Below are 144,179 nucleotides of genomic sequence, written 5' to 3' on the forward strand. Positions count from 1 at the left end.
CAATATGAATGCATGTGATAAGATATTGCCTATTTAGTGAAGCCCCCGTGACAAAAGGTTCATCCCTTAAGTCATTTTTAGAAAAAAAAAGAAAAAAAAGGAAGCAACAAGAGACTTTGCACTTTCATGGGAACTTTGCTTTCAATTGATATAGATTATTAAAACTACTGCAAGTTTGAGTTGTTTTATTGAGAAAAAGAAAATTATGTTCTAAATAGAGAATTGGATAAAACTTGTTTTGAAAAAAGAGAACTAAGTTATTGTCTGATCTTGGATTAGTGTAAAGTTAGTAGGTAGATTTATAATAGATAGAGATTGCAGTAGAAAGGGGGAGCCTTCCCTTATAAATAGAAGAGATCATATCCTACCTTCTAAGATGTATTATCTCATGTATTGTCATGAAACTCACATTTTGTAAGCCTCCACGAGTTTACAAAATTTTCACCCAACAAATAGGTTGATCAAATTTCTTATGCTCATTTTTTTTCAAATTTTTTTCATAATATAGAAATTATTTTATCTATATTTTATTGGATAATAATACTCTAATAGTATTGTACAATCATATTAGGATGAAGTCAACGTTTTAAATGTCAAAGCATAAACCAATGAGAAGCAAGAATTAAAATAGGTTGACCACATTTCCTAATGTTTGTATTTTTTATTGCATTTCCATACAATAGTGTTCTACAATCATTTCACTATCACATAATAGTGACTAGTTTTGTCCTCTTTCTTTTGACAATGCAATGGGTGATAAAGCCACTTGATTTTTTTATAATAGTAATTAAAGAAACATAAAATTAGAAATATCAAACATATAAAATGGTTAAATGTATAGCTTTAATTAGCTCATTTATATAATAATAGGATAATAATTTATTATATAATATTATATAATAAATAAAATTATTAGATGATAATATAATAAAAATATGTAATAATGTAATTTAATTTATATATATTAATGAAACAATACATTAATTATATATAAATTAAATATAATTGAATAATTAATAATTATTATTATATAGTCATTACTAACAAATAATATAATACTTACTATGAATAATAATAGATGTTATTAATAATTAATATAGTAATAATAATAATTTATTATCATAAAATAGATTAATTATTACATGTATAATTATACACGATACTAGTTATCTTAATTATATATATATATATATATATATATATATATATATATATATATATATATATATATATATATATATATATATATATATATATATATATATATATATATATATATATATATATATATATATATATATATATATATATATATAATTTAACATATTTTGTTACTTGAAAACCTTTACTCTACATATCTAGCTTTTGTTACATGCAAAAGTCATTATTGTTACAATATTGTTTAACTAGGCAATATGTTATAGAATTTACTGATTGACATGAACTAGATGCAATAAATCTTTTATTTCTTTACTAAGGAAAATAAATTTTATGTTTTAACATTTAAATTTAGATGCTTCAAGGTTAAACTTTCCTCAACACTATTTGGCAAAAGATTTACTATATTTTTAAAAAAAAATAAATTATTATTTAATGATGTCAAAATTTTAATATTATTGTTACATTTTTTTCAATAAAAGTGACCAGAGTCACTAAACTTAATTAATAATAAAGTCTTACAAGAGCAAAATAACCATACTTTGAAAATATACCAAAAAAATTATGTCCAAAAACACTAACCGAAACCACAATGACAACTCTAACCAAAGAAACCATCAAAATGGGTCATATGAAGAACCCAAACTATCATGTGTACAATCGTATTTACAATAAAAGAGCCTAGCCCAGTTACATTTGCATATATAACCTAAATAAAAAGATTCTACACATAATAATTAGTCAAATTACTTGGGCCAACCTCGAGAGACACAATTCTAGCAACTAAAGAAATGTTAGTGCCACCTTGATGAAAAGAGATATCGTTCTCCTCCATAGGAGACACTTGTTGAATAAACTCGATATTCAAAGGCTTGTCATCATCATGTTCTAGATGACCAAACAAAGCATGCGATTCACAGTCACTACAAAAATGTCAGTATTGACATGTTAAGTCTTTCAATCTCTTGCAATATCTAGTCATACTTGTTGTAGATTATGCATGATATATATATTTTTTAAAAGGGGTCAAGATTTACTCAAATAAACACAGAGATATAAAGCACATGCCTCAGGCCCAACAAGACAAAAACAACAAAAAAGTTCCCAAAAGAACCTTTAGCACCAACATTACATACTCGTATCCTCCAACAATAAACTCTCCAAAGTCTCTAGATATTTTGGAGGTAAACCATCCCTCCCATCAATTTCCCAACCATCAACATTCCTTAAAACCCACTTGGCCAAGCAATCAACCACTCTATTCCACTCTCTAGGGATATGGCAAAAGGAAAGAAACTCGAAGAGGTTGCTCAAACTCAAAATCTGACGAACCACAGAGGCTAGTTGCCAACTAACATCATCCAAATTCTTTTTGTTCAACATATCCACAACAATCCGAGAGTCAGACTCACAGATAATCCTCTTTTATCCTAGAGAGATGCCCTTCTCAACAACAATATTAATAGCAAGAGCCTCCATCAAGTTATTAGAGTATTGCCCTTTGTAAATAGAGAAGAAAAAAATAATAGCTCCATCATTCCCCCTACCAATACCACCAACACCGACATGCCCTAGATTCCCACGAGAGGAACCATTTGTATTAATCTTCAAGACACCACCTGGAGGAGGCTTCCACCTTCCCTCTCTACAAACCCTCCTCTTAGCATGACAAGATCATTTTCCAATAAATCATACCCAACTACTGTCCCCCAAACTCAAATTCCTCGCAATAGTATAATCACTAGGATCCACATTTTCAGACATATCACACTTTGCATGGAGAGTTTCCTGAAGCCTACAAACAATCTTCTGCCACAACTGAGAACTCCCCAAAATGGTATCACAGAACACCCTACAGTTCCTTTCCAACCAAATATTCTAGATAATAAGAGCAAGCCCAACCACCCAAGCCACTTGCAAAAAGGATGTCTTTGTTGGAGGTCTACCCAAACCCTCCCAAAACTCAACTAAAGAGGTAGCATGAATATAGGAATGTTTCCATGCCCCTCACCACCTGTGCCATATCTCTCTAGAGAAAGGGCATTGAAAGGTCAAATGGGAGCTGCATTCCTCACTACTCGCACAAAGAACACAGATAGAGGGACCCTGAAATCCACGCTTTCGAAGGTTCTCCCAAATAAGACATTTCCTTTGGACAACAAGCCATAAGAAAAAAATACACTTAGGCCAAGAAGAGTTGTTCCAAACCTTTTTCCACCAATGCACATCAGCCAGACCATGCCTTTGCTTGTCCAACAAAGCATACCCTACAACAACTATATATTTTCCTTTTGGGTTAGGACACCAAGCCAAAACATCTCTATCTTTAAGGGCACTGCATAATCTTTTTTCCAAGATCTTAGCCAACTCAGTACAATCCTCATCTGAACCACCCAAGGGCCACCCGTGAGGCTCTTTCCAACAAGTAATCTCAGACTGACCTTGACGCTTAGTGGTTTTAAGATTATCCACCCTGACCCAACCAACATCAGTAAAAATATCACAAAGAGAACGAAGCTGAAGAAAACTAGCAAGAATCAGAGGATGACCATCCCAAGAGTCCTGCCAAAAAAGAGCCTCATATCCCTTATTACAGATCCAGAATAAGCCTTCCTTAATAAGTTGTGCACCTCTTTTAAGATTTTCTCATATACAAGAACCTTTCCCAGTCAATGCAAGTCGAGGCACATCCCATCTATTAGCACCAGGAAAATACTTGTGGGCAAGAATCTTGGGCCAATCCTGATCCTAACAGGTACACCACCTCCAATACAATTTGGTTGCCAAGGCTTTGCCAACTAGACCAACTGACCTAAGACCAAGGCCCCCAGCATCCTTCGATCTACAAATAGATTCCCATTTGACTAAACTCCACTTAGAAGAAAGAAGATTACTAGACCATAAAAATGGTCGGGAAAGACCATCAAACTCCTTAACAAAGCTAGAGGGAGGAACCTGCACAAAACATCTATAGATAGGGAGTTCCTACACCACAGACTTTAGGAGAATCACTCTCTTGGCAAAAGAAAGCCATCTATGAGTCCAGTGACCCACCTTACTACAAAATTTATCCAAAATCCCCTGCCAAAATTCTCTACATTGAGATCCCAAAGCCAAAGGAATCCCAAGGTACATCAGAGGGAGAGCACCAATATTAAATCTGAGGATCCTATCAATCCCACTCTGAATAAGATGAGGAGTATTAAAGGAATAAATACAAGATTTAGCTTCATTAATTCTCTGACCTGAGGCCTTCAAGTAGATATCCAGAGCTCTCCTGAAATTCGTAGCCTAATTAATTCTGGCCAAACCCATCAAAGTTGTGTCATCAACAAACTACAGATGGGAATAAGGAAGCAAACCATTGTTCTAGGTCCAACCCTGAATAAGACCTTTTCGCACTCGAGAATTAATAAATTTGCCAAGTCCCTCTGCCATAATAATGAATAAATAGGGGGATAAAGGATCTCCTTGTCGAAGCCCCCGAGAGGGACTGAACAACTCAGAAGGTTCCCCATTTATAAGAACAACAAAGGAAGTAGAAGTCACACAACTGAAAACCCAATTAACCCACTCCTCTCCAAAACCAAAGGCCAAGAGAATTTTCTATAGAATTCCCCTCGCCCAATAATAAGCCTTAGCCATATCAAGCTTAATAAACATAGCCTTTTCCTTAGAAGTTGCCATAGAATGAATAACCTCCATTGCTATCACAACACCATCCAAAATCTGTCTCCCTCCAACAAAACCACCTTGCTCCTCTGAAATCAAGGTACTAAGAAGAGGCTTAAGTCTTTCAGCAATCAATTTAGTAATAATCTTGTAGATCACATTACACAAAGCAATAGGTTTGAACTGGTCCAAACTATTAGCCCCATCCTTCTTAGGAATAAGAGCCAAAAAAGTAGAATTCATAGACTTAAGAATTTGTTTGTTCTTATGGGATTGTTGAACCACTTCTATAAGATCAAATTTCACAATCTCCTCACTTCCTGAAAAAAAATCAATCAGAAACCCATTAGGGCCAGGAGCCTTACCTTTTTTCACGCAAAAAACAACTTCCTCCAAATTTGACAGCAAAATGGGTCGCAAGAGGGCAACATTCATCTCCTTTGAGACTAGTTGGGGAATACTATTTAAAATGGCCCCCACATCCTCCCCAACAATGGGATCATCTTTGGTGAACAACTTAGAGAAATAAATAACAACTTCCCTAGAAATATCCTCCCTTGAAGAAAGTTGAACCACTTCTGAGGAAATGAGAGAGGAAATATAGTTACCAAACCCTTGTGCCTTAATAGAGTTATGCAAAAAAGTTGTATTTCTATCTCCTTCCTGAAGCCAATCAACTCGAGACTTCTGCTTCCAAAAAAATCTCTTCCCACAACTCCCACTCTTCTAACTCCTTAAGGGCCAGGAACTCTGCCCTACTAAGATCAGGGGTCATCCCTTGATCTTGAATCTGATGAGTAACATAATCCAACTTATATTGGGCAGCCATCCTCTGAGATTGCAAGTTACCAAAATGATTTTTATTCCACCACTTGATTTTGTACTTGACATGTTGGAGTCTTTTCCCAAAAGTATACATTGCCCTACCGTGAGTAGGCCTCCCTTCATACCACTAGCCACTCATAAGATTCTTAAGAGACTGATCCCGCAACCACATCAATTGAAATTTAAAAGAGGGATCTTTGGACATCTTATATGAGATAGCTGAAAACTTGAGAGGCCAATGATAAGATCCCCTCCAATCAAGAATTTCTGAGTTGGTAGACCACCTGTCAATCATCTAATAGAAGGAAACCATAAATCTATCAAGTCTCTCTGAAATAGCCTCAACATCACTTCTCCTATTATTCCAAGTGAAGACACCATTAGTTGGTTTCACATCAATTAGGTTCAAGAGGTAAATATTATCTCTAAGCATATTTGATGAAGGGTCAAGTCTGGCTAATCCACCATGTTTTTCCTCCAAGCTAGGAACAACATTAAAATCCTTAGCAACAATCCAAGGGAGGAAAGGAACCAAAGAGCGAACAAACTTAATGTAATCCTAGAGATGTGACTTACTAGAAATATATGTGGGAGCATAAATATTATAGAGCAAGCACGATTCTCCTATCTCAAAGCTAGAAACAACCATAGAAATGGAAGAGAGGCTATAAATCCACAATATTGGGGCAACCTTCTTTGGGTTCCAACAACAGGCAACCCCTCCTGAACTACCATGAGCACCCACTCCTTGCCAGTGATTGAGAGGCCATACATGAGGAGCCCTATTGAATAAACTGTAGACACCTGAAAATGTCTCATTGATCATGTACTAATTAATCCTCTAATTGATTAAATAATTCCTTAATTATTTAATTAAGTTAATTAATCTTATTCTTCTAATTCTTCTATTTTCTTCCTCATCATTTCACTAATTAATATATTTTCCTATTCTATCATCATTTGATCATTCTCTAATGTTAATTAAATATTTATTATTTAATTAATTATGATTAATTCCCCAATTTAAATAATCTTTATTATTTAAATAAATAAACTAATTATTCAATTTCTATCTCCAATCATCTAATCATTCAACCCTCTTCTAAATATTAATTAAATATTTATTATTTAATTAATTATGATTTAATCCTTTAAATTAAATAATCTTTATTATTTAATTAAATTTCATTTCTAAATAATTAAATAGTTTCTTTAAATTATTTAATTAGCTAATTAATTCTTCCATTTCCAAATCCCCAAATTCTAATTTCATTTTATTTCATATTCTTCTAATTTCTTCCAAATTCAATTACATGTGCATGATTTCAAAAACCAAATTGAAAATCAAAGTCAAGTTCTAAATATATTCAAATGCTAAATTGAATTAAAATAAATTCAATTATTTGAATAAATCTCATGCAAGATTAAATTGAAAATCTAAATCTAAATGCAAGCACATGCTAAATTAATTAATTAAATCATTTATTTCTCCAGTCTCTATTTCTATCTTTCAGTTAGCTTTTTTCTAAATTAAGCTTTCTTTGTCATCTTCTGAATTTCCTCCAATCATTCTTTTTCTTCCTTCAGTCAGCTTTTTCTCAATCATTTGACTCAATTAATCTATTCGATCTATTGAGTTCCACTCCTACAATCATCAATTCAACTATCAATTTTCATTTGAGCTCACCTGAGTTCCATCTCTTGATCAATCTGTTCCACCTTTCAATCAATCTTCTCCAATTTTCTATAAATTGAGCATTCAATCTTGGACAATTCCTCTGAATCACGAACTTCAAATCTTTGTGTCAGTTGTAGGTTACCAGCATAATATCTGAGAGCCATCATACCACAGAGAAAAGAAGAGCAATGGAAGCGATATGCAATCTTGGAATAGAGAGTTTCATTGAATTATTATAATTCTTATTTCTTGATATTGCATTATTTCATTGTCTTGTTTGTTAGATTCTTTGATTAGATAGGGATTCATGATTTCCCTTGATTTCTAATTGATTATTGTTATTAAGATGAATTTTACATGCATATACATTTTGGTGAACCCGACGTGAACTAACAGCAATTTAACCTTTTCTATGTTCTGTGTGATTTTTGTAGATCGTACGGATTTTTTTTAATCTTTTTTGTAGGTTGCACGAATTTCAAGAGCAAATTCTCCTTCACGTAATCGAGCTTACATCGTCACGCAATCACATAGATAGAATTACACATTCGACCCTTTGGGGTCACGCATTCGTTTTGACAGGGTCACGCAATCGCCCTGTCCAGATCGCGCAAACGCCCTTTCTGCATCACACATCCGCAGGGTTAATTGTTGTTTAAATTTTTCTTCCGTCTATTATTTCGTCTGTCTAATTTTGTCTCAAAATGGGTTAATCGAGGATCAAATTGATTTTATTTCATGATTTGATTATAACAGTTTATGGCAAGAGAAGTACAGTTCAAGATTTCAGGTGCAAGAAGGACGAAACAACAAAGAACAGAAGCCAAACGCTATCAAAAGGTTCTCTAGGCAGAAAAATTGATACAGGATTTAGAAGAGCAATTGGCCTTAGATAGATATAATAGCATAGTTCTTTCTTATATAGTTAAATATGATCTAATCAATATTGAATGGATGATGAGAGATTTGGCTAGGGCTTCACAATTGGTTTTGCAGGTTCTTGATCAGGTTTAGTTTCCTTTTATTTTTTTTAGTTTTTAACTTTTGTTGTTGTCTGCCTTCTGTCATGCAATCGTCCTGTTGGTGTTACGTAATCGATCAGTCTTCATCACGCATTCGTTCTGTCAAAATTACGCATTCGTTCTGTCAGGTTCACGCATTCAATCTGTAAGTATCACACAATTGCGCAGGTAGGATTACGCATTAGTTTCTATCAAAATTTGAGTTTATGTTTTCTGTTGTTTGGACTTTACTACTAATCTTCTGTTTATAGCATGTGGCGGATTTGCATAGAGGATTAGATTAGTATTTTTGCATGCACACTTTACACTTCATTTTTGGTGCTTAAAATCAACAACAGTTAAAATGGGCATGCATGGATAATCTCACACTTCATTGTTGGTGCTTAAAATGAACATGGGCTAAAATTGGCATGCATGTATCTCACACTTCGTTGTTGGTTCTTAAAATGAACATGGGCTAAAATTGACATGCATGTATCTCACAATTGGTTTTTGGTGCTTAAAATCAACAAATGGTTAAAAATTGACATGTATGCCTTCATATTTCGATTTGGTGTTTAAAATAGACATGCCCATGCGTATCTAACACCTAAATTTGGGCTATAAAATGAATGTGAATCAGGCTACATTAGATTAAATCATTTGTATTTTTCTTAAGGTAAAGAATTTTTATTGTGTCTGGGGTGGACTTACTGTTGCACTAACTGACTTTCCACCCACCTTTGGGGTCTTGGGAGAAAGGAGGAAGGTGACAAGGACATCCAAATTTTATTTTATTCTACGTAGTGAGGGGTATCTTTGACTGGGGATTTCATCACCCCACAGAGGTACTTCGAATTGAGATGTGTTGGGGATATCATCTCTCCCAGCGTACTCTCGAGTGGGTTTTTCGAGCCACTATATAAATATACTGGTCAGACGGCTAGAGTGTTGAGTGAATTCGACAAATGTGGGGGCATTCCCTGCACCGATAAGCTCAACTAAAGCCTTAAGTGGCTTGCTCTGAGAATCCATCGTTGGATCGGGACCCCTCGAAACCTAATGCTAAGAACCAATTTAGTTGCCAAAAATCCTACATTCAGTGATTTTGGGAGTGCGGATCGTACCCCATAGATACCCTTCATGTACCTTACACTATGATATAGAAATCCCTTGGCTATAAGATCTTCGGATCTTTGAGGTAAGAGAGACTGGCATGCCTAAGAAGTGTGTGTCGTGGAGTGGAGCCAGTGCTGCCAGACTCTCTATCTGTTCATTTTGTTTTGGTATTTTATTGTAAGGGCCTCATTTGAATGGTTTCCCCTATCCAACCTAAGATTGTATTCCATGTTTTTTTATGTATCGTTGTGCTAGACCAGTATTGAGTCAGTCCCTTGGGCTATTTCAAGCCATATCCCACGTATCTCCGAATTTTTTGAGATTGTATGAAAATTGAGTTAGTCAGCTATACATACCTACCAGCAATTGTTCTCATATTTGGAAAACTACAAAACATTGTCACACACACAAAGTTATAGAAAACAAAGTCCATTTTGAAACCAAAACTCAAAAGTCCTTACATACTTGTGACCCTGGGCAGTCTTTTACATAGTCCTTGCATAGTCCCACTTATGTCCTCATTATCGTCCTATGTCTTTTGCATAGTCCCACTCACATCCTCATTTTCATCCTACGTCTTTTGCATAGTCCCACTCACGTCCTCATTATCATCCTACATCTTTTGCATAGTCCCACTCACGTCCTCATTATCGTCCTACATCTTTTGCATAGTCCCACTTACGTCCTCATTATCATCCTAAGTATTTTGCATTATCATCCATATTAGTTACATAGTCCTACATTATCATATACGTCGCCATCTAGACCTCATATATGTCTACGTTCATTGTTAGCTATAGATTCATAGCATGTGCCTTCATGGGTCTTCCAGGTGATGGTTTGCTCCCCTTCGAGCAACCTAATTTAGTTCCAAACGACGGTCAACGAGACATCATTGATGGTCTAGCTAACTTAGCTTGGGACTTAAGAAGAAGCGCACCTCAATATATAGGAGTCATATACGAGATAAACATTGAGTCTAAGATTTCCTGTAGAATTGATAGAGAGATTGAGGATGAACAACTTAGTCAACAAATGGAAAGACTTGCATTAGAGAAATCTAGAAATGCTCAAAAGGTCTCACGTCAAAATCCTCAATAGAGAGTATATTATAGCCTTGCATTTACATCTACGGTCTAGTCTTAAGTCATAATATTACATAGAACCACCCTCATATAAGCAGTTTTAGATGTCCGTCACAAGGTCGCAAAAAGCGAAAGGAATAATGGACCCGAACAACACACAGTCTGTAAACCCTACTTGGAATATGGACATGTCAACAGGTCAACACTCGGGTACACAGACAATGTCCACCCTAAATGAATTACAACAACATTTGACAAAGGAAGAAATTGAGTCCGCTTAGCAAGACCCACATGTCCTCATGATCCTAGATGCACTTATACATAGCGATAGGGACAAGTATCTTTCGTTGTTAATACAAAATGGGGCAAAACTACCTGAGGATTTTGATGTCACAAAGATTTTACCACCAGGAAAAACTTTAGGTCAAGATAACAGTCAAACACCACCCTTGACACAAATACAAGCAACGACCTCTAGTTTTCCTCAAAACGTACCTATCCAAACAAATGTCAACACAAATGCAAACTTTCAAACAAGTGTGTCATCCTTAGCGATCAATGCTAGTATACCATCACAGAGCATACTGATAGTATCAAGTGTCTCAACACCTATTCTAACAACAAGTACAACTCCACCAAACATGGGTTCACATATCACCTATTTCACAGTACCTAGTGAAACGCACAACACACAAGGTTATAATCTTGGTACCTTCCAACAACCTCCTAGTTATGCAACCACGAACCCTTTTGTGGGACATACACAAACACAAGGTATACCTTTGACACATACAGATATTCTGACACAACAAATACAGAATTTACAACAACAAATGATGACCATGCAAATTGGTAACAATAAAAAGAGCTACACAATGTAGGACTTACGTCCTTATCCATTCGATCACACATTATACATGCCGCCTTTCCCACAACATTTTGAAACGCCCAAATTTGATAGATATCGAGGGAAGGGTGATCCTAGAGATCATATTAGAGAATTTTTTACGACATGTATAGAGGTTGCCTCAGAAGATACTTATCTAATGAGATTATTTCCTAAAAGTTTGGGAGGTCCAGCTTAGAGTGGTTTTCACATTTACCACCAACTATCACATCATGGGGGGAATTAGCTGACAATTTATTGCAAACTTCTCGCACAACATTAACACCCCGGTTACTTTGATGGACTTGTGTGTCGCTAAACAAAATGAGAATGAAACATTTGCATCCTTCATACAATGGTGGAGGGCTCTCTATAGGAGGTGCAAGACAGTTATCCCAGAAACAGAGCAAGTGGACATGTTCACAGAAAATCTAATTCCTAAGATTAAATATCCAATACAAATGCAATGTTTAACCATATTCAAACAAATCATGGAAAAGGCTCTCAAATGTGAGAAGGGACTAGTAGAACAAGGTCTTATTAAGTATGGCAATACCAACAACAATGACAAATCTAAGTTTTGGTAAAAAAACAAAAACGTGACCAATGATGGTATTGTAGACGCCAAAACAATAAACAGAACTCAACCCATTTTATCTTTGGGAATGAGTCAGTCATCTAATCCTCATATAGGGAATAACACAACCTCTGCAAATGTAAATGCTACACAAAACATGAACACAAGATACCCCAGGGTAAATGCTCCAAGAAGAAATTACACACCTCTAGGGGAACCTATTGAGTCAGCACTCAAAAAGTTAATACAAACAAACATGATTACTTTACCTGAAGTAAGAGTGTATGAACTAGGTCCTTTCAAACCCACATGGTGGAATGATAATGATTTATGCGATTATCATCAGACTAAAGGTCACAAAACAACAAGTTGCTACAAATTGAAAAACTTGGTCCAAGATATGATAGACCAAGGGGACATCACAATTGATACCGATAAAACCTCAGCAAACACAAATCATACGATTTTTAAGGATCCTTTTGTTAAGCATGACAAGGGGAAAGCTACCACATCAGGTACCCAAGACAATACAACTAACTGCACAAAGGTCTCATACGACTACACTATTCATGCTATTAGCTCAGGAGATATAGCAAACAATAATTCACAAGAAACACTCGACGAAGATGACCAACATCAAGATACTCGCACAGATGATAACCAAGTTTGCATTATATTAGAGGCATCGAAGTATGATGATGATAGAAATCTTTGTCTCACAGACTAGGGGCATGATCAACCATCTCACTCAGGTTGGTTTGAAGGTGAACTCATAGAACACATTATGGATGTCAAGCATACACATAAAGACTATGAAGAGGGATTTAACATAAATCTTGATAAAATGGCCTATGATATAGACAAATCTTGTAAGTCAAATGATACAGTCGCTACAATCACCATAACTCCCAGAGACAGAGACTGTGCAGTAGTTACTCGCAGATCAAAGGTAACTTTACAAGGAATGCCACAAAATCAACCACCACCAGTAGGGACTTATAATGTTGTGGAGCAACTTAAAAAAATTCTGGCATAGATATCATTATTCGAACTATTGCGTATTTCACCTACTCATAGAGCTATACCGAACAAAACACTTCAAGATTCGGTAATGGATAGAGATATAGATGAAAATGCCTTCTAGTCTATGGTGGGAAATCTGACACAAGGCACACGTATTGCATTCACAGAACAAGATATTCCTAGTGATAGACTGCTTCATAATGACCCACTACATCTGGAAGCTTATATTCATAAGAGAAGAATCAAAAGAGTACTCATAGATGGGGGAGTCGGTCTCAAAATTTGCACTTTAAAGATGGTCAAAGCACTAGGATATTTTGAACTTCACATTGATTCTTCCAAGAGGATAAATATCAAGGCTTACGATGATGAAGAAAGTCCATCAAAGGTATTGTAACATTACATGTACAAGTAGGACCTATAATGACAGAGGTCGCTTTTCAAGTCTTGGATAGAGAGATGGGATATAACATGTTATTGGGCCGCCCATGGATCCATACCATGCAAGTAGTACCATCCACATTTCATCAGTGTGTCAAATTCCCATACAATGGTATTGAAATCACCATAAAGGGTGATCCAAATCCATTCCAACATTGCAATTACTTGAAAGACAGTGTGGATAATTAGGGACCTATCAATCAGGCCGCACCTCTCACTACACAATTGTAAACATTAAAGATCATAGAAACAAAAAAGGAAATGCCTACAACATCCTGCTTACAAATAAAATATATGGGTTGTGGAGAGTACTCTATTGCAAATACTTTAAGTGGGAAACAATTATCTCTTTCTCCTAATTTATTTGGGAAACCTCACAATACAATACAAAAACAAGACAAAGGAAAAGAAATTGTCAGATATACAGACTCATGCTCTTTCATTAGATGGGGTGACTTGCAAGAAGAATCCTTGAACGAAGATGTTAACCATTGGATATATAGAGAAGAAGATCATATGACAATACCCAGAATACACACAGATCATTATGGAAATGGATTCAAAATACTCCAAAGACATGGATATGATGGTACCACAGGCCTTGGGTTACAGAAACAAGGAAGGCTAGAACCTATTGTTCCCAATGATATTCCAGGGAATCAAGGATTGGGATATAAGCATGTACAACATATCACAGAAGCAAGACATCATACCCTTGATATTCTAAATCAACCAAGCAAACCGTCAGACTACATATCACAAAGGAATTTGTCCACATAGGCGCTCCCATCTTCATCTCAAATAAGTAATCAGGTACCTACATCACCTAGTGCAGAATCAGATGGAGAAGACATGAGACAACTCCTACAAGAACCTACCACTGAGTTACAAAATGTTGTAGTTGTTGACACAACAGTACAGGCTAATGTGGCAACAGATGCAGGTTTACCACCACCACCCGAATCCCACCCATGGTTATTGTCACTACTTCTACCACGAGAATCAACTCAGGCTCAACCTAATGAAACAGATGAAGAAAGATTGCAAAGGCTTATACTAGGCTTAAGAAGGGTAACTAATGTCCAAAGAAGACCAGTCAATCTACAACAAAATCAGAGGCAGGAACAAGAAGAAATAAGTGATGATAGTTCATATGATGAAACATATATTGAAAGTGAGACAGACTCTCATGACTATGAATTCTTATCACTCCATGATTCTAGCCCACCAGAAAGTGTAATATCAAGGTATCAAATAAAGCTTATACAGGATGAAGATACACAAAGTCAGTCAAACAATCAAGTCTTCATGTTACCAGAGTTTACTAAAGAAGGGAGTAATGATTTACCCCTAGTGCATTCACACTTGATTAATTGGGGGCAAGAAGGAAAACCAACGCTGGATTGGTTTGAAAATGACAAAGCAATTTTAGAATTTCTAGGAGTCAGAGAGGGATTTCCACAAGGTGATCATAAAGCAGGGTTTGTTATAGACCTGAATAGAACGACATACTTTGGAGAAGAAAGTGCTTCTACAACAGAAGATAAGGATCAAACTACCCATAATGGCAAGAGTGACTTGGGTAATCTTCCTATGGAAAGAGAAAGTTCAACATTACTTACAGAGGAAACATAAGAAGTAAACATAGTAGAAGGGGAGGTTGTACATAACATCCATCTGGCAAAATCACTAAGCAAAGAAGAAAAAGACAAATTCATTCATTTTTTCAAGCAACGACCTATCAACTTTGCTTGGTCCTATTCAGACATGCTAGGTTTAGACTCTGAATTAGTGTTGCATCACTTACCTTTGATACCAAGAGTTAAACCTTACAAGCAAAAATTGAGAAAAATGCATCCAAGTATCGCATACTAGTTAAAATAGAACTACAAAAGTTGTTGGATGTAGGTTTTATTAGACCTATTGACTATGCAAAATGGATATCCAACCTGGTACCTGTGACTAAGCCCACAAGAGGCATAATAATTTGCATGGATTTCTGGGATCTAAATAAAGATTGTCCTAAGGATGACTTCCTGCTACCAAATATCGATATGATAGTTGACCTAACAGCTGGAAATAAGATGCTATCCTTAATGGAAGGTTTTTCAGGATACAACCAGAGTAGGATTGCACTAGAAGATCAACATAAAATGACCTTTACATGCCCATGGGGAACATACTACTGGAATGTGATGCCATTTGGTCTCAAAAACGCTGGAGCAACATACCAAAGAGCCATGACAACATTGTTTCATGACATGATCCACAACATAATGAAAGATTACGTGGATGACATATTGGCTAAATCAAAAACAAGAGAAAGTCACCTTGCAGTTCTTACACAGATATTTGATTGGTTGGAATAGTATAATGTCAGATTAAACCCGAAGAAGTGTGTGTTTGGCGTAACAACAGGTAAACTGTTAGGGTTTATAGTGTCAAACAGAGGAATTGAAATAGACCCTGCCAAGGTCAAGGCAATCATTGATATGCAACCTCCGTCAACACTTAAACAACTCAGAGGGTTACAAGGAAGACTGCAATCCATAAGGAGATTCATAGCACAGTTGGCAGATAAGTGTCACCCATTCTAGCATTTACTCAAGAAAGGAGTTACTTTTAAATGGACAGAACAATGCCAGGAAGCTTTCCAAGCTCTGAAAGATTATCTTTTGAGCACACCAGTGTTAATGTCTTCTACTCCAGGAAAACCTCTATTGCTATACATATCAACAACAAACTCAACTCTAGGAGCTCTATTGGGACAACATGACCAAAATGGAAAAGAAAGAGCCATTTATTATATAAGTAGGACTCTAATCGGCTATGAGCTTAATTATACCCCCATAGAGAGAGCATGCTTAGCAGTAATCTTTGCATCCCAAAAGCTCAGACATTGCATGCTGAGTCATAAGGTACAACTCATTGCACGCTTTGACCCACTCAAGTACCTATTGAGCAAAGCAACATTGACCGAGCAGTTGGCTAAGTGGGTTATGATCCTGAGCGAGTTTGATATAGAATACATAGACATAAAAGCCATCAAAGGATAAATTATAACATATCAATTAGTAGAGGCTCCTATACAGGACAGTCACCCGTTGCTGATAGACTTTCCAGACGAATCTGTGTTTACATTAACTGCCTCTGTAATGTGGAAATTATACTTTGATGGGTCATATACAAGTCACAGATCTGGAGAAAGGATTCTCTTTATTACTCCTCAAGGGGACGTTATACCTAAGTCATTTAGGATCAATTTCCAATGCACCAACAATATGGCTGAATATGAAGCTCTCCTCGTAGGGCTTCATACAACTGTACAATGGAAAATACAAGAGTTACAGGTCTATGGTGATTCGTAGTTGATTTTAAACCGGGTCAATGATGATTACAACACGAAGGATGACAAACTCATGCCTTATAAGAAGTTGGTCGAAGATTACAAGGAGCACTTCGACAAAATTACCTTTGAACAAATCCCAAGGATACAAAACAAGGCCGCAGATGCAATGACAACCATAAGGTCTCTTCTCAATATGCCTGCTAATGAAACTCAATTTGAGTTCATCATAGAACAGTTGATGCTACCTGCATATGAGACTCCCCTATCAGAATATGTATGTGCAATTGTGGGTCCAGAATCACCTTGGTACAATGAAATATATACATATTTGCATACTCAATACATATCACCGGATCTGTCCAGGAATCAAAAGAAGACATTTATTCGTTAGGCATCTAGATACACCATTATACCTGATACTTTGTATAGAAAGGGTTTTGATGGAACTCTTCTTCAATGCTTGGATGAGAATGAAGCACACCTTGCGTTAAAAGAATTCCATGATGGAATCTGTGGGGCTCACCAAAGCAGTCTGCCATTGTCAAAGAAATTGTTGAGAACAAGTTATTATTGGCCAACTATGGAAAATGACGCTTACAAGTATGTACAAAAGTGTAAACAATGCCAAATGCATGGAGACCTCATTCATGCACCAGCACAAGATCTTCAACCCATTACATCACCATGGCCACTTTCACAATGGGGATTAGATCTAGTGGGTAAAATCAACCCTACTTCTTCCAATGGGCACAAGTTCATCTTGACAGCCACTGAGTACTTTACCAAATGGGTTGAGGAAATTCCTCTAACATACACTACTAGAAAGTAGATATCAAAATTCATGCTCAACTACATTATATGTAGATATGGAGTTCCAATGTGCTTTGTTACAGATAACAAGCGTCCATTTAAAAACCAGGAAGTGAAAGAGTTGTGTGACAAATTTCACATACAACAGATATTTGCCACACCATATTATCCATAGAGTAATGGACAAGCAGAGGCTACAAATAAAACAATATTGAAAATTCTTAAGAAAGTAGTCACTGACACAGGACGAGACTGGCATCTCCAGTTAAATCCCGCTCTTTGGGCCTACAGAACAGGAGTACGCACACCTACAGGAGCGACACCATATTCCTTGGTCTATGGGACATAAGCGATACTCCCCATTGAAATAGAAATACTGTCTCTAAGAGTCTCCTTACAGAACATCATACCAGAAGAAGACTACAGGGTAGCAAGGTTACAAGAACTTGAAACCCTTGATGAAAAAAGACAAACAACGTTTAACCATTTATAAAGATATCAAAACAGACTGAGATGAAGTTATAATAAACGGGTCCGCCCACGAACTTTTCAAGTGGGAGATCTAGTACTTAAAGACAATCAAAGGAACCTAGCGGAATGAGAAAGGCCAGGGAAATTCGAACCTAACTGGCTAGGTCCTTTCATTATAACAAGGGTCATAGGCAGTGGAGCATATAATTTAGCTACTGTGGAGGGAGATCCATTGTCTAACCCTATGAACATCATGCACCTTAAGCGATATTATACCTAAGGGCTGTGTAGTTTAGGTTTTTACTTTCTGCATTACTTATCATATCATTTAAAACATCTACATTACATATAGTTTCTTTTTAAATGCATTGTATTCTCAAAAGTTTCGGCAATTACATATAGAAGCGTCAATAAAATAAGGCAACTATCAAAGTTTATCATCTGTTTGCATCCAAGAGAAGCAAGGGTCGTCTCCTTTCTTAGATATTTAGACATGAAGTCTTTGAGATCCTAAGGTCGTTCATTTTCAATATTACCTTGTGACGACACTTTACTTATAGTTGGGTAGTGATTTCACTATTTGAGACTTGTTAACCCACAATCTATCAATTGATATATCTCAAACACAATAAATCTCTAATTCATTCTAGACACCTAGTTGATCATATGACTAGTGAAAAATCTAAAATTCTACTTCAGCACTGCTATAATTGTCACACCCAAGTAGGTTTCATTACTTACAAGTCAAGGCAAGAAAAAAGAAAAAGAAAAAGAGTTATGCCAAATATCCATCTTAAGGCAAAAAAGCAATGATATATAACTGAAATATCATGTATACAAAGTGCGATAAAAAGCTTGACTAGGGGAACATGCAAGTAACTCCATCAGGGCTATGAACACCTACTGGCAATGGAACAATATTTGAGAAATTACAGTCTATAACCTCGTCAGAGCTCTCAAGGCTTGTTGGCAGCGAGGCTCTATTCAGGATGCTTTTGAAGATAGGATAATCCATGTAGCTAGTCATATAGGATGCTAAGGATCTTTAGTGAACACAAGAGCATGAATTAACTCATCTGCACACACATGGGCAAAAGAAGATCAAAGTTTCAAGAGCCAATGGGGAAGTTTTCTGCATCTCCATTTGTAAATCCTAGTCATTAAGTGTGTTGAGATGAATGTTCCAAAGGGCCTTAGGGTTCGATTGACTGCTTATCTATGAAATGTTTTGCACCTCCATTTTCAATTGGTGTATTACAAATGCTAAAACAAACATAGTCAATCTTGTTTGAATAGGAAATGCATCTCCATCCTACATATTGCATTCACATAGGTCATGTCAAAAATTCATTTGTCTCCACATACTTTCTGTAGATCATCATGCCATACAAGTTTGTACACTGGGGGCATAACTGAAAAAATCCTAAAAAATCATATAAAGTCCTGAAAAAATTCTAAAAAATCATATAAAGTCCTGAAAAAAATCCAAAAAAATCATGTAACGTCCTTCGAAAAAATCCAAAAATAATGAAAAACTCAAAATCCAAAAACATTGAAAAACTCAAAATCCAAAAACAATGAAAAACACAAAATCCAAAAACATTGAAAAACTCAAAATCCAAAAACAGTAAAAATTCAAAAATCCAAAACATTCAAATACGATCCTGAAAAAATCATTCACAAACATTCATATAAGGTCCTGAAGAAATCATTCAAAAAAATCCATATAACGTCCTTCAAAAACATTCAAATACGATCTTGAAAAAATCAACCAAAAACATTCAAATATCGATCTACAAAATCTAAAAACATCGAAAAAGCTATTAGAAAAGAACTAAAAATCGAAAATCAATCAATCAGAAAAAACTTGCAATAAAATGTCTTGTGAGAAACAAATACCCTAGCAGATATCCAGCAAACACTTCGCATGAAGTTAACAAAGGATACGACTATCCAGCCAAACATCTGTAATCAACTGATCAAACTGTCTTATCAATCATATCATATCCATATCAACGTGATCATTATCTTGTCTTAAACAAAAGAGGATACACTCGAAATCAGACAAGTCAGTCTTAAACGGGGTCTGCAACTTTCCGAGATCAGACATTATCAACCATCACATCAAGCAACTGAGAACGAAGGCACAAGGTCAGTATAGCTGCTGAATTTTGTCTGGGTCAGTCTTTATCTTTTATCATTTGGTGACAGATATTGTTCCTATGCTACTCAAGGATGTCTACAAGTGACTAGAGAAGCTATGATGGGCATTATCTTTTTCTTTGTTTGCTGTTTGTGGTGTGAACCGAGGAAATTCTAGGGAAATTGCTCTAGTGGGTGTCTGTGATAAGAGCCTTCACATCAAGGTGAAATCGCCACACATACCTCGACCCCTAGTGTAATTCCCAGAATGGAGGGTTCACTCCTTGTCTGCTATTTGTTTGTTTCTACAATGAGATATCTTTGCATCTTGGTTCCTTATACCCTGATGTGCTAAGCTTCATTGTTCAATAATAAGGCTCAGTGATGAATATATATTGGCGCAATAAAATATGTGAAATAGGTTCGTGATTCATTCAAATTTCATTCTCATTCTCATCTCATCTATTTTTTGATAGTTTGTTGATTTCTCATCTTCTTTCTAAATCGCATTCTTTCTAACATTCTTTCTACCATCAATTTTTATTTCTATCATCTAACAAACATTTCTTCAAGGTGTATCTGAGTTAAAATTGGTTCAACCATTATCATACAAAAATACGTTCATTATACATTCCATTATAGATTCATTTGCATTCATTTAGATTTCATTTGCACCATCATTAATACATACATGTACTACCGTTGCATTCAAAATCATATAGAATCAAATAGATATACATCATAAAACTCATAAGCATACATGGAAAGCAAAACATATATAAATCACTATCAAAACCCGCATGCCATCTATATATAACTCAAAAATGATAATGTGTGTGAATACAATAAATAAGCCCGAAGGCTCAGATAACATGATCAACCAACACTGCCTCTGTCAGCAGGTGGATCCTGTCCACTAGATCCTGCCCCAGGATGTCGAGGTGGTCCCATAATGCCACCACTGCTAGTCCGTTGTGAAGTAGATCTACTCAATCTTCTCCCCATAAACGCACTGAATCTAGGCTCTCTCTGACCCTCAAGGATGGCTCGCTCATATGCCTGTGTATAATAAATAGCCTCCTGCGCAGCAGTGAAATATCTATCTGCTTGGTCGCGCGCATCAGTACCTGCTCTAAAAATACGATCAAAGGCATCCATGGTAATCTGACCTCTCTGCACTGCCTCATCTCTCTCCCTCTGGAGACGATCTCTCTCAGCCTCAAGGGCACCATAATCTGCACGGTAAGTCTCTCGCTCGATATCTCGTCTAGCAACCTCATCCTCCAAACTCTAGACCCGTGCTCTAAGAGTCTGCAACTCATCCTCCTCACCAACCTATCCTCTCCCACCCTCTACACCAGGCACATCCTCCAACTTAGGCATATCCTCATCATCACCTCCATCCTCGCTACTCAATGACTCAGAAGAATCATCGCTATCCTCACTGCTAATAGACTCGGTGTCTTCACCAATGTCTACATCCTCATCTCCCTCATCTCCTCCCTCATCATCCTCACCTCCTCTCTCAGCTCCACCCTCTCCTCCTCCGGCTCTCTCCCTTGCGTCTATCCTCAACCATTGTCTAGGATGTCGAATCTGTTGTGCTGTAATCAGAACAACATGATCAGTCAAAGGCACTGGCCTATGCCTAGTAAACCATGCATCATACTCCACCGTCATCCTTGGATCCGCTGCACCTCTACCCCAACCCCAGAGTAATGGCTGCAAAGAATCAAACTCAGTAGAAGCAACATGTGGCTGTATGCAAACACCCCAATCAAATACCTCCCGCGATACATAAGCAAAATAAGCAGTAACCACTGGTGTCACTTGTACCTCACCGAACTGTCTCAGAACCCGCCCTGGAAGATACATCTCGATAATCCGCTGGGTCTCAAAGTTCCTACCAATAAGATATATCTGCTATCGACATAAAGGCAAGTGTACTGCATCATCCTCCCAACCAGAGCAATCTAAGTATGGTCTCCAAATAAAATGTTGAAATATGTCAAACTGATGTCTCCAGTACAAGGTGTTCCCCGAACCCCTGTGTCTGATACCTGCTATATACCTGAAAGCATAAGGCTCACCGGGCTGCAAATCTACATGAATAACAGGCCTAGAGATAGAAATATGCTCCCATGCCCATGTCTGAAGCAAAGTAACACCACAACTGATAGAACGATATCCAAGATACACAATACCATTCATCTGATAGTACAACATGGCTAGTAGACAAGGACCCCACTTATACAATCGACGATGAACGATCATATCATGGAGAACTCTGCCCCATCCAACTGGAAACCCATGACCTCGTCTGTCAGGTATCAGTGAACCACCGACAACACCGCATAATACAATAGTCATGTCATCATAGTCTAATCAGGCCTAAGGGATGTCATAACGACCACTGATCTACAAGTCTTGAATCTCACACTCAAAAAGTGCACATAGTCCAACAATGCCATCATCATGGTCATATACAACTCTCTCACCATGAATAGGAATACACAATATACGCCATACATCCTCTAAGGTAATGGATGCCTCACCAGTCGTAAGATGAAAAGAACAAGTCTCGGAATGCCACCGCTCTATCAAAGCTGTAATCATGGTCCTGTTGGCCGTAACCTTTGGCAAGTGTAAAACATGATATAGACCAAGCTATCGGATATGCTCGATCTCCTCATCAAGTAAGTCAACTCGAAGATCAAGTCCACTGGGTCTACTCTATTGGCAGTATAACACTCCAATGTTCTCCTGCAACAAGAAAATGTTAAAAATATCAGATATTGGATCTCGAAAAACAAAAATATTTCAAAACACATGACAAAAATATTACATTTACAACGAATGCGTGATAGTTATGACTAATGCGGTACAATTATGGCTCTTGCGTGACGTTTAAAGCTAATGCGTAATGATATGAGCTCATGCGTAACAATAAACACTTATGCGTAATGATATACACGAATGCGACATGTTTAATACTAATGTGTAACACTTAGGGCGCATGCGTAATAGTTAAAGCGTTTGTGGTATAGTTAACACTAATGCGTAAACATCGACAAGCGATTGCGTGACACAATGCAAAAATTGATCATGGAATTTTTTTTGGAAAATAGCATAAAACAGGCATAAAATTGGGAAAAAATTGGAAAAATACCATGTCGCCAGTCCCAAGAGGTCTCTGATATGAACGTACTCGGTCAGACAGGTGCAATCGAGCTCTATAACCAGCCATGACGATCAAATACTCAGAAAAAAGCACACAAATTACAGAGAAAACCAAGGAATTACCAAATTGCAAATGAGCAAATGAAAACGTAAAAATCTCTATTTATAGCTCAAAATTAGGGTTTTTTGACACCTCGATGCTCGTGGTCCCCGCCAGCTTCAAACACCTTGTAGCCTACTCAAACGATCTTGAAATCGCACAAAATTTTATACGCTTGCTCATTAAACTGATATAAAAAACATGGTCTCAATTTTGGAATTTTCCGACCACCTTTTCCGAGGGGGCATATTTACACTATACAGCAGTATCGAGGCATACTGGGGCAGAATTTTTCGTTTTCTTTGAAATAATGTCGTTCCGACTTTGTCTCAAAGAGGGGCAAATGTAGACACCTAAAAATGTCTCATTGATCACGTACTAATTATTCGTCTAATTGATTAAATAATTCCTTAATTATTTAATCAAGTTAATTAATCTTATTCTTCTATTTTCTTCCTCATCATTTCACTAATTATTCTATTTTCCTATTCTATCATCATTTGATCATTTAATCATTCTCTAATGTTAATTAAATATTTATTATTTAATTAATTATGATTAATTCCCCAATTTAAATAATCTTTATTATTTAAATAAATAAACTAATTATTCAATTTCTATCTCCAATCATCTAATCATTCAACCCTCTTCTAAATATTAATTAAATATTTATTATTTAATTAATTATGATTTAATCCTTTAAATTAAATAATCTTTATTATTTAATTAAATTCCATTTCTAAATAATTAAATAGTTTCTTTAAATTATTTAATTAGCTAATTAATTCTTCCATTTCCAAATCCCCAAATTCTAATTCCATTTAATTTCATATTTTTCTAATTTATTCCAAATTCAATTACATGTGCATGATTTCAAAAACCAAATTGAAAATCAAAGTCAAGTTCTAAATATATTCAAATGCTAAATTGAATTAAAATAAATTCAACTATTTGAATAAATCTTATGCAAAGATTAAATTGAAAATCTAAATCTAAATACAAGCACATGCTAAATTAATTAATTAAATCATTTATTTCTCCTGTCTCTATTTCTATCTTTCAGTTAGCTTTTTCTAAATTAAGCTTTCTTTGTCATCTTCTTAATTTCCTCCAATCATTCTTTTTCTTCCTTCAGTCAACTTTTTCTCAATCAGTTGACTCGATTAATCTATTCAATCTATTGAGTTCCACTCCTACAATCAGCAGTTCAACTATCAACTTTCATTTGAGCTCACCTGAGTTCCACCTCTTGATCAATCTATTCCATCTTTCAATCAATCTTCTCCAATTTTCTATAAATTGAGCATTCAATATTGGAAAATTCCTTTGAATCACGAACTTCGAATCTTTGTGTCATTTGCAGGTTACCAGCGCAATATCTAAGAGCCATCATACCACAGAGAAGAGAAGAGCAATGGAAGCAATATGCAATCTTGGAATAGAGAGTTTCATTGAATTATTATAATTCTTATTTCTTGATATTGCATTATTTCATTGTCTTGTTTGTTAGATTCTTTGATTAGATAGGGATTCGTGATTTCCCTTGATTTCTAATTGATTATTGTTATTAAGATGAATTTTACATGCATATACATAAACCATCCACTGTCAACTTGGTTTCCTAAATAAAGACTATATCAGGAGAATGAGATTCAATTAGTCTTCGAATAACTTTTTGTCTAGGGGTGCTATTCATACCCCGCACATTCCAAGAGATGAAAATCATTTATGAGGTTGGGAAAAGTGGGAATCAATGGTCTTAACATAACCGGATTCAACCAATGTCTCCCCAATTAGCTTCACTTTCACTTGATCTGTCTTCCAACCTGCCTTCGGGAATTTCTCTGTTGAGCTTTTCTTAAGAGGTTTCTGAAGTAATCCTAAAGTCTGAGAAACACGATTGCTCTTACCATGATTCACAACCTTCTTTGCAGGATGAGAAATAGAATCTATAACTGCTCCATTGTTCATTTGAACCTCAATACCACCTGAGTCAGGACCATCTGGGATCTGAGGAAGAACATCAGTGTCCATTTGCCCTCCTTGTTCAACCTTTGTAGGCATACACGATTTCTCCTGTCCTCAATCATCTAGCATTGTCGCATCCTTTGTCCCAACACCTAAGGACAAATCAACTGGAATGCCATCTTCCTGAAGAAGTCCCTCTAGAGCTTCAAATCTATTAAAAGTATCCTCATTTTGTCTATCCCTCCAAGTCCTTTTTTGCCCTCTCCCCTTATTATGAGGCTTCACAAGGATAAAACCTTCCTTATCCAAATTCACTTCAGCCATAGGCGGATTCCCCTCATCCTTCGTAGGAGCAAAATCCGAAGGAGCAGACAAATCTGGATTGTTATAGACAAATCGGGGACAGTTCCTTTGCAAATGTCCATACTCATGGCAAATAAGACATCTGAAGGGGAGGGTCTCACAGTCCAAATGTTGGATCCAAGAAGAAGTACCCAAACAGATCTCAATAGAATTCGGTAAGGGGTTATTTAAATCAACTTCCACACAAATATGAGCATAAGAAATTACCTTCCTGCCTTGAGTTTGTGTAGCCGCTCCAACTGGCTTACCGAGCAAAAGAGCAATAGAATGCAGAATATCACTCTTCCAAAATTCAAGAGGAAGCCTGGGAAGCCTGACCCAAACTGGGACTCTTGTGGGAAGCTCCTCTACTGAATTGAACTCTGCATGCTAGGGTTGGACAAACAACCCAATCTTGTTAAAGAAATATAGGCCTCCCTCAAAAGCCTTATGTCTATCCGAAATGCATGAGAAGACCACTATAAAGTAATTATTAGCTGCCATCAAGATCTCCATATCCCCTTTAGGATTCCAAACACGTCACACCCACATTTCTAAGACCGGTAAGGAAAGCCTAAGCCCCATGAATTTGCAGATTAAGGCATGATCCGACTAGTATTTAATATCCTCTAAAACAGTCTCCGACTGTATGACCACATTGGACGGTCCTAGCTCCTAGCCAAACACCCATTCACCTTCTTGATGCGGGAAGAACTATCAACACTCCCAGACCTGCCCCCCAACACTGTAGTTGCATGCTCGAAAGAAGAGGGTGAAGAACCCTTCATTGCCAAATCCATCGAAAAGGAGCAACACCTACCCCTGCCATGCCCAAGCTAAAGACACAACACCCAACAAGGGCCACCATGCTAAAACAAGAGAGGAGAAAAAGAAGATTCGCTCCCAAAGAACTGACACCGCCCACACCACAAAATGAGGGTAAAGTAGCAAAGAAGAAAGAACACAAACACTCAGAGAGGAAAAGTCACCCCACGGCTCCCTGCCCACACCACAAAATGAGGGTAAAGCAACAAAGAAGAAAGAACACAAACGCGCATAGAGGAAGAGTCGCTCCACGACTCCCTTCGCAGAGACACACCCCCGAACACCAACAACTAGGCAAAGAACGAATCTGCGCTACTAGGGTTTCCCCTAACCCGCATGCAGAACCTGAGCGCCACCCATCCTCCGATTTCCTCAATCTTCATCTTGTGTAATGTGTTGATTACATATGGTATGTTTTTACATTATGCTTGATATGATGGCACATAGTAACTCGTAAAAAGCTAAGTAAATCAAAAAAATATTAAAAAGTTACTAATAGAAAAATCATCATGATCAAATTGATAATTTTTCAAAACAATTTTTTTTTTTTTTTGGTAGATAATAGGCCAACCCCTAGACCTTCCCCTTTTTTATGGAAGGCCAAGAGTCACAACTTAGAGTTCCATTTTAGATGTCCCTATTGGGAATTGAACTTGGGTCTCCATAGTGAGAACCCAATGTTTTAACCAGTTAAGCTCAACCCCTTGGACAATTTTTCAAAACAATTTATTACTATAATTATTATTTAAAAAATTTTAAATTATCATTTAATGATATCAAATTGATTATTTTTCAAAACAATTTATTATAATTATTATTTAAAATTTTTTAAATTATCATTTAACGATATCAAGATTATTACTAAATTTTCAAAAATTCCGACTTCAATACAAGAACATTATGACAGTGGAGACATCCTTCCAGCGTCTTAATTCCTGGCATGGATGCTCACATTCTTTGCACAGCTAATTTAATTCCAGGAGCCAATGCTCACATATACTTTGCACATCATAATTTAAGCGTACAATAAAAATAGAAAGATGTGTAGCAACAAAGAAAGAGTTTGGATTGAAATGGGAGATGGATCGGAGGTCGAATATTTTCCTCATCTGTTTTCTCACAAGAAGAGTTTCGAGTGGATGAATTATCTGGATAAACACATTCCCTGGACAAGACCTTCTCTTCACATCTTTGGTCGTATTTGTTCTCAGGTTTCAATGCCTTTACGCTTCTTCTATGTTGTAATTACTTTGAAGCATGTTGCTCCTGGAAATTTCTGTGTCTCAGAATTAGTTTTGTTTGGTCATACATTCTTTTAAAATCAAGGTCTGTTTATTTTGGAATACGCGGGAAACAAATACATTTTGATCTTCGTTATTGCCAAACAACTAATCAAGAATTATATTAAGGAACTTGGACAAGTCCGCCTCCATCTTTGGGTTAAAGCTCAAGCTGCAGTCACAGAGGTTCAACAAGGTTAATGGAGCCACCCAAAATTGGGGCCTGTCCAATATTCGACTCCAAACCCTTGTAGATATACAACAGAAAACCCTTCATACAACCCAATGTTTTAGCTATGTAGAAATATCGATGTTCTGTTTTTAAGGCCCGAAACAGCTCGGCGATGAGGACAACCCAAAAATCAGAGCACGAGGTAGTTCTCACCCATTAGTGAAAAATGTACTTGGCATTCTGCACTTATGGCTTTTGCCGGAACACCCAATTTGATAGGGTAACACCTCTTCCTTATATGCAGATGTGAGTCCATTGGGCTTTCACCGTCTGCAAGGCTGGGGTGAATCGTGCTGCGACCCTAGTTCACATGGGATGCCTCATCTTTGTCACCAGCATTAACCCCTATAATTTTTTCTGGAGCTGGGCTTTCAATCCAGGCATGCTAATAAGCGCAAGTTGAGTTCGAGATGTGTACCTCAGCCTGCTCACAATCAAAATCTTCCTGTTGAATACGTCACAAGGTTTATGTTCCCTTAAGGATAAGCAATAGGACTGGTCTACCCTAACTGAAACATTAGCACAACTAAAATTCCGTTACACGTAATGTTAGTGCTGAAAAGTATCCCTAAATGTAGCTCTAGGGGTATGCAGCCCAACAGCTATCATTCTTGCCAAACATCTTGCTTATGCCATTCAAATTTATCTGATTATTAGTCACATATTGCTTAACCCCTATGTTTTAACTCTACAGGCTCATGTGGTTAGGCCTTTCTGACTAAAGAGTTCCTTGCCTTTGTATGTAGGCAAGGATAGTAATATCGTGCAACTTGGACACTATGAGGCTTTCTTTCTTTTCCTCCACCTCTGGCGGATATTACCTTATGACCTTAATCATACACAAAACCAGCGCATGAAAAGAAAAATATTAACTTCAAAAGATCTTGAATATGCATGATACACCCCAGCTTTAGTAGGTTTTGTTACTTCTATGTCCATCCCGTGGGTAGTGAGAGAATTAGCAAGTTTAATGAAACAGGGCTAAATGTGCAATTACTTGGTTTGAAGCGAAGTTACCGACTCAGATACAGGGATATGGATATGGTACACCATTACACTAAATCTAGTAAACCAAATATTTTTTTGTGAGAGTTGAATAGATTTTGGGTACCTCCATTCAAAAAAAAATTAAAAAGCATAAATATATACATATTTGGAACCAAAAAATTATGCCATTTAAATTTCATCTTTAACTATATTGGAAATTTATTTTAATACCATACTATCTCTATCATATTAATATCATTAATTTTTTTAATTATATTTGAGATAGCAATATGAATACCATACTATCTATATGATATTAATATCAAAACTAATAGTTATTGTATTTATATCTATACTGTACCATGCTATACTGTAATGCCCCTTTCTAGAACATTTCTTAGTTTTGCCTTAAAACAATATTTTAAATTCTAAAATGATAATTGCATTTATGTTTATAAATATAACTTAAATCAAAATCATGAATTTTATTATAATATTCAAATAATTTTGAAAATAATCTTATCTTTGTTTTCTACTAGGTTTCTTCTTGTCGTGCCCCTGTCTGAAACCCTAGTTGCAGCAATCAACAAACTAATCATTATTAATACCTCGACATGAGGGATGCATGGCATAGGGCCGACTAGGGCAGAAGGAAGTTAGAGACGACCAAGTTGCAACAAACATTAAAATAAATTAAGTCGGTGCCAAAGTTTAAGTTAATACAGAGGCTAATCTCCCTTCTTGATATATACACCTATTTTGGGGCAGAGAAATTAATAATAAATTAATGACTCTTTATATTAGGCCGACCTACACTTGAAGCAAGGCAATCGCTAGGTGAAAGAGAACTTTAGATGGTATAAAGGAGAGGTCTTGAGGATCGTCAAGGGCAACAAATCAAAAGGAGAATGATCAATCCAACCAAGAAACAGCAGTATTCTTAAGGAGCAGACAGTCCCCAGCAATAAAGAGATAGATCGAACCATCAAGGGAAGCAATCAAAAGCATCAGTGCTTATAAGAGAAGACCTATGCATTACAGTGATCAGAATCAGAGATGAATACCTATGGTAGGTAGTGGCATTCTTATCCATTGGTGGGTAAAATATAGGCTAAATCCAGAAGGGGACATTACAAATGGTATCAGAGCAGCGATTCTGCCAGCCTGTGAGAACAACACTATGCTATGTGCTTGAAGAGAGTGATCAAGAATGAGTGGCAAGAAATGACAAGAGTCATAGTGCAAATCATCAGTCAAAGATAACAGTCGACACTGAGTCATTCGACATCATGCAAGTGTCTCAAACAAAGGGGATCGTTTTGTGGAAGATAGAGTTGCAGTGACAGAGTTTCAATTACACAGTTGAAAACAAGACAGACATCAGAAGAGTTATGATCACTCAAGAAAAGTGTAAAGAATCCGTCATAGATGTGGAAATAATGTTGAGTGACAATGGTGGTAACAAGATAGGAGGAAGGAATAGTTGTGAGTAGCCAAGTGACATATCACTAGCCCAAACGAAATAGGACAAAGGATTGGGTTTGCCAGACAAAGGGCAGGTTAAATATCATGCAAACATCATGACAGCCCCTTTATAAGTCTATGGCACAAATGCAACGGTTGAGATCATCTTGGTAATGTGTAAATAGACCTCTTGGAGTCAGTACACTGTTAGACTACACCGTGACATAGATGGATATAGGGTAGGTAATGCATAGTGTCTTTTGACAGAAAATAATAAGATATGACAACCATCTGCAAAATAAAGAGGGCATTATGCCTTAAAGATAAGCATCAATGACATGGCAGAGTGGATGAAGAAAGAGTGACTTCATGACAGAGTGTAGAGGGTTTAAATGTATGCATACTCAGCCTATTAGGAGGAAATTGAATTGTACAAAAGCAAAACATACTGTCATAATAAGAACAAGCATAGGACAGTCACAATGTTCCGAAGTGGCAAGGTAAGTGACAGATATGTCAAAAAGATATGATGGTCCTAGGGTGGGTTAATGCTCAGTTGGCACACCAAGTTTAAGGACTATGACAGTGGTAAATGCATAGAATGACAATTTTAAACATGAGCTCATACCGCAAGGACAATTATACAAGACACATATCAGTTATTACAGTGAATAAAGATCATTAGGACAATCTAAGATTGTCGGAACAATCCAAGGGTTTGGTCTATATGGAAAACTTGAAGAACGTAGTAGCAGACTTATCTCAAAGACACTTCTATGTGTGAAAGGCAGAGTTGAAAGTAAGATGACAATGCATAGAACGAGATAGAGAAAGTTCAATCCTGTGTTGCATGAATGGAGGTATGACCGTCCAGAAAGAGAAATACACAGCTTTTGTAACCAAGAAGAGGACATAGGAGGGACAAGGGTTTTTGAGAATTAACTCGACATGGAAGGGTATTGAGAAGTGGCATTCCTATGAGTGTGACGAGAAGGACGAATTAGTAATAGAAGAGCACACCTCTTCGCCAAAGGTCATAAGCAAATCACCTCTTAATAAATGTGATACCAATTCGATGCAAAAGCAGTTATATAAAAAAATATAGCAATTTGTAAAAGAGGTTATGAGAAAATCCAAAGGGACTTCATAAGCAAATGTTTGAAGCATATTGGAGCAAGTATATGACACATCTATGAGCATATGGGAGCACAAAGGCGGGGTTAGGCCCACTTTTTGTCTCCAAATGGTTTATGAGCAACTAGATAGGGTTAGGCTCACTTTCTGGCTCTCAATGGCTTATGAGCAGCAAGATGGGGTTAGGCTCACTTTCCTGCTCTAAATGGCTTATGAGTAGCAAGATGGGGTTAGGGTTACTTTCTGGCTATAATGGCTTATGAGCACCAAGATGAGGTTAGACCCACTTTCTAGCTCTAAATGGCTTATGAGCAGGAAGATGGTGTTAGGCTCACATTCTAGCTCTAAATGGCTTATGGGCAGCAAGATGGGGTTAGGCCCCCTCTGGAAGTATAAGGAAAGGATGCAATTTTAAGATCACCATCTATGTAGCCCAACCCCAGTGGATGCCCAATGTGCTTGCCGGTAGGTCGAAAAGGGTGAGGATGCTCTTGGGCTTAGGTAGATTGCAAGGCTCCTTATTGCGACCTCCTCTCCTAACTCTACTATGATCGACTATTGACTTAACGTGATGATGCATGAATAAGAATATAGTAGATACAAGCACCTCACTAAGTAGCTCACCCCGAATGGATGTCCAATTTGCTTGCCACTGGGGCTAAGAGGGTGAGTGTCCGCTCTTGGGCTTAGTGTGGGGTTGGTTTCGGGCGGACCTATCATGTTTTCTTCCCCAAACTATAATGTGTATGAATACTAGGGCAAATTCTAGGGTAAATATATGGATGCATTCTAGTTAAATAGAAGGGATCTAACAATAAGTGTATTTGCGTGTATGCTTTGTTGTCTGCATATATTCATGTGTATGCTTCGTGCTTGATTCATACCTGATGCGTTTCTAGCATGTCTACTCCATGAGTATCTATGATTATTGTAAACATATCTCTATCATCATGAGATTTCTACTTTGATCTAGAATATGAGAATTAATTAACATAGTTTACCATTCACCAATAACTCGCATTCGATTAAAAAGCAAGAACATATATGTCCTAGATCAAATTTGTGACTTGTGATAATATCGGAGTGGTGCAGTGGAAGCTTATCAATTGGGAATCCACAAAGGTTAGAAGTTGCATTCAACAAATCCTTTCTCTTGAAGTCATCTTGAACAATTCTTGCTATGATCAAACCAATTGCTCGAGGACAAGCAATTTTGGGAAGGGTGGACTGTCATGCCCCCCGTATGAAACCCTAATTGCAGCAATCAACAAACTAATCATTATTAATACCTAGACTTGGGCGATGCATGGCATAGGGTGGACTAGGGCAGAAGGAAGTTAGAGCTGACCAAGTTGCAATAAACTTAGAAATAAATTAAGGTGGCATGAAGTTTTAGTTTAATACAAAGGCCGACCTACCTTCTTGATATATGTCCCTATTTTGGGGCAAAGAAATTAATAATAATTAATGACTCTTTATACTAGGACGACCTGCACTTGAAGCAAGGTAATCGTTAGGTGAAAGGGAACTTTAGATAGTATAAAGGAGAGGTCTTGAGGATCGTCAAGGGCATCAAATCAAAAGGAGAACAATCAATCCAACCAAGAAACAACGGTATTCTTAAGGAGCAGACAGTCCCCAGCAATAAAGAGATAGATCAAACCATCAAGGGAAGCAATCAAAAGCATCAGTGCTTATAAGAGCAGACCTATGCATTACAGTGATCAGAATCAGAGATCAATACCTATGGTAGGTAGTGGCATTCTTATCCATTGGTGGTAAAATATAGGCTAAATCCAGAAGGGGACATTACAAATGGTATCAGAGCAGTGATTCTGCCAGCCTGTGAGACCAACACTACGCAATGTGCTTGAAGAGAGTGATCAAGAACGAGTGGCAAGAAACGACAAGTCATAGTGCAAATCATCACTCAAAGATAACAGTAAACACTGAGTCATTTGACATCATGCGAGAGTCTCAAACAAAGAGGATTGCACAGGTACGTTCTGTGGAAGATAGAGTTGCAGTGACAGAGTTTCAATTACACAGTTGAAAACAAGACAGACATCAGAAGAGTTATGATCACTCAAGAAAAGCATAAAGAATCCATCATAGATGTGGAAATAATGTTGAGTGATAATGGTGGTAACAAGATAGAAGGAATGAATAGTTATGACTAGTTAAGTGACATATCACTAGCCCAAACGAAATATGACAAAGTATTGGGTTTGCCAGATAAAGGGCAGGTTAAATGTCATGCAAACATCATGACAGCCCTTTGATAAGTCTATGGCACAAGTGTAGTGATTGAGATCATCTTGGTAATGTGTAAATAGATCTCTTGGAGTCAGTACACTGTTAGACTACACCGTGACATAGATGGATATAGGGTAGGTATTGTATAGTATCTTTTGACAGAAAATAATAAGATATGACAACCATCTGCAAAATAAAGAGGGCAGTATGCCTTAAAGATAAGCATCAATGACATGGCAGAGTGGATGAAGAAAGAGTAACTTCATGACAGAGTGTAGAGGGTTTAAATGTATGCATAATCAGCCTATTAGGAGGAAACTGAATCGTGCAAAAGAAAAACATACTGTCATAATAAGAATGAGCTCAGGACAGGCATAGGACAGTCACAATGTTCCAAAGTGGCAAGGTTATGGCAAAGTTATGAAGTGACAGATATGTCAAAAAGATATGATGGTCCTAGGGTGGGGTTAATGTTCAGTTGGCACACCAAGTTTAAAGACTATGACAGTGGTAAATGCATAGAATGACAATTTTAAACATGAGCTCATACCGCAAGGACAATTATTCAAGACACATCAGTTATTACAGTGAATAAAGATTCATTAGGACAATCTAAAATTGTTAGAACAATCCAAGGGTTTGGTCTATATGGAAAACATGAAGAACATAGGAGCAGACTTATCTCAAAGACACTTCTACGTGTGAAAGGCAGAGTTGAAAGTAAGATGACAATGCATAGAACGTGAAGGAGAATGTGTTGCATGAATGAAGGTATAACAGTCCAAAAAGAGACATTCACAGTTTTCGTAACCAAGAAGAGGACATAGGAGGGACAAGGTTTTTTGAGAATTAACCCAGATGGAAGGGTATTGAGAAGTGGCATTCTTATGACTGTGACGAGAAGCACGAATTAGTTATAGAAGAGCACACCTCTTCTCCCAATAGTCATAAGCAAATCACCTATAAATAAATGTGATACCAATTGGATGCAAAAGCAGTTATATAAAAAAAAAATTATAGCAATTTGTAAAAGAGGGTTATGAGAAAATCCAAAGGGATCTTATAAACAAATGTTTGAAGCATATTGGAGCAAGTTTATGACACATCTATGTGATGAATAATGATGAACAACAAATACCCTAACTGGTACTGAGAGGGGGGGGGGGGGGTGAATCAGTACATACAAAAACTTCTCTGCAACTTATCAAGTTAAAACAATGCTAACCGAATGTCTTCATTATTGAACTTAACCATGGCAATACCGGTTAAACACAGTAAGACTTCAGACAACATAAACCTGTAAAACTGATTGCTTCAAATATCATTCAATACTTGATAACTACTTCGCCCATAAACATATGCATGTGGTGTATCAGCAATACCATACCCATTAGCTCTGCATGCATAATTACTCAAACAAAGAATGCTTAATCATCACATGACTAATGCACAACTCATGACACAAATTTTTCACGTGGAAACCCAAATGGGAAAAACCACGGTGGGGATGAATACCCACAAGCTTGTTTTGAACTCTTTTGAAGCTCGCTCTGTTAGGAGCCTAGTTCGGTTAAAGACTTTACAATAAGGTTCTGCTAGGAACCGATCTTGTTAAAGATCACCCGGTTAGGGGATGGCTATATACCCTGTTAAAGGTTACCTCGCTAGAGGATTTAAAGAATTCAATGAACTTGAGTCACCTGGTTAGAGGATTTACAGTAAGCCTGTTAAAGCTAACCGACAAAGGGATTTTCCTTTTGTTGAAATGGTTTGAAGACAACAGGTAAAACTCTGATCTGATAACAACACTATTTGCTAAGGCAGATCCTTTTCAGTTCCTCTACTCTACAATCACACTCTGTAGTTTTCACTCACTGGTTTGGCAAGTATCTCATCACTCGAATACATACACAACTTTTGCCAACAACAACAATATCAAAACTCATCGACCTTATAGACAAGAAATAGGTCGGTAACACAAACCCTAAACCCTAAGCATCTTAGGTTTACAATTACAAGCGGTCCAATCCTGACCGTCCAAACACTTTTCATAGAATGAAACAATCTCAAACAGATCACAAGTCATTCTGCATCGTCCATTCTTCACCGCACATAGAAATCAGTAACCCATCACGCTTTCTTCTCATACCGCTAAGAAGAATGTTCATTCCCGAGGTAGACATTTAATGCAATCGATCTTCACATGCAAGATCCTCAAGGAAATCCTTCACGTGCACAAACCCTAAACCCTAAGCATCTTAGGTTTACAATTACAAGCGGTCCAATCCTGACCGTCCAAACACTTTTCATAGAATGAAACAATCTCAAACAGATCACAAGTCATTCTGCATCGTCCATTCTTCACCGCACATAGAAATCAGTAACCCATCACGCTTTCTTCTCATACCGCTAAGAAGAATGTTCATTCCCGAGGTAGACATTTAATGCAATCGATCTTCACATGCAAGATCCTCAAGGAAATCCTTCACGTGCACAAAACTGACGTTGCATCTCGATCTCATCCTTTTTTCTTAGCTAACTCATCACAAAATATCATCGGTTGCATCGCACAAGCTAGATTGCCAAACCGGAAACCCTAAAGCTGAGACTACCAACCGGTAGTCACACTTAGTGAAACCCTGACACCGGTTCACTACATCTCTTCATACCGGTTGACCTATACCGCTTCCAAGCTTCATATCGGTGTACCTGCTTGAACACATATTGACATCAATGACAACATACTTTGTCACCAGTTCATCATATGCCAACACTATGAGCATATGGGAGCAGAAAGGCGGGGTTAGGCCCACTTTTTGGCTCTAAATGGTTTATGAGCAACTAGATAGGGTTAGGCTCACTTTCTGGCTCTCAATGGCTTATGAGCAGCAAGATGGGGTTAGGCTTACTTTCTGGCTCTAAATGGCTTATGAGTAGCAAGATGGGGTTAGGCTCACTTTCTAGCTCTAAATGGCTTATGAGCAGGAAGATGGTGTTAGGCTCACTTTCTAGCTTTGAATGGTTTATGGGCAGCAAGATGGGGTTAGGCCCCCTGTGCAAGTATAAGCAAATGATACAATTTTAAGATCACCATCTAAGTAGGCCAACCCCAGAGGATGCCCAATGTGCTTGCCACAGGGTCGAAGAGGGTGAGGATGTTCTTGGGCTTAGATAGGTAGATTGCAAGGCTCTCTATTGCGATCTTGTAATAGGCTGCCCTATCTTGGAAAAAAACAGAATGACTAATTTTTTTAATGTCACTGAGGTTTAGTTGAACCTGGTGCGTTTATGGTTTTGGGGTCTTCGTTCATTTCATCATTTCAACAAACATTTGCACAACTAACAAAATGAAATAGAGTTTCAAGATACTAACACTCCATTAACATTCAGATTTTTTCAATTCCATAAAATCAACGACTCCTTAATATCTCAAATTCAAACTCAATGCTAATGTTAACATTACAGAGACCAATAGCTGCTCTCACTTTGACAAACTGGAATTAACTATACAAAGACTGAGAACTCATATTACAAGTTCAGATTTTAGCTGCATACCAGGATCAGCAGCTTTCCTATGACCTGTACTGGACTGTGGCGGCCAAAATCTTCACATTCCTAACGCCTTATTGCTGCACCCAGCTGTCACTCTTCTCGGCATCATCCAGCTACTTCCATGGTTCTGCAATGTGGTCGGTTGACCCCAAAACTCACATCCCAGCTACTGGAAGTTGATTCCCTTGTTTTGGCTGGAGTTCACCCTACCCACACACTCTCCCTTCTTTCCTTATTGGCTAGCAGCAATCAACCCAAACGCCTTAAGGGGTGTGAGCTGAGTATGAAGCTTGGCGTCTAAAAAACTACTAACCTTGCCGCTAATGTCTTCTATGCAGCTCGTGTCTTGTGTGGAATGAGGCGAACTTGTGAGAATCGCACTCCCAGCTTGTGCGGCTTGTAATTCATGCTTCAGCTCGGAATACGTTGTGTGTGCCCAATAACTTGCAACTACTAGCACTGTGCTTACGACTCCAATTGCGAATGCCGCTGTCACACATAATTCATTGCCAACTTTGTCTTACAATTTCTCAGATCTGGTCTTTCACAGGCATACAAAATGTCACACCTGAGGGATTTTGTTCCCAAATGCCGAAGTTTTCCAGAACTGAATCCAGAAACACAAATTCCAAGAATTCCTAATTTCCAAGATACTTCCATTTGCATTAAATGCCCTTATTTATAACTCCACTTGGACACAATTACCAATGCACCACGAATGTGGGATAAAAGAAAGTTGTATTAAAATATTAATATCACTTATGTCTCCAAAAGGAAAGGGGACTTTTAATTTTTCCCCTTTAAACATTAGTTCCAGCATTAAATAAATCACTGAAGTTAAATATTTAAATTTAACTTGAGGAACTTTTAATTTATTGCCCATTAAATTAGCAATCCAGATGAAGATTAAATGCACCAAAATACCGACAGCCAAAATTGTTTCAAAAATTACCAGACACTGAGCCACACTGACTTACTATAAATAGTAAGTATCTAGAAATCCCATCAAAACACCTTCGATTGGCCTAAAATTGAAATTGCCTAGGCCAAATCCTTCACCGATCCCTGTAAAGTCCTGGTTAGCCCTCGAGACCATGGCAAGATGGACTAACGACAAATCACCTCATGACTGCTAAAAAGGCGACATTACAGGATACCACTGTAACAGGCTGCCCTATCTTGGAAAAAACAGAATGACTGATTTTTTGAATGTCACCGAGGTTTAGTTGAACCTAGTGCGTTTATGGTTTTGGGGTCTTCGTTCATTTCATCATTTCAACAAACAGTTGCACAACTAACAAAATGAAATAGAGTTTCAAGATGCTAACACTCCATTAACATTCAGTTTTTTTCAATTCCATAAAATCAACGACTCCTTAATATCTCAAATTCAAACTCAATGCCAATGTTAACATTACAGAGACCAATAGCTGCTCTCACTTTGACAAACTGGAATTAACAATACAAAGAATGCGAACTCATATTACAAGTTCAGATTTTAGCTGCATACAAGGACCAGCAGCTTTCCCACGACCTGTACTGGACCGTGGCAGCCAAAACCTTCGCATTCCTAATGCCTTATTGCTGCACCCAGCTGTCACTCTTCTCGGCATCACCCAACTACTTCCACGGTTCTGAAATGTGGCCGGCTGACCTCAAAACTCATGTCTTAGCTACTGGAAGTTGATTCCCTTGTTCCGGCTGGAGTTCACCCTACCCATGCGCTCTCCCTTCTTTACTTATCGGCTAGCATCAATCAACCCAAACACCTTAAGGGGTGCGAGCTGAGTATGAACCTTGGCATTTAAAAAACTACTAACCTTGCCGCTAATTTCTTCTATGCAGCTCGTGTCTTGTGTGGAATGAGGCGAACTTGTGAGAATCGCACTCCTAGCTTGTGTGACTTGTAATCCATGCTTCAGCTCGGAATACGTTGTGTGTGCCCAATAACCTGCAACTACCAGCACTGTGATTACAACTCCAACTGCGAATACCGATGTCACACATAATTCATTGCCAACTTTGTCTTACAATTTCTCAGACCTGGTCTCTCATAGGCATAAGAAATGTCACACCTGAGGGATTTCGTCCCCAAATGCCAAAGATTTTCAGAACTGAATCCAGAAACACAAATTCCAAGGATTCCCAATTTCCAAGATACTTCCATCTGCATTAAATGCTCTTATTTATAACTCCACTTGGGTACAATTACCAATGCACTACGAATGTGGGATAAAAGAAAGTTGTAATAAAATATCAACATCCCTTATGTCTCCAAAAAGAAAGGGGACTTTTAATTTTTCCCCTTTAAACATTAGGCCCAACATTAAATAAATCACAAAAGTTAAATATTTAAATTTAACTTTAGAAACTTTTAATTTATTGCCCAAATAATTAATGGCCCATTAAATTAGCAATCCAGGTGAAGAATTAAATGCACCAAAATATCGACAACCAAAATTACTTCAAAAATTACTAGACATTGAGCCATAACTGAGTTACTATAAATAGTAAGTATTTGGAAAACCCATCAAAACACCTCTGATTGGCTTGAAACTGAAATTGCCTGGGCCAAATCCTTCACCGATCCCTATAAAGTCCTGGTTAGCCCTCGGGACCATGGCAAGATGGGCTAACGACAAATCACCTCATGACTGCGAAAAGGGGGACATTACAAATCTCCTCTCCTAACTCTACTATGATTGACTATTGACTTAAAGGGATGATGCATGAATAAGGATATAGTAGATACAAGCACCTCGCTAAGTAGACCACCCCGAATGGATGTCCAATTTGCTTGCCACTGAGGCTAAGAGGGTGAGTGTCCGCTATTGGGCTTAGTGCAGGGGTGGCTTCGGGCGGACCTATCATGTTTTCTTCCCTAAACCATAATGTGTATGAATACTAGGGCAAATTCTAGGGTAAATATATGGATGCATTCTAGTCAAAGAGAAGTGATCTAACAATAAGTGTATTTGCATGTATGCTTTGTTCTGCATAAATTCATGTGTATGCTTCGTGCTTGATTCATACTTGATGTGTTTCTAGCATGTCTACTCCATGAGTATCTATGATTATTGTAAACATATCTCTATCATCATGAGATTTCTGTTTTGATCTAGAATATGAGAATTAATTTACAAAGTTTACCATTCACTAATAACTTGCATTCGATTAAAAAGCAAGAACATATATGTCCTAGACCAAATTTGTGACTTGTGATAATATCGGAGTAGTGTAGTGGAAGCTTATCAATTGGGAATCCACAAAGGTTAGAAGTTGCATTCAACAAATCCTTTTCTCTTGAAGTCATCTTGAATAACTCTTGCTATGATCAAACCAATTTCTCGAGTGTTAAAGTTTTAGATAGCTGCGATAGAGATCTATGCTGATGTCGTCTCTGTTTCTATTTGCACTTCGTTTCTCCTTTGTTTGCTGCTGTGTATTTGTGCTCGAAGTATTCAGTTCTTTTATGTTCGTGCTGGTGTACTTTATCATGCTTATACGTTGTGATGACTGGGCTTATGTGACTTGGCATCATCATGTTTTCTATCGACGTCCCTTATTCTTCATGTATTGCTTCTATTCTATTTTCCTTGGTGGCTACCGATTTTATTCGGAATTCATCCAACTTGTATCCTGATGTTAGTTGACTATCCGTTGAATCTTTTATGCTTCAGTAGCTGTCGGTTTTATGCTTCAATGGCTGTCGGCGTTGTAACCGATTCTCTCCCATGTGCGTCTTCTTGTATTCCTGCGTGGAGTTCATTTGCCCAGTCATACGATATATTATATATTGTGTTGCCTATCTTTATTTAGCTTCTTCAGCAGATTGGTTATTTTGTTGCAGGCTAAATTTGTCTTAAAGCAAGTCAAGAGCAGTGTGTATGATTTTTATCAGAACAGTGATTCAATTTTTGTTCTATATGTGTTTCAGATTTATCAGAATTTGTGAAGACTTATAATATGTATGTGAGCTGTATTATTCGATTCCTCTGTCTTAAGTGATTTTTCAGAGAATCCTATTTGTCTTAGAGCGATTGATAGTTATTTGAAACTATCAACATTTGTGTTTATTTTCTGAGATATAAATAAAACACATATTTGTGTAGGCTGGGTTTTTCACCCTCAAGTGGAGGGTTTTTATGATTTTTTCAGAACATTTTACAATTTTTTTGATTTTTTTCAAGACATTTTATGATTAAACAATTGAAAGTGGTTAAACCACTAGTTTCATGGTTGTCCAGTCAAAACAATTGAAAGTGGTTCACAAGAACCTGTTACTAACTTTCATGGTAAGTTTCATCATGGGGTCGTGCATTAGATTTTTCCCTGTCATTCATCCAGTATTATTTTTAACATGGTATTAGAGCACGTCTAGAAGATCGATCCAGAACCAGAATCTTGTTTTAAGTATCTTATTTCTTTCAGTTGTTTGCATAAGCAATTCATAATGGTGAACGGATTGAAAGTAGAAGATAGACTAGATGGTTCGTCAAATTTCTCTTCTTGGAAATCTAGAATTTTGATTACTCTAGAAGAGAATGATCTCTTTGACTATGTCTCGAAAGATGTAGAAGAACCTTCTGTTGATGCAGAGAAAGTTCAATGGAGAAAGAATACGACCATGGCTAAGCAAATTCTGATTGATTCTGTTAAGGATCATCTAGTTCCTATCATCTCTAAGTTGGATTCAGTTAAGGAAATGTTTTAGACCCTAAAGGATCTTTATGAATTCAACAACACCAACAGAGCTCTAGCCCTGAGGTGTCAACTGTTGCATGTGAAAATGGCTAGAGGAGAATCTGTTGCTTCTTATTTCATGAAAATTTCAGTGTTAAAAGATCAGCTTAGTGCAATTGGAGATACTTTTGCTGATAAAGACTTGGTGATGTTAGCTACGAATGGACTTCCCAACTCTTGGGAATCCTTCATTCAAGGAATTAGTGGAAGAGATGAACTTCCTAAGTTTGATAGGTTGTGAGCAGATTGCATTCAGGAAGAATGCAGACAAGAAGCTAGAGGCAATGGTCGCAAATTTCATTGTGAAGATGATCATGTACTTGCTGCCCACACATCTAAGGGGAAAGGAAAGAAAGGTAACTTCAAAAGATTTAGAGATGAGAATTTTGAGTCTGCCCCTGATGCCAAGAAAAAGAGGAAGGATCTTTCTGGAATCAGTGCTTTAGATGTGACAAATTTGGTCACTTTGCGAGAGATTGTGTATCAAGGTCAAAGCCTCAAGCAACTGCTGCAAATGTTGAGAATCCTTCTCCTCAAAGAGAGTCAAGTGAAAATTTTGAGGGATTTATTTCTGCACTTTCTATCAATGTTCCTACTAATAGTGATACTTGGCTAATTGATAGTGGAGCATCTCGTCATATCATTGGTTATCGTGAGAACCTCTCAAACTTGAAAGAAAAAGACTCTCATCTTCAAGTTATTATTGGTGATGATGCATGTTACTCTGTGAAGGGTGCTGGTTCTACTTCTTTTCAATTGGACTCTGGTATTCCTCTTCATTTAAGTGATGTCCTCTTTGTTCCTGGTATTAAGAGGAATCTGATTTCTATTTCTGCATTAGAAGACAAAGGTTATCATGTTGCCTTTGCTGATGGAAAAGTTCTTGCATGGAAGAAGAACTCAAGTATTCATTCAGCTCGTGTTATTGGTGTTCGTCATGACAGTCTTTACAAGCTTTCAGCTCATCCTATTCAAGCTTTAGCTCATGATTCTTCAAGTTCAAGTGAGCTTTGGCATAAAAGATTTGGTCATTTTAAATTTCAGAACTTTGTCTTCAATGGAGACGGTTGTCATTGGTTTTCCGAAGTTGAACCAAAATCATGAAGGTGTCTGCAAGGGGTGTGCTCTAGGTAAGAACATTAAGAGTACCTTTCATAGTTGTGAAAACAGAGCAAATGATATTATAGAATTAATTCATTTTGATTTATGTGGGCCTATGTGTTGATGTGTTTTTTATGCACATAACAATACAGAATAAATTACCAAAGTAATTTACCCTCTCTTGAACAAAATCACCTCAGATGCTAAGGATGAGATCAACTAATGTGATTCCAAGGTTTCTACATGTCAGGTCTTGACGAGTGGGTAAGTTCAGTGGTTGATGTGAATTGCTGTGTTTCACTTTGGGGACTTACACAAATGTTTGGATTATCATGAATGATGCGGAATAGGTGTGCTGACAACTTAAGATTTATCAATAAGGCTCTGGATTTACTTCTTACTAAAAAAAAAAAAAGGGAAAAAAGAATAGGGTTCAGGAAATCTATTCTAATCCTAGGAATGTAGGAAATGATGAATGGATCTAGTGGAATCAAACTAGGCAAGGTCTCACAATCAGGTATTGACACAAGCTTAGTGCAATCATCTAAGGTATACTTAATGATTTTCAAACTATTACCATCAAATGAAGACACCATCCAAGTTGATGCTTGTCAACGGACGCATAATAGTTGAAGTTATGCTTACTCAAACTCCAGTTGACCACACAAGGCGCACTTACCAGCGGAAAGAGGCTAGTGGTATGGATTAAGGATTCCACACAAATAAATTCAACAAATCTTCCACTCAATCTAACATACATGAAAATAAATTCTAATCTAACTTCTAATCTAACTTGGAGGAATTGAGAACCATGAATGCAAATACAACACTTGAAGTGCGAAATCACCAACAATTGAACAATGATTAGGATTCAAATAGTTGTAGCATATACCAACAATTCTACAAAAACTCTCTCTTACAAATGAGAGACAAAGGGGCATATATAGAGTCTCTTACAAAATGGATGGCCCAGATTGATCTAAGATCAACGGTCGAGATCATGCCAACAAAACCCTAGAATTGCCCTAATTAGGGTTACATCAAAAATGGTGCCACCAACATATGGCCCAATGAAAAGATACCTAGTCATCATATAGGGAATCTTCTAGAAGATTCCTCCCTGCATCTCTCTCTCTCCTAACATACTCCAAGAATCTAGCCAATACTGAATCTAACTCCTCCATGGAAATGCTAGGCAAGGTATCCTGCTGTAAATCAATCACATCCAATGAATCCGAGCAAGCATTCAAAGTGTTCTCCCATTCAGGTATGAGCTTCTGCGAATTATGAACATGAATCAACAAAGAGACCAAGTCATCTATCTGACTCTTCTGCAAAGAGTCCAACTGACAAAAATACATAAATTTTATCTTGTCTCTTAATTCGGCTAAGTGTAAACCACTAGCATCACTAACATCAACACCCAATAATTCCTCAATCGAGGCAAGGATCTTTGTCTGAATGTCCTGAACTAATCCTTCCATCTCCATACAACTCGATTGGGCGTTCTCATAAGCTGATTTCTTCAAAGCTAGTGCACAATACCAACCATGGAAATTATATATGTCTCCACTGTGCACAATGTTCTCGTTGACCAAGGTGGAATTAGGAACCTTCTTCAATGCCAGGAGGCGTGAAATAGTCTTCTCTTGGATAGGCCGGAATTCTTCCCAAACTCCCTCCAAATACTGGATTCTGAATGCGAGCATTGTTGTCTTATCATATGCTTGGACAAACTGAGTAAGGAAATCATCTGCCTGCTTCCTTGTGCTTTCAATCCACTTTTCCACCTCTGAGTGTGTACCTCTTGCTACCTCGTAGTGTGAATGTATTCCATGGTCAACTGCGATAGGGGAAATAAGGGTGGGATCTCCACGCCTTGTCCCTGCAATATACTCTCTGAGTCTAATATTTTCTTCTTTGTACCTTTCATTCTCCGCAATCGCTGTGTCTAACTTTGCATTGATTGCTTGGAGGTTGTCACCAATCTCCTGAAATTCCTGCCCTGCGGATGGACGACCAAGGGCGACTGAAGTGATCTGAAAATCCATGGGAGTAGCAGTGTCCGCTGTCACGCCTGCTCTAGGAACAACAATTTGCGCAATCCGCATTCCTGTCTCATCTCTAGCTATGTGCGACAAAATCTTCGCTCTCTTGGGCTCCTTCTTCTTAGCACTCCTAGCTAGGTAGTCATCAATATCCTCAATAGGATGTACTTCTATCATTTGTTTACTTTTCTCCATACTCTTCTTCAACCATTCAGGAATAGCGGTCATCTCCATACCATTGTCAAGTTATATTTCTCGATCAAGGTCCTTCAGTGCCGAGATAACTTCATCATTATCATCAAGATTATTCTTGGTCCAATCATATACATCATTTCCCAAGCTAACTTCCAAAAGGATAGTAGGGGATCCCGGCTGGTCATTATTCTCATCAGGAGGTGCAGATGTTGCTGTGGCATGGAACTCCTGAATATTCTCTGGTAGTATCACTGTGTTGGAACACTGCTGAGTCTCCTTATTCTGTTCTGTTACTTCAATCACTTCGATTGATGAGACACTGGGAGGGGGTGAAGGAATGATAAGTGGGGAAATGATAGTCTTCTGTTTCTTCTTCACATCCTCAATCCTCTTCCCTCTAGCCTTGACTTCTCTAGGCATGTTCTTCCTTCTTTTGGGAGCTTGACTCTCTTCGTCTGCATGAATCCTGACATCACTGACAGTCCTCTGATCATCCTCGGAAGTAGACTCTTCCGGCTTCATCCTTTCATAAGTGAAGGGAACACCCATGTCAACTAATCTGTTCATCTGCATATCTACCCATGTGCAGGAGAAATTCAAGACTTCTCTCATCAATACATTCAGGTTAGTTTCTTCTGACTTTGACCAACTTGGCAATAGGATTGCCTTCTTCATTTCATTCTCATAATGTGGGTGTGTATGATCTCTATCATCTAATACTTGATCAGGGATAAGGAAAAGTCCACACTTCCTCATGAAATCCACTGACATTCTGGACCACATTCTTCTCTTTACTGCTTGTTCGTCCATTAAGTTAGCCCAATAATCCTCTATGTCAACCTTATGAGTGAACTTCTCTCCTTTGATCCTTCCGACCTTCTTGTCTGGATCAAATCTTTCTCTTTTCTTGTAGGTAGCAAATCTGTAGAATGCAATCTCCTCACCTGCAGTGCTGGCAGCTATGGTGGATTGGCAGACCTCTGACGTCTTCCCAACTAAAATAGGGAATGTCATTTCTGTCCTGTGCTTCTCTCTCTGGATAACATCGAACTCTAGAAGCTGTCTTATCACTTCTAACAATATCATTCTGTCAGTCGGATACCTAGGAAGTCTGTAGGGTTCAGATTGAAACCCATGAATCCTGAGGTATGTGAAAGTGGGAAACTGTATATACCACGATCCATATTTCTCTATTAACTCTGTTGCCTCCTTGGACAATCTTCTGTGGATTCTGCCCTGCAGCATCCGTGTGATGTACATAGTGAATGCATCATTCACTCTCTTATAGTCTTCAATTCTGTGCATACTCAACTGGGGGTAGCATTCATAACTCTTAAACTGTCTTTGCCCATTCCCGACTTCACCTTTGCATATTAATCCTCTGTATGAAACAAATCATGCAAGCAAGTACACCAAGTAGGAAGTCATGGCGAATGACTTGGACCTCTCTACATTCCTCAACTGAAAATCCAGATTGTCGCTTATGATTTTGGACCAATTCACTAGTGTTCCTCTAAGACAATCCTGGATGAAGTAGAACATCCATCCTTGAAAGATTGCTCCCTGCGGCATTCCCATCACTCTGTTGAGTAGGAATATCAAATCACTATATTCCTCCTTAAAATCTACGCACATAAGTGTCTTGGGAGCCTTGGAATGATGATTCCTAGGTTCAATCATCCACTCTTTATTAATTAAACTCTTGCATACACCCATCTTCTTTGTGTATCTGTCTGCATAATCTTCCTTGGTCACATCCTTCATGTCTGTACTGCGTGGAATTCCGAATACCTCAGCAATGGCATCCTCAGCAAGGTAGGCGATGACAACACCCTTCGGACTCTTGATCATTCTTGTGAGCGGATCGTAACATCGTGCACATTCCAGGATCAACTCACTGCACTGTATGGATTGTGGAAATCCAGCGGCATGGAAAATGCCACTCTTCATAATATTCGCATATGCTGGAGAAGGAACTTGATCTCTGGATCCGAACATCCGACGCTGCATCTGGTCAAAGTCCAGGAAATGCATGTTGGTATCAGTGATCTCCTTCCATCTGGATGAAATCTTGAACTCTGGATAAAATCCAGTCTCCAATGTCTTCAGCAGCTCTTTCCTTTCCTTGTATCCTGATTTTGACATCGCACCGGATTGATGATGACTTAGGAAAGGTGTGAAAGGTTGTGTTTTCACACAATGAATGTCTGAAGACACCTTCTGCAGTCAACAATGGAGGTCAAAATTCTGAAGACAACCTGAAAATTCAGATTTTCAAAACATGTTGTAATCTTCAAAATGTGCATAAAATCAATAAAAATCAGCTTTATTGATGAAAACAATCATTTTCTGGAATGTAAGTATGGCTGGTAAAAATTAGTTTTCTGAGGACAAGTCTGAAAATCGAACACTTCAGACTTACCAGCACCTTGCAAAGTGGTTTAGATCCCTGAAAATGATGAAAAATGGCTTAGGAAACAGCCCCAAGCAAATTCGCCAAAATTGGTTAGGTGGCTAGAAATGAAAATCGCCCAAGGTCTCCAAGCACAAATTCGCCAACTTTTACCAAAAATTGCTAAATTTGGAAAAAATCGCCAAACTTAGCAAAATCGAAAATCTGAAACTGGTCTTTAATGGTAGCCAAGAGGAATAAATCAGCAAACTGAAAAAATGGAGGAAAGTAAATCCTCAATCCCACACTTCACAAAAATGCCTTGCTAAAAATTCGCCCAACTTGGAGAAAAATCGCTCTCATGGAGACACCTGGCAGAAATAATAATAAAATAATGCTGAAGTTCCTCTCATATACTTGCTTTCAGCTCCAACTTTCACCACACAAGCAATGTGGGATAAAAAACACTTGTATAAATACTTGCTTGGTGAAACCCTAACTTGCTTCTAGAAGATTCAAACATTTAATGATTATTGCAAGTTAATAAATTTGCTTTTAAATTTTAAATAATCATTTAATAATTATTTAAAAGCAATCAAAATGGGGCTTTTATTAAAATATTTCAATTTAAATCCAAAATAAAGCCTCCAGGGGAAAATCGCTATAGGTTGGGATTAAAAAATCCCTTCAAAAATCGCCCCATGGGGGAAATTCGACCCATGCTTGGATAAAAATCCATGCTCAAAATCATCAAAATGCACATAAATCACCCTCCAGGGGAAAATCGATATGAGTTTGGACAAAAATCCAGACAGAATTGCACTCAATTTGCAAAAATCACCCCTCAGGGGAAATTCGATGGGTGTCTGGACAAAAATCCACACTCAAAAATCACTTAACTTGAAAAAATACCTCCCTGGTGGAAAATCGACCTCAGTCTGGACAAAAATCCGGACTCAAAATTCTTCATAATGTTCCCAGTGGAAAATCGATCCTTGTCTGGATAAAAATCCGGACAAAAATCCTTACAAAAATGCTCAGGGGAAAATCGATCCCTGTCTGGATAAAAATCCGGACAAAAATCTTAACTTAGTTGTCACAAAAATCCTGGTGGAAAATCGACCCAGGCATGGAATTATCCTTGCACTCTAGTCTGCACTCTAGTCCACACTCCCAGGGGAAATTCGATGGGTGTCTGGATAAATCCTGATACTTAGCCAAATTTTAGCATTCCCAGGGGAAAATCGCTCTAGGTGTGGATAAACAGTGGGGGAAATTAGTGGCCAGTATGGATTCCAGGGGAAACCCATGTGTAGTATGGATTTTGAGTGGGGGAATGGGTTGGGTAGTCTGGAATGTGAGGGGAAAATCACCTCTAGCATGGATTTTGACCCTTTAACCCTTGGAATAAGGATTTCCCTTAGGATTTTATCATTTTAACCACTCAAAATTACTTAGCGACTTTAAATTTAACTGGACTTAGGCTAATTTTCCAAAAATATGAGCAAAACGCTAGGAAAATGTTGGAATAAAGTGCGAAACCAACTTAAATATTACCTTAGAAGCGAGAAAACAACTCCAAAAGGTCTGTGAATATCTTGGCACTTTAAAATCATTGATGCGCGTGTTTAAAAACACGTTAACGTTCAAATGGTCAAACACTTAGCAAAACTTAGGATCATTAAAATATCATCTTTTGCAACTTGATCCTAACACTTCAAAAACCCTAGACGGCACTAGGCATGATCAAAACTCTGAGACTCGGGCACGGAAAACGCAAAATTGCCCACTAAGCAGCCAAAACCCTAACCTAACGACGCAGGAAGTTGGCAAAGAGGGGGGTCCCCGTTAGCAATGGGGCGATGTGTGAAAAGGTCACAACACTATGTCAGTTGCTTCCCTTAGTGGTTTTTGGTATTATGTCACCTTCATTGATGATTTTTCTCGTAAGTGTTGGATTTATTTTTTCAAGTCCAAAGAGTCTGACGAAGTGCTGTCTAGATTTAAAAGAATTCAAAGCTTTTGTTGAGAATTTATCTAACAAGAAGATTAAGATTCTAAGGTCTGACAATGGAGGAGAATATGTGTCTGGTATTTTTCATAATTTTTGTGTTGAAGCTAGGATTAAGAGGGAGTTTTGTGTCCCTTATAATCCTCAACAAAACGATGTAGCTGAAAAAAAGAACAGGACAATTGTTGAGGCAGCAAATTCTATGATTCATGATCAAAGCCTTAAAACATTTCTATGGGCTGAGGCTTGCAGGACAACAATTCACATTCAGAATCGTAGTCCTCATAAGATCCTAGACAACTTGACTCTGGAAGAAGCTTTTACAAGTGTCAAACCAGATGTTAGTTATTTCAGAATCTTTGGATGCCCTGTTTATATTCATGTTCTAAGAGAGAAAAGAACTAAATTAGAACCTTCAGGCAAGAAAGGCATCTTTGTTGGTTATAGTGAATCTTCAAAAGCATATAGAATCTACATTCCAGGCCAAAAACAGATTGAAATCAGTAGGGATGTTTCTTTTGATGAAGATGTAGCTTGCAAGAAATCCAAAGAGTCTAACTTGGAACCTGATGAAGATTTTGAGCATCCTCGAGATATAGATATGGCTGATTCAAATCCACCTTCAAAGATTCAGAGGAAGAATACAGATTTAGAAGATCCTGCCGATCCAGTTGACTCTGTAGTTACATCAGCAAGTCCCAGTATTAGTTCAGTTAATAAGAAAAGACCTTTGTGGGCCAGGCACACTATGCAAGAAGCTAAAAAATATGCAGCACCTCGTGGTACTTTCAGAGAAAGTAAAAGGCCTCATAAGCTTGCTGGTTATGTATCTTTGATGAGTCACATTATAGCATTCGAGCCTTCCAGTGTTGAAGAGGCTTTAAATCTGCAAGTGTGGAAGGATGCCATGATGGAGGAGTATCAATCCATTATAAAAAATGATGTATGAGACATTGTTCCAAGGCCTAAAAATAAATTTGTGGTTTCTTCCAAGTGGCTGTTCAAAATCAAACACACAGCTGATGGGAGTATAGAAAAGTATAAGGCTAGATTTGTTGCTAGAGGTTTTTCACCAAAGGAAGGCATAGATTACGAAGCAACCTTTGCACTTGTAGCACGTTACACTTCTATCAGGACCATCATAGCTGTTGCGGTTGTTAAGGGTTGGAAGCTTCATCATATGGATGTGAAAACAACCTTCTTGAATGGTATAATTGAAGAGGAGGTTTACATTGAATATCCAAAGGGCCTTGTTATTCATGACAGGGACTCACATGTATGCAGGGTGAAAAAGGCCTTATATGGCCTTAAACAAACCCCTCGTGCTTGGTATGAGAGGATAGATCACTATCTTTTCAGCTTGGGCTTCCTAGAGAATGATGCTGATCCAAATTTATACTTCAAGGTATGTGATAACAAAGTGCTGATTTTAGTGCTATATGTTGATGATTTATTTCTCACTGGTAATGATGATCTCATTGTCAAATGCAAGGAGTTAACTTCAGAATTTGAAATGAAAGATCTTGGTTTGCTGCATTATTTTCTTGGACTTGAGGTATGGCAAAGACCAAATGAAATCATATTGAGTCAAGGAAAATATGCACTTGATATTCTGAAGAAATTTGACATGTTAGAATGTAAGTCTATGGTGACTCATTTGGAAGTAAATCTGAAAAAATTATATGATGCTACTTCAGATTTAGTTGAGCCTACTATGTACAGTCAATTAATTGGTTCTTTAATGTACTTAGTTAACACAAGGCCTGGTATATGCTATGTAGTTAATACCTTGAGTCAGTTCATGTGTGAACCAAGGCATATTCATCTTGTGGCAGCCAAACACATATTGAGATATGTACGTGGTACAATAGGATATGGCTTAAAATATTCTTTGTGTGTAGAGCTGAACTTGCAGGTGTTTTCTGATTCAGATTAGGCAAGCTGTGTGCCTAACAAAAAAACACTTCAGGATGCTGTTTTAGCCTAGGTTCAGCTATGATTTCCTGGTGCAGCAAGAAACAATTTTGTGTTGCACAAAGTATAGCTGAAGCAGAATATGTTGCAGTTTGTGTGGCTGCAAGAGAAGCTGTGTGGCTTCGAAAATTACTTGCAGGCTTGTTTGGGCAGCCTTCAGAACCTACTGTGATTATGTGTGATAATCAAAGCTGTGTGAAACTTTCAGTTAATCCAGTATTTCATGATAGAACCAAACATGGCAGCCTTCAGAACCTACTGTGATTATGTGTGATAATCAAAGCTGTGTGAAACTTTCAGTTAATCCAGTATTTCATGATAGAACCAAACATGTGAAAATTAAATATCATTATTTGAGAGAATGGTTCAACGAAAAGCAGTTGAACTCAAGTACATTTCTACAGAGGAGCAGACTACGGTCATTCTCACCAAGCCACTTCCGAGAGTGAAGTTTTGTTACTTCCGGTTTAAACTTGGTATTGTGGAGAATGATGCTCTTGCTGAGAGATAGTCTCAGCTTCAGTGATTCATTGCATTTGGTTAATGAGTTCTTTTTTGCGAGAGAAGTTTGAGGTGAAATCCCTTGTTAATGAGTTCTTCTCTGCGAAAGAAGTTCGAGGTGAAATCCCTTGTTAATGAGTTCTTCTCTGCGAAAGAAGTTCGAGGTGAATTCCCTTGTTCCACCGTCTGGGAGTAGCCATGGTGGATCCACCGTCTGGGAGTAGCCATGATGGAAGTCATGTGTGTGACTTCATGACTTAACTTGCTGTTTTATTTCACCCTCTAGGAGTAGCTATGGTGAATATTGTTATACTGATATATCATTTTTTTTTAGAAATCTATGATGAGATGTTTGTTGATATTCTTTTGAATGCAGCTTTGTGTTCCTGGCACTCTAAGATCTCTCTCTAGCTAAGAGGGAGTGTTAAAGTTCAAGGTAGCTGCGATAGAGATCTTTGCCGATGCCGTCTCTGTTTCTATTTGCACTTCGTGTCTCCTTTGTTTGCTGCTGTGTATTTGTCCTCAAAGTATTCAGTTCTTTTATGTTCGTGCTGGCATACTTTATCATGCTTATACGTTGTGATGACTGGGCTTATGTGACTTGGCATCATCATGTTTTCTATCGACGTCCCTTATTCTTCATGTATTGCTTCTATTCTATTTTCCTTGGTGGCTACCGATTTTATTCGAAATTCATCCAATGTGTATCCTGATGTTCGTTGACTATCCGTTGAATCTTTTATGCTTCGGTAGTTGTCGGTTTTATGCTTCAATGGCTATCGGTGGTGTGCTAGGTGGCTGTCGGTGTTGTAACCGATTCTCTCCCATGTGCGTCTTCTTGTATTCGTGCGTGGAGTTCATTTGCCCAGTCATACGATATATTATATATATCGTGTTGCCTATCTTCATTTAGCTTCTTCGGCAGATTGGTTATTTTGTTGCAGGCTAAATTTGTCTTAAAGCAAGTCAAGAGCAGTGTGTATGATTTTTATCAGAACAGTGATTCAATTTTTGTTCTATGATGTGTTTCAGATTTATCAGAATTTGTGAAGACTTATAATATGTATGTGAGCTGTATTATTTGATTTCTCTATCTTAAGTGATTTTTCAGAGAATCATATTTGTCTTAGAGTGATTGATAGTTATTTGAAACTATCAACATTTGTATTTATTTTCTGAGATATAAATAAAAGACATTTGTGTAGGCTGGGTTTTTCACCCTCAAGTGGAGGGTTTTCCCAGGATAAGTCTTGTGTTCTTCTTATTCTTAAGTTTTGTTTTCTGCTCTATTCTGGTTAAATTTTAACATCACGGACAAGCAATTTTGGGAAGGGTGGACTGTCATGCCCCCATATGAAACCCTAGTTGCAGCAATCAACAAACTAATCGTTATTAATACCTAGACTTGGGCGATGCATGGCATAGGGTGGACTAGGGCAGAAGGAAGTTAGGGCTGACCAAGTTGCATTAAACTCAGAAATATATTAAGGTGCTGCCAAGTTTTAGTTTAATACAAAGGCCAACCTCCCTTCTTGATATATGCGCCTATTTTGGGGCAAAGAAATTACTAATAAATTAATGACTCTCTATACTAGGCCAACCTGCACTTGAAGTAAGGCAATCGTTAGGTGAAAGAGAACTTAAGATGGTATAAAGGAGAGGTCTTGAGGATCGTCAAGGGCATCGAATCAAAAGGAGAACAATCAATCCAACCAAGAAACAACGGTATTCTTAAGGAGCAGACAGTCCCTAGCAATAAAGAGATAGACCGAACCATCAAGGGAAGCAATCAAAAGCATCAGTGCTTATAAGAGCAGACCTATGCATTACAGTGATCAGAATCAGAGATGAATACCTATGGTAGGCTGTGTCATTCTTATTTATTGGTTGGTAAAATATAGGGTAAATCCAGGAGGGGACATTACAAATGGTATTAGAGTAATGATTCTGTTAGCCTGTGAGAATGACACTATGCAATGTGCCTGAAGATAGTGATCAAGAATGAGTGGCAAGAAATGACAAGAGTCATAGTGCAAATCATCACTCAAAGATCACAGTCGACACTGTCATTTGACATCATGCAAGAGTCTCAAACAAAGAGGATTGCATAGGGACGTGTTGTGGAAGATAGAGTTGCAATGACAGTTTCAATTACACAGTTGAAAACAAGACAAACATCAGAAGAGTTATGATCACTCAAGAAAAGTGTAAAGAATCTGTCATGGACGTGGAAATAATGCTGAGTGACAATGGTGGTAACGAGGTAGAAGGAAGGAGTAGTTGTGACTAGCTAAGTGACATGTCACTAGCCCAAATGAAATATGACAAAGGATTGGGTTTGCTAGACAAAGTGCAGATTAAATATCATGCAAACATCACGACAGCCCTTTGATAAGTCTAGGGCACAAGTGTAATGGTTGAGATCATCTTGGTAATGTGTAAAGAGACCTCTTGGAGTTAGCACACTGTTAGTTTCACATTGGATGACATTGAGGAGGATGAGGAGTCATTGCTAGTGCCAGGTGCAGCTAGAGGCAGAGCTACATCTAGGGTGGAGGATGAGCCACAACCTGAGCTAGTCATACCGAGCCAGGAGGCACAATCACGCCCACAACAGACTTCTAGGACTAGATCCTCTAGTTATATCTCCCCCTAGTTTTTACTTGAGTTGGGAAGAGGAAGATGCAATTGTATTGATTTATTTACTTTTAGTTCTACAAAATCTATTTACTATTTTGCTTCCAGCCATCAACATTCCTCATGAGGATGCGATTTTGTACCCACTTTTTGCCTAAATATGTCTAGACTCAGCTTGTTTCTTTTGTGTTCTCATTTATTGACTCATGGGATGCATCTTCTCATTGAATTTTGCCAAATAATGCATTTCTACTTAAATTTAAGCATTTTTATAAGTTCCCGAGTTTTTTGCCAAGTATTGGCCGAGTTTTTCCCGATTTTTTTTTTCAGGACTTGGTGAGTTTTTGGTTTTGGTGAGTAGTTCAACTATGGTTTGGTCTATATATGGAAAACTTCGGGAACATAGTAGTAGAATTATTTTAAAAGCAGTTCTAATTGTGAAAGGCAGAGTTGAAAGATAAGTTGACAATCCATAGAACGTGATAGAGGAAGGCCAATCCTGTGTTGCATGAATGAAGTTATGACAGTCGAAAAAGGGACATTAATGAATTTCTAAACCAAGAAGAGGGCACAAGAGGGACAAAGGTTTTTAAGAATTAACCCTACATGAAAGGGTGTTGAGAAGTGACATTCCTATTACTGAGACATGAATTTAGTGTCCTGATTTTCAGGTGGAAATAATTAATTATTTAAATAATTAATTTTAAGTTGTTGAAATTAGTAATAGAAGAGCACACCTCTTTCCCAATAGTCATAAGCAAATCACCTATTAATAGATGTGATGCCAATTTGATGCAAAAGCAGTTATATAAAAAAATATAGCAATTTGTAAAAGAGGGTTATGAGAAAATCCAAAGGGACTTCATAAGCAAATGTGTGAAGCATTGGAGCAAGTTTATGACACATTTATGAGCATATGTTTGCAGAAAGGTAGGTTTAGGCCCAGTTTTTAGCTCTAAATGGTTTATGAACAGCAAGATGGTGTGAGGCTCACTTTCTGGCCCTAAATTGCTTATGAGCAGCAAGATGGGGTTAGGCTGACTTCTTGGCTCTAAATGGCTTATGAGCAGCAAGATGGGGTCAGGTCCTCTTTCTGACTCTAAATGGCTTATGAGCAGCAAGGTGGGGTTAGGCCCCTTTCCCGGCTCATGGGAGCAGTAAGGGGGGGTTAGGCCCCTTTCCCGGCTCATGGGAGTAGTAAGGGGGGTTAGGCTCCCTATGGAAGTATAAGGAAGGGATGCAATTATAAGATCACCATCTAAGTAGGCCACCTTGAGTGGATGTCCAACGTGCTTGCCCCTGGGGCCAAGAGGGTGAGTAACTTCTCTTGGGCTTAGATAGGTAGATTGTATGGCTCCCTATTCTGATTTCTTTTCCTAATTCTACTTAACTATTAGCTCTACTTAACTATTGACTTAAAGGGATGATGCATGAATAGGGAAAGTAGATACAAGCATCTCACTAAGTAGACCACCCCGAGTGGATGTCCAATGTGCCTACCATTAGAGCCAAGAGGGTGAGTGTTCGCTCTGGGCTTAGTGTTGGGGTGGCTTCGTGCAGACCTATCATGTTTTCTTCCCCAAACCATTATGTGTTTGAATACTAGGGCAAGTGTTAGGGTAAATTTATGGATGAATTATAGTGAAAGAGAAGGGATCTAACAATAAGTGTATTTGCGTGTATGCTCCATGTTTGCATAGATTCATGTGTATGCTTTGTGTTTTTATTTGTATGCTCCGTGCTTGATTCATACCTGATGTGTTTCTAGCATGTCTACTCCATGAGTATCTATGATTACTCTAAACATATTCCTGATATCATGAGATTTCTATTTTGATCCAGAATATGAGAATTAATTTACACACTTTGCCAATCCCCAATAAACGCATTCGATCCAAAAGCAAAAACATATACGTCTAGGATCAAATTTGTGACTTGTGATAATGTTAAAGTAGCAGAGCGGAAGATGGGTTATGAATTGGGATCTCACAAATGTTAGAAGTAGCATTCATCAAACCCTTTTCTCTTGAAGTCATCTTGAACAACTCTTCCTATGATCAAACAAATTGCTTGAGGACAAGCAATTTTGGGAAGGGTGGACTGTCATGCCCCCCTTTTGAAACCTTAGTTGCAGCATTCAACAAACTGATCATTATTAATACCTAGACCTGGGTGATGGATGTTATAGGGCCGACTAGGGCAGAAGGAAGTTAGAGCTGACCAAGTTGCAATAAACTTTGAAATAATTAAGTTGGTGCCAAAGTTTAGGTTAATACAGAGGCTGAACCCTCTTCTTGATATATGTGCCTATTTTGGGGCAAAGAAATTAATAATAAATTAATGACTCTTTATACTAGGCCGACCTGCACTTGAAGCAAGGCAACTGTTAGGTGAAAGGGCACTTTAGATGGTATAAAGGAGAGGTCTTGAGGTTCATCAAGGTTATTGAATCAAGAGGAGAACAATTGATCTAACCAAGAAACAACGATCCTCTTAAGGAGCAAGCAGTCCCCAGAAATAAAGTGATAGAATAAAGTATAAACCATCAAGGGAAGCTATCAAAAGCATCAGTGCCCATAAGAGCAGACCTATGCATTACAATGATCGTAATCAGAGATCAATATCTGTGGCAGTCAGTAGCATTCTTATCCATTGGTGGGTAAAATATAGGGTAAATCCAGAAGGGGACATTACACTTCTTCCCATTTGCAGCAATTTCTTTAAATGTTTGTCCTTAATAACTAGACAAGTTAAGGGTTTTCATCCAATAACTTTAGAAGTTAAGGGTTTTTATCCTTAAACCTTTTGATTTTACATTGGAGTGTTTATGTCCTCTTTGGTTGTAATCATTTACCTTGCAAAGTCACTTCATATTTTCTTCCAATCGATTGATGTCCTCTCCACAACGAAATGACCTCCGTTTATAGCTTATCATTGAGGGATTCACAACCTTTCACATTTGAAGGTGTCACAACCCTTCTTATTCAATTGCTGCCCTCAATAAGTTTTAATTTAATTTTTCTGCTAGTGCTACCTTTTTTTTAAAATTTCTTTATTACGTGGGCTCTACCATATTCTTTAATCACCTAGACTTTAATATTAAAAGGGCTACGATCTGGTATTTTTGGCAGGGGCATGACAGTCTGCCCCTCCCAAAGATTGTTTTTCCTCAGGCAATGTTGGTTTTAGTTTGTCAAGCTGAATCATTTTTGCCAATACTAGCATCCTAAATGAACTTTGGAGATTTTTAATCCCTAGATCCTTCTTGTGATGTAATTAGATTCTGCTGTGACATTCTGATATAATTAGGAATTGGAAATTTTACACCAAGTGATGTTTTTCTCATTGTCTTGGTTATGTCCAACTGTGTACTACATTGATGTTCTTGAAGAGTCGTTGATATACTTGCTAGATTGTCAATATAGTCCATTAATATCATAAGGTTGATACCATCATCTAAAATGTGACGACAATTTATTGTCCAGTATTCTTCAGGCTAATGTACTGGTATATCCTAATAACTCTGAACAACAAAACCAAGGGTTGGTAGCTGACATGTTTTGTAATTTAAGACAAATTTTCTCTCCTTGTTAGAGAGAAGAAACAAAAAGACATCTAGCAGTTCTGCCAATCTTCCTTCCAACTCCACCCTACAAACATTGAACAAAAGACTATTTTCAATCATTTTCTCTTATAATTCCTTATTTATATCAATACACTCCTTCAATGTGTTTTCCAAATTATTTTTTTCTTGTCTTAGCTTTGTGCATATTTCTTCATGTCCCTGGTTCAATACTCTTGTTTCATTAAGCTTAGTCTGTAGCTCCACAATTGTTTCTTCTAAATCCACCTTACCAGAAACCCATATTCTTTGATTGTTGACCATCTTTGCTTTTCATTTTTTAATCAAACATCTTGGGCAATGAATACAAACTCTTGATTGTCATTGCTAACATCCAAAATGATAGCAAAATGTTGCATCCTTTGTCATGATGAATATGGGAATGTTGTGAATACTAGGATCCCACTCCTTTGTGCAAAGACGAATTTGTATTTGAGTACAGGGATCCAGGTGTCGTTTACTACAAGTTATATCTTTTACTTCAATTAGCGTCAAGCTCCTCAAGGTGACTATATCCATTCTAACTTCAAGTGTTATGGGATGAAAACGTGGTGAAAGCATCCATTGTTCGTCAACGTCCATGTTGGTCTCACCAAGAGGTAAACCAAAAGTTTCATTCTCATGGCTATGAACTAACCCATTAACAAGCTCATCGATCTTGGAACAAGGGAGTTGAAATGGCCCCCGACCAACTTTCATGTAGTCAGTATGTATCATCATGGAGTTTTCTTTATAAACTTGTAATTCCTGCTCATGGGGGTCAATTTTAGACAATCATTCCTCACAATAGCATAACTAATATCTTGCACATTATCATCATGTGGTGCAATTGTTTCCATACTTTGCAAACCATTTTTACATGGATCAATTACTTCTATACCTAAAAATTGGCGTATGTTTCTTGGACATCATTTCCAATTATTGACACATCTTCAACACATAATATTGGCTCTTCTTGTGATTCTGATTTTAACTTCTCTTCAGGTATGATTAATTATTCTCTTGGATCTTGCTCCTTGATCTCCTCCTTGGCCATATTTCTTATGTATTCATATAGATCTCTTTTGTTTGGATAATGGTTTTTGAGTGCCTCCAAGTACTCATCAAGGGGAACACTAGCTTTGAAATCTTCTAGCAGCGTTTGTTACTTGTAAATATTTTGGGGGGCCTCAAGTTGGTACAATAATTCTTGAATAGGATCCATGTCCTCTTCCTTTTGTCGTTCTTCAAATCCCTTTGATTAGAATGCATCCGTCATTTTAGCTTTATTCCGTAGGTTGGCAGGATTGCTGCTTTGGTACTATTTGTAATGTCCCTATCTAGAATATTTCTTATTTTTGCCTTAAACAATATTTTAAATTCTAAAATGATAATTGCATTTTTATTTTTAAATATAAGTTAAATGAAAATTATGAATTTTATTATAATATTCAAATAATTCTGAAAATAATCTTATCTTGATATTCTGCTATGTTTCTTCTTCCAATGTGCAGCTATTTCTGCAAATGTTTGTCCTTGATAACTAGACAAGTAATGGGTTTTTGTCCAATAACTCGATAGGAGAAATTAAGGGTTTTCATCCTTAAATCTCTTGATTTTTCCTTGGAGGGTTTACATCCTCTTTGGCTGTAATTATTTACTTGCAAAATCACCTCGTATTTTTCTTCCAATTGATTGATGTTCTCTCTACAATGAATTGAGCTCCCTTTATATCTTATTATCGAGGGAGTCACAACCTTTCTTATTCAATTGCTGCCCTTGATAACTTTTTATTTAATTCTTCTGTTAGTGCTACCTTTATTTTTAGTTATTAAATGTGTGCTACCATAAACTTTAATCGCCTAGATTATAATATTAAAAGGGTTGCAATTTGGTATTTTTGGTGGGGGCATGACACATACCTAAGTTGCTAGTCCTGGTATAGGGATGGGTGTGGAGTTTAGATACATTGATACGGCATTTTTTCCCTTGGGTATGAGTATGGGTATGGATATGGATTCATATATATATATATATTAAAAAATGATGAAAAGAATAATACTCATTATATATATATATATATTAAAAAATGATGGAAAGAATAATACTCATAATTGCTAATAAATGAAATATTTAAATACCTCATAATGTGCAAAACAAAAGATACTCATATATTCATAATATTAAATGATTTGTCAAGTGTCAATATAAAATGAAAATTATAATCAATATTCAATAATTTTCACATTGCTCTTGATTGAGAGCAATGAAGTCAACATTTAGTGCAATTTTGTTTGAATCGCGATTAGCTATAGTGCAACTCTCACTAGCCATATCATATGCTGAAGTTGCCTGATTTATAGAGACTTCAGCAAGTTGTGCAATTTTAGCATCTAAGTCAATACAGTTACAGTTAGATTCAAAGTTCCTTGTCACCCTCTCATTGTAATTAGGTCCCTTATGTGACAAAATACATAAGTTTGAATGCATAAAGACCAAATCCTCTATTTTTTTTTTTGCATCTAATCAATTGCAGTTTGTTGAGTGGGTAAAGGATCATGTTCTCCAATTTCACTCAGCTGATGAAGAACCGGAAACTTGTTGAATTCACAAAACATTTACGACGACAGATGTAAATTATAAATTATAATATTAGCAGTGAATGAAAAATGAAAAAGTTAAAAATAAAAATATGCATATTTGAGAGAGTTTTATTGCAAGAGGTTGCAAGTAAATAAAGTCTTGGCCATGTGTATGCCACCATTTATGAGCATTTTTTGTACTTGTCTCAAAGACTGCAAATATCATCATTCTTTGAAGATTTGACGTGGCCAAACTCACTTGGTACAACACTTTGTATACCTACAATCGGCAATATTTTTCTAATGCAGTTTTGTAGCTACTAGCAATCTCTTCAACTCTTTATGGTGCCACTCTTTTTGGCAAATAAAGTATCTCTAAGCTATAATATTTTGGAGACAAAGAAAATGCTAGGAGGTGCAAGGGTGTGAATTGTGCGATCATCTTGTTCCAACAATCAACGATAATCTTTTACACCTTTTAAAAAATGTTTTTGTGCATTCACACGTCTTGAAATTTATTACGGTTTTTATTTTTTCAACCGTGGAATACATGTCATCATAAATGTCACCCAAAAATGGGTGATCTGTATCAACATGCTTAATCATGTTGATGGTGGTCTCAATAAAACAGAAAACATATTCTACATGAGCCCACTACTCGTCTAGGATCAATGCTTTGATTTTTTGGTCTCTCGTATTTGATTTCATCCATGCACTCCAAAGGGTGTTGATGATTATAGTACTCAATGCCTCTTGCACATTCACTAGTCACCTTAAGATAATTGTATGTGATGCAAATCGAGTTTTGACAATCTAACATGGTGTAAAAAATAAAAAATATTAAAAGGTAGATGACATATTATATATAAAAAATAAAAAATATTAAAAAATAAAATTTAAATTGCCTTCAACAACTCCAAGTTGGAGAAGGTCCAAAAGATGGTTTGTGACAATAATTTGTCACAAACATTTTAATCTCCTTGGCCTTCATGTAGTTTTCTTTACCCACTTGATCTTTGTGCCAATCTTTTGCAATATCGAGTGGACAACACATGGTGTCCAAAAAATATGTCCATATGTACCCTCCACTATTGAACCAATTGTTGAACCAATTGCTCTACAATTTTTAGTGTTTTTTGTTCTGACTTGGACAATGTTTTCGAGGCTCACTATCTTGATGGATTGTTTGATGATATTGGAAATGGAAGTTGCATCCGTCACTTGCACTTCACAATTGGTTGTATTAAAAATAATACCCCTTTACGGGACATTGCAATGACATTGATTAGTGGTATATTTTAGTGATCTTTCTATCCATCATAAATGATGGACACACTTGTTTTAGGCCACATATCCTTGATCGTTTCCAGCGGCACCTCTCTGGAAGCTTTCTTCTTGGCCAATAAGGTGGTGTGCACCAATTCATAGTCAAAACTAAAGTAATCATTAGGTGCATTGGCAATTGTCGTCACCATATCTTGCTAATATGGTGATTTAACAAGGTTGAAAGGAAGCCCATTGCTATAAATGTAATGAGCAGTGCTCTCATTTGCAACCTCCCTTGCCTCATTTTTGAAGGCCTTTTTTACATGAATGCACTCTTTCCTTTGATCTATTATTTACCATGTTGGTGTTCAATTGTTTTTTAATATATTTTATTATTTGTTGGTTTGCCAACTCTTTTTAATTCTGCCCTAGACAAATTCTTATTTCTAAGTTGGTAATAGTGCACATGTGAGCTTTCACTTGACTATACAAGTTCTTATATTCATTCCCACATTGGCTATATTGCCAACAATAACCCCCACCACTAGGAATTTGTTAATTCATGGTTGTAAGTTAGCACAAAGTTGACATACTACAAGTTGAGTTAAATTAGGACTGTAGTTAGAATAAGTCATGGTGGTTGAAAGAATTTCTCAAGTTAGTTGGGAGCCTCCCATCTTTTTCTCAAGGCTCCTCTCCTATATATACTTGAGAGGATCTATTGTAATTTGACATCATGTAATGCCCCCTTTTCCAATGCCCTAGTTTTTTGACCAAAATTACAATTCCAAGTACAATAAGAAATGAAATAGAGATCATTTGCCAATTAGATCTTGATTGAGACCCCTCGATCATGTTAGATATAAAACTGATCATTCCTACTAGGGTTAGGGACATTATCTTAATCATTAAATATACAGGTGGGATTCTTTTAAGGTTCTACCCAAACAAACCATCGTCATTATGGAGCACCAGTTGGGAGACCATACAAGGCGCCTCAAGCCATTCCGTCCAGCCTAGGAGCACAGAATGATAACCGTCTTTCGGCCTCCCAGCCCTACTTGGGGTGTCTCTACCGGAATGGCTTCTTAGCTACCCACCTTCCTCATATGCATTATCTCCCCTCCGTAAGGAAATGGCACATTGGATACAAGATCTAAAGGAATCTTCATCATCATTAATTATGCACACACACACACATATAGTAATGATAGAAATATATAAATACACATATTAGCGATAATATGTTAATTACATCCATTTCTATATGAATGACAAAATAGCAAGTTAGTAAGATTATGGTCCATGTATTATGCATCAGATCCAAACACTTATATAATGAATAATGGCTGTATGTTTGAAACTGATTTACTTATATCAGATCTGTCTTTCTCAGATTAATTCTCTTTCTGATTTAGGTCTGCTCCTAAATCCGCTTTTATGCCTTAGATATTTTATTCCATCTGTGATGTTCCCTTCCCTTTCTCCAAATAAATCTTCTTCTTAAATATCCTTCAAGGAAGATGAATATACATCTCACTTACCTTGTCACTAAACAATGTGTCTCTCAAGGTAATCGCTGCTTAAACATAATTACTGTTTTAACTACAAACCGCTGCCTTATTAGATCTGCCATTTCTGTTTTTAACCTTCTCTAAAGTTGGGCGATTAACCATTTATATGTCTTTGACTTGGGTGTTAACACATATGGGTCAGCTCAAATATTAATCTAATTTTCTGAATCGGCCAGCAACTTAATAATAAGTCAGCCATATTAACAAGTCGACCCTCTTTGATTTTATCTTAAGTTTAATGTAGGTCGGCCTTCCTTTTTTAATTGCTCCTAATTAAATTCCTATCATCTAGCTTGGCCCCTAGAATGGAAACATTAGTATTTTTGATTGCATCGCATAGGGTTTTTTCTATTCATTTGCAGGCTACAATCTTTTGAAAGGCATCCTTCTCAGCGAGGGCATGACATATCACATCAAATTTAAACAAACTCTCTACATGTGGGGCGACTAAAATAGAACTATCAACCATACAATATGAACATATCAAAACAAAAAAAATATTGCAAATTACAAAAGATTTTAAAAACTTGAAAAACCATGAAAAATGTCTTTGAAACTTGAAAAAATGCAAGTTTCACTTACCTTTGATTGATAAATTTTCCTTTTGAAGCGCTTTCTCTCCTATTGGTGTAGGTTTTTCTCTCTTGTAGCCTTCACCTTCAAAGAAAAATACATCAACCTTCAAAAATCAACAATGGTAGCTTGGAGGCAATTTTTTGTTTTACTTGTGTTTGTAAAATAGGCAAAAGAAGTCAAGTGCCTTGTAATGTCCCCTATTTGTGAAACCCCTAATTTAGCCCTAAATCACAATTCCCAAATGAGCAAGAGCAGGGTTAGTGTTGAAACAATGTAGCTTTGGTAAAATAAATGATTGAATGAGAGATAAATGAAGTCTCTCATTCAATCATCTATCCTATCGATAAATCTACATGCTAATGGTAGACATCATAATCATCTTTATAAGCATTTCTATCATCGATCGAGATATGATCGTATTTGCTATGCAGTGATTTCATTTATATGCTGTGATTGTAATCGGTTCTGCATATCTATTCTAGTTGTCATATGACAACACTAATTAGTGTTGTCATATGATAACTACAATAGTTATCGTATTAACATATTTTTGCTCTTATACTGATCCATAATCGGGTTGCATTTACCATCTGTTACCATGAAATAGCATTAAGAATAAACCGATTAGTGATCGGTTAATGATAACTAAAATTGCATTAGAAACTAACCGATTCATTATCGGTTACAATGATAATCAAACCGCATTAAATCACAAACCGATTGGCATCGATTATCATTTGTTATGTATCGGCATTTATATTAATCGATAGTTATCGGTTTGCATTATGAAGAGGCACCACCCTTGATCAAGGCATGCCTTGACCGGACATGTCATTTGTTATGTGTTGGCATTTATATTAATCGATAGTTATTGGTTTGCATTAGGAAGGGGCACCACCCTTGATCAAGACATGTCTTGATCGGACATGTCATGAGACATGTCCGGTAAGGCATGCCTTGATCTTACAAGGCAATGCCTATATATATGTGCTGTGAAGAATGCTGGAGAAATATTGAAATCAATAAATATTATCTACAGCCACCTGCAAACAAAGAAGTTTCAGTTCATAATCAGAAATAACTAGAGAGCATACATTAATAGCATTGAATCTTATCTAAGGAATTAAAAGAAAGACAATATCCTTAACATTCCACTTTTGAACATAAATTTGAATACTTTTACATGGTATCAGAGCAAGGTTGATCGAACCTAAGGCATTCAAATTTGAGAAGTTCAAATCGAGGATATAGACATCACATTTCCATGGCTAACGCTATCAGATTTGAGGATAGACTTGAAGGAGGCGACAATTTATCAACATGGAAATTCAGAATTAAGATGATTCTGAAAGAGAATAAAGTTGAATCATTTGTAAGAGTTGAATCTAAAGAACCTGACAAATCGGCATGGATCGAGGGAAATGAAAAAGCCATGAAGATCATAGTCGATGGAGTGAGAAATCACATTATGCCAATAATAACAAAGCATGACACTGCCCATCATATGTTCAAAGCACTCAAAAGTGCATTCGAGATAAACAACGCAAGTAGAACCCTGGCTCAAAAAAGGGAAATAAATCATATAAGTATGAACAAAGGAGACTCAATCAATGCATACTTTATGCGGATATCAGCCCTAAGGGATGAACTGGCAACGCTTGGATATGAGATCCAGAGCAAAGAGCTAACGCTCATTACTCTAGATCGTTGCCTAGTACATGGGAAACATTCGTCCAAGGCATTAGTGCAAGGGCTAAATATCCGAAATTTGATAGGCTAAGAGCAGATTGTCTTCAATAGGAGTCAAGGTTAAATAAGAAGGGGATCAAGCAAAAGAACATAGATGAAGATCTCCATGTTCTAAATACCAACTCCAACAAGAAAAGCAAGAAGAAACATTTCAAGAAGAGAAAGAACCGACATGAGAAAAGGTCATCTAAGAAAGACAACTCTCACATTCGGTGCTTTAGGTGTGATCAATATGGACACTATACAACAAGATGTCCGGATAGAATCAAACAACAAGCTACATTTGCAAAAGTGAAAAGGGAAGAATATGACTCCGAGAAGCATGTATTCTACTTTGCCCTCTCTAGCCAAGTATCCAATAAATCTAACACCTGGATCATTGACAGTGGGTCTTCAAGACACATCACTGGGTATAGAGAATTATTGGATTCCATGTTAGAAGAAACTGATGAAGAAGTAACCATTGGTGATGACTCTGCACATCTAGTGAAAGGCGTCGGTACCTGCACCATTAAGCTGAAGATAGGCATGTCTCTCCAACTCACTAGAGTCCTATTCATTCCTGGCATCAAGAGGAACTTAATCTCCATATCTGCACTTGAAGATGATGGGTACAGAATAATCTTCATGAATGGTAAAGTTCTAGTATAGCCACAAAACTCTTCCTTCAAGAAGGCTATAACCCTAGGACATAGAAAAGGCTATTTGTACGAGGTATGTACTGAATCTAACCTAGCCCTACTTCATGAGATTGCAGATTCTAATGAAATTTGGCATAGAAGATTAGGTCATTTAAACTTTCGTGCTTTATTTTCAATGGAAAAATTAGTAATTGGTTTGCCTAAGTTAAAACAATACCATTCCGGTATATGTAAGGGGTGTGCCCTAGGCAAAAATACTAAGAGTTCCTTTCAGAATAGTTCTAGGAAAACGAGCAATGTTTTGGAATTAGTTCATTCTGACCTATGTGGGCCAATGTCTGTACCATCATTAGGAGGGTTCCTTTATTATGTAATATTCATTGATGACTTCTCCAGGAAGACCTGGATCTACTTCCTTAAACGTAAAGAATTTGAAGAGATTCTCAAGAGATTTAAGGAATTCAAATCCCTCTCTGGAAACTCTTCCGGAAAGAAAATAAAAGTCCTAAGAACTGATAATGGGAGGGAATATACCTCAGACATCTTTAGGGAATTTTGTAAAGAAGTTGGGATTAAGAGGGAGTTCACTGTTCCTTACAACCCCCAACAAAATGGGGTTGTTGAAAGGAAAAATAGAACCATTGTAGAAGCAGCCAAAGCCATGCTCCTTGATCAAAAGTTAGAAACTCACCTTTGGGCAGAAGCCTCCAACACTGCTGTTTACATATAAAATAGATGTCCTCATTCCCACATTGAAGACAAGATCCCTGAAGAAGTCTTCACCGGGATAAAGCCAGATATCACCCACTTTAGAATATTTGGCTGCCCTGTTTACTTTCACATACCTAAAGAGAAAGGACAAAACTAGAACCCTCTGGAAGAAAAGGAATCTTTGTTGGATATAGTGAAACCTCTAAAGCTTACAATTTTTTTGTACCTGGACATAGCAATATTGAACTTAGTAGAGATGTTAAATTTGAAGAAGACATAGCCTTCAAAAGGGCTAAATACTCTATTGAGTCTGAAATCTATGCTCCATCTTCAGACCTAGAAGAGAATCCCACTCCTGAGATTCAGAGGGAGTGTTCAAAAGAAAATGAAGTACAGATTCCTCCCCAAGAAATCCCTAAGAAAAGAACTCTATGGGCTCACAAAACAATGGAGGATGTAAGGGACTTTGCAGCTCCTTCAGAGACTTTTAGAGAAAGTAAGAGGCCTCGAAGATTTTCTAGCTATGTAGCCCTTATGAATGATCTCTCCAAATTAGAACCCTCTAGTGTACCAGAAGCTCTTAAACATCAAGTTTGGAAAGATGCAATGTCTGAGGAATATTCATCCATACTTAACAATGATGTGTGGGAAATTGTTCCTAGGCCAAAAAGGGAAATCCGTTGTTTCATCCAAGTGGCTGTTCAAAATCAAACATGCCGCAGATGGTAGCATAGAGAAACACAAAGCCAGATTTGTTGCCCGGGGATTCTCACAGAAAGAAGGGATAGACTATGATGAGACATTTGCTCCAGTTGCTAGGTACACCTCAGTCAGAGCAGTACTGGCCATTGCAACAGCTAAAGGTTGGAAAGTCCATCAGATGTATGTGAAAACTACTTGTGGGATTATTCGGTGAGCCACTGAAGCCTACTATAATTCATTGTGATAACCAGAGTTGTATAAAACTCTCTGTGAACCGTGTATTTCATGATAGATCCAAACACAGAGATTCCTTACCACTATGTGAGAGAAATGGTGGATAGGAATGTGATTCAGTTGCAGTATATCAGTACAAGAAACTAGACAACAGACATACTGACCAAGCCTCTATCCATAATAAAAGTTGAACACTTCAGGAAAGGACTTGGTATGATTGAATTGTAATTTGCTTTATAATTTGTACTAATATATAAGATGTGTAATGTGTAAACTTCTTTTGTCGTGTTATGACTTTATGGGCTCCTCCCCCTGTGTCCATTTCTAAGAGGTGACGATTTTTTAGATAATGAACACTTGTACTGAACATTACAAGGTGACGATCTTGTAATGTTGATATCATGTTGACTTGTTATCATCTTGACACATGGATGTGCCATGATATGTTATGGTAGACATTATGTGACGTAATGTCAGTGCACATACCATAACTTGGATATAAGAGAATTCAATATTCTCAAATTATTTTATATCCAAGGTATCGCGTGTTATGCGATATTGATATCACGTGCTATGTGATATCTATATATCACGACATGATGTGATATATTTCTGTATCACGTGTTATGTGATACATCATGTCACGAGCATATGTGACTTGATCTTTTGTATTACAAGGTCATGTAATACATTCTATTATGAGAAATGTGATGCTGTATAATTAGATGATTATTTCAATGTTTACATATATCTCCATTTATCTTCCCTAGCTAAGAGGGAGTGTTGAAACAATGTAGCTTTGGTAAGATAAATGATTGAATGAGAGATAAATGAAGTCTCTCATTCAATCATCTATCCTATCGAAAAATCTACATGCTAATGGTAGACATCATAATCATCTTTATAAGCATTTCTATCATCGATCTAGATATGATCGTATTTGCTATGCAGTGATTTCATTTATATGCTGTGATTGTAATCGGTTCTACATATCTATTCTAGTTGTCATATGACAACACTAATTAGTGTTGTCATATGATAACTACAATAGTTATCGTATTAACATATTTTTGCTCTTATACCGATCCATAATCGGGTTGCATTTACCATCGATTACCATGAAATAGCATTAAGAATAAACTGATTAGTGATTGGTTAATGATAACTAAAATTGCATTAGAAACTAACCGATTCATTATCGGTTACAATGATAATCAAACCGCATTAAATCACAAACCGATTGGCATCGATTATCATTTGTTATGTATCGACATTTATATTAATCGATAGTTATCGGTTTGCATTATGAAGAGGCACCACCCTTGATCAAGACATGTCTTGATCGGACATGTCATGAGACATGTCCGGTCAAGGCATGCCTTGATCTTACAGGGCAATGCCTATATATATGTGCCGTGAAGAATGTTGGAGAAATATTGAAATCAATAAATATTATCTACAGCCACCTGCAAACAAAGAAGTTTCAATTCATAATTAGAAATAACTAGAGAGCATACATTAATAGCATTGAATATTGTCTAAGGAATTAAAAGAAAGACAATATCCTTAACATTCCACTTTTGAACATAAATTTGAATACTTTTATAGTTAGAGATATCTTTCACCTGGTTGAGGCCTTGCAAAACAGGTTAGAAAAACATTTACAACAATAATTCATAAAGTAAATCTTTTTAGTTAGGAATCGTTGAAGCATATAGAAGAAATATCAACTTAATCATAAGATATCATAAATATGTTTGAGGAAGCTCAACCATAGGAGAGCTAGGATAAGGTGACTCTATAGGGTGTCCTAGAGATCCTTTACCCTTGGCCCAAGAGTGGATATACCGAAGTTTGAGGGGTTGGACTCGCCGTGGACTTAGCAGCCCAAAAATTGGATTGGACTCGGACTCAGCAAAAATTCGGGAAAGGACCCAGCAAAAAAGAAAACCGTAGTTTTACAAAAACAAACAAAAAGAAATTAATGCATTTAGAGAACATAAGAGCCATAATTGAAACATTATACATGTCATATGATCTCTAAACACTCAATATTTGAAATTTAATCTTTCATACTGTTGATGATAGAATAGCTACGGTCGGACTCCATTAGGGCCGACAGAGACAACGTAATTGTCTAAATGGCCTATCTGCCTTAGACAATTACGTATGCCGGATATTAATGAAAATGATATTAAATGTTTATTTGTACCGTTTAATAAATATAGTTAATGATTACCTTCAACGTACATATCCAACTATCGATTTGCATTCATAATCGATGTTTGGTTATGATCGATTATTATCGTATTGGTTAATGATTGAATTGTTATCGCTGTGGTTAATAATCAACTTAGTTAAATTGATTATACATAACTGATTATATATGAACCGGTTTTGATTCCAATAGTCATCGGGTCTATTAGTGAAGAGTCCCGACTTCTTAGGAAGTCATGTGGCATCGGATTTTAATATGATTCATTTCCTTTGACGCGATAGTATAAATAAAAAAAGAGGACGTAGTAAAGAGATCGATAATATATACAGCGATACAAGGATTTGAAATACAACAGTTCGTGAAGAATGCTATACGTAATAAGAAGTCAAATATATATATATACTGCAGTTCATAATTACATTTGGGCAAGGCGTATTCAGGAGTGCATAAATATTAAACTGTAGAGGTTGCATTATAATCTGATCAAAACTCAACATGGTATCATTGCAGGCCTAAGAAAAGATTAGATCAGATTTATAGAGGCAGGGTTATCTTCTACCATTGTCTTCAAGTTCGACTACTTGTATCAATGTCAAGATGGTGAATGGAATTAGAGTTGAAGATAGACTTGGGGGAGCATCAAACTTCATATCTTGGAAGTTTAGAGTTATGCTTGCCTTGGGGGAAAATGAATTAGACGAATTCGTGAAGTAAGCCATACTGGAACCAACCGAAGAGGATGAGAAGCTTCAATGGAAGAGAAAGAACCATAAAGCAATGAAGATGTTGGTTGACTCGGTGAAAGATCACATCGTGCCAATTATCTCCAAGTTGGAGACAACATATGGCATGTTCAAAGAATTAGAGGAGATGTATGAGATAAACAACACTAGCCGAGCCCTTGCATTAAAGCAACAACTTCACCACATCAAAATGACGAAAGAAGAATCGATCACCTCATATTTCATGAGGATTACTGAATTGAGAGATCAACTCTCTACCATTGGACACACTATAGAGGGCAAAGAGTTAACCATGTTGGCACTCAATGGTCTCCCTTCATCTTGGGAGTCATTTATTCATGGGATAAACGCAAGATCAAAACTTCCTATGTTTGATCGATTGAAGATAGACTACATTCAAGAAGAGTCAAGATTGGTCACAAGAGGCATTGATCAAAGTTCTACAAATGAAGATATTCATGTTCTTACCTCTCACTCCTCAAAGAAGAAAGGTAAGAAAGGACACTTTAAAAGAAGAAAGGTAAGAAAGGACACTTCAAAAGAAGAAAGGATATTTCAGAAATCCAATGCTTTAGATGTGACAAATATGGTCACTACGCAATGAAATGTCCAACCAAGACTATGTCTCAAGCTTCCATTGCGGATGTTGGTGAGACTCTTCCACAAAATGATGCAGATGGATTCATATTCTGATTTGAAAGAGATAAGTTTTATGGCTGAATAAAGTTCATGAATTTCATATGTAGTTATTAATTCATGCAATTACATTATGCGTGTTATTTGTGAAACAACATTGTCAGCAGATGTCCGCTTATGACAAGCTACATTTGGATATCTTGTTTTTTTAAATTTCTTCAATTTACTATGAGAAACTTGTCCCTTACATACATGACATCTTTAGAATCATAGCCTGTTGCTTTTCAAGTTATAGATTTTTGAAGTTCTATTTGTGATGAAGAGATTAAAATTCAAGAAGAATATGTAGAGGACTTTAGTGGAGATTCTGAGATTCTGCATTTCCAAAACAAATATTTACCCGCAAAAGTGCAATTCACTTGTGAAAGCCATAGAGGCATTTGTGCAGGTGATGATAGCATCTATGGTTACGAAGCAAGATGAGACAAGAAGGCTCTTCCAGTGAGAGGGAGCACACTGCAAGGAGAGTTTGTTCTAAATCTCAAGATGGCCATATTCCTTCCTAGGGCTCGATCTTATGACAGTAGATCCATGGTGGCTTTGGATCTAGCATTTCCAGTCGTTTGAGGATCATACTAGATGATGAGAATCTCTTGAAGCAAGATATCTTCCATGATTGGGACCATGTGAGCAGGGGATGCTTTCGTGACATAGGGAGCAGCTAAGAGGATGTGCTTCGATTGATATCTGAGGATCTTGGTCATATTGGTTCAGAGGGAGTGGACCATGTCAAGATGGTTTCTCTATTGATTAGTCAAAGGACTATGATTCATGGGATGGAGACCTATGTATGTAGGGTGGAAGGCCTTTATGGTGACTCCTAGGTCATGATATTCCTGGATAGATAAATACTTGATGAACTTGGAATACACCAAGAGTGATGCAGACTCCAACCTTGTATTTCATGAAAGGTCAAAGCATGTGGAGATCAAGTATCACTATGTTAGAGACATGGTGAAAAGCTATGCTATTCAGTTAAGATACATTAGTACTAATGAGCAGATGACAGACATTCTCACCAAGCCTCTCTTCAGAATAAAGTTGTGTACTTTCGAGGTAAGCTTGGTATGGTGGAGAATGAAGCCATAGCTGCAATTGAGTCTCAACATCATTGATTTAGTTATATATTATACTAATGTATTCTTCTAATTGAGAATAGATGTTTAATGTATAAACTCTTGTTGATCCATTTCTCCTTGAGAGAGACTTGAGGTGAAAGCCCTTATCTCCACCCTCTGATATGGTTCATGGTGGATGTCATGTGTGTGACACCATGACAACACCACATGAGAGAATTCGTGGTGATTTTCTTGTACTTATGTGTTTACCCTCTGGATGAGCCATGGTGAATATCATTGTGAGGTGACGATCTCACAATGTTGAACACTTGTACATCATACCATTATTGTGAGGTGACGATCTCACAATAATGGTTGATATCTCGTGAGGTGATATCTGTGGACATGCCATAATGGCGGATATTACATGAGGAGATATCTATGGATAAACCATAATGGTGGATATCATGTGAAATGATATCTATGGATATGCCATAATGGTTGATATCTCGTGAGGTGATATCTGTGGACATGCCATAATGGTGGATATTATATGAGGAGATATCTATGTATAAACCATAATGGTGGATGTCACGCGAGGTGATGTCTATGGATATGCCATAATGGTTGATATCACATGAGGTGATATCTATGGATAAGCCATAATGATTGATATCACGTGAAGTGATAAATATGGAGCCATGATGGTTGACATCACAATAAGGTGATATCTTTCCTTTCCACATATGGATGTAGCCATTGTGGTCAATCATCATGATGAGGTGATGTAACTTATAGAAATTAAGAAGGATTCCTCCCGAGCTAAGAGGGAGTGTTGATAGAATAGCTACAGTCGGACTCCATTAGGGTCGACAAAGACAACGTAATTGTCTAAATGGCCTATCGGCCTTAGACAATTACGTATGCTGGCTATTAATGAAAATGATATTAAATGTTTATATGTGCCGTTTAATAAATATAGTTAATGATTACCTTCAACGTACATATCCAACTATCGACTTGCATTCATAATCGATGTTTGGTTATGATCGATTATTATCGTATTGGTTAATGATTGAATTGTTATCGCTGTGGTTAATAATCAACTTAGTTAAATCGATTATACATAACTGATTATATATGAATCGGTTTTGATTTCAATAGTCATCGAGTCTATTAGTCAAGAGTCACGACTTCTTAGGAAGTCATGTGGCATCGTATTTTAATATGATTCATTTCCTTTGAAGCGATAGTATAAATAAAAAAAGAGGACGTAGTAAGAGATCGATAATATATACAACGATATAACAAGGATTTGAAATACAGCAGTTCATGAAGAATGCTATACGTAATAAGAAGTCAAATATATATATACTGCAGTTCATAATTACATTTGAGCAAGGCGTATTCAGGAGTGCATAAATATTAAATTGTAGAGGTTGCATTATAATCTGATCAAAACTCAACACATACTCAGTTTCAAACTTAAAAATGTATAACAACAACATAAGTTTATAAATGTTTACAAAATTACATATAATGATATGTCCAAATGTGAAAAACAACAAACCAAAGAGAAGACTACATCTTCCTCTTTTCTCTCCTAACTTAACTCAATTTTTCAGGCCTTAAGCTAGTAGTAGTAGGTGCTGAGGTATCTAAATGGTGAGATTGTTCTTCTTCAAAATCAAAGTCCTCATCTTCATCCTCATCTTCCTTCTCCTCCATTTCATCCAATCTTGCTGCTTCTGCTTCTTGTGCTGCTCCTCTCTATTTCTGCAAGATCTTCTTCGGTTAGGAGGACATCATTGCCATCATTTTGTTCATTGATGGTCCAATCACCATATGGATCAATTTCATTCAAGTCAATGGCCTCATGTGAAACACTCTTCACCTTTCTAGTGCGAAGACAAAGGTTGTATCGAACGAAGACAAGATCATTGAGGCGCTTTTGGGTCAACCTATTTCTCTTCTTTGTGTGAATGCTCTCAAATAAACTCCAATTCCATTCACACCCAAAAACACTACATGGCTGGGATGAAACATGGATGGCTATCTTTTGAAGATTAGGCATGCCAACACCATAATTCTCCCACCATAAATCCACAAATAAATATTTAGATATAGTAGAATTGAGAAAAAAACGTAACAATCAAGTTTCTAGTTTTTTTCTTGTAGTTTTGAACTAATTTTTTTACTTGGTTGCTGTTTTCCTCTCCTATCAATTGCTTCTTGTGAAGAGAAGAGTCTCCCCTTTGCACCCTTGTAGATCTTGAACAATGAACATTTCCAATTCATAATTAAAGATATAGCAAATGTCAAATCTCATCTCCAACTCATCAAGAACCTTGTCTCTCAACTCAGGATCAGGAGCCATCTTATCAATGCATGCAACAATACCTGCCATGACCTCCTTATGAGCCCTAAATGAATCAAAGAAGTAGAATTTCGGGTTCAAGAAGTAGGTGAAGGCATGTATCTATTAGTGGAATTGGTTTGTCCACCTACTATCAATGATGCACCAAAGAATTTCACATTTTCTTGTATTTCCACCATAGTAATGTGAAATGGCCTCTTTGGCCCTATCCATGGCCTCATCAATGAAACCCATTGGCATGCCCTCTCCATCCACCAGACGAAGAACCCTTACCAAAGGTTCTGTAACCTAAAAAAATGATTTTTTTTTTAAAATTAGTACAAAATTATCCCCTAAAAAAAAAACAACAAATAGATTATCTTGTATAAATTTTACATTTGTGTTTTTTACTTACCCCAATCAACTCCTATTTACTTTTGGTGAATCCTTCATCAATAACAATGCTTACAATCTTCTCTGCTTTAGCTCTTTTGGAGTATGTAGATTCCAACCAAGCATTAGAGAGAAACATTTGCTTAAGATGAGGAATGGCACAAGAATGCTCTGCAAAGTGAGGAAGTGGCTAGTAAATCGTGTCACTCCTGGTCGCACAAGGTCGTTGCCATTTGTGTGTTTTCTCATCAAAGCAAGGACCCAATAATGGTTGTAGATGAATTTGGTACATTTTTTTGCATCTTCGACCATCCAATCTTCCCAATGTCCTCTAACAACAAGTCCATGAAATGTGCAGCACAAGGACAACATGTAATTGTAGGATGCCTCTCCATAAGCATTCTACTTGCAGCTACATATGTAGTTGCGCTGTTCGTGATAATTTGGACAACATTCTCAACTCCAACTTCCTGAATCACCCCATTCTAATAGATTACACAAAGTTTCTACGTTTTTTATTTCATTTGAGGCATCAATAGGTTTTAGGAATACCATTGCACCATTAGAAGCCACCAAGAAGTTGAGGAGAGTCCTATTTTGTCTATCTGTCAATCCATCCGATAAAATGGTGCATCCTTTTCTCCTCCAAAATCTTTTTTGATCATCAACCACAACTTGTGTATTTTTGACGGTTTGCTCTAGCAATGGTCCACTGAAGTCTCTACCTATTGGGGCCTTAAAACCCTTGCCTGCAATTGTAAATGCTTTAACCAAACCTTCCCAATACGCGTTGTTCGTCGCATTAAAAGGTAAATTATTGTAATACCAAAAGTTTGCTACTGCTATCCTTGCTTGCTCATGTTTCTGTCTATTCCATCCCGTACCTTCAAGTGAAGGTTGTGCTCTTGGAACATTGCGTGGAACAAAGTAATTAGGGTATGATCTAAGAGGAGCCTCACGAGCCTCACCCTCATTATCACCAAAAGATGGAAGTGGTTGATGGAAACTTGGACTTCCGTGACCAAGGGGATCCGAAGTGGACAGTTTGGGATTCATTGCAGCTGCTATGGCTTCTTTTGTTTTTTGCCTTTCTTCTTTTTGCATATCATATTCAGCAAGAAGGGCCTTCATCTCTCTAATAATCTCCGGAGTTGTTTTGTCGCATCTCTCCATGTTTGTCCATGTATTTGTGCAAGGTGTTATTTTAATCTATTGATTCCACTAGTCATCCATTTGCCACATTTGGTACAAGTGACCTCTCCTTTTTTGTTTCCCAGTATCCCATACTTCCATGCTTTGTCATTTTGTCTTCTTGGTGGGGTTGCCCTTGGAGTTGAACTTGTCATTGCTGTTTTAACATGAAAAAATAAAAAAATAATAGGGTTTTGTGGAAAGTCAACAAAAAAAATGATGATGAATCATTTGAAAAAAATAGTATTAAAAAATAAAAAATAAAGAAATAAGTTAGGAAAAGAAATAGAAATTTTTTGCCAGCATATCCCCTTGTTTTTCAAGATTTTTTTGATTTTCGAAAGACGGAAATGAAAAAAAAAAGAAGAAAAATCCTTACCTAGATCTCTTTTGCTATTTTGATCTTGTTTCCTCTCCTCCTTCAAACCCTACAAACCTGTTTTGAGCAATACCAAATGTCAAAAGTGAAGAAAAGTTAAGAAAATCACATTTTATCTTTGGCTGGGTGCTCTTAGCTCCCATCGAGAGTCCTTTATTAGGACTCACGAGTCTCGACTCTAGACTTGCGCGAGTCCTTGGAATAGACTTGGGAGTCTTGAACCAGGACTCTCCCGGACTCGGCTCGTGAGTTCGTGGCGAGTCGACTCGGCCCGCCAATAGATTCGCGAGTCTTGGAGAGTCTGAGGCAAGTCCTCCAAATCTGTAAACTATGTGATATACCATCCCTCTTGGCCTCATGTGGCCTGTGCCATGCGAATGAGGTGGTGTACCTAGTGAGGTGTCCTATAACCATTCCCCCTTTATCTTGCCATTTGTCTCTAACTTCCCATTATTGGACTTCTTGGTGTATTAATTCACCATGATAGAGGGATGAGGTGTATTCACAATAGGGTGCCTCGAAAGCCCATCCCTTCTAAGCCCAAAGGCAGTACCCTTTGTACCTGCTTGGCTTCATGGGACCATTCAGTCACCACCATGAGGTGGCGTACTTAGAAGAGTACCCCATAGCTTTTCCCCTACCATGGCTGGTTATAATAATCAGACAGAATATATATATAGCATCCTATATTATGTCACGTATCCTATACCTTTATATATTAAACAGTCACAGGCAATAACATGATATGGATCAGCAATGAACAGATAGAAACAACATTCATTATGCTATATTAAATAATCACAAACAGCAATATGTTATTAGTCAGTAGTATGCTGATATCAATAGTATTCATTATGCCATGTATGGGAACTCATACCATAACCAAAGTATAGAATCAATCTGCTGTGTGTTCAATCTCTTATAATTGCCAAATCTGATCTTATTCGATGATGCTTCCTTGAATGCTGGCGTGTCCCTCTTATACCCCTCCGTTGGGTCTGTAAGGTGGTGACCTCTCTTCAGGGTTGTGATCGATGAGAGGGAAATTACCCATTGCACCTCCTCAGCAACTAATCGCCTCCCATAATCCATGTTTGTTAAGTTTAATTGCTCCCATCAGTGTAGGGAAGATCGCTGTTCATAGAGAAAAGGGAAGGCAATCCATAAGGCAATTGCTCCTTGCTGTGATCATGGTCTGCACCTGGTAATAACTACAATCTGCTCATAGTAGTAATCACAATCTGCTCCCAGTTGGCAATCACGATCTGCTGTTATTATCCAGGTTGATGTTACGAATAAGAAATTGGGAAGTCTTACTATTGTGAGACAATTTCTCATTAGGCTCTGTGCATCAGATCGGGGCCATGACATGCCTGCACAGTAGGGCAAAGTAAGATTTTTAGGATGCAGTTTGTTTTTAAAAATGCTTTAAATAGTGTTTTTTTTTGGCTAGGTGGCCTGTGGGTCCAATGAAGGACCCATAAGGAACCCAGGGTGCCTAGGCCAGACCTTGGGCAAACCAAGATAAATCTTGATCCTAGAGCCGTCCTTAGACCAGAGCCATATGGGTACAGGGGGTTTAGGGAGGAACCAGTAACAGAATAAAACTATACCATACAAAGCACACATCCATATGGTAACTGATATCTATGGTATATATTGTATGAAAATAATATGGGTACTTCTTTTTTAGCTTTAATATTTTAAAGCATTTTGAGTCAAATAGTTTTGTTAAATTTAACTTAAAAGATAAAATTATGCTAACTTGGTTTTTTGGAATGATATTGAGAATATGATATGACAAAGGTAGATTGAATAGTGTAAGATTTGTCTATATATGCTATAACAAAGAACATACTCTTGCTGCTTCCAGCTTGACGTTACGAGAAAGATTTGTGCTTTTTGATATGTCTTGCTGTCCCTGAATCAACAGACTCATTTCCAACATCAATTTGGGTCTATAGATATTTCGGTATCGCGTACCACTTGTTGATTCTATATGAGGAGAAAGTGGATGACTATGGGAGAATAAGGAAAGAATGTTCAATGATATAAGGTTTTGCTTTATTTTTTGAGGAAAAAAGATCATATGTTTGCACTTACTCCTTTACTGTTGGTTTCACTGGTTTAAAAGCTTTAAAAAATGTCTTGAAAATTGTGCTTGATGTTGGAATCAATTTGGAATTGGATTGGAATTGCCATATCAACATCAGAATCACCTAGGTATGCTGTGTTGTATCCACATGATTCCATCAGAGAAAAACACAACCATGATTGCTTCCACAGGTAATTTGGATTTGTACCCGATTTTGATACGATTCATACCTAGAATGCTGCATTTTCCAACAGATTCAGTAACACAGGTTTAAAGGAATCACAGTGTTTCATATGATATGTGTACCCTAGGATCTAGGATACATACACTCTTTCCTATGTCTTGGGGGCATGTCTCAAACAATATCCCTGGATATCTTCAATGTATGGGGAGTCGGGACACATCTTGGTAGAACATTTGATCAGCCCCCATAAGAAAATGATAAAAACATTTTTGTTTGAAAACTTTCATTTTTTAGTCTTTATGCTGTCAAATATTTAGACACATTTTGTCAATTTTGTTGGAGACTCTTTTTTTGGATTTGATGCAATTATCATCTTTGCTCATCCAAATTGAGTTTGAGGGTGGATTTTAGAAAATCAAGTTCCATCTTCTTGGATCTTATTGAGGTATTGATTCATGTAGTACTCCTTTAGCCTATGCTCATCTTATTTTGATTCCTTTGTACTTTGCATAGGTAGCTTGCATTTATTTTGTGACTATACTTATGTTAAGAGGTCTACAAGACCCAAGCCCTAGTAGGTTTTGCACTAAAATCCATGTCCATCCCATAGGAATGAGGGAATTAATAATTTTGATGCAATCAGGTCAAGTGTATAATTGCCAATGTTTAAGGAATCAAATTTGCATCTTAAGACACATTGCAAATTCTATAAAATAGTGGCATCTCACAAGATATATGTCATCTGGAGTCCAAAGGCCAAAGGCCTACAAGACCCAAGCCCTAGTAGGTTTTGCAGTAAAATCCATGTCCATCCCATAGGAATGAGAGAATTAATAATTTTGATGCAATCAGGCCAATCGTATAATTGCTAATGTTAAAGGAATCGAATTTGCATCTTAAAACATATTACACATTTAAAAAAATAGTGGCGTCACACTAGATATATGTCCTTTGGACTCTAGGATGCATACACTCCCTTTTCTTATGTCTTGGGAACATGTCTCAAACAATGTTCTTAGATATCTCCAACCTATAGAAGCAGATTTTGGGTTGGTTAGTCTCAAAGAGGGACTTCTAATTGTCCCTCATTAAAAATATATCAACTTAAATATCAAAAATTTCAAAGTGGTGGCATTTACTTAGCCAAAACTTCAGTCATTTTAAAAAAAATTGAACAATATCTTGTAATTATAATTTAGAAAAAGAGTAATTAAGTAATGTAATTTAAAATTTAAATAAGAGCTTAAAGTTATATTGATGATCTCTATAGCTCTTTTTGCAAAGACATGATCATAAATTGTCATTGCAACTCTCTCTCCATTAGCCTTCTTTGAATAAGATGTATTCAACCATGCCCGAATCACAAACATATGCTTAAAAGATGTTAACAAAGTACAATTGCTTTGCAAGGTGAGGAAATTAGCTGTAATTGTAAATCATGCTACATGTGCTTACACAAGCTTTTTTCCCTTTCTGTGATCTCTGATAAAGCTAAGAACCCAAGGGTAATTGTAGATGTTTTTGGTGCTTTTGATGCTTTCCACCACAAGTTTCACAAACATCTGATTTGAAGATGTTAGCAAAATATAAAGGCTTTGCAAGGTGAGGAAATTAGTTGCAAATCATGTTACATCCGCTCACACAAGCTCTTTTCCTTTGCTGTGATCCCTCGTCAAGCTAAGAACGCAAGGGCGATTTCAGATGTTTCAGTGATGTTCTTAATGCTTTCTACTGCAGGTTTCACCAAATCAAGTTTTCTTATGTTTTCCAAAGAAGGTCAAGGCAATGGGTAGTACAAGGGGTCCAAAAAGTGTTGGATGCCTCTTCTCTAACAATCTCTTTGTCATCACATATGTGTTGCATTATCTGTTACAACCTTTAAAGGCCATATAACTTTACGACAATCAATAACCTTCATGAAGAATATAGATATATAATAAAAACCTGGCTTGTATCCTACATGTTTAAAAAGTCAAAAGGCAGAACTACTGGTATGCAGGAAATCAGAGATGACCAATAATTATAATATATGGCTGAAGGCATAACCAACCAATGCACAAATTTAATACTAACCTAAGATGATCATAATGCGTGGCCTCATCTTTCTGTTTGAATCTAGACCACCTTAAAGCGGAGGGTATTTCTGTACTTTTGATCCAATGTAAGGTTTTTTAATTTTTCATGTCAACGTTGATGTTAGGGTAATTAATTATCAACATGTGGCTGGTTTGTACATTAATTTAATTGATAAATTTCATGAGATAGGAAAATTAGTGAAGGCCTATAGTGAATTTGAAAGAACAAGAGATAATAGTAACTCTATTAATACATTGGTTTGACAAAATCCAATTTGATGGATGTTGACTCAAAATTTCCTTTTATTTCCATTTCTTCTCGCTTTCTAAAAGATGTCTTATTTTCTTAGAGCTACGACCCGTTGAAAATCATTCAATTCTGCTGTACCTTGAGACCATGTAATTTATGGAGAAAGATTTTTCTGTGAAGATTGTTGAATGCTTGGATGCTGAAGAAGGTTGATGTGAGAAGCATTAATTGAAGACTCATTTTTTAGAGAGACAAATGACAAATTGAATATTCTTTTCATACAGAACTGCATTTGTTGTTAGCCACCATTTCTTAGATGTTGAGTATAGAGCACGGGCAGTGTAGCAACTTGTAAAGGCCTGAACAAAAGACTGGTGACACTAATGAACAAAAAAACTCAAGAAGATGGACCTAAGCATGAAGAAACTATGAAGCTGAGCCATTATATGTTGGAATATTACATTAGTTTTGTATAGTTTTAGATTAGATAAATAAAAAATTAGATAATAGTCAATACTTAAATTAATGTTAGTAACAAATAAATTGGTTTGTTGCAATGTTCCATGGAGTTTCTTGACAGGGGGATGCGAGGACGTGGGGACAGGTTTCATGGACGGAGGGACCAAGGGCCAAAATTTAGTGACAATGAGGGGACGGTGGGGGGATGGCAGCAGAGTGGTGGTGGGGGAGCGGAGCTGATATAAAAATAGAGGTGAATTGAAATCTTCAAACCAAAATCTGCAATATAACATCTCTGTGAGCATCCCATGAAAGGCCAACTAGTTTTCACGAAGTTATAGGTTGCAATCAGCATGTAATGGCATTTGCCATATAGCAAGTGACCCAACGACATCCTTGACATAGGTGGCAAAGGTGGTGGAAGTGGTGGTGCTGTGGGGGGACGTTTCCCCCAAGTCCCCAAGTCTCGGAAACGTCCCCTATAGAGGATGTGAGTTTTCTTGGGGGGGACGCGTCTCCGTGGAACACTGGTTTGTTGGGAAGTTATTCCCATAAGGTGGCTGTGAATGGCTGATTTCAGGAATGCTATGCTTTAGAAGCATTCACAGCATTCATTGTAAATCCATCAATATCAATATATCATTTTTATTCTGTAGTGCTGTAATGATGTGATTTTTTAATAGTCTGCTCAACATTTTAACAGTATAAAATGTGGCTGCTAGGGAATATAATTATAGTATATTTGTTGATGAGAAGATTTAGTAGACAAAAATGTTTTGTCACAATTTTAATAAGGGTTGCAGACAAAATTGAATGTGACAAAGTAGGCCATTTGGAGTTCCTTGACATGAGGTGCCTTGGTAAAAATATCAGATGGTTTGATCATTGAAAATCACCTTAGCTATAATTTGTTTCCTTAAATACATCAGTAACGTCTTATGTTGCTAATTCAAACTACTTCTAAATTTGTTGTTAAATACATGCTCCATATTTGCCTTGTTTTCTTGTAATGTCCCTACTTTGAAATATAATTAATAATAATAATAATAAATAATAATAAAATTAAAATACAAAAGAATAAAAATAAAAAATTAAATTAAAATATAAAAGAATATAATCAAATATAATTAATTAAATTTAATTAAGTTGATGAATGGTCAAAAGACATGGAAGAAAAAGTTGTGACTCCTTCAACAATAAGATATAAAAGGGAGAATATAACCTCATTTGAGAGGGGGACAATTTGAAAATCAGAAGTGCAGATCTGATCATGAAAGGTTGTGTCCCTTTCAAATGGCAGAAATAATGAAGAGTTGCACTCTTTCAAAGGGTGCTAATGGTGAAAGGGTGTATCTCTTGCCAAAGGGCATACATGATGAAGAGGTGTGACCTCTCCCTCACATTGAGAGATATAAAGGAAAGGAATCAGAAGGATCCATGAGATCACCATCGATTAGATCAGATCAAATCAGATCAGAACTGTTTATAAGTTATAGGCAGTAATATCCTTGCTCTTGGTGGTATGCATGGGATGTGCTTAATATGTATGCTGCCTGATAATGTTCTTATGCAGAATTTAATAGTAATATTAATATAGAATGCAATATGTATGACAGTCATACTTAATTTTACATATATTCATAACACACGAGAAGTTAGCATACTTATAGTCTAAATCATGTTATTACTGTCAGTATTTAAGAAAATGGGAATGAGATGTTTCCAAGAGGGGCAGTCTAAATCCAGACAATAGGGGGATTCCCAAGAGAGGGTGGGGATCAGCATCCCGAGAACCTTGAGGGACAGGGTCCCAAGATAGGGTAAGGGCTTGGATCTGTAAACTCTGAGGGAACCTATTGTATTTGGTATCTAAGCTCTTGGGTAACATTCACATCCTCTTCTTCCTTAAAACAAGTGGTAACAAAGTCTGACACGTGCATTAAGGATTATAGATGTATGATAGTTGAGCAAGTTACTTATTAATAAATTAATGGAATATAATTGATTTGATTCATATTAAGATAGAATTGTCTCCTAATCAATTTAGTTTAAGTCATAAGTACATTGGAATAGGTTAATTATGGTTAAAACAGGCCTAAACCTAGTAGGGGACATTACATTTCTCCCATGGTGTAGTTTTCAAAAGGAGGCGTGGTGCTTTATATTATCAGGTGATTGGGATAGGTCCTTGATCTCATTAGGATTTGGCATATGTTGTTTAGTGGTGGTATGTTTATTGTAGATATAACAGGTTCTTTTATCATTTAACTTATAGGCTGTGTTGATTAGGTAAAACATGGTTTCTTTCTAAGTCATTACAAGTGTTTTCCGGTTTCTTATAAGAAATGCATTTATGTTTGTCATGTTAGTGTTTTCTATATTCTTGAAGCAGTGTATTTTGTACATGTTTCTAGAGTTGGAAATTGCATACTCACTTCTTACTCATGTTAGTGTCCATCTTCAGACATGATTAGGATTCAATTTGCTTGTTTCTGAGCCTAAAACCCCTAATAGGTGTGCCAAACCATTCAATCTGAAATGACTCTGATGTCGAGAGTCAAGACCTTGCACCTCTTTGATTGTAGTATTGTATCCCTTGACGGCCTTGTGCTAGTGTCCCCCATTAGTTTGAACTTAATTCTCTTGCCAACAGTCAATCAAAACCCCTAATTTACCTTACTATGTTTTCCTAACAGCAAGCTCCTCTAAGACACTTTGTAAAGTTACCCTTTCCTAATTGGGAAAGGTCTCTAAACTCTCCTGGGCTCTCTTGCATACTTCTATACACACTTGCACTTCTTACTTCACACACATTTTTCCAATAGTAAGTTTTCTGCAATTCCTCCTCCATTACCAAGAACATCTATTTGCAGCCACTTTGAACATTCTCCCATTGACACACCTTGAGCTACCATCATTCTCATCCTCCCTACATGACACTATGGAGAACACTGTCACCTTAGTAATTCTCTAGCATTTTCTACTTACATCATTTGTACACACCATTATCACATTTGCACCCTAGGGTTTCACATATCAGAGCTGTTTCCGTACTTGAGGCTGAAACATGTCAGCTATGGGTTTGACTGAGGCAGGCTCCAAAGCCTAACACCCATTTTCTTCTCCAAGCTTCTTATAGGTTATTCTTTATCACTACTAGCACATTTCTGAATTTTGCATGCATCACAGGGAAGCAGGGTGTTTGGTGAAAAACAAGTGAAAGTTGCAGAGTCATATTAGCAAAGGACATGAGCATCTGTAGGTCTCTAGTGCCCAGAGAAGATCATCAATGCCTTTGTTGGACGTGATTGCCTGGTCACTATTGCCCTTGTCAGACATGAGTGTGCCTGTCAGGTCACTTGTGTCTGCAGATTTTTCTGATTGTACACATCAAAAAGCTTCTCAACCGTCCAGTTGCAGCCTCCTACAACCATTTCCAGGCCTGTTCAGTTATTACAGACATGCATTTGTATCCTTTGACTCTTTCTTTCCTAGTTTCATTTTGTTTCCCAGCTCTAGTGCTTTATTTTACTTAGCACAGATCTGAAATTTATTGCTTATTGTCATTTAAAAGTATAATCAGATCAGTTTAGTAAACACATTCATAGAAGTAAACCACACTTATATTAAGTTTATTCCTATTACAATGTCATTGATGGAAGGTTTTAATAATATTATTCTCTTAGATTCCCATAAGTGTAATTGGAGAAATTATGCATTTTATAAGATGGCAATTATTTTGAATTTTTGAGCTATAGGATGTCATAGGTTTTTGTGACCTTAGAGCCATAAAATGAAGGCAACAATAACATATCTGTTACGCATGACTGTAAAATGAATTTGGAAACCATGATGATTATCAGTTATTTAGTATGCTATAAAATTATGCTACATGCAAAATGAAGATGATGCTCGGAAGGTTCAGATAAAGTTGAAAACATTGTACAAGACAACAAACTTAAAAAGAGCTATGCATCTGAGGAACCAGCTAAACAATTTGAAGGCGAGAGCCAGCCGCTAAATAACAAAATTAGAGAAGGCATTAGATCAACAATGGCAATTGGTGTAAAGTTTGATGATAGATAGATTGTAGTAATTACATTAAACAGTTTTCTAAAGACATTCTAAGTATTCAAGAAGTAGAAAATATGGTGGCAAAAGTGAAATACTTGAGGTTTGAAATGATCAAAAAGGACAAATCAATCGACAAGATAAAAGGTTGAAGGATGCAAGTCTAGAAAAGGAAAAGGGTGAAACAAATTTTTGAAAGGAAACAAGGAAATGTTCAAATTATGATGACCAGTGTTCCACGGAAACACGTTTCCCACCCCAGGCCCAAGTCCCCCCATCCCCGAAACCTGTCCCCAAATCTTTTTCCCTTTGTCCCCCCGTCCCCCCGTCCCCAACGGCCGTGGAACAATGAAATTATCAGAAGCCCAGGCACCTGAAAAGGGACTGTGCCAGCCATAAGAGAGATGCGGTTCATCATGATCAAGAAGAGTTGAATTTATATAAGCATTTTGAGTCTTGACTATTAAGTACAACATGATCAATATGAGTTATTATGAAGCAAAACTCTTGGATTCTTATCTATTTGGGCTTACTCTGACATCAAAACCACTCTTATGAAGATTGCCCATGCCAATCACCCCCCAGTGGACATGTGTAATGTCCCCACTTTGAAATAAAATTTAATAATAAATGATAATAATAAAATTAAAATATAAAATAATATAATTAAATATAATTAAATATGATTAATTAAAAATTAATTAAGTTAATGAAAAGTCAAAAGACATGAAAGGAAAAGTTGTGACTCCCTCAACAATGAGATATAAAAGGGAGAAGAGAACCTCATTTGAGAGGGGGAATAATTTGAAAATGAGAAGTGCAGATCTGATTTAAATAATAAGTGCAGATCTGATTATGAGAGGTTGTGTCCCTTTCAAAGGGCAGAAATAATGAAGAGTTGCACTCTTTCAAAGGGTGCTAATGGTGAAAGGGTGTGTCTCTTGCCAAAGGGTATACATGATGAAGTGGTGTGACCTCTCCCTCACATTGAGAGATATAAAGGAAAGGAATCAAAGCATCCAATAACATCACCATGGATTGATAAGATCAGAACTTTTATTATGTTACAAGCAGTAACATATTTGTTCTTAGTGGTATGCATGGGGATGAGCTGAGTTGTTCATTCACATTTTGGCATAAAGTGGTTATATATACTTATGGATAGAAAGCCGGAAGAACACCACCATCATTGCCCAGTTGGCTGGTTCTATATGCACAGAGTCAGTAAACCAGATCGCATGAATACATGGACTGGTGTCAGGGATGACAGTATATACATAGCATAGTGACAAAGAACTACAACACAAACCATGACAGTACAGTTGCCATTACAAAATCAGTCATAGACACAAATTGCATACTCATATCAATGAATGACACCTTCAGAACTGCTGGTATCATTAACTCTATCAGTCATAACATATCCTCAATTGTCAAAATCTCAGATTTATAGTAAAATATATCTAAGGGATGACAGTATATACATAGCATAGTGACAAAGAACTACAACACAAACCATGACAGTACAGTTGCCATTACAAAATCAGTCATAGACACAAATTGCATACTCATATCAATGAATGACACCTTCAGAACTGCTGGTATCATTAACTCTATCAGTCATAACATATCCTCAATTGTCAAAATCTCAGATTTATAGTAAAATATATCTAATTCTGATAAAATTGTATTTATTAATATATTACTATTCTAATTTGAGGTTAGAATGGATGTCTCAGGTTTAAATTAAGGGAAATCCCAAGTGGGGACATTACAACATGGCCACAAAACCCCAATATGGACTGCTCCAAAGAGCAGATATAATATAAACATTTCTTGCTTGTCAATGGATGCCTTACAAATATGATCTTGCGCAGGTATGTATATCAGAAATGTCTAGTTAAGCATTTTTCCACTGCTTTTCTAGCAGCACGCATTCAAAATGAGAATGTGAAGAGGAGGAACAAACAGTTTATTTTACTCAAACCTGTAAGTTTGCAAATTTTTAAAATACCTGATTGATGAAATAGCAGTAACTGCAAGCAGGTTCTTTTTATTGAATTTTTATCCTCTCAAATGGGACGTAGAAGTGTATTCTTGAGTGCTCACGACCAAGTTTGGCAGTGTACCACTTGCATTTCTTATTTGTTTTTATTTGTATATCTGTGTCTTAACAATCTCTACATTGCAGTTCTGTGTATACTTGGATCTCCTTTTTGGTTTTGTGTAGACTTGGGCTTAGTCATGTACATGTACTGCTTTATATCAATTAGGTACTGATTTCCGCATGCCATGAGACATAATTCAGCTTGTATTTAATGGTATCTTTGCAAGATTGATTTACATCAAGCTTCTCTCGCATATATCTGTATCCAACATGTCTTTTTATAGTTTGGTGTTTCTGTCTGTAGCCAAGAGAAACATGCTATGTAGCCAAAGATGGCTTGCCAGCGTACAAATACAGTGGATATGAGCCTGAAATTCATTCATGGGATGACTATCCTCCACTTAAAGATATACTAAAATCTGTAAGTTATTCCTCGTTCTTATTTTAGAGATCACTGCTGTTAATTTTTTTAATCATGAATCCTGTTTTCCATAGTAGAGGCTTTATCTATTGCCTGGGTTAAACTGTAATTTCTACTGAGTTTTAAATTTTTAATTGTTTCATGGATGTATGTAAAATGGCATTGGTGGAAATGATACTTGCATTTTATGAGTAAGAAGCTTGAGATGGATTTGATGTCCAAATAGTGACATTCTAATTGTGATATGGATGTATGTGAAATGGCAACTAGTGGAAGTGATTGCATGCATTTTGTGAATAAGAGGTTTAGGATGGATTTTCATGTCCAATTAGTGGCATACTTCTTGTCATCACTTTTCTTGTATAGATTTGTGAATTACTTAAAACTACAAAATTATGGTCATTTACTAGTAATTTTTATGTGCAGGTTCATGATGCACTTCCAGGGACTACTTTTAATAGTTTGTTGTTAAATCGATACAAACATGGGAGTGACTATGTTGGTTGGCACTCTGATAATGAGCCCTTGTATGGTCCAACTCCAACAATAGCATCTGTAACTCTTGGTGCAGAGCGTGAATTTTTAATGAGAAGGAAGAAAACACAGATATCAAGAGGGGAGGGTACAAATGCCTTAAACAATAGTGTTCATAGCACAGAAAATAAAAACACAAATGCTAGTGAATTGAAACTTCAGAAGGCTACAACAAACCTTATCTCAGCCGGATCAGAACCTTCCTCAAGCTCAAAGAGGGATTATGACTCATCTTTTTCAGTATCTACCAACATATTTGATATATTGAAAACAAGACAGAGAGATGTTCAGTCAAAACATTCAAAAGATCGTTACTCCTTTACGCTAAACCATGGTTCGCTTTTTGTAATGAGAGGCTACACCCAGAGGGACTGGGAACATTCTGTTCCTAAGAGAATGAAAATGCAGGGATTAAGAATAAATCTCACATTTAGATATGTGATTGAAAGTTGACATTTACATTAATTACTATTGGGAGCTTGGCTATTGCAGCTGAGGATTCAATGTAATATTCAGTACAATCTTGCCCCTTATATAATATTTTCTTTTGTTGTATATTTGGGAAACTAATAGTTCTCATTATTTTGACACTTAGTTGGGCATACCATTCATCATTATGGTTGGAATAAAGAAGACATGCTTTAGGAATTGCCATAACATTATTGGAACCTTTAATTTGTTCCCCTTATCAATAACAATTCAAAGAGAAGCGCCCATATGACTAAAATTGACTCTTATTTTGACACTTAGATTGGCATACCATTCAGCACTACATTAGGAACAAACAAGCGATGTCTTAGGAATTGCCACAATATTCCTTGGTGAACTTATCAACCTACCATTAACCTGTTCTCCTTATCAACATCCATTCAAAGAGAAGCATCACATATGTTAATATGATGGGTCTCACATTCCATCATTTTTTAGGGGTTCACACCATATAACTAAAATTGACTCTTATTTTGACACTTAGATGGGCGTACCATTCAGCATTACATTAGGAACAAACAAGCGATGTCTTAGGAATTGCCACAACATTCCTCGCTGAACTTCTAACCTTTAACCTGTTCTCCTTATCAACATCCATTCAAAGAGAAGCATCACATATGTTAATATTATGGGTCTCACTTTTCATCATTTTTATTGTGGTGCACCAAATAAAAGTTATTAATTAGATGATGGAAGATTTTTGTTTGTTAGAACATAAAAAGAATTAAGAGGGGAAAGATGCACGCAAGCCTCCTGATGTAGCTAGCCACAAATTACCATTTTGCTTAGGCAAGGTTATGCAGGCATTATTCTTAACGAATATGAAAGCACCTTCATATACATTGGGCAGGTCTGCTCAATAATTGTCCAGGGCGTAGATGCATCCGTAAGGCAATTGTGTTGTTAACAGAATTGTATCCCTTTACAGTTTTTAGTTTTCTAGATGATATTTAGAAAAATTAGAAAAATTTCTCAACCTAATGGACACCTTGTGCTGTCATAGGCAGAGATGGCTTCGTTATCTCTTAGTATACACATTTCAAGTTCTTCACATTGCATAAATAAAATTTGGTATTGGTTCCCTCTTCGCACTTGAAAAGGCAGTGATCTCTTGGAAACCCTTTAAAATGCATGCAGTGCGAGTTCATTTTAAAATGATGACCAAATCAGATCAATTCTATGAACATGTTTGTTTATGAAAGGCAATGAGATAATGAAGTTGAGTCGTGAGGAATCACTGCCTCTTGGACATCTTTGCATTTAGACGTGTATGATGTCACATATACTGTCATTCCTTATTAGAATCTTGTTATGGAAAACCTGGTGTGAGGGTACTTTTTTAAAATGATTTTAAGATTGGCTAATAGGGATTAGCATTGAGTATCCCACCCAAAAAAGGTGTCTTGGGGCTAGATTCTAGAATTCAAAATATCATAGCACTTGTTACAATGTTAGTAAGAAAAGAAGTTTTGAGACTATAAACAATCCTTGGGAGTTAACTCTCAAAGACATAGCAGTGACAAACAAAAAAACATACTAATTTACTACAAATTCTGTGGCGTATATTTTTATAACAATATATATTCCATTTGGGGGGGTTCATCTCATACTGTGATGATTAATGATGGAGTCGTTGTTGTGGCCACCAAGATTTAAACCCTCATTGGACTACTGTGATTACGAGTTGTGTCCTTGCTGATCCAACATGCTTGCGGGTTTCAACCATAGTGTTGATGTTGTTGGCATTTATGCCAAATGACTTAGTGCTCTAAACCCCTATTGGGCTAGTGTGCTTGCGGGCTTTTAACCTCTTTGCTCCTGTTGGGCTGTTGTGCTCGTGGGTCTAGATGATTTATTTTGATACTATGTGTTAATGTTGGGGATGAGGTCCCCGTTTGTGCCCTCACTTGGAGTTGGTCAGGTTAAAAATCTCTCCTCACCGAGCAAAAACAGAAACTAGGAACATCACATCTGATGAGAACTACTTGTTCTTGCACTCAATCATCCTCTTGTAATCATTGGCACATTGTGTTTTAGGCCTTCCTTATCTCCAAAAAGAGGATCAAGCATCCTTTTCGTGCTTGCATTAATATTGTGCTAGGCTTTAATCTTTGAAAAGAGTGAAACATCCTTTACATGGTTGTTGAAGCCAGGGTTTTCTAGAATGGCGTCACTGCATCTTTTGGCCTCCCTTTTTGTGCTTAAGCATTAGATGCACAAAAATGACAAGAGGAGGTAATAATGTATGTTCCTTTATGATTTGAAGATTGTTTGCAATGTAGGGGACATTACATAAGCTATGGAATATAATGTATCTGAACGGAAGGAAAATGGAACAAACAAATAAATGCATTTTCAACACAATTTAAAACACAACCACTATATTCAAGTAAATATCCGGTTAAGCTTCAAAATGATGTGTTCATAATTCATTCATATGTGGATGCTCTCATTTTGTCAACATAACTTTAGCATTCCATGGATTACAAAATTGACAGTAATGTTGCATTAAAGATTAGATGGATGAATGATGAGTGGTATGTTGATTTTAATAGGTTTTTGGGTATAGAAAAGCATGATTAAGATTAAAACCTTAGATTGTGGAGTCAATATGAAGAGATGACAATCATGAGAGAGTTTAGAACTATTTTATTTTTTAAATTAAAATATTGGTTATTACTCAACTTTATTTGATGAGTGAGCTAGAAGTTAGTTAACTATGTATGGATGAATTAACTTATTGCACAAGAGAGTAGATTGATTGCATGGATGAATGGATTGAATAGATTGATGAGCTAACTAGTTTTTGATTAATTAGTTAATTGAATGAGATGAAATTTGAAGATTTGATTATTTATTAAATGAATAATTAGTGCATATTAGGTGGAATTTGATATGTATTTAATTTACTAATGGATGATAAAAGGATAAATGAGTGGATTTGATTAACTATTTTGATGGGTAATGTTAGGTCACTTTAATTAAAAAATAGGAATTATTTAATTAAATGGTTATGAAGATTAATAAATGATAATAAATAATAATAGGATATTATGAATATTATTAATGAGCAATATGAATGTGGATAAAAGAAGGATTACTTGTGTTAATGCATGGTAGCTACGGTAAGATAAATGATTGAATGAGAGATAAATGCAGTCTCTCATTCAATCATTTATCCTATCGATTAAACCATTAAGAAAAACTTCAAGCTATTCTATTTTGATGATTATTCCTCATCGAAAACCTTGGCATATTGGTAATCAACGATAGTTATCTAATTAATCATCTATCCCGATCTATATCGGATTTGTTCTCAACAAGTGATTACTATATTACTATCGGGTGGCATAGTAATGCACCGATCAATAATTAATGAACATAACCATTATTTAAGTGATCGGTGTCGGTTAACATAGACATCGATTCACTTCGGTTACTTTGCAATACCAAACACCATCATTAATACCGATTGGCATATCGGTTAACATGTTACGTAAGTCCCGATTAATATTGGGTTGGCAAATATGTCATATGATTATGTGATCACCGATTAATATCGGGTTGGCAAATATGTTATGTGTTATGTGATCACCGATTAATATCGGGCTGACAAATATGTTTAACACCGGTTGATATTATATACCAAAGGGTGCGATCAAGTAGTGTCTTGATCGGTCATGTCCATAAGACATGACCGATCAAGGCACTGCTTGATCCTCCTCTCATATATATATATATATATATATATATATATATATATATATATATATATATATATATATATATATATATATATATATATATATATATATATATATATATCATATGGCATTTGAGAAAGAGGATATCGAAATCAATAAATACTCCTCTTACCTGCCATAACAAAGAAGATAGTCAGAATTATAATTGAGATTAAATACATAGATATATAAAGAATAGAATTAGAATATATCTTGCATTTTGAATTGTAAATTGGACAAACTTTACAACTTGTGCCTACATTTTGTGCTCTTTGAGATGATGATTGAAGAAACACTATTTAAAGAAATGAAAAGTAGCCAGGAAGAATGATTTGGAAAAAGAAAATGATGATATGCATCAATTAGGTGGAAGAAATAATGAAATATTGGATAGTGAGATAATGTCCCCTTGAAAGTTTATTCGTGCAAAAGTTTTGATTATGTTAAAAATACAGGAAGGGCCTAGACCCATCTACGAAGCAACGAGGAAGGTGAACATAATGAGTCTCACAAGAAGTGAGATTTAAACCAAAGATAAACACTTTTGATTGGAACTATGAATTGGAAATATGTTTTGAAGGAAATAGAAACCTTTTACAAGAAGAGCAATGCCAGAGAATAAGGAACAACCAACAACACTATAGCAAGCTTATAAAGGCCCCAAATAGACAATATACCATATAGACAATGAAACAAAGAAGAGAGGCTTCAAACTGTCAAGGTGTTTCAAAATCTAAACTCAACAAAGGGCTTTGAGTCACAACCAAAGGGCTCTCAATCATAGCAACATAATTTATTCTCTTTGCAAGGGGAACCACAATCTATGTTGGAGTGGACCCCCAACACAAAATCCAACACCTTCCTACATTATGAAGATTAATGACTCAATTCAATAGGTACCTTGTCTACAAAGGATTGGCCAAGGGAATCCAAAACCTTTCCTACATGCCTTTTCACAAAATGTTCATTAACCAATGAAGTGGACTCAAAGGATTTTCTGCTCCCAAACATCTAGCTTGGAGCATAAATTGATATTGCTTAGCACAACCTTATTAGTTTTGACACAAACACAAACCTAGCAAAGAAGAAACTCTTTGAATATTTTATAACATTATAAATGGCAACAAACTAACCAATAACATTAGCAATATTGTGAATGATAGGGAATCATGTTGACCTTAGTAGCATCGAAGCCAACAACCCATCTAGTTAAATGGATATAAGCTTTGCCAAGAAACTAGGGACCTGTTGACGGGTGTTGTGACACACTCACCAACAGTCAAGTAATTTGTGTAAACACTCACCACCTCTCCTGAAAAGTAATGAGTTCCGAAAAACTAACTACTCCAAGGTCTCTATAGTCGGGTCTCGACGATGATGGGTAGCTCAATGGTTGATGCGGTTGTACCTGTGAAGGGGCCTTTTGGTTAAACAAATCCCAATAATTTCCAATAACTCCACTTTTTTGTATTTTATGGTTTAAGATTCTCTTTCGAAATAAATTGCAAAGATAGTAAACAAGAAAATAACAATGAAACTAATTCAATAACAACTTAATGAGCTACTTAGTAAGTACCCTGCAATCCAAAATCATCAATATCATCCAAATCAGCATTCAATAACGGACCTCCAATAAACCTGCAAAGTCAGCAACCTCACAAATTCATGGAAAAAATATCACCACAATACCGTCTATCCTAGTAATTCTCACACCACTTACGTGTGCAGTATGATTCATAAAGCAATAAACATAAGACCAGAACACGTTGCTGATTTCAAACAATAGACATTACCAGACTGCAAAGAACAAATTAATAGGACATACGCATAGATCAGGCAATCTATAAGCTGCTTCTTGTATTAACTTCAAAGAATGTATCACAAAAATATTCTACTTCATAACAATCTGCAAAAAAAATAATCTAAAATCTCTAAGTGGGCCTCAAATCATCAATTTGTGGACCCTTACAAATGAATCAAACGCCTCAATTTATAGAGTTTCTTGTCCTACTTTCTAGGAAATAAACCTATCTAAATTAAGAACTAAAAAGCAAGGAGTCGCAGTTGACATTCAAGTCTCTGCCTTAGACTCCAGTTAACTATTACGAAACTGGTACTCAGAGAGCACTACGAAAATGGTGCTGCATGAGCCAAGCTTTCGTAGTCATGCAAAATTTTGTTCAAAACTAAAGTGTAAGTTGGAGGTAGCGTTGAAGCCCCAGTGTGGTGTCATGCAAAAATCCTTCAAAATGTCATGCTATCATTAGCAACTATATGTTCTTCTTTCACTTCTTTTTATAGGCCTCGTAATTGCTAACGATACATGCAATCACTTCAGCAGGAGGATCAACAACATGTTTGATTCTAAACTTGTACTTCCTCAAAATCTCCTCCGTATTCTTTCTTCCACCTTCCAACTCTTCTATTGTTTCCGCGGCCTGTTGACACTGGGTTATCAAAACCTGTACATTAACGAAACATTAAACTGAGTCGGAGCTGCAAAATGTTGTGCCTCATATGCATCCCATTGGCGGAGTACCTGGTCCTCCTCCATACGTCCAACACTGGTTATACCAAGCCCAAAAACTCCTAATAACTGCCCTACAAACTTCTTGTACTTCTCCACTACCCTGAGAAGGGGAGACCGAATACTTGTTATATCCTTCTCATACCGTCGAAGCATTTCAATCTTCAACTCCAAAATGTATATGTAGGATTGCAAATTTTTACAACTATCTCCGCCTAAGAGGTCTTCCCTTATTATAACCTCTTCCCCAAGACTCAAAACTTTATTCAAAACTCGAAACTGTTTGCCGAAAGTGTTGAGCTTCCGCTCCCACTGCTGAGAACAATAAGCTAACGCTCCTCCAACCTGCATGGCCTTTTTATACTCTTTCATGGTGTTTTGCAAGAATAATCTAATTTTGGCGGCATTGTTCGTGCCCATGCCTTTGCTGTAGCTGCCACTTGTCTTACCTCAACCAGTGCTTTTGTATCTCCTTCTGGGAGTGATGAGGTTGAAGGTAAGTTATCATCTATACATGTATCTAGGAACTTACCCATCTCTAGCAACAACTGCTTATATTGTTCCGGTTGTGCCTTGACCTTTGAATGGGAGATGTGCTCCTTTTCTATTCGGCCCCTGATGACACTAGTAGCAAGTTCCAACGTATGTAGCTCTCCCCACTTGGTCTGCTTACCCAATTTGACCTGTGAAACCTAATATTTCGAGGAGTCTTGACCTTCAACTTGTGTTGGAACTGCTACATCGACAATCACTTCACCAGAACCTATCCTTGACAAATGATGCACTGTCCTTGCTCTTTTTGTTTTCCGTGGTTCTTCAATGATGGCCTGTTGCAGTGTAACCTTTGGTAGCACCACTTTCTTCTTCTTCTTAAAGGTGAAGTTTAACCATTGTGGCACATCCTTATCCTTTTCACCTTCATGTGGCATGATGTCAACAGTCACCACGTGTACGTTTGACTGCTCCTTTGCTTCATCTTTCTCCTCGCCAACTTGCTCCTGGGTTTGAATATTAGCGGTTGATGTAGTCGGTGGAATTCAGGCAGTTTGAAGAGTGACATCAACATTCAATTGCTGTTGCTTATGCAACTCTCCTAACTTATCACTCATCTCTTCTTCAAATTGGCTGCCACCTTTATCAGTTTCCTCCATACCTTGCTTGGCAACTATCTCTTTCAATAGATCTTCTTGGTCTTGTGGAGTTAAGACCAATCTTTCATCTTGTGAATCCCCTGGCTCATTTCGCTCCTTCTCTCCCCCAAGTGGTTGCTCAGCTAGTAGACCCTATTCATCAATGTTCATGGGGTCAACTGGTACCCATTTCTTGAGCTTGGTGAACTTCTTTACTTTCTTCCCTTTGGTCCGTCTTTGTACCAATTGTTCCATAAGTTGCTCATCTTCTTGTTCAGAATCTGATTCAATATTATGAATGCTTACATTTTCTACAATAGGAAACAATACTGTAGTTACTTGAGGTAATGTTGTTGATGTCGTTATAAAAACACCAGATGATGTTGGCAGAGGGGTTGTAGTGGTTGATGTCAAAATTGGAGCCTGTGTAGTTGCTATTGGCGAGGGCTGAGTAGATGTACTTGTCGTATCAGGAGGAGGTTGTGTATTTTCATTGGTTTTCCCTTGTTCATCTTCTTCCTAATTGCCTTCTCCTGGCCTTTGCCCAATCACTGCCCTAACAGGAAGTACCTCTGCCAATGACACGACTCCTAACCCTTCGCTGATCCCCAAATCAACAGCCTTCTTCAAAATCTCGGCCCTCCTCATTCGCTCATGGACTTGCTTGAGGAGTTCCTCAGTACTTTCTTTGGGTTGCACCACCTTTTCTGGGTTCATAGAGGTATTCTTTCTGGAGCTGGACCTTGTCTTGCGGGCATACTCCTTATAACCCCTTGACTGAGGAACACCTGAGGTTGATTCCTTTTGCTTCCCCTTCGAAGTGCTCGACCTAACCCTCAAACTTAGCCACTGCCTAGTTCTATCTATAACAGTTTGAGTTACTCTATCTATATCCACCTCTTCCTGCCCTGACCATTTGATTGGAGAGAGGGGCTTCTTATCAATTTCCCGTTCCTTATATGTAGGTTTTAATAAATCACCATCATCCCTTAACTCTTTAGGGAGATTGGTCTCTATTTCAAAATTCCTCATCCGCGGAACTGAGAGCCTGGAATACTTTTTCTCTTTGACTTCAAAACTGTCTTGGAGGTTGGCCAAAAAATTCTCCAATCTTGACTTATGTCCCTCATATGCCTTTGACATTATTTGCTTTAATTTTCCGTATGGGTCGTAATACTCTCTAGCATAACTGAATTCTTTTAAATTTGGATCTTGCAACTCTTGCTCTGCCATCTTAGCTACCCGAATCTTGGAACAGGAAAAATAACCAATAGAAACTGAAAAATCTACACCTGTCTTATGTTTTGAAGACAAAAGTGATTGCAACCCAAGCATCTGCCTGACATATTCTAATAATATGATGCGGTCATTGCAGTATCTTGGCAGCAGCATAGGGCTCCCTGTGAATCCACTGACCTTAATATACGTGGAATGTTCATTTTGAATGAACCAACATGCCCATTCTGTGATTATGGCCATTGCTTTTGGGCTTATTCTATAACCTATATCACTTGTGAGTTTGATGATGACAAGGAAAATGAAGGCATCGTTTATTCTTTTGTAATATGCCTTTGCGTTGCCTAGAGGGAGTTGGGTGTAATACTCCCACACCTTCTTTTGTCCTTCCTCATCTCCAAGTTGGCCGTCTGTTTGCAACCCTGGAAATTTTCTTGCTCGAGCCGCTACCCATACAACATATGAAGTGAAGAATAATTTCTTTGTTTTATGCACATCTACCAATTGCCTGTGTATATTGTCAGATAAGATCTGAGCCCAATCGAAATATTTCTTGCCAATCAGAACAATAGTCATGTAATGAAACATCCATGGGCAGAAGTGACCACAATCTGTCTTGCTGAAGGCCTTGCGAGCATAATAATCCTCGAAATCTTCCCTTAGTATGCCATTGGCTTTTAATCCTGTTTTCCTCTCCTCCTCGAGCCAATTTTCATTCATATGCCTTTTGCTCAAAGTAATATCCCCATCCCATACTTCGACGACTTCTTCCTCAGTTGTTAACAACATCTCTTCCTCTCTTGAAGGAATACCAAACACATATCCCAACATATCAACAGATAAATTTATTACTGTCCTTCCTTGGGCATCAATGCACTTCCTAGTGTGCATTGTAGAAGTGTGCCACGGTCATAATGAATTCAGGGGCTTCGATGGATTGAGGAAAAATAGTTGCTTCTACCAACCCTGATCTCTTGATCCTCCTATAAGGATCCTCTAGTCTTGGTTTATCCAATTGTGTTGCAATGTCTTCTAATTCAACATGTTCTACCTCTGTATCAGTCACCCATTTGATTTGATCATCCAATTTTGAAACATAAACCTGCCCCTAATAATGGTACTTCATGGTTGCAGGGAGTCTATCCAACTCCTTGCCTTTCTTGCCAGAAGTTGGGTCCATCTAATTTTTCTAATCTGCAAGAAAGAACCACAAATTAGCCTATCACACATCAAATATATCAATTATATTACCCACTTCGGGACTCCGGGGTTTTGGGGTGGGAAAACTCTTTCTCAAACAACTGACCTCAAAACTCCGAGGTTCCGAGGTTCCGAAGTGAGGATGGGCTAAAAACATGACCCGAAACTTCAGAATGACCCGGAACTTTGGGGTGAACCAAAACAACGAAACTCGAGACTCCAGGGTTTCGGGGTAAGACAAGGCTAAAACAATAAATCCAGAACTTCGGGGATTCGAGGTGGACTAAGTGCACAACTCGTTCAGGACTTCGAGGACTCAAAGTCCCGGGATAGTTCAAATAATGGCCTAAAAGATGTTCCGGAACTCTAGGACTCTAGGGTTCTGAGTTAAAACAGTGGCCTAAGAGGAAAGAACTTCGGAACTCCGGGGTTCCGGGGTCCTGAGGTTTTGAGGTTAGGTATAGTTCAACAATTGGTCAAAAAGGGGGTCCGAAACTTCGGGGATCCAGGGTTCCGAGGAAAAAGCACAACCCAAAAAAGATCAACCTCGAAACTCCGGGGTTCCGGGGTTTCGAGGTGTAAACAATTACCAAGCCCGGAACTTCGGGGTTCCGGCGTTGGAAAACCCTAAGGGACACAGGAAGAAAAACAAACACTCAAAACGAGAAAAACTAAAAAACTAAAAAACTAAAAAGATCTAAACTAGAAAACACAAAGAGGGCAAAGAAATCTACCAACCCGGTGAAAGAAATCCCTCGAAAACTCGGCGATACAGAGGTGCGAAGTCGGGAGGTAGAGCAAGGAAGTCGGAAAACTTGAATGCACAAATGAGCTCAAAAAGGTTCATTTCACCTATTTATACCCCCGATATTTCGTCTGTACAATCGCCTTAAACACGACCTCGAGAGTCCGGGGTTCCGGACTTCCGAGAAATAAAACACAAACAGACCTCAGAACTTCGGGGTTCTGGGGTCTAAAACAAGCAAGGGCACCTTGGGACTCCATGGTTTCGGGGATCCGAGGTGGACAAAGAAAAACAAGCAAAGCAACTTCGAGACTCCGGGGTTGCAAAGACAACACAACTTTGGGACTTCGAGGATCCGGGGTTCCGAAATGACAAACAACAAAACATGAAGAACTTGATATTTCGGGACTCCAGACTTTCGAGGCTTCAACGACAAAAAGGGACAAGGAACGACTTCGGGACTCCGGGGTTCCGAGGTTGTGACAAACACAAGAAAGAAAAACCTACCTTGGAACTCCGAGGCTCCGGGGTCAAAACACAACAAAAAACAAGTGCCTACCTCGGGACTCCAGGGTTCCGGGGTAGGACTAAAAAAATTAGGCAAAGGACACCTTGGGACTCCGAGGTTCCGAAGTGTCAAGGCAAAAACTTAAAAAAAAAAGCTACAAAAAGCAAAAAAGAGTGACCCATATTTTCGAGACAATGAAACTAATGGGGTTAGGTATGCAGGGTATAATGGGACCTTCGTGTAGAACCCTTGAACAATTTAGAAGATGGAAAGGTTACACAAATGAACTTCTGAAAAAAAGAGACGAAAAAAAAACCAAATGGAAGATGAAAATTATAGAAGAAAGAAAAATGAGAAACGGGGAATTGAATGTAAGAAAAGTGAAATGAAGTGAAAAATGTGATATGGGTAAACAAATGCATGCTTATGGATGATTGATTTTTTTTTAATGCTTTGTTATGCTAATATGTGGAGAGAAACCTTGTTTTTGATATAGCAATGAATGTTATGCTCTAGGGTATATAAGACCAGGTTGATGATGTATCCAATGTATGAACTAACTCTCAAGAAAACAATAGACAAGAGGATGGCCCAACATTTATAAGACATTTGATGCTCTTGGTGGGTCTTGGGAGAGAACAACCAATTGACAACACATCACAAGGAATTGCAACTTGGTGGGTCTTGTGAGGAAACAACCAACAAACATGGCAGACATAAACAATATACCATGCCTCAATTATACCAATCAAAGCACACAATGATATATAGTGATTGTGGCAACATTGAGTAGGCATAGTGCACATCAAAAGATATATCAAACAATAAAAAAGGATAAATCAAATATCTCAAAGATGAGTATAAGAAATAACAGATCAACTAGCAACTAGCATACGATAGTATTACCCCTTGTCAAGGTGCTAATAGGATAGATAAATGAGGATTATGCTTAATTTGGGGAAGGATGCATTTTGTGGAGGTAAGTGATGAATGAAATAGGGAAAATCACAATGACAAATGATGTGGCAGCTGTATGTTACAAGATTGATTTAAAGTTCTTGATTTGACATTGAAAGCGAGAAGTTTCAAGTGTAGTTTGAGGTGTAAAGTAGGTGTTGATGTTTAACATTTTATTAATAGGAAATGAAGATGAATTTTTGTTAATGAGAGACTAGGAAATGCATGAAACTCATTTATTAGAGAAGAGATCTAGATCACTAAGTGAATTAGAAAGCACACATGAAAATTTAGTCTGAAGTAGGATGTAATCACTTGCCCCTAGTGTAAAACATGACAATGGATATTGTGAGTGGAATGGATGGATAGGTGGAGGAAATAGACTCATGAATAGGTGGACGATGAATTGAAATAGTGTGAAGTCCATTTTATTACAAATGGCATCTATGAGTAGGTTTTCACCATGGTACTTGACTCAGGTGCCACCAAAAGTGGTTTTCACTAGAGGATGATTTTTTTTGTAGTTTTATATGTTTTCTATTAAGATATTCCTTAGATTAGGCATAGAAATGCTTGAGGTGTATGATGTTGATGCCTTCGTCAAAATATTCACCTTCAAGAGTAGCTAATTGAAGTAGTCTGTGATAGTGATTATGGTATGTAATTTATTCCATGGTTGGCCATCAATAGCCTATGCTTATAAGCCTTTTAGACAGGACCATTTCTCTAGTGTGTACACTGTAAATATCAACACATACTTCTACCAAGCAAAAGAACTCTATTCCAAGCTTAAGGCATTTGAGGAGGGTACTATGAAGATTCCTTCGATATAGTGTTCCACCAAGGGTCTTGAAATGAGGTGAGCAATGGATGGAGGTTCATGCCAAATACTAGATATGGTGAATGATAAATGTGATGATGGAGGGGATTGCATATATCATGATAATATGATTTGTCAAGACCACCATGTCATTTGCTCCATGATTATTAATTTTAAATACCTTTCTTTTCTATTAAAAGAAACTTGTTTTTTTTCCCCATCAACACCTTAATGAGGTTTGCAACAATAGACATGCTATTTTTCATTTCTTTTTCTTTTCTTTTTGTGTTCAATATTGCCTTAGAGAGGTTTCACAAAGGGTCTTTGGTTTTTTATTTTTTCTATTTTTTGTTCTATTTGTCTTTTTGAATTGTTTGGACTAATGAACTAAGCTTGTGTCCCAAAACAAATTGCTATATCAAGGTTTGTCTTGAAGCCTTTCTAATGGTCACTAATTGGAATGCCATCACAAAGTCCCAAGAATTCTACTAAAACTTCATCATTTTCAAACATGTCTAAAGACGTGGGCTTTTGTTGTTCCAAACAACAAGATTTGGATAGATGAGTAGGTTGGTGTATGATGCAGTACTAGGGGTAATGGTGCAAATTGTCATGTTATTGAAAAGGGTAGCAAAATCAACAAAGGAGTCTTCAAAGTCCTATTCTTTGATGTATTTAATAATGGGAAAGGATCTTGCCATTGTGTAAGAGGTGTCATCAATATCAAAGAATTATTTAGCTAATGTTGTATGTATCCTAAACCAAATTCTCTATGTTCAACTTGGATGGTAATAGGCTCTAGAATGTCTTATTCATATTTTCCAATGCCTTTGCCTTTGTAGCCTATAAGTGCTCTTGGATAGTTTTCTTTAGTAAAACACTATGCGTATTCTTTATCTTTCTATAACTAGCGAACTAATTTCACCTTTCATAATTTAATAATCTAGAATAGCATGTTGAACAAAAGTTGTATCACATTGGATGACCTTATGATCCTTATTGGTATGATGTTGAGGTTTCCCAAGAGATCATAGAGAAATAGGGAGTTAACCCATATAGGTGTTGTGTAATTCATACAATCCACATCATTATTGATGATTTTGATCTTGAACAAGGGAGTCAAATTAGTGTATTTGTTCATGCCTAAGTGGCAGGATCAATATAGGACAAGGATAGTATTGATGTGGATGGTATAACAATGTTTATACTAGGATAGTGATGAGATTTTCTATAGGGGCCTTTTAATATTCTACAATATTGAAAGGGTTTAGGATCAACAAGAATCATAATTTCTATACCATCATGAAGGAATTTGATTCATTGATGATATGTGGATGGAATGACCTATGTGGTATGAATCCATGGGTGACTAAGGATAAGGTTTTATGGAAGCTCAAGGTCAAGAACATGGAAGATGCTTTGTTGTAGGGTAGAAACCCACATGAACTAGAGGCCAAATAGTTCCTTTTGATTCTTTTTTCAAGTCATTATAAGCTTGGATCATTATTTTCTTATGAGTTTCTATGACATCCTCAAAAAATCCCAACTATTTAACAAGTTTGTAAGTGCAAATATTTAAACTAGATTTGTCATCGATGAGGAATAATTTTATCTTACTTTTATTTAGTATAGATTCTATATGGAGTGCTTTAGTATGATTGTATTAATATAAGGCTTCAAATTGATCTAGGTTGATATCATTGAGGACTTATGACTCCCTTAGGGTGTGGTCCAAAATTTTCCTATGAACAAGTATGACTTTAGAGATTCCAAGTTAGATGTTTGTGCTAATATTCCTAATATGCTCTAAGAAGTTATATTGGGTGACTTGTTGGGAGGACAAGAAGGCACCTTAGACGATCACCTAACCACAATGGTAACAACATAGTTGTTGGGAGGACAAGAAGGCACCTTAGACGATCACCTAACCACAATGGTAACAACATAGTTGTGAATTTTAATTGTGATGGTATTGACTTGTGGATGAGATTCTTCAGTATGAATAATGACCAAATCATATGAGGTGGATGTTTTATTGGGTTGACATTGTTTGTGTGATTATTTTGGAATAAGCCTTTGTTCAATATAGAGGATTGGTTTTGATCATACTTTGGAAATGGACCTTGATATACACCTAATTGCTAATTTGGCAAGGAGGGTACATGTTCTACCACTTTGATCTCAATCGATGAGATCTCGAATATAGTTTTGAGTTTCATGCATTTGACCTAGTGTAACCCTTGACATGATGATACTTATGACATTCATTTTCTCTACACCATGTGGGTTTGGGTGTATTCTCATCAAACGATTGGGTGTGTGGAAATTTTATTAAGTTGGCTTGAACATGTTTTTGAAACGCTATGATAGGTTCCCCCAAGGAAGTCTACTTAAGTTTTGAATTATCAGCTGGATTTAGTTGTCCTTGTGGTATGGAGACATAAGTTTATTGTTCGACATTTCAGAAACTGAGACTTGTTTTTTCGTGTACTCTAGGTGTAGTTTGTACAAGTTTAGAGTTAGTTATCTTGTGACTAACAACATTCTTGTTTTCAGCCCAAAATATGGTTTTTCATTGGTTTCATTATTCTTATCTTTATTTTTGTTATAGATTTTGACCAAATCTTTAGCATTGAGGGATTTCCCAATGGTCACTTCGTTGTAAAAAATGGAGACATAGTGAGCTAAAAAATAAAAATGACATTTTTGGATTAAGATTGTGATGAAAATATTGACAAGTGGTTTTCCTAGTATTAGCCAAGGAAAGCAACTAGTGGGACTCCTCCATCATTGAAGGAAGGAAGCAAAACCTCCCCATTTCATTGTTGGGTATTACAAACATCAAGCATGATTAACTTGTGTTTGACATTGTACAAGAAATGGGTTAAAAATTTCTCAACAAAGTTAGAGAAAGTTGTAAATGATCCTCGAGATAGGTGTAAAAACCACTCAAGTTCTTGTCCGAAATTTTGAGGAAAGAGTCTCATAATATATATGTAGCTTTAGGAAACTTCTTAGTATACCATGAAAAATTCATTGACATGATCTTGATGGTTCTCCTTTTCCTTTATATTTTTCAAATTTTAGCATCTCATTTTCTCTAGAGAGGTGTATCATTAATATTGATCTATTGAAGGGATAGGGACCTATTTTTTTTAGTTTTGGTGTAAGGTCCCCTTTAGAACATCCTTCATTTCTTGCCACAAATGGGTGAAGGAATTTAGGGGATTTGAGTTTGGAGAATAAGATGGATTATTATATGGAGTTCATTGATGGGTTGATTGATATGTGTTTACTAACATAGTATATTATTGCTACAATGGTGGTTATTGATAGGGGGATTGAAAAGTGTTTGAAGAACTTCCTACAAGTTGCAGTTTGAGAGTGACATGGATTGTTATATGAATTTTTTTGATGGGTTGATTGATATGTGTTTATTGGTAGAGTGTGTTATTTCTATGATGGTGGTTGTTGATAGGGGGATTGGAAAGTGTTTGTTGGTGGGGTGTATTGTTGATGAGATGGTTGTTGTTGATAAGTGAATTGAAATGTATTAATAGATGGGATATATTGTTGATGATGTGGTTGTCATTGATAAGTGGAATGAAACATATTAATAGGTGGGATGTGTTATTTTTGAGACGATGGTTATTGATAGGCAGATTGGAATGCAATTTTAGGAGAAATATATTGTTGTGATGGTGGTTGAGATGCTAATAGTTGTTGATATGTTGAGTGATGAGATGTATATGTGGTTAGTTAGGAAAGTGTTGGTTATGATATGGATAGACGGGGTAATGATTGGGTTAATTGTGACATGGATGAAAATGTTGTTTGTGGTGGATTAGATATAGGAGTGTTTTGGTTGGTTAAATTGGATTGAAGTTTAAGGTGAATGGAGTTAGATGAAGGTTGATTATTATGTGAAATATTATTCTATGGGGTAGATGGAAAATGATAATTATTTTCTTAGTATGAGTGCCATTGGATTTTGGGTGTGTCCATAGTTGGAGGATTAGAGGATGCAGTGTGAGGAAAGGTGGAAAACACCCTATTTGTTGGTGTAGTCATTGGATGAGTTTTGAGTTGTGTGTTTTGGGGTGGATTAATTGGTGTGGGTTCTTGTTGGATAGGATTATTAAGCTTGGACCTGTTAAAGTGAGGGGGAATCTTGATTCCTTCAATTAATTGCCCCAAGAAATGATCTCTATGAAGGTTGATGAGATGGTCTAGTTAAGCTTGTGTAATATCTCTGTTGATAAATCCTATGAACTTGGGACAATACTCAAGTTGGCTCTCTGATGCAAGAGCATCCCCGGTTCATAGTAATCTTGCATCAACCAAAAATATTTCCTTTCTGTTTGCAGTTTCAACATTTCTTTCTGTGTGTCCAAGATTTGGTTCACCGAAACTTGTGGAGTTGGATTTTACTTGAAGACTCGATCATCTTCCTTATTCCTAAACCATGGAGCATTTGGATCATTTTCCGACAAGTTATCGCTATCGGTTTCCGAGACAATTTACTGTTACCGGTTGCCTGGACCTATTTGCATTGATGATCTATCAGATCCCCTTCTGTAGCTTGCAAAGCCCCGAGCGTTGATTCCGATGTTCCTTGGCGTGTGGTTGACCTTTTCTCGTGATCTACTCTTCATCCTTTAGATTTTCTGGAGGAATTTCTTTGGCGGAGGCCGACCTTGTTGGTTTTACACGTTAGGTCTTGTTCTTCGGGTTTTGATCCTTTTTGGGCCGACCAGATCCTCTTGGATCATATAAATCATTGTAATAGAGCATTAGAATGTAACCAAGAAGTTAGACTGAGCATAGAAGATATATCTTAAGATTTGAGGTCCCGGTTGTGACGTGTTCTATATTTTGAGCATGTTTTAGGTTACAAGTTGGTTGTAATCAGTTTTCATGATATAATTCAATTTGTTCTACATTGCCTCCATCATGTCCTTGTGTTTATGTTGTGCTTAGTCTTGCTGACCGGTCTGGACTGATCTCTTTGAGGTCCCTCCTAGCCGGTGACTACTTCAAGCGGTATCAAAGCAAGTTTTCGTTCTGAAGATTGCGTTGTCCTGAGAATTTTGTTGTAGGGTGGCAGACTGTGGATCTGACATGCAGCTGCAGAGGACTGGCATGAAGATGGCACGAAGAGGAACTAGGAATGGTGGAGTGCATGGGAATGCAGACCCTGCTGTGATGGAAATGTTGTGAGGAATAGCAACATGGTTAGAAGCCGTGGAGATAGCCTAGAGAAGAGGTTGACACATTGAAGATGTAAGTGAAGATGAAGGAAAAGAAGCCCCGACAGAACAAATAAACCCACCGGCGGTTGATCCATATGAGGAAAGGTTTTTGAGGGTTTTGAGTAGGGCGAATACTAAACCTCATTTTACCCCACCAGAATATGATGGAAAGTTGGATTCAGATGAATTGATGGATTGGATCTCGGAGATGGAGAAATATTTTGATTTTGAAAACACTGCAGAAGAAAGGAAGGTGAAATATGCTTGTACCCGGTTGAAAGGTCATGCATCTCTTTGGTGGGAGCATTTGCAAGTTGATAGATAGAGAACATGTAAAGAGAAGATCAAGACATGGGATCAGATGGTTGCTAAGTTGAAATCAAAATTTATGTCAGCTGATTATCAAGTGAATCTATTCCAGAAGTTGCAGAATTTGAGACAGAAGGAATCTAGTGTGAAGGAATACACCGAAGCATTTTACAAGTTGAATATCAGATCTAGACATGTTGATGATGAAGTTGAACAAGTTGCAAGATATTTGAATGGATTGCGGGTGTATATACAAGATGAACTCAGTTTGATAAAATTATAGAGTGTTGAAGAGGCTTACTAGTATGCCCTGAAGGTAGAAGAAAAACTAAACAAAAGACATGAGTAGAGGCAGAGAGGCAGAGGTGGAAGGTTTTCCGGAGGAATATTTCAAGGAGGAAGACGATATACCGAAGGTAGAGGAACCTGTACGAATTAGAACAAGGGCAAGGAAGTGAACAAAGAAGGTAATTCATATCGGAAAGATGATAGAAATTTATACTGGAGGAGAGAACCAGATGGCTACCAGAATGAGAATTTTGGAAGACAAGACATGAGAATGTTTAGAGAAACTTGCTATAAGTGTTGAGGAGAAGGACATCATGATTTCAAGTGTAAGAAGAAAAATAATAGCAGAAGAGAAACAATGATGGAAGAAAACCCCACTGGATCAGATAATAAACCAGAAAATGGAGAACTGTTGATGATGAGGAGAGCTTTGTGTCATACCGAGAGAGATGAAGAGCCCTTGCAAAGGAAGAATTTGTTCAAGACCAGATGTAAGGTATCTGGTAAGTGCTATAAAGTTGTTATTGATAGTGGTACTTCAGATAATCTTGTTTCAGAGGAGATGGAGAATAAATTGAATTTGGAAAGATTGAAACACCCTAAGCCTTATCAAATATCATGAATTTAGGATGAGCATAAGTTGTTAGTAAGTGAGAAATGTTTGATGAAATTGAAATTGAGAATTATCATGATGAAGTCTTGTGTGATATTATGCCTATGGATATTTGTCATCTTTTGTTCGGTAGACCTTGACAGTTTGATAGATAGACAATATATGATGGGAGGAAGAATACATACACTATTGTGGCCAATGGGATGAAGCAAACCTTGTTGCCCTTGGAGGAACCTTTGAAGAGTGAAGTCTATATGAATGCTAGAATCTGTTTGGCGGATGGAAGGAAATTCCTGGATGGATTGAGACATGAGAATGTGTGTTTTGCTTTAGTTCCTAAGAAGATTTAGAATCTAGAGCATGAAGAGGAACAAATAGAAAATATAAGAGATTTGTTGACAAAATATGTAGACATCATTTCAGATAATGTGCCCGATGGATTGCCACCTGTGAGAAGTATCAGTCATTGCATAGACCTGGTTCCCAGAGCTAGTTTTCCTAACAAAGCTACACACCAGATGACACCGACAGAGAATGAAGAACTAAATAGACAAGTGCATGAGTTGTTGAAGAGAGGTTTGATCAGAGAAAGTCTCAGCCCTTGTGCAGTACCAACAATATTAGCACCAAAGAAGAATGGAGAGTGGAGAATGTGCAACGATTCCAGAGCAATAAACAAGATCACAATGAAATACCAGTTTCCTTTGCCTAGGATGGATAACATAATGGACTGTTTGAGTGGAGCCAAATACTTTACAAAGATATATTTGAAGAGTGGAAATCATTAGATCAGGATCAAAGAAGGAGATAAGTGGAAGACAACATTCAAGACAAATGAAGGACTGTATGAATGGTTGGTGATGCCTTTTGGGTTAACTAATGCATTGAGTACTTTCATGAGGCTGATGTTTGGGGTATTGAAGAAATTATCGGGTAAGTTTGTTATTGTATATTTGGATGACATTTTGATTTTTAGTAAGACAAAAGAGGAGCATTTGTTGCATTTGAGACAAGTTTTGCAGAGGTTGAGAGAAGAAAAGTTGCTTATAAATATTAAGAAGTGTACTTTCATGAAAGATGAATTAATCTTTTTGGGATTTGTTATTTCTGTGGATGGTTTGAAGATGGACCCTGAGAAAGAAAAGCAATTGTTGAGTGGCCTACACTATAAAGCATTGGAGAGGTAAGATCATTTCATGGATTGGCTAGTTTCTACAGGAAGTTCGTTAGAAATTTCAGTTTAGTTTATAACCCTATGACTGAGACCATGAGGGAAGATCGGAAGGAATTCAAGTGGACCACCAGAGCAAACAAAAGTTTTGAGCTGTTGAAACAGAAAGTGACTGAGCAACCTATGTTAGCTTTACCATATTTCAATAAAGTATTTCAAGTGGATTGTGATGCAAGTGGAACAGTAATAGGAGCAGTCTTGAGTTAGGAAGGGAGAGCAATAACTTATTTCAGTGAGAAATTGAACGATGCGCAGAGGAGATATTTAGTGTATGATCAAGAGTTTTATCCCATAGTTCAAGCCTTGAAGAAGTGGAGATATTAGCTGTTGCCTAAGGAGTTTGTGTTGTATACAGATCATCAAGCTTTGCAGTATTTGAATAGTCAGAGTAAGTTGAATCAGAGACATATGAGATGGGTAGATTTTTTGTAGTTATACCTTTGCGTTGAAGCATAGAAGTGGGAAATCTAACAAATTTGTCGATGCATTGAGAAGGAGAAGGAATTTGCTAACAGAGATGAGAGTGACAATATTAGGATTTGAAGAATTGAAGACCTTGTATGATGATGACCCAGATTTTGGAGAACCTTGGAGAGCATGTAGAGAATTGGTTACGTTAGATAGAAGCAAGTGGTTGGATTACTTCATTCAGGATGGGATGTTATTTAGAGGAGTTCAATTGTGCATACCTAAGAGTTCTATGAGGGAGAATCTGATAAAGGAGAAACACATTGGAGGGTTAGCCGAACATTTTGGTATTGAAAAAACAATAGCATTGGTGAGTGAGCATTACTTTTGGCCCCAGATTCATAAGGATGTTAGGAAATATGTGCAAAGTTGTAGAGTTTGTCAAGTTACAAAGGGTAGTAGTCAGAATTTGGGATTGTATAAACCTTTGACAGTACCAGTAAGACCTTTCAATCCTTAGGATATAAGAATGGATTTCATATTTGGATTGCCTAAAACATCGAGAGGAAATGATTCTATATTTGTGGTAGTGGATAGATTCTCGAAGATGACACATTTCATACCTTGTAAGAAGACATTAGATGCATTACATGTAGCAGACCTATTTTTCAAGAAAATAGTGAGATTGCATGGATTACCTAAGAGCATAATTTCAGATAGAGATACTAAGTTTGTTGGCTATTTTTGGAGAACACTTTGGAAGAAGATGAAGATAGATTTGAAGTTCAGTTCTACTTTTCATCCACAGACTGATGGACAGATAGAAGTAGTTAACCAGAGCTTGGAAAATTTGTTGAGATGTTTAGTTGGAGATAAAACTGGAAGTTGGGATTTGATTCTTGCACAAGTAGAGTTTGCCTACAATAATTCAGTAAACAAGAGTACCAGAAGAACACCTTTTGAGATTGTTACTGAAGCACATCCTAGAGGTATATTAGAATTAAGAGATATTAGCAGTGAAGACCAAAGAAGTTCAGAAGCAGAAGAATTTGTAGATCGCATGAAGGACTTACATATTCAAGTTAAGAAACATTTGGAGAACACAAATAACAAGTATAAGGAGAAGGCATATGAGAACAAGAGACATAAGGAATTTGAAGTTGGCGATGAAGTGATGGTGTATCTGATAAAAGAGAGATTCCCAGTTGGAACTTATAACAAATTGCAGATAAGAAAGTTTGGACCTTGCAGGATTTTGAGAAAGTTCAGTTCTGGGAATGCATATGAAGTGGAGTTACTAGATAGACTAAGTATTTCACCTATGTTTAACATTGCAAATCTTCATCAGTATCATGAACCAGAATTCAGTGAGGACAATATTGCAGACTTGGAGAAACAGTTGCCCCAGAAGGAACCGGATTAGATTGAAGACATTTTGGACAGTAGGATTGGGCGTAGTACCCAGAGCAGTCAATATAAGGAGTATCTTGTGAAGTGGAAGGATGGACCAGTTGAAGATTCATATTAGATTTCTCAGGCAGAGGTAGATCGCCTTGGTTTTCCTTTGACCCCAACAAAGTGAGAGACTCACTTTTTTTTTCAACAATCCCATATGTCTGATGCAGGATCATCCCCGGTTCATAGCAATCTTGCATCAACCAAAAATATTTCCTTTCTGTTTTACTTTCTGTTTGCAATTTCAACATTTCTTTCTGTGTGTCTCGGATTTGGCTCATCGAAACCTGTGGAGTTGGATTTACTTGAAGACATGATCATCTTCCTTATTCCCAAACCGTGGAGCATTTGGATCATTTTTTGGCAAGTTATTGCTATCAGTTTCTAAGACAGTTTATTGTTACCAGTTGCCTGGACCTATTTGCATTGGTGATCTACTGGATCCCCTTCCGTAGCTTGCAGAGCCCTGAGCGTTGATTTCGTTGCTCCTTGGCGTGTGACCGACCTTTTCCCGTGATCTACTCTTCATCCTTTGGATTTTTCGGAGGAATTTCTTTGGTGGAGGCTGACCTTGTTGGTTTTACACGTTAGGTCTTGTTCTTCGGGTTTTGATCCTTTTTGGGCCGATCGTATCCACTTGGATCGTATAAATCATTGTAACATAGCATTATAATGTAACCAAGAAGTTAGACTAAGCATAGAAGATATATCTTACGATTTGAGGTCTCGGTTGTGACCTGTTCTGTATTTTGAGTATGTTTTAGTAGGCCTGTGAGTTGGTTTCTGTAACCCGGTTGTTACTGGTTGGTTGTAATCAATTTTCATGATATAATTCAATGTATTCTACATTACCTCCATCATGTCCTTGTGTTTCTGTTGTGCTTACTCTTGCTGACCGATCTGGATTGATCTCTTTGAGGTCCCTCCTAGCCGGTGACTTCTTCACTCACAATATGTTTTAACTTGTTTATTGTATCATGAAGCATTTGGGATCTTGAGTTTTCACCTTAGATATAATGGCTATCACTAGGTACCAAATGATTATTGTTATGTTGTTCCATGCTCATTTTCGCTCATAACCTAGTAATGCGTGACATGAAAAGAGAAACCTTTTAATTTTTTTTTTAATGATTTTTAATTCTTTTGGTATTTTGTGATTTATGATGTTTTTTAGATTTTATATTTTCATTGCTATGGACGAGTACATGGAGTTTAAAAAATGGGTGATTTGATGACTTAGATGGTTAGATGGGGTTGATGTGAAAAGGGGTAATTAGCTTGAACGGGGATATAAAAGTAATGGATGATGTAGAAGATATGGCACGAGACTTGTAAACAAAAAGTAACTTATAATCATGACAAATTGGATGATTTAATATTTCCTACTTAAGATAGGCAAGTTCTCAAGCAAAATAGATTAGGATTTTTAGAATAGTTAACCTAAGATAGGCCAATTTATTAAGATATTTTTCTTTAAGGTTGATGTGATAATTGAATTTCAATTGTCTTGATACTTAAGATAGGAAAAGTTATTTAGTAGACAAGGTTTGACAATGATTGATATGGGGTCATGATTTCAAATGAAATTCTAATTTAGATGTGATTAATGATGATTTGATTTGGGTTTTGGATTCATTTTTGATTGCGTATGGATGATTTTGGCTGATTGATGGGATTGAAATTTGGTATGATATGATTTGGTTGGAGGTAGTTGGTGGAGTTTGGGATTTAGCTACAGATTTTGGGATTTTGTTTATGATGGATTTGATTGATATAGGATGTGGTTTTATAAATGGATTTGTTAGATTTGGAATGCAAATGGTGGTTAGTTTATGGGTGATTACTAAAGGGGAGGTGTTGTTTGGATATGACTTGAGATTTTTGATTTGAGGTGTTGGGATTTGGTTGTAGGGATAAGGGGATTATATTGGAAGGGATTTGAGATTTGAATTTAGAATCATTGGGGTAGGATAATGTATGAGCAAAGATGATTATATGGTGAGAGTTTGGGTGTAGGATTCCTTTAGTTGGAGATGTGAATAGGAGGGATTTTCTTGTAGGAGTTGATTGATGGATTCTCAACACCTCTAGGAACCCTGCTAAACCAAAATAACTTCCATAGGAGAGAAAATGGAAATAATATCTTGCTTGATTATGAATGCAATAAATGATTATGTATGGAGGAATCCATGATAACCTCCAAGGACTACATTCATCATGAATGTGTAATCAATTATCCCCCCATAGGAAGGAAAAAGAGAGACAAGATATCCCCCCATAATGAAGAAGCTTCAATGCCAACGAAGTATGCTTGAAAATAAAATATGATCTAATGCCTACAATCAACACATATCCCCTTAGGAAGAAACAAATACATAGGATGATGAAGAACCCACTCCACATTCAATTGAAAGGAGGAGGAAGTCTCCAAATTAGTGTCTTTGAAAATTGAGTAGGAGTCTCAAAGATTGAATAAGCCACAACAAAATCATGGTCAAAATCAACTAAGCAATATGACAAATCAAGAGAGGAGACTCATGAATGCCAATCTCCAAAGAAAATGAAGATTGGATAACAATTATGTTGAAATTGTCATCAAAGAGGAGTGAAATTCCTTCAAATGTGTCTCCCAAATCTATAGTATGAGACTCCACAAACAAGTTAGAAATCCCTATCAATTACTCATCCCACAAAGAAAGATGTAAAACACTATGATAAGATCTTATTGAAGACAAGCACTCAATGTTGAAAAAGCCGAAGATGGAGGAGTAGGAATCTTAGAACTAGTCTATAGAGTATCAAGATTCAAGTGCAAACTTCTCTTCACAAACATAATTCACCCTTAATAAAGGGATGTGTACATCAATCAGAGGAACATTAACATCATTAGGAGAAAAATGAGAAAAAGAATACAAGTAGGATGAATGATCAACCACTCCAATAGGAATTATCTCTCTAGTCTCTATGTATCTTATGTGCACATAATTAGGAGTGAACTCAACTGATTTACATTGTCCACTATGAGCATTTTGATAAACAAAAAGAAATTTGATGACAAGGAGGGGGCACAAAGTACATATTTAAAAAACACATTTCAAATTTGTCTTGTTAGATGAGTCCTCTTTGAAAGAGGATGTGGAATCAAGGGTGTGCTATGAGGGAGAACCTTAATATTGCTCATTAGTGTTGGAATCAATAAACACTGAGAGGGGGGGCGAATCAGTATTATGCAATCTTTAAGATTACTAATCTGATTCTTCAATCATTTAATGCAAATCAACAAAAGAAAGAAGCAAACACATAAAGCAAATATCCACAACACCATAACACTAGATTTATATGTGGAAAACACAACTAAGGGGAAAACCACGATGGGATTGAGACCCACAATATTAATATACTTTGTTAAAAGTATAGAAATATTTCGTAAGGGGAATGCACATGCATTCAGGCACACTGCCTAGAGCTCACTGCTCAAATTACAATAAGGGCTACAACCCCAGAAGGCTCACTGCCTTACAAAATAATTGCAAAAGATAATTGAAATGTCTGAACTGATAAACAACATCTACAAATGCCAAAATATAGTTCCGATTAAGCACAAAGTATACTGCTCCATTGCACTACTCTGTTCTTCTGTTCTGCAATATTTCGAAGCACAAAATATTTACTTGCGCATGTGAAATTGCGCACAATTGCTCACAAAATACTTTCCGCACAACCATCGATATCCAAAATGACAATATCAATAGATCTTTTATATCCACAACATCAAATTAGGTCTTCTACATGTCTACCCAAATAAACATAACACACAAATGAAATGTGTATACCAAGTCGGCTAAATCCAAACCAAAACAATCATATAGACCAAAAAGAATTGTCCACATGCTTCCCATATGTCGGCTTACCATCCTCGAATGCAAAAACAATCACCAAAATCAGTCCACATAATCCGCACAATAATTATCCACACGAGACTGCTGATGAACACCGTTTTACCCAAAAACCTGTATACTTGTCCTTCCAACTCAATCAAGAATTATCAATAGAGACAACAAACTTGTAATATAGTAGACAACACATCAATGATGCTTCCTGAAGATATGCAACACAAAATATTCAATACAGATGAAACACCAACCAAGATACTGTATACTGCCAGATGCCCTCTTCAATCTCACTAGAGCTCACTAAAGCTCAATCATACTTCCGATATGAACAACTATTGAACTACGAATGCGATTTATGACATTAGTTGCCATCAATGACAACATATGATCATCCATGTAGTGTCTCTTGCCAACAATCTCCCCCTTTGGCATTGATGGCAACAATTAGTGAAAAATGACTATATTGGAACCAAAACCAAAACACTATACACTACAACCAAAAATCCAAAATTGCAAAACTCCAAAAGACTCCCCCTAAGCTTATTACAACCTTTTTCACTCTACTACACTACCCCTTTAACATCAATGGCAAATATAGGGATTCTAGAAATCAAAGTTCAAACCAAAATTCTATATACATATATACACACAACCTTTACTTAATTTTTTTTGAAGATGTTTGCAAAAGAGTTCTTCAATGAATTCAGATGGCTATCCTAGCCCATCTTAAGACTCTCCAAAATAGTTATTAAGGCCATTGAATAGGTAAGCTTGTGTTTCTGCTGTTTTGAGATTTGGCGGTTCACTGCTAGCCTGAGCATCTGTCAAGGCACTAAGCATAGTGTCCAACTTAGGAGTGATATGACTCCGAAGTTCACTAACTCTGCCAATTATTCTTTCCTTATCAGAGCCCATTTTCCTGATCTTTTCAAGTAAGGAAATTACTTGATCTTAATGATTGCTCATAGATACTAACAAGGGACCAATCGACTGAGATATGTAGCTTAACTCATCCTCATGCTCCTTAGACTTTTTCTCTATATCCTCAGTGAATGTTGACAGAGATAGGCATGATTTGTAGATGTTTTCTCCTTCAGATAATTCATCCTGCATACCTTTGACACAAGTATCTAATGTGGCTCATCAACAATCATCCTCTTCAGTGTCCAGAGCCTTTTTGCATTGAACTCATTTCAAACCTTCAACTCAATAGATTTCTCAAATGATTCAAAGTGAGTGTCCACTGAATTGATCAAGCTTTTAAATTATTTGGATGGGGTGTCTAAAGTGCTCTTTTGAAATGTGGGCATAATTTTTTCCAGAGCACTGTATGCCAGGGTAAGCAACCCACTGTCTTCAATGAGGGTATCTCACCGGATGGACACAACCCTATAAAAACCCTAATAGCATTCTTCAGATCTTGAATGGTTATTCAACCACATGAATTTATCATGTATTTTTCTCAATATGAACCAGACCCATTTGGGTTCATCAAACATCAGAAACCTGACATATTGTGCAAAACCCTTCTCCAATACTCAAAATTCTGGTTTAAGAATGGTATTCCCATCTGTTAGTTGTTTGTTGTAGAGATTTAACAGGTTAGAGCTTCCCAACTCAATGTTATAATGAGTGTAAATCGTAATATCTTCGATATGCAAGAAATTGTGTGGAACCGATGAAAATGAGCTTTTTGGATCATCTTTCATAGAAAAAAATGGATGTTTCTTGAAATTTGGCCGATCTCAATCAATGATGTCTACGACTAATGGGGTAGCAATTCTAGAGACATCCATTTCATAAATTTTAAACTTCAAATTTGAAAAGGTTTCTCCAAGAAATACCCTGACCATTGAATTAGGGTTTCTTGCCGAATTGCCTGAGAAATCTTCTTTCATGCTTCAGTCTCTGAAAATTCTTGCAGAGCTCTCTTCTCTTCTTCTCTTTGAAAGCAAAGTGAGAAATGAAGTGATTAAATCACTTTTTACCTTTTGCATGCCTAACTTTCATTGTAATAAATGTACTTTACCCTAACAATTTCGGATACTCTGTATTCCACAAAAATCTTCTGCGGATCTTCAAATATGCTCATACTCTTCGGGAACTCCTTCAAAAACATCTGCAATCATCAAATACAACTTCTGCAACCTACCAGAATCAGACACAGATCTCAAACAGGGGGTTTAAAATATTTTCATAAAAATTCCCCCAAGGGTGGATGCCTTAGCTTAGTTACTGGATGAAGTTCCAACACTGAAATCAGATGCAGATCCACTTCTTGCTTATGAATCTCTCTTCTTGACCCATGTCTTCTTCATCTTATCTCCTCAAATTTTTCTTTGCCCTTATCATCTGCCTTCACATTCTTGTTCTTGTCTACCTGACCCTTCCTATTCACAATTCTGCTTCTGTAGTATTTTGCAATGTGACTGAATTTGTTGCAAGCATAACAAACAACATTTCCTTGCATAGGCTTGAAGTTCATCTAATTTCCTCTTGATCTGCATTGATTAGCAACATGTCCAAACCTACCAGAAGCATAGCATCTAACATTCCTTCGATTTTGAAAATTGTTCATCACACTTCTACATTTGTTTGCCTAATGACCATATTTATTGCATTTGAAATGTTGATTAGAGAAAGATGGACCATTCCGATTCATTCTATTTGTGCATTGACTAGACATATGACCAAATTTATTACAAACAAAATAGTTATCATTAAACTTATGAGCATTAGGTTGCCTTACCAGAGGCCTTCTAGAATTGTTCTTCTGATGTGTTGATTTGGTATTGGTTTGACCAGATCCAAAGCTTTCATCTTTCTCAAATCCAAGTCCTTGCTTGTCATCTCCACTCTTCTAGCTTCCGAGCATCTCATGAAGCTTAGCTAAGCTAATCTTGAAATTCTCTTTATATTCATTTGCAGTAGCAAGTTCTTATCTAAGAATGATAATCTATCTGTAAAGATCTTGCTCATTGTTCTTGGATTGTAGTAGTTCAAGATTCGGCTAATCATTTTCATAGTTGAGTCTACAACATCATCAGATCTTTCTTTCAGGGACTGATTAAGGCTCTCTCCATTCTTCTTTCTTGCTTCGATCTCCTTTGTCAATCTCATCACTATAGATTCCATCTCATTCTTCTAAAGTGCATTATATCTAGCAAGTTTCTCACACTATTTTGTCTTCTCCTTCAGGGCTTGGTCATGAATGTTTTGCTTTTATTTCTCCTTTAGCTTATCAACAAGTTCCTTTCTGTTCTCTCTTGACTTGTTCAACTGATCTTTCAAAGTCTGGATGAAGTTCTCAACATTCTTAAGGTTTTATTTTATTTGCCGGACCTTATCTTGGGCTTGATCAAGATCCTCAAGTGCCACAACAAGATGATGTTTGAGACTATCACAATGCATTGATTCACCTTTCTAGATCTTCCTTAAGCTATTAGGCTTCTTTCGAGGAACTAGGCTCTAATACTAGTTGTTGGAATCAAGGAACACTGAGAGGGGGGGGTGAATTAGTGTTCTGTAATCTTCAAGATTATTAATCTGATAACCATTTAATGCAAATCAACAAAAGAAAGATGCAAACACGTAAAGTAAATATCGACAACACCATAACACCAGATTTATATGTGGAAAATCTAGTTAAGGGAAAAACCATGGTGGGATTGAGACCCACAATATTAATATACTTTGTTAGAAGTATAGAAATATTTCATAAGAGGAATGCACATGCATTCAGGCACACTGCCTAGAGCTCACTGCTCAAATTACAATAATGATTACAACCCCAGAAGGCTCACTGCGTTACATAATGATTATAAAAGATTATTGGAATATCTGAACTGATAAACAACATATGCAAATGCCGAAATACAGTTCCGGTTAAGCACAAAGTACACTGCTATGTTCTTCTGTTCTGCTATATTTTGAAGCACAAAATCTTTACTAGTTCATGTGAAACTGCACATAATCGCTCACAAAATACTTTCCACACAACCATCTATATCCAAAATGACAATATCAATCAATGTTTTTATATCCGCAACATCAAATTAGGTCTTCTACATGTCGGCCCAAAAATGCATAACAAACAAATGAAACGTGTATAGGAAGTCGGCTAAATCCGAACCAAAACAATCATGTAGACCAAAAAGAATTGTCTACACACTTCCCATAAGTTGGCTTACCATCCTTAAACACAAAAACAATCACCAAAATCGATCCACATAATCCGCACAATGATTATCCACATGAGACTGGTGATGAACACTGTTCTACAGAAAAACCTATATACCAGACCTTCCAACTCACTCAAGAATTATCACTAGAGGCCACAAAACTGTAATATAGTAGATAACATATCCATGATGCTTCCCAGAGATCCACAACACAAAATATTCAACACAAATGAAACACCAACCAAGATAGTGCATACTACCGAATGTCTTGTTCTATCTCACTGAACCTCACCAAAGCTCAATCACACTTCTAGTATGAACAAATCATGAATTGCGGATGGGATATTTGACATCAGTTGCCATCAATGACAACATTTGATCATCTATGTAGTGTCTCTTTCCAAAATCTCCCCCTTCGGCATTGATGGCAACACTTAGTGAAAAATGATTAAATGTTGGAACCAAAACCAAAACACTATACAATGTAACCAAAAATCCAAAATTGCAAAACTCCAAAAGACTCCCCCTAAGCTTATTACAACATTTTCCACTCTACTACACTCCCCCTTTGACATCAATGACAATGATAGTGATTCCGAAAATCAAAGTTCAAACCAAAATTCTATATACATATATACACACAACCTTTACTTAATTTTTTTTGAAGATGTTTGCAAAAGAGTTCTTGAACAATGAATTCAGATGGCTATCCTAGCCCTTCTTAAGACTCTCCAAAACAGTAATAAGGCCACTGAATAGGAATAGGTAAGCTCGTGTTTCTATTTTTTTGAGATTTGCTGGTTCACTGTTAGCCTAATCATCTTGAGCGTCTGTCAAGGCACTAAGCATAGTGTCCAACTTAAGAGTAATATGACTGAAGTTCACTAACTCTTCCAATTATTGTTTTCCTGTCATAGCCCAAAATCCCGATCTTTTCAAGTAAGGAAATTACTTGATCTTCATGATTGCTCATAGATACTGAGAAGGGATCAACCGACCGAGATATGCGAGTTAACTCATCCTCATGCTCCTTAGAATTTTTCTCTATATCCTCGGTAAATTTTGACAGATATAGGCATGATTTGTAGATGTTTCCTCCTTCAGATAATGCATCTAACATACCTTTGACACAATTATCTAATGTGGCTCTGTCATCAAAAATCATCCTCTTCAGTGTCCGAAGCCTTTTTGCATTGAACTCATTTCAAACCTTCACCTCAACATATTTTTCAAATGATTCAAAGTGAGTGTCCACTGAATTGATCAAAGTTTTCAATTGTTTGGATGGGGTGTTTGAAGTGCTCTTCTGAAATGTGGGCATAAGTTTTTTCAAAACACCAGAGGCTAAGGTAAGCAACTCACTATCTTTAGTGAGGGCATCTCACTGGATGAACACAACCCTGTAACAACCCTAATAGCGTTCTTCGTGATCTTGAATGGTTTATTCAACCACATGAATTCATCATGCATTCTGCTCAATACAAACCAAACCCATTTGGGTACATCAAACATCAGAAACCTGACATATTGTACAAAACCCTTCTCTTCCAATACTTGAAATTCTGGTTTAAGCATGGAATTCCATCCTTTAGCTATTTGTTGTAGAGATTTAACAGGTTAGAGCTTCCCAACTCCTCAATGTTACAATGAGTGTAAAGCTTAATATCTTCGATATACAAGACATAGCATGGAACTGATTAAAATGTGCTTTTTGGATCATCTTCCATGGAAATAAATGGATGTTGCTTGAAATTTGGCCAAGCTTGATCAATAATGTCTACGACTAACGGGGTAGCAGTTCAGAAGTAACCATTTCAAAAAATTTAAATTTCAAACTTGAAAAAGTTTCTCTGAGAAATACCTTGACCACTGGATTAGGGTTTCTTGTCAAATCGCTTGCGAAATCTTCTTTCACACTTCAATCTCTGAAAATTTTGGCAGAGCTCTCTTCTCTTCTTCTCTTTGAATGCAAAGTGAGTAATGAAGTGATTAAATCTCTTTTTATCTCCGCATACCTAACTTTTCATTGTAATAAATGCACTTTACCCTAACATTTTTGGATACTCTATATTGCACAAAAATATTTTATGGATCTTCAAATATGCTCATACTCTTACGAAACTCCTTCAAAAACATCTGCAATAATCAAATACAACTTCTGCAACATGTCAAAATTGGGCACAAATCTCAAACATGGGGTTTATAAATTTTTTATGAAAACTCCCCCATGGTCGGATGCCTTACCTTAGTTACCGGATGAAGTTCCAACACCAGAATCAGGTGCAGATCCAATTCCTACTTCTGAATCACTCTTCTTAACCCATGTCTTCTTCATCTGATCTCTAATCTCCTCAACTTTTGCTTTGCCCTTATCATCTGCCTTCACATTCTTTTTCTTGTCTACCATACCCTTCCTATTCACATAATGAGAGTACCAAGAGCTCCATCTCTTCTATCAAGCCATTTTCTTCTTTCTATAGCACATGCGAGCTTTGGATTTGTGTCAAATGTGATTATTTGCAACTTCAATATTAACAACAAAACTTGCATTTGTGGTTTCCACTAATGATAGTTTTGATTAAGTAAAAACATGTATTTGAAAGGTACCCGAACCTTTTACAAGCCAGGAGAACAAAATAACATAAAAAAATGCCTAATCACTTCAAAAAGTCAAAATGAACCCACCGGAAGGGTACAACTTAAAACATCATTACATAATTACCTAAAACTCGGAATAGACAGCAACAGGAAAGCAAAAGACATCAAAGAGACAGAACCAAGGACAACAACTGGAACTAAATACCATTCAGGATCTCCTCAACGTGAACAACCATTTGTTTCATGTTGTTCGTTGAGGTCTTCATATCCTCCAGCTCATGACCTTCGATGGCGACCTTATTCTTTGTGTTGGCTCTGGTCCTCCTTTTGTGACCCTTATTGTTCACCTGCTCTTTATCACCTTCCTTCTCTGCATTGTTCTCGTACCTGTTGATAAAGATGTTCATGTTGTCCACCGAAGATTTAAGAATTTGGAAATTTTGATCAGCAAGCTGCTTGACATTGTGCTCCAGCTTGTCAATTCTGCTGCCAAAATCTTTCAGTTTGTTGTCCATATCCTTTCTATCTCCCATCTCATTGACCTTTTTCTCCGTGGCTAAGATTTTTCCAACCATACATTCAATAGCTTGCGCATTATGCAGAACGACCACTAACTCTTTAACATGCTCCGCCAAGGGCTTGTCACCAACTGTAATTCTTGCCATGGCCTGTGTATTTGTTTTCAAACTATTAATATCCTTCACCAAAGTAGTGATGGTCTCACAGAAAGCCTTAATGGTATCTTTGTCACCACTATCACTTTGACCCCCTTTTTCCTCATTATGCAGTCTAGTGGTTTTCACTGTCTCTACGGTTTCCAAATTATCCTTAACCGGGTTACCGTCCCCTTCTTTGTCCTGACTATCAATCCTCTTATTATCATCCTCCTCCTCCTCAGAATCAACCAAAACATAATTGAGATCAGAATTGCTACCCTTTTTAGTGTTCTTTTTCTGAGCCTTCCTTCCAGAGGCTTTCCCTTTCCTCTTTTTAATAGGTTTTTCCTCAAGGGAATCAGTTTCAGAGTCCGACATTTCAGATTCCACAATAATCCTCCTCTTCTTAGCCGTAATCCTCCCTTTTTTGCTAGTTTCTTCCGACTCTCCCTCAGTCTCAAAATCAAAGTTGAAACCACTATCCTTACTTTCCGTAGTCTCATCTCTGGCATTTTTGCCTTTAATATGCTTTTCAATGCACTTCCCGTTTAGCATTTTATAAACCACGACCATGAGCCCCTGGTGGAGGGCATGATCGCCTTTAGGGTCCTTTTGGATCTCCTTTATAGTATGATCCATTGAATAGGCCAGGTAATAGGGAAGGCTAACCCTTTCACCATGATGGAAATGGTTAAGAAGGACGAAGTGATGCCCATAAGCCCTGGTAAACCTACCATCTAAGGTAATATATTCAATAGAAGCAAATAAGACAAACCTCCATGGCCTGCAAATTCTCTTCGGGGAGTGGTAGGAGTTGTCAATTTTGATCATCTTTCTTCTCTCACCATCCGTAACAGGAAACTTGTCTACAGCCTTATCTGATATCCCTCTGTCCCTGTAAAATTTCATACCCTTGGTAGTCATCCTCGTGGCCTCAACGATAACCTCTTCGTCTACATTCATCATATGTGATCCAATCAGAACTTTTCCATTTTTCCAGTTCTTGATGAAGTAGCTGGTAATTGTGGGGTCCTTCCCATTCAGTCGTTCCATGAAAACATTGAGCCCCCCCTGTTGAAGGATACTCCAGACTTCTTCGTTCTTTCTCCATTCAAAGCAGGATGTAGGTTCAAATCTCTTCTTGTTTCCTCCCATTTTTCCAGCACCTTCCTTGCAATGCCTTCTCTCATTTTGATAACTTTTCCTCTGGTTTCTATGGTTATTTTGTAAGAGCGCCCATAATCTGTGCCAAATAATGATGATATGACACCTATTTAATAGCTCATTATCTTCAAGCAATCCCTGCATCAAAAAAGGCGGAAAGGTCATTAGAAACAATGATTAAAAGTACCACATTGCCTTGTATAGCTTCGGTCCTGATTGAGCAAGGATTTCATTTCACTTTCAATCTCCTTTTCACCATAACTAGTGATGATGTCTCCCGATTGGCAAGTCAGGTTGGCTGCCCAATCAGCACAAGAGTTGGCCTCCCTATAAACATGTGTAAAAACACACATTTCAAACTCTTCGCAGATTTTCCTTGTTGCTTTAATGGCATTACTAATCGACCATGACGGCGGGAATTTCATATTTAAACAATTGATAATGTTTAAGGAGTCTCCTTCACACCAAACTTTAGTGCATTTGGCTTCTTTGGCAAGGATAATCCCATGATAAGCTGCCATGGCTTCGGCAACATGGTTGGTCTGTTTTCCTATAGGAATACATTTTATGATTTTACATATTCCCCATTCATCCCTTAGGACCACTCCACATCCTGCAACCCCTGGGTTTCCCTTAGAGGCCCCATCAAAATTGATTTTCATCCATCCCCTAGGTGGGCTGGTCCAGATCACTCCCTCTCTAGGGTTACTCTGGATACTCTCTTGAGCTTTTAATCTCCATTTTTTATAGACAAATTGATCCTCCTTAGTGTTAGGATTATCAATACCACCTATAATATTCATATTTTCCACTATGCTTCTTCTTATTTTTTCAGACACAATGTTAGCCTTAGTATAATTTTCTCTAAAAATCCTATCATTTCTCTCTTTCTATATACCCCAGCACATGTGTGGTAAAGCAATTCTCCATAGCAAGGTAGTAGTTCTATTTTTTGAAGGATGATGCCATGACTTGAAAATCTCCTGAATCGAGTTGGGGAAGCTCCAACTGATATTGAATTGATCCAGACAAGTTCCCCAAACATCAGCTGAGAAGGGGCAATGAAAGAGCATATGATTTATTTTCTCCTCATTCTGCTTACAGAGTGTACAGAAACTTGGTATGCTGATACCTCTTTTTCTTATATTCTCTGTTGTAAGAATTTTGTCTTGGAGGGCTATCCAAAAGAAAATGTTGATCTTGGGGGTAAGGCCTTTCACCCATGCTTTAGCCCAGCAAGGACTTTCCATGTTATTGTACTGTTGATGATAAAGAGATGCCACAGTAAAAGTACCACTAGCAGTGAGTTTCCAAATTAACTGGTCTTCTTCTTCAATCCTCACCATTGAGTTCATGACTTTGTTCAAACTACCCAAAGACTGATCCACTTGAGATAAGTCTTTCCACTATCCATCTTTCCAATAATCATCCACCTTGGTTCCAAATCTTTCCTTGCATTGGTTCTGATATCTGTTCCACTTAGGGTTTTCATTTAAAGGGATCTCCATAAGCCAAGGATCCTCCCAGAACTGAATAAGATTCCCTTTCCCCAACTTCCATTTTGTACCTTTGATAATTAAGTCTCTAGTCCTAGAGATATTTTTCCAAATATTGGATCCAATTGGGATAATCTCTGTTTTGAGGAAACTTTGAAGATTTGGACATTGGCTTTTATATTTGTTGTCCCATATTTTTTTCCACTCTCCTTGATTTCTATATCCTCTCCAAATCTGCTTAGCCATAAGGTATTCATTTATGTCTCTTATTCTTCTAAGGCCCATACCACCTTTATTCATAGGCTTACAGACCTTCTCCCAAGCAATTAAGTTCATTCTCTTCTTCTCCTCAACCGCTGTCCATAAAAAGGATCTCTGTATTTTTTCAATGGCCTTAGCATACTTAGTAGGAATCCTGAACAGACTGATGGCATAGAGAGGGATACTTTGAAGAGTGGTTTTTAGCATTTGAACCTTACCTGCTTGACTAAGTAGAGCTCCCTTCCATCCAGACAACTTTTTATGGAATTTATCCACCAAGGCTCCCCAAAAGGTATCCAGAGGATCTTGACCTAAAGGGAGCCCCAAATAGGAGGCAGACAAGCTACCAATTTGGCCACCCAGAATGTTACTAATATTAATCCTCCTTCTCTCCGGGGTATTGATAAAATAAACAAAGTTTTTAGACCAATTTATAAGCTAACCAGTAGCCTCTCCATAGATATCCAAAGCTTTTTTTAGTCTTCTAGCGTCCTTCACAGTGGCTTTTCCTATTATTATAGAATCATCAACAAACTGCTGATGAGAGCATATTTGATCTACCGAAGAAGGTTTCAAACCACAAAACTCCCTTTTCTCAACCAGTTTTCCAATACATCTCCCCAAACATTCCGCGATGATGATAAAGATCACTGGAGATAGGGGGTCCTCTTGCCTGAGACCTCTTGAGGCTTTAAAGAAAGGAGAGGGGGAGCCATTCATTAGCACAGAGAAGGTGGCTGAAGAAATAAGTTGCTTGATAAGTCCAACACTCCTAGGATTAAAACCAAAAGCTGAAAGAACATCCATTATAAAATCCCAATCCACTCTATCATAGGCTTTAGAAAGGTCAAGCTTCAGAAAAAAAAACCTTCTTTTTTAGAAAAGGCCAGAGAATGGATATTTTCATGAACAGAGATGATAGAGTCCAAAATTTGCCTTCCCAGGACAAAACCACTTTGCTGAGGTGATTTAATGGAAGGAAGCAAATTGAGAATTCTAGAGGTAAGGACCTTAGAGATAATCTTGTAGAGAGAGTTGCATAAGCTTATAGGTCTGAAAAGATCCATTGAATCAGCCCCCATCTTTTTGGGTATAAGAGCTATAAAAGTACCATTAACTTCTTTCAAAAGTTTTCTAGCACCAAAAAACTCTTTCACAGCTCTGGTAACATCATCTCCAATAATATGCCAGTACATTTGGAAGAAGAACATGGGAAAGCCATCCGGACCTGGGGCTTTCCTGCCCTCAAAGGACTTAACAGTTGTTAGAATTTCATCATGGGAGGGAATGGCAGTTAAACGGTCATTGTGATCTTCCCCTAGAATGGTAGGTATACTGTCAAGAAGTTCCCTTTGGGCCTGTTTATTCAGATTCTGATCCTTAGCAAGTAGATTAGAGAAAAAATCCATTGCAGCCTTGCTCATGGAATCATCATCTTCAACACATCTGCCATTCACTTTAATCTGTACAATTCTATTTATGGCCTTATGTCTAAGTTTGGACATATTGAAGTATTTAGTGTTCCTATCCCCCTCCTTTAACCAGACATTTCTCGATCTTTGTTTCCAGCAGGTTTCCTCTTTAGCTACTATTTCATGATATCTCATCAGATTAGCATCTTCAGTATTTCTAGACATAGAGGTATAACCATTGTGCTGTATCTCATCCTGGATCTCCTTGAGTTCTAAGAGGGTCGAAGCTTTTGAGGTAAAGATGTTCCCAAAGCAGTCCTTATTCCACTTCTTGACATTATCTTTAACATTCTTCAGCTTTTTGACCACTTTATACATGGCATTGCCTTCAATACTGACCTGCCACCAGTCCTTAATCTTACTTTCCAGATCCGGGTGTCTAGTCCACATTTTTTCAAATCTATAAGGGAAATGTCTCCTTCTATTTTATACTCCAGCTGTTAAGGTTATAGGGTAATGATCTGATCCTGCCCTTATGTGAGAAGATAAAGAACATTCATGAAGATTAAACCAGTCTAAGGAAAGTAGAGCTCTATCCAGTCTGACTTGAATCAAATTCTCACCACTTCTTCGATTAGTCCAGGTGTATTTGACTCCTTGCAACTCCAGATCATGAATGGCATTATTTTTTATAAAGTCCATTAGGTCCAATCTGCTATCCAGATTAGCATGACTCCCTCCCTTTTTCTCATTTTCCTTTAGGGGAGTGTTGAAATCTCCCATAATTATCCAGCTGTCCTCAGCAAATCTTCTTCTTAGCCCAGTAAGATATCTCCACATCTCGCTTCGTCCAGTCTTAGTGTTAGGAGCATAAACATTTGTTAGGACCCACGTAGTGCAATTCTTAATATGCTTAAATCTAATACAGGCCAGGTTGTTATCCTGAATTAACACCTCTCCTTCTATATTGTTTTTGTTCTAGAATGTAACAATTCCTCCCGAGGCACCTTCTGAACTACCTCCGCTGATTCCTCCATTTTTGAAAATATTCAAACTTTCAACTTTATCTTTCACCATCTTAGTTTCTTGAATCAAAAAAATGTCAGGGTTTTTGTCTCTAATCATGTTTCTAACTAAATTATGTTTGTGAGGACTATAAAGTCCCCTAATATTCCAGGAGATGATTTTCATGGATTTTTAGAAATACCCGCCTCAAAGATGGTTCTTTGGGTACCATCTGCTAAATTCCTGCTTGTTTCCAATGTTCTTTTTTTGGCATTTGAGTGTCTTCTTGGAGAAGTGTGTTGCGCTCCCACATCACCAAGCCTGCTTCTGGTGTTTCTAGTCAGCGTACTATTTACTGGGTTATTGTTATTCTTTTTCTTTTGCTTGTTCTTTCTTTTATCCTCTGCAACTTCTTCGTCCCCCTGCTTTGATTCATTCTTCCACAGTGCCTTTTTTATGTCCTCTTCATCTCCCCATTTTGGATCTTGTTCCTCCGAATAAGCCAGCTTTCCCTTTGCTGGGGTGGTTAATGAGATTTCTGATAGCCCTTGGCCCAAAATGGTATCAGGTTGGGCTTCTTGGAACCAGTCTATTTCTTTATCTTGATCTTGAGATTTTGAGACAAGGTTGAAGTTATCTCCTTCCTCTTTATTATCTGTGGGATGTTTATCTGTTTTCTCTACCTCTGTCTTGTCCTCTTTCTGATCCTTTTGCTGAGTTTTGCCTTTTTCTTTGTGTACAACACCCTGTTCCAACATCTGAATCTTTGGTTCATTACCCACTTCACTAGTGATTTCTTCCTCCACCCTTACTATCTGGGACTGCTTCTCCTGATTAGGGTCATTGGAATCCCAAACTTTTAGTGGCTTGTCCACTTTTTTCCAAACCTTAGTTTGGGTATGGGGTTTATCCTCTTTAGATGGACATTTTTTAGCCCAATGTCCGACTTTTTTACAATAATAACAGGCGAAGGGGATTGTTTCTTAAACAATGTTCTGCTTCCACTTCCCTAGTTTTGATTCTATCTCTATTTCCTCTGGCAAGTTCGTGTCAGGTCCAACTCCAACACATATCCTTGCATAGATCAGCCTTCTTCTAGAAGCCGTGATATGATCAATGGCGATTAACTCCCCAAAGGTATTGGCAATTCCTGCAAAAACGTCTTCCTCCCAGAATTCCATTGGGAGCCTAGGGAGTTTGACCCACACCAGGACTTTGGCTAAAAAATTCTTTCCTTTCGCTACATTAGGGTACTTTCGACTAGTGATAGTTATATGGTGTTAGAAGTGGAAATTTTGGCAAATCCATGATAAAATCAAATATCAAATAACATAAAAGATGAACAACAAATTACCCCTTACAATACAAGAAATTAATCCCTTTTTGCAAGATAAATTGATACTCTTTGTAAATTTACAACAATATATCCAAACGTACCAAATCAACTTCAAACTAAAACTCTAAAAATTTAGAAACAAATATGCAAAAAGTTCATGTATAGAATTGTAGTACTCTTGAATACCTTCTTGATGCTGCAAGAATCACAAAAAATAGAGTTCGAAAAAAAAGGGTATGGTCTCGGAGGTGTAAAAGCAAAATTTGACGTCAACCTAGGAAAAATGCCACAAAATAAAAAAAAGTATGCAAAACACCCACATCACTAAAAAAATTATAGATCTATATTTTCAAAAATGTCTTGTTTGAAATTTTGTCTCTATTTGCAAAAGTTATGCTCATTTGAAAAAATACCCCTTTTTGAGGACTTTGGGTTACAGACCCCCTAGGGGCTGGCTCCCACTCACTAATGTGACCATAATTTCCTAAAAGAGTGGAGAGTGGCACAAAGAGTAGGTGGAGTGAAGCTTGGAGAGGCGAAGTGTGGCGGCTAAAGTATGCAGTGCCAAAGTGGATGACATTGATTTTAAGTACTTAACATTAGGTGGGTAGGCACTTAGCACCTAAAGTACATGCGCTTGTAGACCACAAGTGCATGCACGTGCCAACCAAGAAGGAATAATGTGCCCAAGCAAAGTTTAATGCACTTGCAAATGAATGAAGGGATTTTAATGACGTCCATGAGACCCAGCGGTCTAAGGGACCAATGAACAAAAATTAATCCATTTTCAAGCTCTTTTCCATGTTGGTTCTTTTATTATGGATTTTGAGTAAGAAACTCGTTGTTTTATGAAGCTTTGTCCCTTCAAAAAGTTCATTTAGACTGTCCACCTTTAATTTGTTCTCAAATTGATTGCGAATATCCTCATATTCCACACACTCATTGATGAAATGACATTTTGTTTCTATCGCACTCTTGCTGTAGAAAATGCACATCCTTTCTTCCCAGTCTTCTTTGGGTAGCTTCCACCTACCAGTTTCACATATCAAATGATGAGATCCAGTCCTCAAATGAGCAATTAAAATTATGGCCTTTCCATTGATTGTTGATCTCAAATAAAAAATTTCGTCATGACCCCAAGTGTGGTTAAATTCTTTAATATAGTATTCTTTTTTTTTGCCTAACTATTTTGTCCACATCACATTCTTGAATTTTTCTAATACCTAATTTTTTTAATCTCTTCTTTAGTGCTAGGACAATCATTCATATTTAGGTCCCACTTGTTCATCCACTTGTTGTTTTGTTTCTTTCACCTCTTCTTTCTACTACATAACTCCTCTTCAACAATCATTTTGGGCTAGCGGTGTTTATCCATACTTTCAATCTTTTTTAAGTAGCATAACAACCGAATTATCATTGAGGCCTCTATTGCGAACATACCTGTTGGATTATTAGGGAGATTGTTGGATTTGGTTGTTCATTGCTTCTGCTAGGATATGTTGTTGTCATTGATGTCAACATATTCCTGTGAGTTATTCCGGTGAGCTTGGGAAGAGTTTTTGGTCCGGTTTTGTAGTTTGGCTGTGCTGATCACTGTTTTGCAGAATCCGCTATTTCCTCTGATATATTTCAGTGTGATTAGATCTTTTTATGAGACTTTGGATTATTGTTTGGAATGATCTTGTGTATCTTCATTTCAAATGGTTCTTGATTTGGTGCTCCACAAGTTATCTTTCCTTGTGACAATTGCTGATTGGTTGTGTTCTTGAGCTTTGAGACGTTGACCGATGAAGATTTGAAAAGAGGTATTGGTGCAAATTTTCCAGATGATTCTAACATGCTTGCTGGTGTTTCCTAGTCGCGTCCTATTTTTTTTTTGGTGATCTACATTGATCGTTGTGTGAGTTTTTGGTGATTTATATGAATCGGTGATGATTTGCGTGTTATGCAACATTTCTGGTGGTGTAGCGTGTTACAGTTGATCTTGGCGGGATTTCCGGTGGATGTAATCATTTGGAAATTTGAATTAGGTCCATCCTAGGTAATGTAAATTATAATATTGGTCCGGTGGTCGATCTTTGTATCGTGTAATATAATTTTTGTAATTGTGAGTTGAGGGTTGAGGGTTTAGCTGGCCTTGTTATCAAGGTTGATGATTTGCATATATAGGTGATATACTTATGTAATTTAGGTGTCGGTATTGTGTCTCCATTATCAGAGAGAGGTAAATGTGTGAACAAGGATATATCATTCAATGAAGTGTTGAGGTGTGTTTGGTGTTGCAAAGCAGACAATTGTGCTTAACCAGAACTGTCATTAGGCATTTGTAGATGCTATCATTGCAGTTCATTCCTTCCAGATTGTAGTCTGAATCATATTGTAAGTCAGTGAGACTTCCCTGAGGGTTGTAGCCTTCCGGGTATATGTCTTTTGAGTGGTGAGCTCTAGGCAGTGTGCTTGAATGCATGTGCATTCCCCATTGCAATATTTTTACATAATACTACAGAGTATCATCTTACTATGGGTAGGTTCCCACCGTGGTTTTCCCTTAACCAGGTTTTCCACGTCAAAATCTTGGTGTTATGTGTTGTGCTGTTAATTTGCTTATCTACCTATTACTACAGTTTATCAGTTTATGTTTTGGAATTTAATTTGTTGTTAATCCGGTGAAGACAAATTCACCCCCCTCTGAGTCTTCCTTCTTGATTGTTGCTAACAATACCACCTTCCGCTAAAAGAATCTCATAAGGTATCATTGATTTGACTTTGAGTCTGCTAGTGATTAGATGTTTTTGAATTCTTTCTATTTGTGGCCATTTTTACTTTCACATATTGTTCCCCCAAAATTCACACCCATAGAGGATAATCGGTACCACTAACAAACCAAAAAGAGTTTTCTTAGTTTTCCAATCTCACAACTCAACTTTCCTACATCTGTTCTAAAGAAGGTATAAGGCTCTCCATCCTCCTTGGATCCTCTTTGATCTACATGTCTCCTAGTTGAGCCTATTGTGAAAATAAATTCCTAGGTATTTGTACTCCATCACTACTTCAAGGGGTTGCCCTCGAAGATGAAATTAGCCTGCTGCTTCTTCCTTTTCAATGAAAAAATCATTACTTTACTTTTGCTAGTATTCACTTGCATCCCAACCTCCTAACAAAAGAGCTCAAGAGCCTTCAGATGCTCTCTCAAACCTTGTGCTGATTTTGCAATAAGAATAAGGTCATCCGCACATAGAAGTAACTTTACCATGTATTCCACCAAATGGATCCCTTCTCCATAAGTATTGTTTAACTATTCTTCAAGTTTATCAATGTACAAACCAAACAATGTGGGAGACAAAGGACACCCTTGTTTGACCCTGATATCACTACAAAAGTATTCGAACATACCCTCTTTTGTTTTGATTTTGTTTCTAACCTGCTTGTATAGTTTGTGGAGAACAACTCTAAATTCATCTGGAACCTCCAATTCTTCCATTCTATGCCAAAGCTTATCCCTAGGAACAGTGTCAAAAACTTTTTTGAAATCAACAAAGCAACAAAAGACCTCTCCCCCTTGGCTGTCCCAAACTATTTCAATGAAGTGTCTTAGGGTGATGCAATGGTCCACGATAGAGTGTTTAGGCTGGAAGCCAGCCTGACCCCTTGCCCTTTTCCCCTTTTTCTGCCCATTTACTGATTCTATGCTCTATCATGCTCCCAAAAAGCTTCCCAAACAGAGGGTTGACCATAATAGTATGGTAATTAGAAGGTTTATTGATGTCTCTGCTTTTGTGAAGAGAATAACCACACTAGTTCTCCATTCAGACAAAAAGATGTTTTGAGTGACTCCATTAAAGATCTTCTTGATATGCATAGCTAGGAGATTAACTGTCCACTTTAAAAATTCTGCTTGTAAACCATCAATGTCTTGTGCTTTACTACTTGCCAAATTCTTTATACCTTGTTTGATGTCTTTTAATGAGAAAACCTCAACATAAGTTTTAATTGTGGGTGGATTACTTTTCTCATTTGTTCGTTCATATAAGAGCTTTGCATATTCTAACCACTGGGCATCTGTGATATTGTTTTCAATTTGTTTTCTCTTTAGCTATAGCTACTTCCAAAATGCTTTGGGGTTGTGTTTCCCCAAATCAATTAATTCTTTCCTCCTTGAAGTTACATATCTTTCTTTTTTTGATTTAATCAACTATTTGTATATTATCTTGTTTTCCCTACTTGAGTCCTTCCCTTTAAGAGATTTTTTACCAGCTTTGCACTCTTCGTCATACCAAGGGTTAGTTGGAAAGGTATTTGAAACTTTCTTCATAGGTTTCACTTACACACCTTCAAAGTTTTGTGTATCAAAGGGATCAACATGCTACTGCCAACATATTATTTTTCTCTTTTGTTACCCTTGTATTCTACACTGTTTTTGTCAACTGTAGGTGCTCTTCCAAAGAAGCCTTGAAGAGCTCATGATTTTCTTGATTTATAAGGATTTTACCTTATTTAATATCCTTCCCATGAGATTGTTTCTGTTCTTCTTGCAGGCCCTTAGCATTTATGGCAAGCTTAACAAAAAGAGGCACATGATTAGAGTTCAACTCTATGGGGCATCTCTCAATATTGAAGTTCAACAACTTGGAAATAGAACTCTGAGAACATATTACATAGTCTACCATGCTTTTCCCATTGTAAGTCTTGCAAGCAACACAATTGGATCTTGGCCAATTCTTCACGCCATTACATATAACCATACCATATAAGTTGCAAAGGCCTAACAACTATACCCCAAAGTGTGAAACACTCCCATTCTTGTCCTGTGAAGTCCTTTTCCAAAGGTGATACTCATTTTCTCCTAGCCATATGGGTGATGTCTTCACCTACACTGCTGCTCAACTGAATAGATTGATTGTTCACTGTCCTAGCATTAAAGTCTCCAATTAAGATAATTTTCCCTACGTTGCTATATGTTAAAATATCTATTTTTACTGCAACATAAAGGTCTTCATTATCCAAATTTCTCTTCTTGTAAAATGTTTAACGTTTTGGGGCAAAGTTACAAGCAACCACCCAAATAGTATCCTCCATGTCTGTTATTTTCAGCCATATAAACTGTTTATTTGGGTCTTCTTTCTCCACTTTTATAATATCACACCATATTTCCTTTATTAGGGCTGTTATCCCTCCATACCCTTTACCTATTTCCATCTCTTCATTCCACATGGAGATTTTAATGTATTCTTCAATGTCCGGAACCCTGCATTCGTCATGTTGATGTGTTTCCATAAGAAAAATAATGTCTTTTCCCTCTGCTATGGGCCCCAAGCTCGGTCCTCTACAATTCTAACTTACCATGTTTATATACTCCCAAGGAGCCTCGAATCTCTATTTCTTGTGTGTCCATTGCTCGCTGATTTGAGCTTTCCCATTTTTCAGCCATGCCCATTTTTATGCTTCTCCAGCTGATTTCACTTTCTCCCACTTTCTCCTTCGCTCTTCTTGTTGCGCAAAAGTCAAATATTAATCTAAATAAATATAAGTACCTTTAAGAATCCCTCTATTTTTTAGAATCATGGATTTGTTCACCAAACTTCTTAAAGTAACTCTCACATGTCTATCATTTCCTTCTCCTTGTTGTATACAACCTGTCCACTTTAGCTTGTCCTTGAGAAAATCCCTTGCTAGAATATTCGTTCTTTCCTTCTCTCCAAAGTCCTTTAAACCTTTGATGATGATATATATACCTCCTTGCCTCGTTTTTCTTTTTCTTCTCTTATTTGTCTCTTGATTTTGTTTTCTATGATTTCCTTTTGTCTACTTGTTAGTTCATGAACAACTTCAGCCCAATATTTGGCTTACTTCATCTGCTCCTTTAGTTTGTCCTCTCTTAGTGCCATATCATCCACTATTGATTGAAACTCCTCCAGCTGTGTCACATGTGATATCAATTTTTGTTGACTTTGAAATATCTTTCCCTGCGGTTTTTACTTGTTCTAATCCTTGTTTTACATTGTTTAATTCTTCCTGCCCCCTCTCTACACTGTTTTGCAAACTCATTATCTGTTCTTTTTAAATCTTATTATCTCTTTCAAGGTTCCATCTCACTTCTGTAATTTCTCTCAATTTATTGTCTTCCTCCTACTCCTTTTCTTCCAAAACTTCAACCTTCTTTTTCTTTTCTATGAGCTCACTTACATATAACTTTGATGACCACAATAGAGGAGAGGTTGTGGGGCTGTATAATTCTTTATTGCCCTAAAGTCCATCCTCCCTTGCGTCTTTGTTTAAAACAAAAGTTTTAGTTTTGGCTTGTTTTGTCTCATACGTCTCTTTCATAGAGAAAACCTCTTTCTTTTCGCCTTCAACCCAACCATGGTATATCTGATCAACTGCTAACTCACACATCTTAGCAGCTACAATGGAGTTGTCTTTAGCCGATTTTGGTAGAATCATATTGAGCCTCTTTTTTTGTAGTTGTCTCCTCTTGCGGGTTTGCCTATGCCTTAATATACCCAAATATTATTTTTCATTCAAAAAAATAAATTTATCACTTGTGTTTGACCCCTTTAGATTGATGAAGGTTTGGTAAAAATGATTCCCAAGGTCTAATAGAGTCTCCCCATTTGAACCTAAGCATGGTTTTGCAACCCCTTTTGTTGATTTAACCATCCCTAGGGTTTTTAAACCCATACTTGCATGTGAGAAGATATTTTTGATAGTAGACCCTTGAGCCCCTGTTTTTAATAATATCTGAGACCCAACAGTAGTGGGTCCAAGACATGCTAAGTCTAGGTTTTCAGTTGCACATTTTTGTTTGTCTTCCATGATGGAGATTTTGTGGGTTTGACTGTATTTGTCGGTTTGTTTGACTTTTTTTACAAAAAAAGAGATAAAATAAACTAGAATAAATGTAAGAAACTAGGGAAAGCGACTGAGAAACCTATTGGGATGCAGCTCAGGGCCCACGAATTTTCCACTTTTATAAGCCTCTGACCATCCCCTTTTCTGACTGACACGTTAAACCCCTACAAACCTGTCCCTTGAAATAGGCACAATCTCCTTGTAGCTCGCAGTCACACAGTCTCCACAGCACTCCGACCTTACACAGTCTCTCAACAATGTCCACAACAGTTTGGTCTAAAGAAACTCGCCATTGGACAACAAACAAAAAATAATGGAAAGTTGATCATGGATGGATCTGCATGTAGCATCTTTTTCTTTTGGTTTATTTTTTATTTCAGATCTCTCAAGGAAACTTTATAGGTAATCATGTAACTAAAATGTCATGCATGAAAGACTATCCCGGAGACAAAGAAATGCACCCACTAACCAAGTATGGTGTGAGCCAGCAAGTGATTATGGTATTAACTATGTAAAGTGTGCCAATTATATTAAATAAAGCCCTCCAGAAAAGAATGCAAGCCTCACCGAATTAAGGGCTTGCAAAAGCGTAGATTTGACTTGAATTTTTTTTTTTTGATACACTAATTTACAAATAATTATGACATTGTACTTGCACTTGGGGGCCATATGACTTACTCAAGCAAATATTTTTGCCTCAAAAATAATATTGCTAAAAATAAATGAATTTATAGTTAAAATTCATTGGACTAGCCTCTTGAATACAATGGTGTTGTTGATTTTTGGTCCAAAGTGCTCCAAAAAATCAACGATCTTCTGGATTAGCCGATCTTATCACTTCTTCAAACCTTTGTAGATTGGCAAAACACAAAAACAATTGGTGAAACAAAAGAAAAACTTGACGTGAACCATCATTAATCCTATTCCAATGGGGTGGGCTATTACTTAGAGAGATTGGCATAGATCTATCCTCTAAGCATTTTCATGAGGAGCCACATTCAATCTATGCCCATTCCATTTATTTGATGCCCTAAATTCCACTATGAGGTCACTAAAATCATAATATATACCCAACAAAATCTTAAGCCAAAACACAATCATTGGATATGGGAAGGGGTCTTCAAATCTAGAGCTTCGATACCATGTAAGAGTTGATTAATGACCCCTCAACACGCCTAGGAACATTGAAAGAGCATAACAACTTTCACAGGAGAGAAAATGGAAATAAAATATTGCTTGATTATGAATGCAATAATGGACATGAAAATGTACATGAGAGGCCTTTACTGTAAAGGAAAGATGAGAGGTAGGATTAGAAAAGATGTTGAGATGTGTCATAATATTTTTCAATAAGAAAACTAAAGTGTTAAACTAGGTAACTAAAAGTAGTTGTTATGAGATAAGGTAAGATCATGCGACAACTAATCAATCTTCTAGAAGGATACCTAAGACTTAAGTAAGCTTAAGTCACGTGAATGAATCCCCCACTAGGAACTAGAAAAAAACACTAGGTACAAGACCTTTACTAGATTCGAAAACCTTATTCGCACTAACATTTCTAATAGCTATGAAATAGGATGGCTGGGTCCTTAAATTGTCTATTTTATATGTGAGCTAATTAGGTCCTAAAGCATGCAGAAATGATCATACAAACTATGAAATTGATTGATAAGAAAACATGAAGGTATAGACAAATACGTAAATAAAATAATGATATAGACGTGCACCTATGACAACAAACATGACTTAGAATTGTCCATCAAATATTCTAGGTATCATGATAAAGATTTTTTATAAGCTTGGAGATGCTCAAGGGCCTTTAATCGACACTCATCAAGCAACCTGAGCTGATTAAGATGGTTAGTACAATAAGTGTCATCATCAATCAACCCCCTACGGGAAAATCACAAAGAAATAATTTCCAACTCTAGAGTCATGATAGCATCAACACCATACATGCAGTTATAAAAAGTAGTACCGGTAGTCATATGAACACTCAAATTAGTTGAATATGCCATTCTTTATAGTTCTTGTTGTCTGTCTTACACAAGATATGTTTAATAGTCTTGTCAGAAGGCTCTACTTGACTATTGGATTGAGGGTGGTAAGGTGTAGAAAATTGGTGTTGAATATGAAGCTTCTCGAGGAATTGCTTCACCTATTTTTTCTTAAATGATGTACCATAATTAGAAAGAAGGGTAGAAGACAATCTAAAATGAGAAATTATGGTGTTCAGAAGAAAGCTACAAATTCCTTCAGCCATAGTGGACCTTAGTGGAAGAGCCTCGACCCACTTCATGAAGTAATCGGTAGTTATCATGAATGTATGTCCTTTAGAAGAAGGGGGGGATATATTTCCAATTATATTGAGACCCCAAGTTTGAAATGGCAAAGGGGAAGCTTGAGTACAAAATTCCTGTCCAGGAGCTCGAATAAGAGTGTTATGTTGTTGGCATTAAGTACATTTCTTCACAAAGGAAAATGAATTGTGTTCCTTTGTCTATTAATTATATCTCATATGCATCAACTTATGTACTAAAGATTTACCACCAAAGTGTACACCCCTAGAGCCCAGATGAGCTTCAGTATCTCGTCCTTAGTAAGACATCGAAGAAGAAAACCATTATAAGAGTGGTGATAAAGAACATTAGATAGAATAATATGGCGAGCTGAAAGCTTTTTGATCCAGACAAGAGTATTATTATTAGCATTGTTGGGAATCTAGACTTTAGATAATTGTAGATGTAAAAACCTTTCCCCTGAGTCTATATGTGCACACATGAGACTATTGAGTGTAGGTTTATTAGAGACACTAGGAGAGTGAAGAAATTGTACCACAAAGTGGTACTCGTTTGCACTATAGTTAGGGCATACAAGAGAAGTTGTACTTGCCATTGTGTTCACGTGACGATTCTCTCTCCTGTAAATACTATCAATAGTACGAGAAGATATTTAACAAAGTCAAAGATAAATCTTGGTACTAAGATAACTTAGATAAATTAGCATGATATGATCTAATATACAATGAGTTAAAAGTCACTGTGAATACAAATGTTAACTTTAGAGGCAACGATAACATGCAAGCCAACAATAAGTGCTTCATGCGATGGTATTGTTTGTATAGTGAAATTCAAGTTGAAAGGAAAGAGGAATTAGTTGTCCTTCAAGTGATATTAATACCACACTTGCACCGAAACCAATTTGACATTTCAATCTATCAAAGTACATTTCCCATCTAGGTTCATGGCGGATTGTAAAAAAATTCTCATCCAAGAAAAAATCTAAAGTAGGGAATGGTTTAGGTGAGAAAGATTATGCTAATTGATTAGTGATAACTTGACCCTTCATTAATTTATGAATTACAATTTAAGGTCGAACTCAAAAAGCAACATCACCCATTTCACTAATCATCTAGAGAGATCAACCCTAGAAAAGAGATGTTTAAGAAGACCATTTTTAAGGATCACCCAAGTTTGTGCATGAAGAAGATAGTATCTTAAGGAAAGAGAAATACATTGCTTTCCATGGTATTAGTTAACAGATTGGTCTTTTACAAATTTACACAAAGGAAAAGACTCATATCCCATAGAAAAGAATCATCCATCAAATAACAGTTGGGTAAACTATTAATTAGTTTCCCTTCAAATTTAAGAAAAGCTACAACTCCCTTTATAAGATCAAATTTTAGATTTTTTGATATATATGGTTCACGTATACTTTTAACCAAAAGTAAGAAAGGAACTAACATTTGCTCATCACTATGAAACAAACGTGGATAACATAAACTAGAAGAAATTCAGTACATATACTATTCTCCAAAACACAAGATGATAACACAAAGATTATCACAGTTCACAAGATTCGGTTTATTATGTCAACTCCGAGATTGACCATTAATATGTAACGAGTAAAGACATGATTTGAAATATGGAGGAATGAATGGTTACAACATAAACATTATGTTTTAAAGAACATCACATTCATTACTGCACAAACTCAAAGATTTGCCATAAAATAAAGATATCATCCATTTGTATTCATATTTTAATATTCGGAAAACCAGCTCAAAAATTAACAAAAAAACTAAAATGACCTTCAAAATATGGCCAAGTCTCACTCATATGTCACAACATAAGGGGTACCAAAATTTGTCGATCCCTTGAAATGTCCATTACAAGCATATTTAAAGTTTTTAAAAAATAACTATTGTCAAATCTTGAAAACTGGTTCCTCTTCTTTTAAAGAACCGATTAAATTTTAAACAAATTCTTTTTAGAAATAATTTTTTTTTTCTAAAATAAGACAACTGAGTGCTAAGAGGTTAGAGCATCACTTGCTAGTGCCACATGTTGTTGAGCCTTCCTATCTTTGTAGCTTTGTAGTGCTTTTAGAACACCTATAATTTTAGTAGCACGAGGAATAATTGCATTGCTAGTTCTTGATACCCATTGAGCTCTTTTCTTTTTGATGATTTTACTGTTAGTAAAGAATGTTTTATAATGATTCACACACCAAATCAATGAAGCATTAATTTTTGCCAACTCTTTATTTTCTTCATCAAATGCCTTAAGATCAAATAATGTATCTATATTCTAGACAAACTTGACCTTAAGTTCATCCATTGTGACAATTCCTGAGTTGTCCCCCCTCTTAAAATGACATCCAATGTCTTCAAATTCCCGCATGATCTGAGTTATCATATCATTAGCTTCAGTCAACAACTTGTTCAACTCCTTTATGTTATGTTGTAAGAAATTGCACTTCCATTTCATACTATCTAGTTGTCACATGGGATGGATGTGGCATTTGATATTATACTTCTTTGACAACAATGTCTAGTCCCATGTCCACAATTTCCTGTAGCCCCTTAATAGCCTTCCAGTGTGTGGTTTCTTCTAGCTTTAAATTGCTTATTTCAGTAGTCACACTGCTCCTAGCAAGCACCATCTCATCATATGATTTTATTAAGCATTCAATAAAAGAATATGCTTTGTCTTTTATCTTATCAACCCATCTTTGGGTGATCTAGCCTAGGTGACTATCAACGTGTAATTTACATATCATGTCTTTACTAACATTAGATTTTGGGTCAAATGTACTTGGTGTGGCGTTGGGGTCTTACAAAGATATATTTAGGAAATACCTCAGGTAGTCAGACCGTGAATCTACAAGAGTTTTTAACCCTTGTTTATTTTGCTTCTCTTATTCAATTCTTTCAATCACTCTAGTAGAGCCTTTGTAACCTAAAAATTATGTAGTTCAACATGCACACTTAGAGGGCACATGTCAATACAAGCAATGTTGAAGTTAGCCATGGTTGTTTGGCTTGGGTCTTTCTATAGGTGGTTAACTTCAAGGAAAATGATCAAATTTTTCATCCTCAACAAGGTGTGCGGTGGTTTTGAGCTTTTTGCTTTTTGAAGTAGGACACTGTAAAATCTAAGAGACATAGCCTTTGGTTTGTTCCCTAATGGATCTTCTCTTCCTTTTGTTTGAAAGAGAAACCTCAAGCCATGAGGGAGAGGCTAAGGTTTTAGAAGCACTCTGCATAGCTTCCAGGGTAAGAATAAGGGTCCTCTTGACCAGGGGAGTTCTATCTATGCTTTGCAAATTAAAGGAGAAAGGGGTCTTTGGCCTACCTCTATTAGGACATGTTGTGTCTTGGGCACTTGGAGAAAGAACATGTATTGCAACATCTGTTTAGGCTTCACCTTCACCTCTAGGATCATTTTATTTTTATGCCTTCTCTTTTTCTTTTCCTTTATCTACTTCAAAATTAGGTCTTAGTCCTTCTCTGCAAGTCTTTTCTGGAGACTTAAAATTCTAAGGGGGTTCCTCCCCTCCTCCACTGCCTCCTCGTGTAGTTGAGGGTGCAAATGAAGTAACAGGTACAAAGGCAGTGGCACAAATTAATAAAAAGCTTCTTGAAGTGGTAGTTTTTTGACTTTTGGGTGGGGTGACTTTGGTACCTTCTCCTTCCTTCTTGGCCACACACCTCATTGTTATTTCCAAAACAATTGTAGTCCTTTTATCAAGATTATCCTCCTCAATTGGCCTTGTACATTTGAAACATATGTTGGCTCAAGTAGGTCTGACCCATCTTTGATTACACCAGTCACATCCCAACCTAAATGGAAATCAATTATTTGTCCCAAGGTCATTCTTAACCATTCTCTTCCTCATCTCCAGATCATTAGCGTAGTCCTCCCAATAATCTTCCAATTGGGGAATATGATTGCATGAAAGACCTAAGTACAAATTATTTTTGACTAAGTGTTTTCTATGAAGATGTGGCATGATAACTTCATATTCCTCCAAAGCATATTTCTCTAAGCCACTGACACAATTTAGTGCACTTGATTGTGACTTGCAAGTATACAATCCTAGGGAAA

General features: G+C 37.0%; 1 protein-coding gene across 1 annotated transcript; it reads left to right on the plus strand.

Moving 5' to 3' along the window:
- The first annotated feature begins 27,537 nt into the window (after nucleotides 1-27,537).
- On the plus strand, nucleotides 27,538-90,580 carry LOC131029933 (DNA oxidative demethylase ALKBH2). Its single transcript, XM_057960615.2, has 3 exons — nucleotides 27,538-27,863; nucleotides 89,375-89,491; nucleotides 89,918-90,580. The coding sequence occupies exons 1-3, from the start codon at nucleotides 27,693-27,695 to the stop codon at nucleotides 90,476-90,478; spliced, it is 849 nt and encodes a 282-aa protein (XP_057816598.1). The 5' UTR covers nucleotides 27,538-27,692; the 3' UTR covers nucleotides 90,479-90,580.
- The last annotated feature ends 53,599 nt before the right edge of the window (nucleotides 90,581-144,179 follow it).

This window comes from Cryptomeria japonica, chromosome 3, assembly GCF_030272615.1.
Source record: "Cryptomeria japonica chromosome 3, Sugi_1.0, whole genome shotgun sequence".
Classification (NCBI taxonomy): Eukaryota; Viridiplantae; Streptophyta; class Pinopsida; order Cupressales; family Cupressaceae; genus Cryptomeria; species Cryptomeria japonica.

What these genes read in the sequence shown, in the direction of transcription:
- LOC131029933 (XM_057960615.2), top strand. Translation starts at nt 27,693, where the DNA reads ATGTGTAGCAACAAAGAAAGAGTTTGGATTGAAATGGGAGATGGATCG. An exon ending in TTGGTCGTATTTGTTCTCAG is followed by an intron (nt 27,864 to 89,374) that starts GTTTCAATGCCT and finishes TTCTGTCTGTAG; the next exon opens with CCAAGAGAAACATGCTATGT. An exon ending in TTAAAGATATACTAAAATCT is followed by an intron (nt 89,492 to 89,917) that starts GTAAGTTATTCC and finishes TTTTATGTGCAG; the next exon opens with GTTCATGATGCACTTCCAGG.